General features: G+C 38.2%; 2 protein-coding genes across 2 annotated transcripts; one reads left to right on the top strand and one right to left on the bottom strand.

Annotated features, from left to right (window-relative positions):
* Positions 1-19,559: 19,559 nt before the first annotated feature.
* Positions 19,560-88,261, top strand: LOC109032621 (uncharacterized). Its single transcript, XM_019044852.2, has 3 exons — positions 19,560-19,850; positions 83,418-83,666; positions 87,647-88,261. Exons 1-3 carry the CDS (start codon positions 19,797-19,799, stop codon positions 87,785-87,787), a joined length of 444 nt encoding a protein of 147 aa, XP_018900397.1. The 5' UTR covers positions 19,560-19,796; the 3' UTR covers positions 87,788-88,261.
* Positions 88,262-90,218: 1,957 nt separating this feature from the next.
* On the bottom strand, positions 90,219-103,632 carry LOC109032612 (protein transport protein Sec23A). Its single transcript, XM_019044842.2, has 15 exons — positions 103,324-103,632; positions 102,364-102,494; positions 101,464-101,550; positions 100,664-100,819; positions 99,998-100,167; positions 99,475-99,619; positions 98,580-98,854; positions 97,984-98,126; positions 97,319-97,470; positions 96,728-96,834; positions 95,470-95,623; positions 94,181-94,507; positions 92,913-93,068; positions 92,220-92,285; positions 90,219-91,739 (listed from the first exon to the last, which is right to left on the bottom strand). Exons 1-15 carry the CDS (start codon positions 103,472-103,474, stop codon positions 91,650-91,652), a joined length of 2,310 nt encoding a protein of 769 aa, XP_018900387.2. The 5' UTR covers positions 103,475-103,632; the 3' UTR covers positions 90,219-91,649.
* Between the last annotated feature and the right edge of the window lie 3,655 nt (positions 103,633-107,287).

Consider the following 107,287-nt stretch of genomic DNA (forward strand, 5'->3'; position numbering starts at 1 on the left):
CCTTCATTCCTCCTCTCCCTCTCTAAACTTGAAAAAGAGAGGAATGCCTCTAAATTTTTGAACTTTAATACTTGTCTGCTTACAAGATAGCTAAGAAAACCCCAAATGGCTTTGGCGTCAATTGTAGTATTTGGTGATTTGGATTTCATTTTGGAGAAAGGGACATTTTTGTCATCAAGGGACTCATTCTAATGCCGCTAAAATTGTGCAAGTTCCTATACGTTGCAAATGTAAAACGGTCATCGAAACAAGTTTTATCTCAATACTCCCAATAAATTATGAATTCAAGATGAAAATTACAATTGTAAATTTAATATTTGGATGATGTCATTAATTATATTGCAAAGAATGTAAATTACGTAATCCTAGAAACATTGAAATACTATCGGTTCTTTTTTGCAAAATGCATTCCATTTTTGCAACTGCCTATTCGCAAACTCTCATTATTTGGACTACATTTTGCAACAAGGAAATATAATTCCCGGCTCATTTTAGAAACAAAGTGCGTACCATTACTTTCTCTCTGCAAATAAGAGTTTTTACGGCTGAGTCAGAAATAATAGTTCCCAGTCAGGGCCGGATTCACCTACTTGCCGCCCATGGGCCGCCTGTATTTTGCCGCCCCCTTCTCATTCGTTTTGAAACTCGACAAAAACCATCAAGTATGAACGTGCTAGCGGGGGAGGGTGCACAAGACGCATTTACTCGTGTTGAACACATTTTTTGGGAAAGCCCAGTCAACACCACTAGCAAAAGTTCACGGAACTTTGCGTGAAAGTTAAGTTTCGTAAATCTATCTCTGTGTGGACAAGGTCTTCTATGTTTGGCGCACAGCGTGAAGTATTCAGACAGTCTTGTAGGCGTTATGCGTTTCACGCCGACCGCTGCTGAACGCACTGTCTTGGACGCAATGCGAGAAGTATTCACGCAGTCTTGTAGGCGCTATGCGTTTCACGCTGACCGCACTGTGTTTGACGCAATGCGTGAAGAATTCATGCATCCTTATAGGCGCTATCCGTTTCACGCTGACCGCAATGACCGCACTGTGTTTGATGCAATGCGAGAAGTAATCGTGCAGTCTTGTAGGCGCTGATATGTGTTACGTTACATACCGATCGCCGCGTCGAGGGCTTCTCCTTTTCATCTCAAGTCCTCGTTATCATTTCTCTCTAAGTCGCGCCGTTCCAGACCAAATTGAGTGTTTGGTTTCTCTCTTAACTCGACTAATTGAAGGTACTGTCTCTTGTATCTCTAAGAGACGACAAAATTAGAAATTACTATACTCTCAGTAAATGAGAGATTTTGTCGCCTTTTCTCGTTTGTAATTTTTTTTGTCTAAAAAAATTGCAAATTTTTGCCGACATGGGCCGCGGCCCATGAGGCCACTCTCTTACTCTGGCCCTCTCAAATCCATTTTGTGCCGTATTTTGCTCATAGTAAGAAGACTAGTCATCAGCCATCAGTCAGGATTGCTACGTTTTCTTTTTTTTTTCTTTTTTTATTGGATTTTATTCAAAAAGTTTGGGTAGATTATTAAATTAAAAGAAATGCGCATGTACGTCTCAATTTGTGACGTCTCAAATTTCCTATCATGCTTCACCTTTAGAAGGAGCACCTGATCATCAGAAAACTTTTGCTAGGTAGGAGCTCCCCCATCCATCGCATACGTGCAAAATTGGCCAATATGATTGCACCGAACAGGATGCAGCGGCAGAACCTTTATTCTGGAGCGTTCTAACTGTGACCTTTATAACATCAGCCTTCTTTTTTAATCACGGTGCGGTAACTTCATTAAAACTGGGTACTTGCGGTGTGAGCTCAGATTACAGTCACCGCAGACTGTTGAGATTATACATAGTTACCCAACAAGATGAGTGCGATGCCAAAGGAACATAAACAAGAATAATTGATGAAAAAAAGCAGGCAAAAACCAACCCACAATAATTTGTATGCACTCCGCTGCAGACAAATGATGACACGGGTTTTCCTCCGTTGCCAAAATTGTCGTTGCAATGATTTTCATTTTCATTTGTTTTTATAAGTTTTTCTTTTGATTCAATATTTTGCGTGTGTGAAGATGGTGTACCAAACATGGAATTTTATCAAAATGTATGATGAACTTGCCCGATTCATTTGGGACAACCTATGTACGTAAACATTCCAAGATAGTGAAAATAAGTTTGTTCATATATTTTGGCTGAAAAATGAAGCGCTCAACTTAAAATAATTAGCTAACAAAGCAAAATTTTTGGCTGAAAAAAGGAAAGCATTTGAATTTTAAGACGTTTTTAATGTTTTCACTGATATTGTGACTTACCTGCTTTTAATATAGTATTTTGAATTTCAAAATTGTTTGAGACTTTTTTTACTACAAATATCTCCATTGAGGTGAATTTTTGATGAACGCTTAGAGAAATTATACATTTTAATCTCAATAGCCAGTGAAATATTCACGGTCGAAAATTATCTTCAAGGCCGAATCCCAGCATTTTACTCAAAGTTGTTACCTAAAAGAAATATAATGCTGAGATTTAACCCCGATAAATTATATTATGAGGTGTAATTCGAATATATGATGCTAATACAATATACTAGGAATAGAACTTGAGAAAACTATCAAGATTTAGCAATATTCGATTAAAATTATGCAAGCTCTACCTCCACAGCAAGTTTTCTTGAAGGCACACATGTTTAAGGTGATATGAGAGTTTCTAAAACTGACTACACTGTTGTCGGGCAAAGTGTGTAATTAATCTCAACACCTCTGAGCATACTTGTCTGTGAGATAATTTCAACCCATCACACAGCAGTATCATTGGACAGAATAATTCTCACTTTTGCGTGGGTCGGTGATTTGCACTGCATTCACTGCAGCTCATCACGATATTTTTTTCCTTCTTTTTTTGTGCTATGATACTAACCTATATAAAGTTCAATGGAAAAGGGCAAATGTCAAGCAGTTTATGGTTTCCGTTTCATTGAAATTATTTCATCGTGATGAACAATGAAATTTTTTTTAACCTTTTATACGATTCAATATTAAATGTTCAAGCTCTTCCAAATTTTTCTTGTGCAATTTTGTTGATAAGCAAAATGTTTCTACGGATCTAGGTGTTTCCTTGGAAACTTAAAAACGGTCCAGAAACCAGAAACGGTCAGTTCTAGGTGCATTGGTGTATACTTGTTTCTTAGTTTTGTTCAGCTGTGGAATATTTTTCATCATTTTCCATTGCGCTGTAGCTTTTTATTAATCGAGTCGCTATCCTCCCAACAAGGTAAATCCACATTTTATTGAATGCATTGCCACACATGAGGTTAAGCGTTCAGGTTTTGAGGATGCGCTCAGCTGCAAGTCCGTGGGCAGACAGATCCATAGGTCTAGCCGTCAGCATTCACGCTATTAATATGCAGGCCCTTATGCAACACTGCCGTGCTGAGCAAAAACGCCGTATGAGCCTTCAGGCGTTGCCAAATTTCCTTTTGATAAAACGCGAATTACCTGGTAAATTTATGAATATTTTCTTTCCAATTTTTAAAATATTAAGGTCGCAATTTTGCCTAAAGATTCTGAAAGTTTAACGGAAAAATATTTATAACTTTCCGGAAAAATAAACATTTCATAGAAGGGAATTTGGCAACGCTTGAATGTTCATAAGGCATTTTTCCTTAGCGCAGCAGAACAGCTCGCTCATTATCTTGTGATAGAGAACTATTCATTTTCGCTTTTGCCCCTTCTACGGCAAACTGAAAACGGCACTGCAAATATTCTGACTGCCACTTTTGCTCCAGCGTAAACTCCGAAACATTATTGAGACCCTTTATCAGTGAGGTTGATAAAACATGCCCCGCTTTAGATTTGTTTTTGCCTTTGACCGTGTCGGAACGTTCAGAAATTCTCTCTTTGACCCATTTATTGATTTGTGGCAGTGTTTACTGTAGATAGTAGTTGTCAGACAATTATACATTTGGAATTGTTGCATCATCTCGATGGCTGAGGGGACAGTGCAATCAAAAGTCTATCTTGGTGTTGGCGCCGTAAACACTTGCAAAAATGACTGATAGTTGTGCTCTATATCACTAGATAAAGTTTCAAGGACATTTGAATGTACTTACTCGTGGTACATTTTGGTCAATTTACTGCATCATGAGCTACTGAGCTCGTCTAACTGATATCGTTTTTTTCTCTCTCTCTCTCATTCGATATTCACAAAATAATCGCACAAATGAATCATCGCAAAAAAATCATGAGGATCTACCCAATAAACCTGAAGATATTACTCAGCAAAAAGAGAAAATTTGGGTAACTGGAAAGCATGAAGGACTACGTTTAATGGGGCTCGATTAATGTGGTGAGTCACAGAGAAACAAAGTGGTGATTAACCATACGAATAAAAAAAAGGATGAAAGAAGCAGAAGAAATGCGGCGCTAAAGATGAACATGTATGCAAATTTTAAAATTGCCAAATCTTTCCAAATTAAATATTTAAATTGAAGGACAGCTCCGAAAATTTTCCTTTTTTAATTTTCAGATCTTTTGGCTTAAGACGCGAGGAAAATTCTTACAAAATGGGGCGGTAAATATTCAAAAGTTTCGCGCGAAAGTAGATCCAAAATTTTCTCATCAAATCCGTCCCTGTTTTTAACGATTTAATCCCCGAACTTAACTTATTTTTTCTTCGCCCTTTCTTTAAATGTTTTGTACTTCTCTTGATCTCTGTTTTAGGTGTTAATGACCCAGCTTTGTTAAATCACCTATAAATATATGTATAAAATAACAAGAACATATTTTATCAAAGTAAAGTTGGCAACATTGTAAAGTTCATACGACGTTCCTCCTTAACAGAGCAGAGCATTACCAATTGAATTTCCTAGAATTTAACCTTCCTACTCTCGCACGTGAGACCGAGTGTACATTACACCGCGATTAGATCGTGAATTGGGTACATTTGCTTTATTTCGGTCGTGAATGAACAAACATACCATTCCACGAATTTCCCTCTTTATTACGGCGAGGAGAAAAAAACCCGCCAGAAAATCGAGATTTATTTGTGAAACGGAGAGCGTGGAAGCTTCTGATTTCAGTGAGCTCATGAGAAACTTAACTGCAGGTCGTGCGCATGTGGAGTGAGCGAGGGTTACCGGCGGAAGGTTACCGCGTGAACTTCGTCATCCCGTGCTTTCTCGAACTTCCTCCCGGAATCCGATTTTATTATTCTAGCCGTAATTAATTTGAAAAAAAAAAAAAAACAGCTCGTAACATTGAACTTAGCTCTTCGTAGTTTGGATCTCGACCTTGCTATGTCGTCATGGGCGAAAGGGTAATCAAGGTATGCAGCCATCTTCTATATCGATGGCCACAGTGCGGAACGTAGTATCTCCGTTTGCAACGTTGCAGACTCTCTACACCAAGAAAAGCTTATGGCTTATAAACCAATTAGTGGTTCATATGGAACATCAATAATAGTAGTCAAGGCAACATATAGTAGCAGCACATATACCTTAGTGATGACATAAATACCTTAGTATGGCACGAGCTACCTTGGTATGGTTCATTGACCGAGAATCATTATTTCATTTATGACTGTTGGTGGTGTTCCGTATGAACCACTAATTGGTTTATAAAGCCATAGATTTTTCTCCGTGTGTCATACTTCATTTTTTCGTCGGAAAACTTGCATTTTCTCCATTGAAACCTAGGTTAAATAATCGGTTCTTGTCGGAACACCTGGCCTCTACGAGAGTCGATAAATTTCCATTAGCTTAAATAGAGAGAAAAGAACAATGCTGCCAATTTGCCGGACCCGCGGCTAATAAAAAACTTATAAGATTAATTTCTTGAAAACTGCTTTGATTTTTCTCCTTTGTTCGGATGATATTCTGAGTAAACGGTTCAAATATTTCAACAATTGAGATAAAAAAATCCTCTCTTTGTGCTAAAGTCCACGTTTTTCTATCCATTATTGTTAGCAGGCACATTGCTGTCAATAGCTAATTACTTGCGTCGTAGACATTGAATTCACACCGCGGATTCCTAATACAGTTGACGGATCAGTCTCGAATAAAATCGCACGGACGGAACCATTTTCAAGGGTCATCGAGCACAGGCATCGAGCAAGGACAGTAAGTCCACTGCGAGACTCTTTGTACTGTCGTGCTAGGGAAAAACCCCGTATGTGTATTTGAACATCGTAAAATTTCCCCCGCTATAATATGTAGTTTTGAAAAAAGATATGAATATTTTCTCTTGGAATTGTCACATATTTAAGATAAAATTAGCTGACAACTTCTCTAAGAAACTGGTAGAAAAACACTCATTAATTTTCGTGAAAATGTGTCATTTATCAAAAATAATTTGGCAAGGTCTGAATTTTCATAGGGCGTTTTACCTTGGCACGAAGTGTAAGAAAGGATATCGTTTTTGAGCAGGCTCGAAGAAGCGGGCTCAATTCTATATAACGAGTCAGCGATGAGTCAACGAATCGCTGACAATTGAATAGCTCCGCCACTTCTGGTTACGAAATGACGTATCCCCATGATTTATACTCCCCTAATTTTTCTGACGCCTGCCCCGGCAAGACGCCCCCCTTAATTATTCATACGCGAAGAGCGTTGATGGGTTCAATGGCGAATTTGGCGCAGACCTGATTAGTCGCAAACGCGTCGATTGTGCCGATCATTCCAGCGGCAATGATCGATTATCGATATTTCCTCATTTGAAGCTATGGTAAATAATCGATTGTTAAGGTTACACTTTGTTTATCGATCCATTTCCATGGTTTTAAATGGCAGATCAATCGATATATCGCAAAGCACGCGACGCCACTGGATCAGTCCTCCCGCGATGGGCGGCGACTATCTTTCTATCCGTGCGTTCAAGTCACTGGGATCTCCTCTATTCCACCTGTTCCTATTTACGTAATCGTTACAATTTCATGATCGCGCGTTCCTCTCGATCGCTTTCACCGTGTTTCCGGGACATAATCATGTGTAAAGCAAGGCCGGTCTGGTCATGTCGGCCCGGTCGCATCGTCCATCCGAAAAACATGATATTGGAAATTAGAAGATTTGTATTCTTTCCTGCCATAGGAAAGTAACTCAAACACACGAAGAAGAAAAGTTAGAGGGAAACACTTAAAACCAAGTTTTAAGTATTATGAGAAATCATTTTCTGGGGAGGAGACGAAGGGAACTCCCAGTGAAAGGGTGGCGACAGGGGATTTCAAAGGAAATGGGCGAGTGCCTACTCCTAGAGGGGCTTTGGGAGGATATATAAAGGAATTTGGCGGCTGTGTGTTGCGAAGCGCCAAAGACCACTATAAAAGCGGTTTTTATGTGTGTAAAAATAATTTACTGATCAAAAACTTATCCAGAACACGTGTTTGATGTTAAAAATTTACAAAATACCCTCATATTATATGCAGCAAACGGATTGCGTTTCAACGGACGAGTCCTCCTGGTTGGTAGCAATAGTATGAAGGCTGTGGGATGTTTTTTTTTTTCCCCTCTCATCAGTTAAAGAGTATTAAGAGTTTAAATTAGAATCGGGAAAAAAAATTCCGCTTCTGAGTCAACCAAAGTCAGTGTAGTTCAAATCGGCCATTGAAAAAAAGCTGTTAAAATCCATTAAAACCCAGTTTCTTTATAACCCTAACCAAATTTATAGCCGAAATTTTCACTCAAGAACACAGAATGCTTCTGAAGGGCTTTCAGGATGACTTATTGTGATCTTTAATTAACACGTTGCGTTTTCAAACTTACTGGATAACATTGTCCAGATTATCATCATTGTCGGTAAGAATAAAGTTGAAAACTTTACATTCATAATTGAAATGTAACGTGCAAATAAAACCCTACACGCCGAAGGCGCTATAATCTAAAGTTGGATAATGTTTGTAGCAATTAACTTTGCTGTCAACGTAATGAACTCCGCAATGTTCAATAAAATACACTATATGGATCAGCGAACATGCACTACGGATGTTTATCGGATCGAGGAATGCATTTCTGCGGAAATCGGTGCGATATCAAACGCGCGTGTCACCGATGGATCAGATACGGTTTTAAAGCCCATGCTTTTGTCTCCGCAACCGGCTCGCCGTTGGCAAGATTTCAAATGGCGCATTTCGTAACATATTACAGACCAACACTGTGGATTCATCAACGCTACTCTAAGCAACAACCGCACATCCCCTGCAAAAGGACTTCCATCGGCCTCACGTTGTTTTTATCCCAGCGAGGCGGTTCAGCTCCGCTCGTTTGCAATCTCTGCGGTGCACAGTGGATCGAGTCAATTAAAGAGGTCGGACGTGAAAATTTTGACTAAAACTGCAAATTTTGATGTTTATTTCGTTACATTTTAAATTTTATAGGGTACTTCTAAAACAAAATTTCACGAGGAAACCAATGAAGCCACTTTTAGAGCCTCAAAGATTTGAATAAACGGAGTTATAAGCGTCTAAATGAGATATAATTGACGCTCCGCAGCCCGTGACAAGATATACAATAAAAAACAGTTTGAAAGCGGGTAAAAAGGCTAACATTTCACTAATAAAAAAAAACGTTTCGACTAAAAACTCAGCCCTCCTCAGTCGGATAAAATAGTGGAAAGAAAAAAGAAAAATGGTAAAAATCTAAAGATTATTCCCAGAGAATACTAAAGAAAGAAAAGTAAAGAATACTGAAGAATCTTTAGATTTTTACCATTTTTCTGTTTACCATTTTGTCCAACTGAGGGAGGCTGAGTTTTCAGCCGAAACGTGTTGGTTTTATTCGTGAAATTTCAGCCTTGTCACCCGCTTTTTAAATTGGTTTTCATTGTGTATAAGCATTTAAAGGTTCCAGATTTTGTCCGACCTCTCCTATTGACTCGGTCCACTGTGCGGTGCCTGGAGGCCAGGGAAGATGGGTGGACACCAATTTCGTGGCTAGGGCCTAATTGGAGCCTGTCATGTTAATTGGCCGCGGCCGGCGAGACCCGGAGAAGGAGCACTGACATTTTATCAAATTTGGAAAAATTAATGTCAAAGTCTATCGACTTGCAGCGGTCAAAGTGGAGTTTTTGGCCGGTGTCCATCAATCCTTCAAATTAATCCACTCGTCTATCCTCCGACGAGAAGTTGTTAAAGATGAGCTCAAGGCATGCGTCAATTATTGTGCTAATTGAGATATCGCTCCGAATGTTTCTGATCTGATTATACATAAATTGGACATTTTTGTAAGGATTGTGTGCTTTTTATGAAATCTAGTAAAAAAACAATTTTTTTTTCAAATCTCGTTGGCATTGACATTGATGAATTAATTCTGGTCGTCGTGGACTGAAAAAAACTTTCATTTCAGCCAAACTTAGGTAATCTTCTGAAATATCTTCCAAGAAATGTAAATGTAAAGAAAGAGAAGAGGTATTCAACCTAATTGTAAGCCATGGATAGATTGGAGAGCATCAATTCTGCCGTGCTAAGGAAGAACGCCGTATGGGTCTCCAGACGCTGCCATATTTTTCCTTCAATAAAAACCTAATTTACTAGGAAATTTGTTAATATTTGTCTTCAATTTCCTCAGAAAATTTTATTTAAAACGTCTGAAATTTTCAAGGAAAAATATGCATGATTTCCTTTAAAAATACATGATTTATCCGGAGTAATTTGGCAACACTCGAATGTTTATAAGGCGTTCTTCCTGAGCAAGGTAGCATGGCAGAAGAGTGCATCATCCAAAATGTGGACACGAAAATGAGAGGCAGGAGTTGCTGGATGGTATTAGCATTTCCCCAAAAAATTAGGTTACTAACCGAATTGTTGCGATACAATCCGAACTTGCGTTGCGGTATAACCACAATTGATTGAAAATGCCCATACCATCCAACAAATTGGGGTGGCACCACAATTTTAGGGGATAGATTCTAATAAATTTTTTCCACGGAGGGATGAATACATTTCAAAATGTGAGAGTAATACATTTAATTTAAATTTGCTAGTGGGGAAGTTGGCATAAGCATACATCTCAAGACTTAAAGTTGGAGGGAGGATATGAAATGGCGGCCGAGCGGAAATAACTGGTAAAAACTTTACTAAATGAAATAAATATTTAAGTTCATATTATCGGAATGACAATTTTTTTCAGAACAACTGCAAATATATTTCAGTTTAAAGCAACAATAGGTTTTGTTTATAAAAACAACCAAGATTCAATTTTGAGACTTTTCAAATGGGCCTTTTTTCTTTGACCGAAAAGAATTCGCGGCGCGCAACCGTGCCGTGTAAATCAATTCATACTAAACATAACTAATTCATTTCCTCATAAAAATTTCCATTATCCATCAAACATATACGTCTTCACTGAGAAAAGGCTCAATTTATTTTTAACGTTCCGAGAGCAATTCAGAATGATGATCCATGGCTGATGAAGAAATGGAAGAACCATCATCGAAGAATATGGTCAAATATATCATTTCTCCTTGCGGAAATTTCCCTGTTAATTTAACTGTCTCAGCGTAAAAAATGCCTATAAAAAATCGTAAGTCACCTCTTTAATAAGTCGATGTTTTTCAATTTGAAAATGTAAAATAAAAAATCAATACATTTGGTCCCTAAAGAGCTACTACAGCTTTTATGATAAATGTTAATTCCAGAATCGGGTGTGAAATTATACACTACCGATCAATAAAAAGATTAACGGGTCATTTTCTCCCGTTGAATCGGAGCTCGAACTTTTAAAGCGGTAATAAAATTCGTAAATTGCAGTTGCAACGCTTTGGGCCCATCATCATTGGTGGCCCAGGCTTGCCATTTTGAACATTTAAATCAGTCGATTTTAATCTAAAACCTCGGACCTTTGAATAGACATTTAATCGGCAGCATTTTAATTTTATCGACAGTCACAAGTTAATTACGGGTTAAAAAATCTCACGAGTCAAATCGTCTCTTTTTTATGAGATCAAATTTCTTTGCCCCTCCGTTGTATGATTAATAACACGTGCGGTACTCGCAGATTTCACCCGAAAGTATACTTATAAGATTGGGTAATATACAGTCAAGAAAGTAAGTGTGTTCCAAATGACATCATATTCCACAGATCTCATAGGAAATTAATAGAAATTTAAAAATTAAGAGTGGATATATATCGAGAGATAATAAAAGATCATTAATAGACTTTCATATTTGAGGAAATTCAAACCAGATTCTAGGTAGATGGTATCACAGTCTTGGAGCGCAAAGACAGGCCGCGCCGTTACTTCGAACGCCTTGATACAACTATTCGTACTTGATGGATGTCCATGTTGCATAGAATAAAATTGAAGGCGCTTACGCTTTCTTCAAGCCGACAACGCAATGATACGCCACGCCATTAGCTCAGGCGCCATGATACAACTGTTCGAACTTGATGGATGTCCATGTACATATAGCATAGCCTAAAATTTAAGGCGCTTACGCTTCTTTCATGCGCACAGCCTTTAAAGACGACACGACGCGACAGTACAGTGTGCGAGCGCCGCTGTAATTGAGACTTTTAAGCTTGAATTTGAGCTTCACTTCAGACCAAAGCTTTGTCAAAGCTATGTTTCCTGAAGTTTCTTTGCGATAAAATTCAGAGAGAATTGAGGGTTCAATTTAGTACATCATTCTCCTTCCATACCACAAACAAAGCTATTTCGTGTATATTTTGAAACTTACTAAAAGAGAAACTGAACACGTTCATGCTTACCTCAAACTGACGAAGAACATAATGATTATATAGATTATGTTTTGATGGCTTTTAGTTTCTATCGATTAAGAGTTTGAGCGAACACTGTAAGCTCCACTCAATATTTTCTGAAAGCTACTGCCTTTAACAATTAAATCGTTTGAATTTAAAGTGGTTTAGCGAGCAATCCGGTATTCCTTCGGCCAGATCAACCAAATCCTTTTGTAATTACTGGTTTACTCGACTCAGACCATAGGTCACTCTGAGCAATTTGACAATGAAGAATATGCCTTATTGAATAAATGTACTCTTCCTTGATAATACTCGTACTTTCTCTTGATATCATTCAGAGGTTACGACTTGCGAGTGGCTATCGAATTCTTCTATCAACAATGCGATCCAAGTTCAATCTTGGTGGCTCGCACCTAATTTTCAAGAGGGTTACAAGTTTGCAACCCAAAACTTTGGTCAAAGTACTGCGAAAATTCGGTCCAAGTAACTCAAAAAAAAAAAAAAAAAAAAAAAAAAAAAAAAAAAAAACACCTCACGAAACACGTTCAGGTTACTTTGCGTCCTACCCCAAAAGTAACAAAAAATGTCGGTTATACCTTTCTTTTCTATGCAGAAATGGATTCTTTCTATCCAGTGTTCGAAACTCACGTTTGAGTTTTAGGAGCCATGTGGTGCACCAAGCCGGATTTTTAGGTGCCATTGAAGATTTTTTAGGGGCCAAATTGACTTTTTGCCTATATATGTATATTACGGCGCATTTAGTGAAAAGTTAAATACAAAATGTTTTCGTAACAGAACTAGTAATTAGCTGTAACTTGGGGAAGACAAAAGCACTAAAGATGAAATCATGAAGAGTAGAAAAAGCTTTCACTTGTAGTGCTGAAAATTTCGAATAATCACCTAATATGAAAATTCTGCTTTTTAGCTTAGGGGATCATTTTTAGGGGTCACGTTGGCGCAGAGCCTTCATTTTTCAGGCACCATGACCGATTTGTTAAGCGCATTTGACGCGTCGGCGCCTGTAAGTTTCGAACACTGTTTCTATCTTAACTCTCAGAGTATAAAGCGACTCCAAAAATAATAAAACGAGGGGATTCAGGGGAAGGTAAACTTGGCAACGTGGAAAATCATCATCATTCCGAAGATACCCGTGACGATCGATCGAATGTTCCTCCACTTGAGCAAGAGGCGCAACGCAGCGCAGCGGAGCGCCAACGCCGAGTCCGCAGTGCTAAGGAAAAACGCGGCATGAGCCGTTAGATGTTGCCAAATTTCCTTTGGAAAATCACGATTTCCCGGAAAAATTTATAAATAATCTCTCTCCGATTTTTGAGAGAATTTTGCTCGTAATATGATCTAAATTTTCTAAAAATTCTAAGGCAAAATATTGATGACGCCCTTCGAAAATAAATCTTTTCCGAGAGGATATTCGGCAACGTCCAAAGGCTCATACGGCAGGAGTTCGCCCCGGCGTCTGGTAATTTGGCCTGAAACCCGGAGGATTAGAGTCATCCGTCGAGCCCAAGGCAGGCGCAAGACCAAGCACATTAGCTGATGGCTATTAAATTGATGGTCTCAAATAACATTCGATTGTCAAAGGACTCGAGATTTTTATGTTCGATGCTAAATCCCTCGTAATTGCTTTACCGCTCCTCGGCTGCCAAACTTAAAAGAAGCCGCGGAAAAGTGAGATGTATCGATAAACTTGAACGAAGGATATCGTGTGAGGTCTTTTAATGCTCCGGTATCCTGTTTTCAGAAACAATTACCTAATTTTTAGGTGAACAAAAGTCAATAAATGACAATTACACAAAAAAAGCCGCGAAAAAGTGAGATATATTGATTAACTTGAGCGAAGGACATCCCGCTGAGGTCTTCAATGTCTCAATACTGTAAATATTTGTTTTTTGCCGAAACACTTAATTTGTAGGTGCTCAAAAGTCAATAAATGACAACTGTGCAATTATTAAGCGTAAAGACAGCCTCGATTGTTAGATCGGGCGAGTATTAAGGAAAATACCCGACTGAATGATCATGTATGTTGGGATACACGTGTTAAAATTGGAAAAAAGTACACAGAAATGTCACTTTTAATGTCAGGGAGTTTTTTTTTTCTTTTATGCCCAACATCCACGAATTCGTTTTACTCTTTTAAAGAAATACTTTAAACTCGAGTTAAAGAGTTTTTTTTTCATGAGGTGGCATTCTCTCTAGTGAAATACAATCTTCGTTTGGATAGGTGCGTTACACACCTCCCCTTTGTTCTGTTTCCTTTGTAGGAATATGTTTGTAGGTAGACAATAATTTGTTACGGTCTCCGTCATGTAAGTTGCGAGTACTTTCAAAAGTCAATGAACCAAAAGACCGGAAAAAATTATATTGAGCTTTTTTCATTTTAATATGCGATTGGTTTAAAAAAAATCCTGAAAACATGTGACATGATTTTAAGCAATGTATATCATCCGCACACAAACCTTTATGAGAAGGAAGCATATGGTTAAAACTGTAAAATTCAGATAAATGACACAGGCGTTCAAATGCGAAATTATTATTTGCAATGTTTTTGATCTCTTGAAAAATATACATTTTCTTGGTATCATCGGAATTTCAGAACTCATATGTACATCGACAAGAGACACGAAAACTAAGTGTTTTAGCCCTAGGATAGCCTGCTATTGGCAACGTTAACTGTTTTGATTACAGCGAAGCCAGCTACATTGTTGGTCCGTGGGTGCGACCATTCGTAATTCCGCGGGTAATAGCGATTCATATTGCCAGATTGTGCGAGAAATTCCAATTTTTCCGAAGCTAATCCTGAAAAATCCAGAGAATTCCCCGCAGACACCCAACCGCGACCGCGTTTAAACGCATCAACCTGCGTGTGCGCTTTTACACTCGCGGAGGGCATGTTTTACTTTCAGCGTGTAAATGAGTTACAGCCTCATAAACACGTTGTAACGCACAATTTGCGCGCGAAGAGGAGCACACAGTCCACAAAACAAGTGATCCGCGGTCTTCAGGCCGATGCTCGAGCAGTTGCTGGGACCGATGATTGAGCATAGTTAGACTCGTCTGCACTCTATTGCCGTAAGGAAAAGTCGTATAAGCGATCGAATCTTGACAAATACCCTTGTAAAATACTGCCGTGATAGCAAAGAGAGGTGTAAGTGCAAAATTTTCAAAATCGAGTTTTCTTCAAATTCGTCTAAACTCTTTTAGATGAAATTACTTAGACAGCTGAAACAGCAAAATTCATCCTTATTTAATGCAAAGTTGCAAGTGCAAAGCAGATACAAAGTAGTTTTTAAACTTTGGAGCACTGGAAAAAAAACACATTGGATCTTGAGTCCAGACTCTTAAAAACATCGACAAGAAAAAATACTCTTGATTCAATCAGATTTAAGCTGAAATCAAGAACCAAGCCTCTTAATTTGAGCGGATTTACTTTTGATTAAGCTCAAATCCGATCGAATCAAGAGTATTTTTTCTTGTGAATGTTTTCAAGAGTCTGGACTCTAGATTGAATGTGTTTTTTTTTCCATTGTGCCGTGAGGAAAAGTCGTATAAGCGATCGAATCTTGACAAATACCCTTGTAAAATATGTTTTTTTGTAAAAATGGAAATTTTGTTCTCCAAATTTGCAAAGTTGCAAGTGCGAAGCAGATACAAAGCAGTTTTTAAACTTTGGAGTTTGGCACTTTTTGAAACAATAACAATTTCTAGCTTATATCTTACTCCACAATGTAAAATCATAAGAATAACGCTTAACGTATCACGATTAAGGTATGCGAGGTGCTTCCGGGGTTGGGTCGCGAAGCGGTCAGTTCTTTTGTTAATACAAGGGATGAACTATCTTGAATAGGGGTCGTTTACTTTTCTTACCTTGCGTTTGGGTCTCCAGGGCACTTGATGCAAGCAAGGCAGCGTCCACATGCGTGTAAGGCGTTTTTCCTCAGAATGGCAGTAACTATCTAAATGTAAACTACACTTCGGACGCTGAAAAAAAGCAATATAATAATTTCACAGATATACATAAAGAATTATAAATGATAAACTAAGTCTTTGGACGGGGTAAAATCTCCAGCCTCGTAGAGCTTATGCAAAAGTCCTGATCAACTCTAATAAATAACACGGTAAACAAACTGGATTTTTTTAACTAAGGGCATGAGCTTTGACAAATCAGTTTAGAATTTGTCATTTCATGTCTCCCGCTCGTGGAAAGATTTCAAATTTTTCGTAAGTCAAACTTTAATAGTGTCGATGGCTTAAGATTGAAACATGCTTATTTCTATCTGTAACGTTAAAAATCCCTTCTTCTTCTTCTTCTTTTATACGTAAGATCTAGGATTTGGACTGAAGAGAGATGACTCATATTGAGGGATTATCACCTTAAAAGTGGCAAATCAGGTAATGGAAGCAGTGAGCTTAGGAGAAAATATGAACCGAAGAATTATCTAATGGATTACTTCCATAAAAAGCTGGGCGCGATAGAATTATTATTATTATTTTTTTTTTTTAATTTCTGGTCACATACGTTTTAAGACGAAGGAAACTAGACTTTTTTAATATCTTGAGCTTTTCCTTGTTTTAATACAGATTTTTCTGACATTTTTCCAAGGAAAATAGCTCTCTGAAAAAAATGCGCCCCTAGTGCAGTCGTAAATCGCTATTTTCAAAAGTATGGTAAAATATTTTATGAAAAAAATTCTCTTTAATCCAAAAAATGTCTGAATATCCTGTATTCTTGTACATTGATGTACATGTATTTGGTGCTTTAATTCTCCCTATATAATAGCTCATTTAATTCGAAGAAAGTGTAAATGCTTTGATGAAGAAAAAGACAAAAATACGATTTGAATGAATTTATGGGTGTGTCGTCCCAGTTTACAACACGAACCAAATAATTCAAAGCGCACCATTGGAAGAATCAACGTGTTGATAAAATGGCGCCGGTGTCTATAAATTGTATATGCGTGCCTCTATAGGAAACAAATCAATAACAAATCGTTGGAATCTATAGAGGAATCCTCGACCCGTTGAAAATCCAATTTGTAAACTTGCTTTGGTTATCGCTGTAGCCATTTCGTTTTCTTTTTTTTGTCCAAATATCTTCAGTTCCTCCTTAATTATGGCTATTTGCAGCTGCATACGTCTCAATATTTTCGAAAATTCCAGGCGGTTAAGGAAGAAAAGCGCCGTATCGAAAAATGCAACCAAATTCCTTGAAAAATGAATTCAGAGATGTATTAATCCAGTCATGACCAAATTGAGTTGATTACTAAATATCAATCCTTGTACCAAATATTTACCCACCTATTTGTTTTTTCAATGCTGTTTGTAGTCACTTGTTCGAAGGAATACATTCTAAATAGCGGATTTACTTTTGATTTGAGCAAAAATCCGATTAAATCAACGATTATTTTTTCTCGTCAAATTTTATAAGAGTTTGGACTCTAGATCCAAGAGACTCTTCTTCCAATGAATATTTCCACGAATTGTATAACATCAGTTTGTAGAGCATCCTGAGAAAATTTTAAGCCGTGAAATTGGCTCATACCCCCTCCCTAAAAAATAAAATAGAGGGCGGAAATTTTGGGGGAAAAACCCCAATCAAAAACCGTGTTTTAATAGCTTTCCACCGTGTTAAGCAAATACGCCGTATGAAAATTCGGACGTTCCCAGATTTGTTTACTAATAATTATTTAAGAGACAAGTTTTGTTTATTTCTCTTTGAAATTTTCAGAAATTTTAGATTTAATCAAGAATAAACTCTGAAAAAATGAAAGAAGAATCATGCATTAATTCTGGAGAAAATTTACTTTTTACTACCAGAAATTTGGCAACATTTAGGTGTTCACACGACGTTTTTCCGTAGCAAATAAACGAGTAGGCGAAGCTGATCATGGAATGAGGAACTCGGACAGTCGATCACGAAAACGGCGCAAACTCCACGGCAGTGACTTCCACCTCCGCCGTGGACGAACAAGTGTGAAGACAAAAGTACTTACCGAGCTTGCACGGGCCGTCGATTCCCATAATTAAAACATTTTAATTACCGCCGGACAGTTTCTTGTGCTTTGACACCGGACTGGCACCAACGGTCGCCAGCTTGCACTGGAAAATTGGTGTTTTTTGGTGTAAAATACAGGGTCTCCTAAGGTTCAACCGACGGATATTAAAATAAAATTATTTGAATAAAATGAAAATAGACTCGCTACTTTATCAATTTTTTCTGTCGTAACACCCCCCCACCCCCCCCCCCCCCCCCGATCAGCTCCGGCTCCGAAAATTCAGGGAAATTATCGTTCTCTGTGGATTTTGAAACAAAAAATATGGTGGAAATTTTTTTTTCGTTACTCATAAAGTGTCACACGAGTGGAATCGCCACACCGCAAAAGCGTGTTCTGTGAGTCAAAATAAGACATGTTTTTAGTGTGAAGTTTTTTACCCGATATTGCCCCAAGTCTGCACTACAACCTTTCACATACTTTTTAGAATATTGAGTTTGTTTTAATTTCCGTGACGGTTCTTGCCTAAGAATTATATAAAATTTCCAATTTCCCCGATTTTAAACACTGAAATGATCAATGAACATAGAAATGTAACAGAGTTGATGAAAGAGGGTTTTAAGGTGGTTGTGGATTTTTCAGAGTTAGAGCCTCGAGTTTTTGTTATGATGTATCTTACATTTGTCGAAAATAGATTCCCGGAAAAGAATGGCAATCATTACTTGTGGTTACTTTATAGGTCCAATAAAACGGGACCTTAAAAATTCAACCTTTAGCGGCCGTCCTCAAATTACGTGTCGCACTTTTTCGGAATTTTTGATCCCCCCCCCCCTTGTAACGTTTTTGTGGCGTAGGTCCCTATACTTTAACCCGTAAAAAAATGGGGTAATTCTCTTTTCGACTCCCCCCCTCCAAAAGCGTTACGTAATTTAGGGACGGTCCTATAAGGGTTAAAAACTAAATTTTTTACCATGAAAGATTACAGGCCCTCTGGAGCTACCACAAAAACCCCATATTCTCGATACTTTGAACTTATTCATGCGGCCATCGATCACTCTAACGCTAAAAACCGTGCCAAACTTCAAAGAAAATGACGGAAAATTTGAGGGGGCCGTGCCGTAGCTCCGACAGAGGGCTCTCCGGGAAAAACCCTAAGTTGGAAAAAAGTATTATTAAGGCCAAAAGACCAAGTGCATTACTGAGGCTTAATCCTCTATGGCAATTTTGAATCTTAAGATTCTCGGGGACACTAATCTATTTTGTAGCTTCACTAGAAAAAAAAAAAACACATTTGATCTAGAGTCGAGACTCTCAAAAACATCGACAAGAAAAAATACTCTTGATTCAATCGGATTTTTGCTTAAATCAAGAACCAAGCCTCTTAATTTGAGCAGATTTCCTTTTGATCTAAGCAAAAATCTGATTGAATCAAGAGTATTTTTTCTTGTCAAATGTTTTCAAGAGTCTGGACTCTAGATCAAATGTGTTTTTTTTTCCAGTGTTGCACAAAAAACATAAGATACACATCTTTCTTCAAAATTTAACATTTTAGGGGACCAGTTTTTCAAAAAACGAGAGCAACTAATGAAAATTTGAAAATCACGCGACAGGTTAAAGATCCAATTTTTGAAAATCCAAAAATTTGTTTTTACGAATTGGTAACGCTATGCCATTAGAGGGTTAACACCCTGTACACATATCGATAACGTTCATTGGCAACACTGTTGCGACAATGCTCGAGTAGTAGCCGCGATTAGTAGAGCCCGAGGAGGGGGCCCGGGGGGCTCGGGGCACGGTGCAGGGGGGAATATGTCACGGAGGTTTCAAGGTCGGCCGGTCTCGGCATTGAACAGAACATCTCCCCGTCAGTCAGTGGCAGCAGTGGCATCTTGCGATCAGCAGAGAATCCACGACATTGAGGATGATCGCTGCTCCGTTTTTTCTCGCATCTCGATCTTGTTACAGTCGCAGCGTCTAGTGCGTTTCCCGCGAGTGTGTGCTGTGGTCTGTGGTGTCCGGTGTCGTGCTAATTGGTGTTTTGTGGTGTTTCAGCCGTGCGCCGTGTTTTGGATACCCTCCTAGACACCGCCCGACACGATGTGGGCTCCCGCCGGATTGAATTCCTCGCTCCTCCTCTACGTTGCTGTTCTGGTGAGTTCCGCTCGAAAACAATTTCTGGAGTAAACACAAGCCCTGGATAGACGATCAAATTTCCGAACCAATTCCGATCAAAGTAGCATCGAAATGTCAGGAGTCATCAGTCTTAAACTCATCAATTTGCTTCATTTTAAAATGAAAACTTGGCAGAAACGTTTCCTGTGGCAGGGAATGATGAATAGTGGCACTCCATTCTGATCTTACTTTGAACAAATAAGTGCGGCCCGTCAAAATTTGATGGTAGATGACGACCATCAGTCATCAGCATGTCTACTTTGATCGGAATTGGTTCGGAATTTGATCGTTTATCCAGGGCTATACTGTCGTTCCCGCACGAAGGAACGTAAGGCCATTCCAACACTGTTGAAAATCAAGTAGTGAAATTCGGCGCACGCGGTGGATCGAGTCAATGGGGGAGATTGGACAGAATTTGGAAACTCTAAAAGCTCATATAACTTCGTTTTTACAAAATTTTGAGGCTTTAAAAATGGCCCCATTGGTTTTCTCGTAAAATTTTCAGCCCAAATCACCCCTCAAAATTTAAAATTTGACGAAATAAGCATCTAAATTTGCGGTTTCAGTAAAAAAATGCATGTGCGACCTCTCCGCGTGATTCGGTCCATTGTGCGGCGCCAGAATCTGTACAGCGCCCAATAACCCCGAGTAATATGAATATCAAGTGCAATTAGCACCATAAAAACGAATGACACTCCGCAAAAAGAGTAGAATCAGCTCCGTAAGGAGAATAGATTTTGACTCGCATTCATTTCACTCGGGGTTCTTACGCGCTGTGTAGACTCCGGCACAGAATTTTCACCCCAAAAGTTTCAATAGTTACGGGTGCAAAATGTACCCAAGCAATTCCGTTCTTTTTAAAAATCTGATGTAACAATTTTCATCCAAAATCTTGGTGATATTTACACTTAATCAGACACTGAAAAAAAAACTCCGGCCGTGGGAGCTGCAATTACGGGCTATGTAGACATAACGTCCGTTCCGGGCTCAAAGGCTGAAAATTCCGGCTGCTGGAGCCGTAGCTTTGGCCTCTGAACCCGGAGCAATCGAAGCTACGCCTCCAGCAGCAGCCGGAATTTTCGGCCTTTGAGCCCGGGACGGACGGTATGTCTATATAGCCCGGAATTGCGGCTCCCGCGGCTGGAGTTTTTGTTTCAGTGGAGGAAAACTAAAAAATTGGTGACAGTTTTGGTACGTATCGCCCGAATATTTCTCAGCAATACTACAATTTGCGAGTGAAAATCATGCAGCATTGAAATGCAGTTACGTTTTTTCGTTCAAAAAACGACAAAATCCGAAAAATCACTTTTTTTTTTTGTATCCTATGGCGGTCAGGTTTGTCCAGAAAGAAATGAGAAAACATAACCTAACTAAACAGGTAATTTTGAAACCTTCCCTTACATAATTTTGATTATTTTGAAGCAATTTTTTTTTTCATTTTTTCACGTATGAGATTTCCAATGCTGCTAAGATTGTGCATGTGCAAGGTAGTTCTCCAGTTGTAAGTGACTTATACGACAGTTCTGCTATGAATTTTTTCCTGAATCTGCCCCGAGTTTTACCTCACTACTGTAAAGAAGTCGACTGTGTAATATGAATGCATTACATCTGCCGCAAACGCTATGAAAAATTGCATAATCGTAGCAGTATTGTAAGTCTCATTCGCTCTTTTGCCGAAAAAATCCTCAATTTTACGTTTGCATCCTTTCCGCGGTTCCGGCTCAGAGTTTCGTAACGCTAATGTTAGCAATCGGAAAGATATGGCTCTATTGACATTTTGGAGCCGGAACCAACAAACACTTTCCAACAGTCGGAATGATCAATCAGCTAAACAGAACTTTACAAAGCTATCTTATTGATGATGCAGGAGTCTAGTCTTTCTCTTTTACGATAGACAAAAGATAGGCAGATTCTGAGTTTAACCCATACTATTCTTTTATCAACGCGCGAATATTTAGCTGGCGCTATTCATTGTGATCGAATTAATCAATTTATCTTCCGCGTAAGTGATGATATAAGTGAGTCGTTCCTTGGCCGCTATATGGCCCAATCCCATGATGAGATCTTCGCTTTCATGGGTGGCTGCCTCATGACCGTAAGAAAACTAAAACTAGTGTCGTATTCTGAAAAAATAAAAGAAACGAGCCTATATTTAGATGGTATAATTTGTACATAGCCAAAAGACCATGAAAATTGGTGTAGTGGATTTGCTGTTCGGCACACTTGGCCGTGAATTGGGTATTGTCAGCCGACAAATTCCCTTTAACCTCCTCCACGTGACGAAGAAAAAAAACCCTTACATAACGTTGAGCTACAACACTGCATTTTTGGGGACTTTTGATGAGCAACTAAATTGTGGTTGTTTTTCCTTACGCTGCGTTGAAGTCTTTTTACTTAACCACATTTCCAACAAGGAACTACTATTTATAACTCATCCATGAAATCACCTATTTGCTGAAAGTAATCAATGACACACACGTTCTTTGTAGAATGAGTCAGCATCACTGGAAAAAAAAACCTATTGGATCTAGAGTCCAGACAAGAAAAAATACTCTTGATTCAATCGGATTTTTGCTTAAATCAAGAACCAAGCCCCTTAATTTGAGCGGATTTCTTTCTGATTAAGGGAAAAATCTGATTGAATCAAGAGTATTTTTTCTTGTAAATGTTTTCAAGAGTCTGGACTCTGGATACAAAGTGTTTTTTTTTTTTCCCCAGTGTTCTAGACGAAAAAACGGATCTTCATTCAGAGGTGGCAAAATTGACTTGAACCATTTTTTCTTTTTAAATACGTACAGACCTACTACACCCTTTTTCGTCTAAAATTTAGCCAACTTTTGCCTCTATTTGGAGGAAGAATCAATGCAATTTTCATTGAAAAACACATAACAAAAGTCTCATATAGTTTCCCAGAGAAATCCCGAATCGCGATTGAAATTTCTCAACATTGAAACGTATCGTCATATTTTTTCGTCTGAAGAACGACGGGTTAATTAAGAAAAAATTTGAAAATCACGGAAACGCGAGAACTTTTGGAAATAAATCACCGTGATCAGTACGGCGCTTTAATGCTAACAAAATGGCTATAAAAAAAAGATGGTGCGTTTGACCTCGTATGAGGTGAATTTTATTATAAACCTGGAAATTCACATGATTGCGGAACAAAGCTCGAGTCCCTTGACGCGCAACTTTGCTCGACACTGCGGTTGCTTGCCTAACCTCGGCGTGTTTTTCACGACCTTATCCAGATTGGAAGCTGAAAAACAAGCGGCTGCTCTGTGCTGGTGGTGGCATCAGTTATTCCTAAATAGCATCATCTAAATTGGTTGTAACCAGTGGCGTGGCGTGCTTTGCGATATATCGATTGATCTCTCATTTAAACCTATGGAAAAGGATCGATAGATAGGGTGTTTGCAGCGAACACCTTAATGATCGATTCTTTACTATAGCTTCAAATGAGACAATATCGATAATCGACCATTCACGCCACGCCACTGGTTGTAACTCCAGTTACACCTAACTATCGTTACTAATGTTACTGTTACCACTATCAGTATTACTGAGACTGTCACTACTGAAACTACGATGCTCTTTCTGTAACTACAGTTGCTCTTACGGTTACTTCTATGTATCTTCGGTTTCTGTTACTACTGCAACTACTATCGATGTTATTGTTACTGTAACTACTGTAACTACTGTTACAGTTACTGTGAACTATCAATACACACTTTGATAGCTGAAAACGGATATTGCTTACGCGTACCCTAATTCCGACGTTTCACAATGTCCGATCATACTTTATTTTTTAAAACCATAAACCAAAAAAATTATCCCTCGAAATTGTTTTCAAGTATTTTTCAATAAATAAAGGAAATCCCTAAAAAAATGTATAGGAATAAAACACTAAAAGAAATTTGCAAGCAATCGAAGAATCGCTTTTTTTGACTCCGGTAATCTATCAGGTAGAAAATGTTACTCCGAAGATCTGTTCTCATCTATTTTGTATGAATGTGTCTAATGTGTACAGAAATGTTTCTAATGTATACAGAAATGTGCCGGCGCACTCGATAATTCATTAACTTTCTACTGATTTTATGGAATGACGAATTGCTTAGGTGGTTATGAAAATTGTCGCATTTCTTGATTTGGATCGCTGCATCATGCTTTATTCCGACGATAGTGCCTACTAGGTTGATTTATGCTACATAGAAAATTAATTAGCGCACATTTGCAAGGCTATAATATGAATGCATATATTATATGCTTGTCCTCAATTCAATTTGACAAAACAGTCCGCGCATCACGATGAGGCAAGGAAGTTTGTACGAAAGGTTAATTTGTTTGAAGAGGACGAATTTCAAGAAATCAATTGAAAAATATAAATAAGAATTGAAATTTAAGAGAAGGATGATAAATGAAGGGGCGGATGGTAGCAAATATAACCTTCTCATTTGAGTAGCAACTCTACACCTGTGAGGCAGGAGGAAAAATCTGGTGGAAAGTAATAGAGAAACGATGAACTAATAAAAATCTAGCAATCATGAAACATTTTGATTTTAAAGGAAAATGCATGGAGAGTGTTTTGAAGTTTCTTAAGTTAAAATACCATGACGGCTATGCAGATAGCATCTCAGGCCATGTTCCAGACGACCTTGAAAATGTGCGGGACGCAAAAGAATTTTCAGTTGCCCGTGGGATGAAAAAAAAAAGCCGTCGGGGTATCACGCGTCAGGAGCATGATCGCACGCCGCGGAGCTGCCCGTAAAATGCTACCTTTTAAATATGCTCATTTGTTAGGTTGTTGCGCACATGTCATGAATGTCAATGAATGTTTTTATTTCGACTGATGATTCTGTCTCGTTGCAATGAACTCTCTAAAAAAAGATCGCTGCATTTATCCTCATTGCCCTTGGCACTTTTTTTTTTGCAAGTTTAGCTGACTTTGGAATGGTTTTATCCCTTTTATGTCATCCACTGCAGCGCGGTATTAATTCAATGAGCTTGAACTTGAATTACTCCGCCACAACATCCGTAAGATAATCAATCAATGTCCAGTTTCTTCGGATGGCCTGTTTGAATGTACGAATGAAATCTTTTCCTTACTTAACACGTGCCGAACTTATTTATAGGTATACTCGTGATTGAGGTATATATCCGTGGTGTAAGTCCGCAAACGAGGTACTTGGTTGCGCTACGCTTTTACTACACTTTTATTTTATTTAAAGAAAGATCAAATCGACGACATTCCTTGAAGTTTCCGCAAAATTTTCTTCGCGCGGAAGAAAAAATTCAAGGCAGTTTTTAAGAATTGCCGTTGAGTAGTCTTCGATTAACAAAATAAAGTATGACAGAAAGTCTGCAACGTTGCAAACCGAGATACGTGGTTGGAGGCTTACACCATCGACATGAAATGATTGAGGTGTTATTGAACTCGTCTACCTGAAGCAATTAAGATTGTTTCCTTAATTTTTTACTGCAAAAGGATCTAATCTGGCTAATGGTACAGTTAGTTGTCTATTCGAAAGTCTAAAATTACCTCCAAGTATCATCTCCCAAGAGCACTGCAAGTCAAAAGTACGGGCATGCGCATTTACAACAAACTCTGTCTTTCGTGACTTTTAATTCCGTTTACAGCTTCTTGGTAGAAATTGCTGGGTAACAAATAGTATAATCGAGCCTTTGAACTTACTCGAGCCTTTATGAGGTAAAAATTAAAGCAAGTCACTAACTTCCAGAGATTCGTAAGTTGGTGACGTTATGTCTCAATTTACATTTCTCCAGTACTTCATCTTCATACTATTTCTTCGGATTCAATGAAGTTTTACCCCTTAAAGCGGCTCAAAGCTCAAATTCATTTAATTTAAGAGACAACTCAGGTGTTTCATTAAAGTTGGGGAGAGGAAATTAGTAGAAAATGGCACTGTATAATTCTTTAATAAATTACAATATTATTCAAATATATACTCAATGTATTTTAAGTGTCATCACGATATTTTTCTGTCAAAGTATAGCGGTATTTTTTCTATCAGAAATAAACCATATTTAATTGCCCAACTACCAATGCTAATCTTGTTTTCTCTTTTTTGCTCTTGTGGTAAGCTAAAATACATAATATTTATTGTGTAGCCATCTAGTTCAGAAAACGCCTTGCCGAAAAATTTGGCCATTATAGCCTCTAAATGAAAGAACAACCTGATTCGTTCATTTGCTATTTCCCCTCTTGAATGTATGCAGAACGCAAAAGAAGTTTATAGCTCATAAAACAAATACTTTATTTTATCTGTTATTCGGTTGGGAGAAGAGTCTGAAGAAATTTTGGAAGGTTCTTTTTCTATATTTTCTTGTCAACAGGTATGATCAGTGGTTGAGTAATGTTACACATTTTAACCTGTTTTGTTTACAAATCCTTGCAAAAATTCCATTCTGGGTGTGCGGCATTTTATGACCGTTTAAAATCGCAGATCCTAAAAAACGACTCATAAGATGGACATTAAAACATGTTCGGACGGTTTTTTGTGTTTTTAGTTCACGATGCCACGCTTTTATTACTACCTGATGATTGCCAATTGATGTGTTAAATCTCCGAAACATCTTCTTCCTAAGTACAATAAAAAGCGGCACTGGACAAAATGCTAATAATTTCAAAAGTTTAATTGTCACACACGACTGAACACTTTTGTTTCGCTCTTCAGCTACCTTTGCCAGAAACATTTATCTTTACGCGAGTGAAATGTAACAATCTTTTTCTTTTTTTCCGCTCGAGCGGTTCGAAGAACCAAGCGGTTCATCGCAGACTGTGGACTGATTCATTGACTGCGCGATATTCGATATATTCAATAGTTTCCACCCACACTGCAGTACTAAGAGAGGACGTCGTATGAGCCTTCAGGCGTTGCCAAATTTCTTTTGATGAAACGTGAATTTCCTGGTAAACTTATAAATATTTTTCTTCCAATTTTTCAGATGATTTTGTTCGCAATTTTACCTATAGTCCCTGAAAATTTCTAGGAAAATATGAATAGCATTCCTCAAAAATAAAAATTTTATTGAATTCACCGGAAAAAAAGTCGCTTGGATCTAGAATCGAGACTCTTAATAACATTGACAAGAAAAAATATCCTTGATTCAATCGGATTTTCCCTTGAATTGCAGAGCCAATCCCCTTGATTTAAGCGGATTTCCTTTTGATTCAAGCAAACCTCCGATTGAATCATGAGTATTTCTTCCTCTCAATGTTTTTAAGAGGCTGGACTCTAGATCCAAGCTACTTTTTTTCCAGTGAGGAAATTTGGCAACTCTCAAATGTTCATACGTCGTTCTTCCTTAGCACGGCAGCCCAGTAAATTAACTGTTTCGATATCAGTCGTTTTGCCGTACTGTTTAAGAGCAGCACAGTGGAACGGCGATATATTGAATGACGTACCCACTTAATCAGACTATTAATCCTGACTACTCTGTGTAAACCGTCTGACCCGGAGCAGTTGGTAATTGCTGTTTGAGCTGTAATGCAGGGTATTAATTCATACTTATATTTGTTTAGGATAATCTGGAGCACTTATTTTATTGTTGATATGTTCTCAATGTAACGTTGCTTAGTGATTAAATATACTAGAGGGCCGCTTTTAGCCGCATCGGTGAATTGTGCTTTCCGGGGATCCATTCGTGGCAAAAAAAACTAAGTTATAATTTGGAAAAATAGAACAGCAAATCCTTTCAATCGCCGAAAAAATTACAAGATCCACCCAGTAGGTACAATTATGATAAAATACAACATTCTTTAAAGAAAGGAATAATATAATGCAGTTAGAATTTTCTTTCCATTATAATAGTTTTAGTTCAGATATTTTGGCTCACTGAAAAAACTGTTTTCCTAAATTTCACAAGATGTAAAATGCCTAAATGTAGTGATGGACGGAAAATAAATTTCTTTTAAACTTTTGTGTGTAGATCAAACCAGACTTTGATGAGGGGACAAGGACGTATCTGAAGACTTAAACGCAAGGTTAGAAAAGTACTAATCAAACCAAAATGACCCCATCCTATCACTGATGAACATTTAATACATGAGCAACTCAAAGACCGTTTCCAGTACCTTTATCTAGAATACCTGTATAGCGAGAGTATGGACAGATCGTTTCATGGAGGGCTTAGGGCCCAAAAGTGCAGCCACCCTTCTAACCCACTTCTAACGCACAAAATTTCACTGCCAGTCTGCAGATTCCAATTCTAACCAAGATGGCTAAGGATGTACATAAATGAGCGTTCTTCCGCAAAAATGAGTAAATTTATGCAAAAACTAAGTCAAGTACGTGCTTTATAAACGATGGTTCGTAACAATTGTATTAATAAATCGCGCTGGATAATTGAAATTCATAGTTTGGCTGCATTTCTGGGCCCTAACTTAATTAGCGGAGGCATCGGTGAAGACCTGCTGGATTCTCGGAGTTTCACACCTGTCTATACTCTCGCAATACAGGTACTCTACCTTTATCACACTTACTCTCACAGCACCCCGTACACGCACTTATGATGATATCATTGTGCTTCATTTTGAAGGTACTAATGTTTCAATAAAAATGCGTGGGAAGAGAATCTCTTACGGAATATTTCAGCCAACACGGCAACGATTATCGGGGAGCATCATAAAGAAATGAATCAGAAAACAAAAGTCAGGTAAAAATATCGACGCACGTAACGTAACGTAACGTAACGTAACGTAACGTAACGTGACGTAACGTAACGTAGCGTAACGTAACGTAACGTGATGGTGCCCGATTTTTCAGGCGCCGCGCGCCGGGGAGCAGACCCCGATAATTGCCGATTACGCTGGTGTAATTATCCATTGTTGAAGTGATAATAAATTAGCAACATATTCCCGCTCATTTTCGCGAACGCGGAGGCTGCTCCGAACGGCGAACTTTAAATCTGCAGGTCACCCGAGTTTGCTCCGGTTACGGTCCGTGGTTCCCGAGATTTGCGCGCTGAAAACGAAGGAGATTTATCAAAATTATTACAAGCGACGCGAAATTCAGCAGAACTGGGTTATACTTCTGTCTTAATCTCCCCTGCGAAGCTAAGGCGAATCATGGGTCTAATTTACTCTGCTTTGTTGTTGCTAAACTGTATGATGTCACGCCTGGATGTGTTGAGAGTCTGTACTTAGGAGGCGCCTTGGTCGATCTGTAGACCCTGCAGTTGCATCGTGTTTATTTACAGTGGACATTACTTGAATGCCGCACAGTGGATCGAGGCAATAGGAGAGGTCGGACAAAATTTGGAAACTTTAAACGCTTATAACTCTGTTTATGCCAAACTTAGAGGTTTTAAAAGTGGTTTCATTGGTTTTCTCATGAAAAGTTCTTCCAGGGGCACCCCTTAAAATTTAAAATGTGACGAATTTAGCATCAAAATTTGCAGTTTTAGTCGGACCTCTCTAATTGACTCGATCCACTGTGCGCCGCCTAACTACATCAAACGTTGCACAATTTATCCGCGAATTTTTTTATGCTTGTCTTTACTGCGTGAAAAGGTATATTCTTAATACTATCAAAAAAAATCATGAACTCTCTGGGCGTTAGATTTCCCTCTTTTCCTGTAAAGAAAGAAAAGAAAAACCCGGAGAAAATCGAACAATTTAAAATGAATATCGTTAAACATTCTTAGTGTTTTTTCTCGTTTGTAAAACGAAGCCATAGGCTGATTTTGGTAGAATCTGTCCATTTAAGAAAACGATTTATTTTTGGACGTCCGTACTTGCGCAGTATAAAAGACTTTAAGCGTAAAAAATTTAATCGCCGTGAATTCTTTTTTTACCAAGAAACTATGTAGCATTTCAAACTAAAAGTTTAGTAAATTTGTTTTCTAACTACCGTAAAAATTGTCAACATTTTAAGCAGTAATTATTCATCCCTATTCTTCCGAAAGTTAAATAATGTTCGTCTGTTCTGCAGCCTTAGAATGGAATTATACGCACTCCTCTATTCGGAAAACGACGATTTTTTTGGCACGACGCAACCGAAACATTTTGTCAGGTGACTCTCTAACATTTCAGGTAGTATTACGAGTAGTTTGAAGTATTAGAGTACTGAACTATAAAAAAAAAAAAAAAAAAAAAAAAAAAAAAAAACATAAATTTTGTCGTATTTTTTAAACGAACACAGTTAACAAATTCCAACCAAGTTTCGCGGATGAGGGTTTTCCTGGAAAAAGGCAACGGGAACATCCTGTGGAGGTATGACAGCAGAACGTCAAAGAAATTTCCGAATTGTTGAAGCACAGATTCAGAAATGTCAGTTCCCCATTGACCCTACCGAAGACAAGTACATGTAGCGTTGGACTTAGGTCATCTCAGAGCGCCAGGTGTGTCAAGAGAGCTTCTTAAGTAGATTTAGTAAAAATTCCGACATTCTCAGACATTTTTCGGATTCGCACAGTGATTTCATCATTCTCTTGACAGCGAGGAATAGTTTTATGGGCTTGGTGATATGTTGCTTGACTGATGTGGATTTAAGTGATCCAAGTTTTGAAACTGAAAAAGTTTATCCTTAAAACGTTTTTAACGTTTCTTCCTCGTGAATTGAGAGAAGGCCTGCATGTCACAGGCTTGAAAAAACATCAAACAAGTTTTTCTTTTCATTCTTCCCTGTTTTCGTTTGATACTTTCGAAAGTTTGTCAGAGGAAGCAAGTAACATTCATCCCGCCATAAATAATTATGGATAAATGAGTTAGTTATTCATGTTACGTGATCGTGTTTCGGTTGACTTTTTAGATTCGGTAGAAAATATCATGCAATGACCAATTGTTAAAGACAGTAATCCCAGATAATATGGTAAAATTATGATAAACGTATTTTATAATGTCATCGACCAACTTGCGGCATAGCATGGATCCTTGCAGCAGCTTATTTTGACAGTGCTGCGTTTAAGGAAACCAACCGCCATATGCAAAATTGAATTTATCACTGACACATAAGATTATAAGGTTGCAGATGTTACCTGATACGATGAACAAATTCATCTTAAGATGCAAAAAAATCTTCTATCCGCAAAAAGAGCGAGAAATTAAAAATTTATATGTAATGCGTTCCACTTGCGCCGTTTTTACGGAGAAAGGATTTAGTTTCCACCACTGCATTTCAAATGCGGAAAAAAGAATAAATTACGTCGTTTCACAAAATGACGTGTCACTGAAGCCATTTAAAAGGAAAAAGTGGCAATATAGGGACAATTTCGCAAAGTATCCTAATATGTCAATAACAGATGCAAATTATGTTGAAAATCTGGTATAAGGACGCAAAAGTTCTAAAACTCTCATCTATGAAAATTATTCGATCTATCTATGTTCGATGTATTCAGTTTCGAAAGTATATTTTTTTTGCTAGAAAAAACAATAGACACACACCCGTGGTCGATGGTTTTTTTAAAAAAGGTAGAAGAATGACAGGAGAAAAAGTAAAATCGCTCTTTTTGTTGACATACGCGGTAACTGGGGTAGGTATGGATAATTTTTCTCATTTGCGTGCGAATCTTATAAACTTAATCACCAAAATCATCAGTGCGAAAAAACTGATATTAAAATTACAAAATTAGTGGTGGATGAGTACTCTTAAATAAAAAAGAAAAAACCAATTACCTCTTGAATAATGGTATTTTTACATTCATTCATAACTTCACCACTTCGTCATTCTAATTATTTCCTGATGATAATTAAACTACACTAGTCGTGGCTAATATTCGTTAAGACATCATATGGATTGCATTTTGCAAACAGGAACCACTAGCATTGCAATGTTGCTAAGATTGCGCAACTTCTTTTGTCTTGGAGGGAAAACTCGATTATCCATTAATAGTTTCTATTTTACTCGCTAAAAACTGTAAATTTAAGACAAAAATTACCATCTAAATTTCATAGTTTTTCACGATTTCCGCAATTGTATTACAAAAGATGAAGTTGCACAATCTTAGCATCATTGCAATGCTAGTGGTTCCTTTTTGCAAAATGCAATACATATGATACACCGCTAATTTGGTAATTTTAGCCGCAGATTTCTCAGCAAATTTTGGCGCTGAAAGGGACATCTTCTTGTCTGCATAGTTAATAGTAATTACGTTCGGTGCGACACGCCTCCACTGGAGTATTACCACGGGTTCCATTGCGAAAAACATTAGCGTCCCGCCACGCACAGGCATAGACAAGGAGTGCCCGGCATAATATTATTGTTGACATTGGAAATGAAAGAGATATTAATCAATGCCAGCCGGCGATTATCAGCGTATAATGACACTCGAGAAATTAGTATTTAACATCGTTATCGTTTTTAAAGTATTGTCATCAACTTCGAGACGCGCACGGCATAACTTAACTGCAAAGGCACGAGCCGGGGAACGCACTGGGGGAGGGCTTGACTCCGATTTGTCATGAGAGTGGGCTCGGCTTTTGCAAAGGACGTTCATGCGATTTGTTAAACGTCAAGTGGAAAGAAAAACGGTTCGTCTAATTGTTTCGGATATACTGTAGAATGCCCCGGGGTTGAATCGTCATACGCAGAAGCTTGTTCTATAGATAGTATTCGATATATCAAACAGGTGAGATTGTATCGATATCGATTGGTTCAACATGTAAACGTAGCCTCAAAAGTCAATTTAGAAATCTGAGGAAACGGATTTCTTGTGATCGATTTTTTATTCTTATAAGTAAAAAATTGCCATGAAGAGTGAAATTGTCAGAAATTTTCTCATTTTCAGCTTTCCGAACTTAAATCTGAAAATTTTTGTTTGAGGCTATGCTATATTCTTTTGAACCAAATGATACATCGAACCACTATCGAATACGATTCATTCTAAAGGTTAGACTTTTATCCTCCATGAAGACGCTTTTCTTTCAGACTTTCTTCTTCCATGAAGTTTTTTTCAAAAACTTTTCTCAATCGGAGTTACTCCTCCTCGGCAAAATTTTTGGAAAACAGTTGTTTTTATTTTAAATTTTGGGGACGTTTATGGTCCGAAACTTATGTAAAATAATAACTCTGAAAATGGAAAACACAAGGATTAAAACATTAGCTTTGAAAGTGAGGACTTAAGTTTTGGTAAGTGAAAAGTTAAAAATACGATCGCCACATGCGAAGAACAAGTCTTCGGTGATGATATACCTGTTGGGTTGGGGAATTTTCATCGTACAAATTCGGAGTGCTTCAATTCAAAAAGCTCAAAAAAGTCGAATGTCGTGGAAAAATTCCTGTATTTCTTTAAAAAAAAATATATTTGTGTCCCCTGATTAATTCAAAATTGCTGCACCTACTGTCATTTCTGAGCACCTGCGTCCTGCATGCGTAGTGATGGCCAATGTGATTCCATGGAATAATTATTAAATGAGAACTCTGCCGTACTAAGAGAAAACGCCACATTAAAATTCGGGAGTTGCAGAATTTCCTCAGATACAACATGTATTTTCGAGGAAAGTTATGCGTATTTTACCTTAAGATAATAAGATATTTTCATTTAAACACTGGAAAAAAACACATTGGATCTAGAGTCCAGACTCTTAAAACATCGACAAGATGAAATAAGTACTCTTAATTCAATCACATTTAAGCTTAAATCAAGAACCAAGCCTCTTAATTTGAGCGGATTTCCTTTTGATTTAAGCTTAAATCCGATTGAATGAAGAGTTCTTTTTCTTGTCAATGTTTTCAAGAGTCTGGACTCTAGATCCAATGTTTTTTTTCCAGTTTGCGAACACAATTTTCCGGAAAATTCGAAGAAAAATATTCATAATTTTCCCAGTAAGTTCGGTTTTTCCTTTCGGGAAATACGGCAATGTCTGGAAGTTCATACGGCGTTTTTCCTTAGCACGGCAGAACATGTATGAGAACGTAATAACCTCGCGCAGCGGTCAATGGGTCACTTGCCTTATTGGATACGACGTAAATATGAATTAATGCAAATTCGCCTGCGTCAATTTTGAATGAGCTCAGTTATCTCTTTCGAACGAAGCTTCGTAAGAAATTCGTACACGAACTCAAAATCAAATTTGACACTCAACCGCTCGACACACTCGAATTCATAGCACCAGACACACACAGCTTACATATAAAGCTCAACCTCGGACCCGACCTTACAAAACGCATCATCAATCAAAACTTTTTCGGTTGCGAACGCATTCGGAGCGATTTCACTCTTTTTTCGGGCACAACTGCACAATACCCGGGTTAATTAAAAACCAACAATGGATTCACCCGGTCCTGATTTAATTAAGCGCAACGCGACCCGTGGTATGATCAGGTGTGATCAGCATAAAACCTGATTTGCGATGGATCGATTGATCTGTCATTTGAATCTACGGAAAAGGATCGATTATAAGGGTGTTCTCGAAAAACATTTTAAAAATCGATCCTTTATCGTGGCTCACAGTGGGAAAATATCAATAGTCGATTAATCACTCTTCGCAACTAGATTAACGCTCAGGCAGCTTCGCGCCTGCGTAACATTAGCGCGTAAACATGCTCGCGTAAATTGATTTTATAAATCGTGTTATTACGGCGCCAGTCCCGGGAACGAGCCGGGTTGAAAATTACCGGCGCATGTAATGTGAACGACGCATTTCTAATTAAAATCGATCCTCGTGCGAAGAAGGGACTCATTCCATCAAGTGATGTCACAAATGATGTGGAGGTGCTTTTATTTCTATTTACGTGCCTCTTTGAGCCCCTCTAATAGGGATACATTCAAATTGAATTCATTATTCTAAGAAAAATTACAGCATGATAATTTTTCATAGGCTGCGTGTATAGTTTTTTAAGTTTGTAAGTTCTTTTATCCAAAGATTTCTTCAGTGATCGTCACAGGCAGCTTCAGAGCATTCCAAATTCTGTGAATATTTAGACATGTGACATTCGGACCCAGATATTTTAATGTCCTCCGGTTATACCACCAAGCGTGATAATGTGTTCAATTCCACGTGTGACAAAAAAAATCGCGAATCGAAAGCATCAATTCAAGGAATGGTCGTGGTCTCATAATTGGAAAACTTTTCGCCGGTGTAGATGGCCGAAAGCGGGATTAAGAAGTCAACAATCCAATAAAATTTTATTACTGAACGATTCAATTACAAACATGGGCTAAGAGGACTGGATTGAAGGTGTTAATTGCATTGTTTTGTATCGCAATTTAAGGAGTTTCGCAACAGCAAATTTGTCTTAAACACAAGCTTTAGAATGGAACGCATTTTGCGCAGACACCGACGTCGACTAAAAAAGTTAATTTTTCCTCTTTTCTATCCTTTGTATTTCAGCATTTAAATGCATGCATGAGATGTATAAATCGTACAATTATTATTTTATTCTCAATACATAGGATACCAAAGATCTTGGACGAAAGATCTTATTTCTTCTATACCTGTATTTCCACTTTGGTTTCTGTGGCTTGAGTTTTGCTCAGTTTGTAACTAAATTTGTAAAGACGTTTAAAGTTGCTTATTAGATCGTACAAATCACATAGAGAAATAGGTATTTAATTAAAATTCAATATTGAACATTTGAAATTCAAACTTGTTCATACGTCGTATTTCATCTATTGCAAAAAGTGAGGGGTGACTTTAATCATGCTTTTCGTAAAAATAATATTTTTAAGGACTATAATTTTTCTCGTTTTTTTAATGGCATGAGACTCTTCTCCTATTAAAGAGCATTCGTAAATTATTGACATTTAGTTAGGTTGCATCATATTCAATTCCTTGAGAATTCGGTTGAAGGGATGTTCCGAGAGGATTCGATAGCCTGAGAGTAAATCACGAAATAAACTTCACGCTTTGCATCCATCTCGCACCTCTAATCAGGGTGCAGTAATCGATTATTTAACCGCACCGATTACCAATCATCGATATTTTTTCCCCGGACGAGATGCGTTTATGTCTCTCTTTTTCGCTGCGTAATGTCGCAGCGGTAAATAATAACCCTTGGTAACTACCAAAGATCGAGCTTCCCTCCCGATCACCACTTTGCCTTTTTACCAACGGTACTTGCTCGATTTCAGTCACAGGGCCGGATTAAGGGGGTGGCCACATGGGCCGCGGCCCATGGCGGCAAAATTAGGGGGCGGCAAATTTTGCAATTTTTTTAAATGCAGGTACAAAAAAATCGGATTCAGAAAAAAATTACAAACAAGATAAGGTGACAAAATCTCCCATTTCCTGAGAGTTCATTAAGTTCTAATTTTGTCGTATTTCGAAGATACAAAAGACTGCGCACCTTTAATTAGTTGAATTAAGAGAGAAACCAAATACGTAATTTGGCCTGGAGCGGCGCGGCCTGAAGAGAAATGATGACGAAGACTTGAGATGAAAAGGAGAAGCCCTCGACGCGGCGGTCGGCATGTAACACATATTAGCGCCTACGAGACTGCATGAATACTTCACGCATCGCGTCAAACACAGTACGGTCAACAGCTGTCGGTGCGGCGTGAAACGCACAGTGTCTACAAGACTACATGAATACTTCACGCAGTGCGCCAAACACAGTGTGGTCATGCGCGGCACGGCGGCGGAAATTAAAATTATTAAACCACATTTATGTTTGTTCTTTCTTAATTTTTTAGTTCATTTCTTACAAATGAAAGGCATTGTCCCCACAGAGATAGGTTCACGGAACTGAACTTTCGCGCGAAGTTCCGTGAACTTTTGCTGGTAGTGTTGATAGGGCTTACGCAAAAAATGTGTCCAACACGAGTGAACGCGTCTTATGCACCATTCTCCCTCCGGCACGTTCACTTGATGGTTATTATTGATGTTTCAAAATGAATGAGAAGAGGGCGGCAAAATACAGGCGGCCCATGGGCGGCAAGTATATAGGTAAATCCGGTCATGTTCAGTCAGCGATATTTCACGCTTCATCTGAGTTATTTTGGCAGTACAGTAAAAAACCAAAACAGTTCCTGTGAGCTAGAATTCTTTAGAAACAAATAAGTGTACGACATGCAGAAACCTTCTTCTTTGGGTCTTCTATGAAAATATTGCCGTAATATGATTGTTTCGTTCTCGCGATCACAAATGAGGGGCTTAGAGGACAAGACGCAGAAGTACAGTTTTTGCTATTTCAAGAAATACGTGTTCAAAATTTCAAAATTACATGGAGCCTTATGCCAGAAAGGAATTTTAAACTCACTTTTTGAAGTTTTTAAGTTGGATTTTAGTTGTGAAAATACACGCTCAGTTTTAGTTAGTTCTTGAATATCTCAATTTTTTTAAAAATTGCACTTATGCACCTTGTCCTGCAAGCCCCTTAAATTATGTTTGTCACAAAGATTCAGAATCGATTCAAATAATTTTACCGAAACCATCGTAATTAAATACGCAGTAGAAACCATCATGGAGATCATTGAAATGAGTAAAAATCAGTTTATTGACACACAACTGACCGGATGTAAAATAAATCACCTTTTGAACAGTTTTTTATAGAACGTTTGAGGATTACGGAGCACTCTTTTTTTACTACAACTAGAGGATTAAAAAACATGTTCTTTTGACTCTGGGTGTGGTACTGAATGCCTTTAAATGCTGTAAAAAAGAGAAAGGAAGCTGTTTGCAAATCGATAGAGAACAAAACTTGCTAGTTCTACCGTCACAAGCCTGAATTTTCCGCCCAAAATTGTATAACCAAAGAGAGGGGAATGAACGCTTGTGGCTATTTATGGACGCAAATGATTAATGGCGCTTGTAAAAAAAGAAAAAAAGACCTTATACCCAAATTGAGGTCGTATCATTAAGGAGGAGTTATAATTTTACGGAGAAATTTGCTGAGAAAACTATCATTTATTCTAGAAGAAAAATGATGACATGAATAATTGAGGGGCTTGGAGGACAAAGAGCATAAGTGCAGTTTTTGAAAAAAATTAAGTTGTTCATGAACTCGACTAAAACAATTTCGAAAGGATATTCTGTAAAAAATTCACAACTAAAATCAAACTTTAAAGCATCAAAAAGTGAGTTTAAACTTTCCTCCGCCATAATACTCCATATAATTTTGAAACTTTAAACACGCATTTCTTGAAATAGCAAAAACTGCACTCAAGGCGCATAGGAGCAATTTTTTAAAAAAATCGAGGAGTTAATGATTTCAAGTAAAACTAGTCTGTAGGCATATTCTGCGAAAAATCCGCTTCCAAATTCCAGTTCTTAACCATCAAAAAGTCAGTTTGAACTTCCTTTCCGCCATAATGCTCCGTGTAATTTTGAAACTTTAAACACGTATTTCTTGAAATAGCAAAACTGCACTCATGCGCCTTGTCCTCCAAGCCCCTCGATAGGACTTATATATGCTGATCGGAACTATTCGCAAATGAATTAAATTTAAGAAATTAAATACATCTATTATAAGCATAACATTTTCGTAACTCTAATTTTTTTTCTTCTTATTTTATTTTGCATAGTTCTATCCACACTGGAAAAAAATCACATTGGATCTGGAGTCCAGACTCTTAAAAACATCGAAAAGAAAAGATACTCTTGATTCAATCAGATTTAAGCTTAACTCAAGAACCAAGCCTCTTAATTTGATCGGATTTCCTTTTGATTTATGCTTAAATCTGATTGAATCAAGAGTCCTTTTTCTTGTCAATGTTTTCAAGAGTCTGGACTCTAGATCCAATGTGATTTCTTTCCAGTGCAGCATAAATACATCCAAAAGATTATTATGTGCATCATGGAAAAACCGCTTTATCCTTTAAGATTTCTACTCGATGATTTTTGAAGCAGACACGCCACTATTCACCTAAAAAGGCAACCGCGGGCATATAATTACTAGCAATTTGACTGGAATCAGACTTCTGTGATAATCGAGCGGAACTTTTATCAATTCATGGCCCTGATTTTTAATGGTGCTATAAGCGCACGGGAGAATTAGGAGATGCGGCAAACAAGATAAGTTGATCAATCAACCATCAGGATGAGACTGAGTGGGGAAAAAACTAGACTTCAGTAGGTTCTTTTTATCTGCTCTAATTCTACATATCTACGTCTGTTTCCCCTCCGGACAAATGAAAAATTAGGCACATCATTTAGGTGCCCTGTTCGTTCTTGACGGCATACTGAAAAGTCTCTGTTGTTTTTCTCTTTCTTTTTTTTAAATATGTTTGGGGAAAATTTAAATATCTGACGGTTCAGGTGGTAGTAATTGCTTTATTTAGTGGTAGTCAAAGACTTTTTAAAGCTTCTATTAAGCAAAATTGCCATGCGTGCCTCCTCAGAAGCAATATTAATGTTTCATCATTGACTGCATGTGTTGACAGCCAAATTATTTCACAGAAATGTGTTAAATTCATTGGTTTTATTCAAATCTTTCAGAACAAAACAGTTAATTTGTGCCAGTAATTACCATAACTTGTACTTTCCATTTTAATCAATCCCAAGTCTCTTCTATTTCTAACCGTAAACACTAATTAAATTGAAATGATATTCAAGTTTTGATGTATTTAAATTAATAGAAACCATATTCATTATGACTTATGCCCTGTGACCCTTATGAATACTTGCACAAAAAGGCTCATGTTACAATGAAAATAGTCACTTTTGAGTTACGTGCGTCCAGTTAATTATTTTAAAAATAGCTTCTCCTTACGATTTCTTAAATCGAAGTGTTGCAACTATTTCAGGGTCGTAATGAATTTGATGCTTTACTTTTCTAACCTTGCGTTAGAGTCTCCGGAGATATTCTCGTAACCACACTCACCAAGAGATTTAAAACATTGTTGATACCTTCACACTGCTCGATTTTACTGCGGAATTTTGATGCTTTACTTTTCTAACCTTGCGTTTAAGTCACCGGAGGTATTCTCATAACCTCACGCACTAATACCTCAATACTGCTTAATTTGACCCTTTCAATGTTTGTTTTAGCACAAATCGATAGTAAGTATTTGTCTCTTCGAGTCAATTTTTAAAGTCTTGAGAAACTGCTCTTTTAAAAGGGAGGCAGGAAAAATTATCTTAAGGTGGAAAGTCAAATTAGTACAGCAAATAACGGATTTGGGATGAAAAAAAAATTGATTTTCAGTTTTCGATGCTTCAATTTTCCATGATGCCTGATACTCTCAAAAACACTGCATCAAAATTTCAAGCCTAATTTTCCTTAAAGAAGTTAAGATCGTTTTAACTGAAGCGTTTTCGATAAGCGGCAACAATTTTGGCAAATTTCAATCACTTTTTTCTTAAATTCCCTCTTACTAGTCTTCAAATTTTGAATTTCAAAGAAAGGCTTAAATATTTAAATTTATAGGTTTTTTTTTTTGGAGGATTAACCTCTTTAGTCTGTTATATCTATCCGGTGTGCCATAGGAGCTTGCTATGTGTTTTATCTTTCAAACTTAAGGCCAATTTCGCCCAAGTCTGCCATTAAATTTATGACCTATTAATGATACACACGTTGATTTTGGAGGTTTGCAACATGCCTCCACCGCGATTTCCGCGAGAAATTTCGACGGAGAAAAATGATCACTGTATCCTTTCTATTCTCACCCATTGTAAGGGCTCATTTCGAATGCGAGCTGCAAAAGCTGTAATAAGTCAACGTTCATTAGAACGGCGAAATTAGCAGTAGCACCTCGGCCACGACCCCAGGAGGTGCAAGGATACCTACGGGGAGGAGGGCAGATTGTACAGTAGCACTATCCCGTCACGTTGAGGAAAAACGCCGTATCAACTTTCCGATGTTGCCAAATTTCCGCGCAAAGAGATCTATTTTTCGAAAACAGATATGAATATTTTGACTTAGAATTTTTAGGAAGTTTAGATTAAAAAGCTCGAATTATTCTTTGCAAAATTGGTAGAAAAATATTCACAACACTGAAAAAAAAATCTCGGTGTATTTACTGAGAAAAGGGTAAAATTACCAAGAATTCAGGGTTCTATTTGATCCCAGTTTTTTCTCGGTAAAATTACCATTTATGGAATTGGTAATTTTACCAAGGAATCTCGGTAAAATAATTGAACTTTCTCGGTAATTTTACTGGACCTTGGTAAAAACGCCAATATTTTTTATCGACTGTGGTAGACTTACCAGGATAAAATGGCAAAGTTACCGGGAATTGATTACCAATAAAAACGGTATTCTTACCTAAAAAAAAACAGTAAAAATACCGGTTTTTGGGTAAGCTTACTAGTCTGTCTTGGTAAAATTACCACTTATCGGGTAAAAAAAAGTGTGATGGTAAAGGTACCAACGGACCTTGGTAAAAACGCCGAGAATTTTTTTTCAGTGCACTGGAAAAAAAAGAATCTTCAATTTGCCGCCAAGAAGTATTTCTTCTTGAATCAAGAATTTTTCTGGTTAATATAAGCTACTTTTTGGCTTAACCCAAGCATTATTTTGCCTGTATCAAGAAAAAGTCAGCTTAAAGCGAGAAAAAAAAATTTCTTGGCGGCAAATTCAAGAATCATCATGCTTGATCCAAGCTACTTTTTTTTGCAGTGTGAAGTTTCCAGGAAATTCGTGTTTTATCTGAAGAAATTTGGCAGCGCCTTAATAATCTTGCGTCGTTCTATCTTATGTGTATTGGAGTCGGACCTATACCAGGAGCAAGACCGGAAATCGGGCTCCTGCCGAGGAAACGCGAGACCTTCGAGGGATAATGGGAAGGCATTAGTGGTGGTCCCGGCCTGGCGATGGATGCTCGTGCCCCGAGTCCCGAGTGACGTAGCCTCTAACCCGGGCCTAATCGCCGCTTGCCACTTGATTGAATACATGCAAATTAGATTGGCTGGATTGGATTCGACTCGCGACCCATCGCAGCGTTGCCGCGTTTAGCACTGGAAAAAGAAACACATTGGATCTATGGTCCAGACTCTTGAAAACATAGACAAGAAAAAATACTCATGATTCAATCAGAATCTAGCTTAAATCAAGAACCAAGCCTCTTAATTTGAGCAGATTTCATTTTGATTTAAGTTTAAATCTGATCGAATCTAGAGTATTTTTTCTTGTCAATGTTTTCAAGAGTCTGGACTCTAGATCCAATGTGTTTTTTTTCCCAGTGAGCCTTTCTAGTTTCCGATAATGCTGCCGTGATAGCGAAGAGATCAGTTAGCGTCAAATTCTCTTTCCTTCAAAATTCGCCTAATTTCTTTTAGACAAAATCACTGAAATAGCTAAAATACCAAAATCCATCTTAACTTTATGAAAGCGAGATGTATAATCAGCCGTAAGTGCGCAAAAAATGACGTAGATTCAGACAAAACAGCAGTAAAGGACATTATTCCTCCGCGGGTAGCCAATGAAAACAGTGATTGATGAATGAATACTACCTTCAGATGGCTGATCCGGCAAAATTCTAAAATTCCATCGGTCGCAATCCCATCAAATTGATGTTTGAAGAAACACTTCTTACCATAAATTAAGAGAGGACATTCAAAAATCAATAGAACCATCAAATGTTGATTTCGCAACGATCTCTTTCATAAAACGGTAGTCTGAAGGCGCAAGAGAAAGAAATATGCTACTGTAATTGAGAGAAAAGTTACATGAGGAATTATGTAAAGAATATATCGGCGGTGGTATGGCACTCAAGTTCTTTTACAGTGAGTAGAAATAACAGGCAGATAATCTTGGTATCAAATTTTATGATGCCTACGATTTTCTGATTTTCTCTTTAAATAATATAATTATTTATGATGTAAACTCAATCCAATTCTTCTTTTCCGTAATGCTAAAAATAGACCGAATATTCATCACACTGCATTCTTACACGTGCTGAGCAAATCAAAATTCTGGGTACGGAATGCGCACTTCTTTATGTCAAATGAAAGCAAAGGAAACAAATTCAATGGGCGCCATCCAATTCCCTCCCCCGATTCCCTCCCGAAACCGATTCCCTCCCCCGATTCCCTCCCAAGACCGATTCCCTCATGCGGCCGGAACCTATTTCCAATTCCCTCCCGGCTTTGAAATAAATTGAAAATATGTGGCAACGTCGCAACAATTGATCAAGTAGTAAGACGAAATAATCAAGATCCAAAATAAACTCACCATTCCCAGATACACCTGATACAGCGCCATTTCTCGTAGGAGTAGAAGAGTAGGTGGTAGAAGTTGTAGAAGTTTGAAGTACCTTAAACGGGTGTACAGAGTCCGTCGCGTCAAAAAAATAAGTAAGACCAAAAAAAAAAAAAAATTATCACAAGAAAACATTTGGCGAATTTCTATGAAGTACCTTAAACGGATGTACAGAGTCCGTCGCGTCCAAAAAAATAAGACCAAAAAAAAAAAAAAAAAAAAATTATCACAAGAAAACATTTGGCGAATTTCTATGAGACACCGTGCGAATGAAGCGGAACAAGGCTTCATCGTTGTAGTTTTCGAGAAGTTCGGATATATTTTTTTCGAGAGCAGCAATTTTTTTGGCAGTTTTTGATCTGGGTTTTGCCACTAACTGACTTGCGGAATTTATTCAAATTTTGCTGTCGCGGTGCAGTGTCCAGCTTCGCTGCACAAAGTCCGATCTCTAGGTGCGTTGTATCAGCGTTATCTGAATTTCTACTCCTCTTCTACGCGACCTAGTGCGGTATCAGGTGTATCTGTGAATGGTGAGTTTATTTTGGATCTTGATTATTTCGTCTTACTACTTGATCAATTGTTGCGACGTTGCCACATATTTTCAATTTACTTCAAAGCCGGGAGGAATCGGAAATCGGTTCCGGCCGCATGAGGGAATCGGTCTTGGGAGGGAATCGGGGGAGGGAATCGGTTTCGGGAGGGAATCGGGGGAGGGAATTGGATGGCGCCCAATTCAATTATTTCATTGAGAGTTATACTAAGTCTTCTTCATACTTTTACAATTTTTTGAACGGAAATTTTTGGAACCCAGTAAATAAGCAGTGAAGATTCTGAAAAACCGCAACTGAAAGTGTCACTCTACCACCCACCTTGCTGAAAAACGCTAAAAAATGTGGATAATGTCACCCATGCCGTTTGTGCTGCCGTTGTTTCTATTATTATCATCTCAAAAGCAATTTATATGCTGATCGATACAAAATTCTTGCCCCTTTAATAAACGATAGAGACTCAGGTGAAACTAAGGAGAGACCTCGATCTCTGGTGAAGGATACGTCCTAAATTATTTCTTGGAGTTCAGTTACTTTCAAATAGGGTTTTATAGGGCGGCACAAAATCCTCACGGCTCGTGATTTTGGGTGAAAAAAATGTGACATTTGAATGGATGTTATTGTCTACATGTTTCTTGCAAGGATTGACCCTTCATCACGACTTGGACAACTGACCTTTTGTAACATTTCTTCAATATTGAACTTTAAAGATATGGGGACACCGTGATCAGGTTCGGTCACATGTCACATTCAGATTTTAATGAAATATTTGCGCGGAAAAAGTACATTGCTTCATATTTATAAGGCTTTGCGAGTTAAGCTCCTTAGATTTCCTTATGCCTCTTTGTTTTTGAGAAGGTCACTTAAAGGGAAAATAAACGAGGACAAGGAATTTTCATGCAAATTGTCATCATGAGACGGGGTTCTCTGTGGTCAAGTGCACTTTTTCAATTTCAATTTTGTATATATTTTTGTTTCCTGCTCGAGGTGGGAGTTGAAACCACCCGGAAACGTCCCAGGGGTTTTGTGTTTTGTTGTTTTTAAGCCTTGGTCACCCGATCGCTCGTGTCTTATCTGGTTCTATGTATTTCTCTGAATATCTTCTTTCTTCTCCTTCATCATTTTCTTCTTCCTCTTCATCTTCCTTCCTCTTCATCTTCTTCTACTTCTTCCTCTTCTTCTTCCTTCTCTTCTTCTTTCTCCTTCGTCTCCTCTTGTTCTATGTATTTCTCTGAATATCTTCTTTCTTCTCCTTCATCATCTTCTTCTTCCTCTTCATCTTCCTTTCTCTTCATCTTCTTCTACTTCTTCCTCTTCTTCTTCCTTCTCTTCTTCTTCCTCTTCTTCCTCTTCTTCCTCCTATTCTTCCTCTTCGTCCTCCTCTTCTTCGTCTTCTTTTCTTCTTCTTCTCCTCCTCCTTCTCATCGTTCTTCTTCGTCCTTCTCTTCTTCTTCCTCCTCTTTCTCGTCTCCTCCTCTTCTTCTCCTCCTCCTCCTCCTCGTCGTTCTTCTTCTTCTTCTTCGTCCTTCTCTTCTTCTTCCTCTTCTCCGTCTTCTCCTCTTCTTCTTCCTCCCTCTTCTCCGTCTTCTCCTCTTCCTCTTCTTCTTCTTCCTCTTCTTCCTCTTCTTCCTCTTCTTCCTCTTCTTCCTCTTCTTCCTCTTCTTCCTCTTCTTCCTCTTCTTCTTCGTCTTCTCCTCTTCTTCTTCTCCTCCTCCTCATCCTTCTTCTTCCTCTTCTTCTGGATTCGAGTGTCCCCATGTAGCCGTCTCAGAGCGATGTTGAATTCAAGTCGGAAATTGAGGCTCTCGAATCAAACATTGGCTTTGCACATGATACCATCTTGATACGCGAAACTTGGACGCGAGATATGACAACGGATCCGGCGTTGGTGGGCGCGAGTAGCGCGGCGGCGCGGTGGCGCGGTGACCGCTGGGAGCGGCGGACAAGGTCGGCAAACGAGCCGAAATCGTGATCATCCAATCAATTTTCTCCCGTTGGATCCGCCGACAAATGAGTGGCTTGGGAAGCTATGCTTTTGTTTCCCACTGGTCATCGTTCCACACACGGAGGCCACCCAAACTCCGAAGCTCTTGAAATCATCCGAGGTCGGCCCGAGGCACGTGCTTCGTCCCCGGGTATTGATTCGCATCCTCCGGTTTCGATTCCTCATTATTAGGCGGTGACGCTGCATCATGTGGGTCCTTAGTATTTTCGAGAGGCCCCCGAGAAATCCCTCTATTATTCTGCAGGAATAAATTCGGCTTACCTGAAGACAGTTTGGACTACATTTTCCCATAAGGCGTTAACATTTTAGAAATAACGTATGTGCCATTACTTTTACTACGCAGGTAAATATTCCTTCATCTTCTTCTTCTTCTTCTTCTTCTTCTTCTTCTTCTTCTTCTTCTTCTTCTTCTTCTTCTTCTTCTTCTCTTCTCTCTCTTCTTCTTCATCACCATCTTATTTTCCTTCCTCTTCTACTCCTCCTCCTCCTCCTCCTCCTCCTCCTCTTCCTCCTATTTATTTTCCTTCCTCCTCCTCTTCTCTTCTTTCTCTTCTTCCACTTTTTCATCTTCTTCTTCTTCCTCTTCTTCGTCTTCTTCGTCTTCTTCCTCTTCTTCTTCCCATATTCTTCTTCTTCGTCTTATCCTCTTCTTCTTCTCCTCCTCCTCCTTCTTATCTCCTCTTTCTCCTTCTTATCTCCTCTTTCTCCTTCTTATCTCCTCTTTCTCCTTCTTATCTCCTCCTTCTCCTTCTTCTTCTTCTTTTTCTTATCCTTCCTTAATCTCTCCCTTTTTGATGTTATCTATGCAGATAGGTACTTTTATGGATGAGCCATTGAGCCAAATATGTTGGTTTCTTAATGGAAAATGGAACCTATTTATTACAGAGCTTCACACTTCCGAGTCAAGCGTTGTATGGCCAGGCTCAGATAAGAATGCCCCTTCAATTTTTTTGCGCCCTTGCCGATTTCTGGACTCCTGCTCAGTCATTCGTGCTACCCATATTGAAAAGGGAGCTAGAATTTGATCGTATGATCCAAATTGCCTCATCGATGCTCCATATCGATCGAAATATACGGTAATGGTCCGAGAAGAATTTCGGGTAGTTAGATGAAAATTACGATTCGTGTTATTGAACTTCTTTTATCAGCTCGGTTTAATCAAACCGATGGGATCTCATAAACCAGCTGTGAACTTTGACCGATCAAAAGTTCAGTTTGACAAATCGATTATTAATTAGTCAAATGTTGTTTCCAACAACATGCGCGTATGTGCGCAAGGACTACTGTGATGGCAGGTTATGGGCTCATTGTGATCCATCATGTGTTTCTTACCATTAACCGTTTAAGTGTAAATTATAGCTAATAGCAAAGACATTGGCTGAAAGATACTTTTTTATGTACGATGGTTTCAGAAATTTGAATAAATTATGTTTCAAAAGGGGGGGGGGGACAAACCGAATGCGTCGATGGTTAAACATCAAACATTCGGAACATGGAATCGAACTTTTTCTAATAGAAAACATGAAAACATCGATTAGTCCGCCATCATAGGAGTAATTATCAAGTACTTCAATATAATCATATGTTTGTATTAACCCCTAGTTTTAGCCTCAATATCAAATCTATACTAAAACTTCATTAACGTTTCTTGCTCATAAAACTCTGTATAAGCCACGCATTACCTACAACTTTAATTAACCCACCTAAATTCACCTTCAATATGACTGACAAGAAGTGATGGCACAATGGGAATGATTGAATTGCATTCCTAACCTTGCGTTAAAGTCTCCTACCACGAGCATGATCATTCAGTTCAGAGACAGCAATGGCGTCGCGTACTTTGCGATATCGATTAATCTGTTGTTTAAACCTATGGAAAAGGATCGATAAATCGGGTGTTTGCAAAGAATCTTAATAATCGATTCTTCACCATTGCTTCAAATGGGGAAGTATCGATTATCGATCATTCTTGCATCATCACTGAGAGATAGATGAAGACGATTCCTGCATCGCTGGCAGGATGTCAGTCAGTTACTGCCGCACTAAGGAAGAACGCCGTATGAACCTTCAGGCGTTGCCAAATTTCCTTTGCTAAAACTCGAATTTCCTGGTTAACTTATGAATATTTTTCTTCCATTTAATCAGATAATTTTGCTCGCAATTCCACCGGAAAGCCCTGAAAATTTCAAGGGAAAATATTCATAACTTTCATAAAAAATGAACAATTTATTGAGAGAAATTTGGAAACTCTCGAATGTTCATACGGCGTTTTTCCTTAGTACGGTAGAGTAGGTTCCTGTCGGAACCATCGGGTTATCAGCCTCAATCACTGTAGGGTCAGGGAGCCTAGGGTAGCCATTACGGTAGCCGTTTTAATTTTTTTGTAAGTCAATTTTTCTTTCATGAAAACAAAAGCATTCCCGATTATTTAAAACTGATTCATCATCTTCTTTATAACTCTCTCTTTTCATAATCCGTTACTATTTTATTATCATAGAGTCGCAAATGTTATAGTTGTTAGGACACGTCCTAAAATTAGAGTCCCTTTATACTGAGACAAAGGCAATGCGAATCCATTGCTGATTTGTTCCCGTACTTTAGGCATTCTCAGTGTCACAAACGGGAATAAAGATTACACTCTCACCAATTGCAGAGATTATAAACCAGAATGGACTGGGGAATTGGGAGTACAGCAAGGAACAAATGGAATAAGAGAGGGAACGGAGACAGGAATTTGGGAATGGGTTGATCAAAGATTACAAAAAACGTCCGATTTGTGTAATCTTTATTCCCATTTGTGACATCCATAAACCGCGTCGTCTCAACTCTCTCTATAAAGAATCTCTAACGTGTTTTTTTTATAAATATTAGTATTTCTTTATAAATGGGAATGATTGAATTGCATTCCTAACCTTTCGTTAAAGTCTCCTACCACAAGCATGCATGATCATTCAGTTCAGAGACAGCAATGGCGTAGCGTACTTTGCGATATAGTGTGCGTTTTATATAAATATTGTTTTTCAATAAATACTACTTTTATAAATACTACTACTAAAGTGTTTTTTATAAATACTACTCGAGATTTTACTATTTTTAATATTTATCCCATCACGTTGAGAAATGACAATTTCAAGCTCGGAGACCTCCAGGGGCCACGTAACCTTCCACCCACCTCGCGTTCGCAGTTTAATCGTGTAACAAGTCCCCAACGGTCAGTCGAAAGTACCATTACCGAACTTTTCATGTACAGGAAGAGGAACGCGAATAATTGGAGTGCTTATACGGCCAATGCACAGCGGACACTAGGTGGTGACGGCTTGCAATAATGAGCAGTCTGTGCGCGGCGCGGTGCGTTTAAATTGAGTTGCGTTAAGCAGGAACCGCCTATCCCCATACAAGTTTCCATTTGACTTACGAGGTTCTTGCTCAGTAGGGCAGGACCGTGCTACGGGGCTTACGATACGATGCGTAGCGTGGAGTAAGCGCGGACCGTCGCTTATGTAAACCTGTTTGGAATTCAAAACGTCTCGTTGCCGCAGGATTGACCGCGCTATGGGCCACGGGTGACGGGTAGTGTCAGACTGGACGCCCGTCGCAAAATCACTGCGGTTGTGGCGGGTTTCGGCAACCGGTAGTGTGTCACTGGGTGAAATTTGCGACTCGAAGGTTGAGAGTTTTGAAAACTTGCTAGTGGCGCTGTTTCTTTGATGTCACTTCATGGTTAGACCTAGGAAGTACACGGTTTCATTTTTGCTTACGAATTGGGCTGGGTTCATCGAAATCAGTCCGACCACATCAGCTATTGCTAAATTTTAATGATGCAATTTTTTTTTCTTCTTTTATCCGAAAACCAAGCTACACTGTAATTTGTAATTTCGTGAGTATATTTATTATAATCTAGAGTAAAATTCATAGATATCGTAAAGGTCTGAAGTGGTTAGTTTTTCTATTGGAAAAAAATAAAACATGAACAAAATTTATTAGTCAATGTGAAATGCAATTAGACTGATTTCGATTTCGCTGAAGCTTATACATTTAATTTTTCTTTTTTAGTGGTGACACGTCTGGTGGTCGGAAGATGCATCTTTTTCAGAGTCAATATATCAAACGATGTGGAAATGATTCTAAAATGCGCTTGCGCATTTTGGTTACAAACTAAGCATAATTAAAGGGTTTAAGTTGAATTCAATTTGAATTTCGGAACGATTACTACCAGTGTGCTTCCGTATATCATTTTGTCTCTGATTTATTTTTTATTAATATGTTACTGACGAGACGACCAGATCCAGTTGCAAAATAAGCAACATCAAAAGCACTTTGAATTTACATTATAATCGAAACATCAAAACGAAATCTCATGTTCGAGCCATCAAATTAGGGACCAGTTTTGTTTTGTTTGCACACTGCATGGCTGGCAGCGTACCCCTGTATATCACGCCTGACATTATTACTTGTTTATGATTAATATATCCCTGACGATTCGGGCATAACTCACAAAATGTGCATTCAAAAACAATTTAAACAGCACCGCACGTGACATGAAATTTGCATAAATTCTAAACAATACAGCAACGTTTCGATGGCCAAAAAGAAAAATCATGTATCTCCGTTTGCAACGCTCAAGATCTCCTGTCATACTTCATTTTACCTTTGAAAACAAAGCAACCTTATTTCTTGTAAACATTTTTCTTCTCTGTCAGCAGAATACTCGGCATAAATCTCAAGCTATAAAATTGGCTTGTTTTCTTCGAAACAATAAAACAAGAGCGGATATTTTGAAAAGTTTCTATGCTGCCATGCTAAGGTAGAACGTCGTATGAGCTCAGAAAAGTCTCTGAGGACAACAGGACCTTCAAATACGGATTCCTTGGGGCCAATTACTCATAAATGCACATATTTTCCGAGTCTCAACGTCAATTTAAGGAACTCGAATTTTTTGAAAGGGGGCTCTATCCCCTACCTTTAGGGGTCGGTATTTGGGACATAGATGGGCCGATTTTGGATTTCTTGGTATTGATTTAATTGAAAAATTTCCGTACGTTCAGATTTCGATGAAATAATTTTAAAATCTTGACATAAACCCTGACTTTTGAAGTACGGCCCCCCTTCACACCCCCCTTCCCCCCGGGCGCCGGGCGCCGGGGGAACCTAGGACCATGAAATTCAGATTCCTTGAAAATGCAAGCCACCGTTGAGCTCATCAGGCGAGTTTTATTAAGCTTGTTTCAACTTCAACGATCAATTTCGATAAGAATTACTCTACCGCTAAGGAATTTTCTTATAGACAAACGATCGAAACTACCCGCACAATACGTTAAAAGCATAAAATACGGTTATCACAGCTTTATTTATTTTAAAACTGGACCCCCCCCCCCCCCCCAAAAAAAAGCCTACACATCGATGAGCTGGTGCGCCATTTAAACGAATTAGCACTAGTATACTAGTACTCTAAAGGCAAGTCGAAATCAAAAAGCGCTATGCCTATCGGCTGAGCGCTTAAAAGGCCTGGTACGGTAGGTCTGGGCCATCGTGAATACTGCCGTGCTACGGAAAAACGCCGTATGAACATTCGAAAGTTGCCAAATTTTGTACCGTAAAATGTCTATTTTTGCGGAAAGCTATGCATATTTTACCTTAAAATTTTCAGACACTTTAGATCAAATTACAAACAATATTATCTGAGAAATTGGCAGAAAAATATCCAAACATTGTCCTGAAAATTAGTGATTTGCTAGAAGAAATTTGGCAACGCCTGAAGGCTCATACGGCGTTCTTCCTTAGCACGGTGCGGTATAATAAAGCGGACGCATTTCAATGGGGAGCCTCTGTAATCTGTATACTAACCCGACCAGAGACACGAACGGTCACTAAGGGAATTAAACGCAAGGTTAGAAAAGTAAGCATCAAAATGGAACAAGCTGCAGAACAAAGACATAAAGACGGAGTGCTCGTATCTAAAAGCACGGGGAAAAAGTGAAGCCTGGTTTGGCGCTGGGTGCTTGTGTGAGTGTGTAAATGAGCGCGGGAATCCATGGCGGCAAACGGAAATTTGATTTGAACTTGTCCTCTTAATTTTTCCATATTTCTTCTTCGAAACGTATTTTAAATGCCTAAAACGAATATATTGAGAAAGTTGGGACTGCGTCCTATTGTATTATACCTACTCTTGCTTGGTAATAGGCAGTAATCTCAGATGAATTTAGTTTTTCTTCTGCTCATGGTGGTTCTGCAGGTTCAAACAGGTCGTTACAGTTCTAGATGACCGTTACTCCCAAATGAAATTAATCGGTCGACGACGGACCAAAGCTAACCTAAAGTTAAAGAAATATGAGTGGGTAAGTGAATTTGGGCAAAAATCAACCTAGAATACTTTGTTTCCGCAATTATTTTATTCAGTTCCCGCCCTACATTTGAATTCAAACTTGTCCCGATTTCGCCGCCAATCCTCTAGCCAATAGTAGAGGTGGTTGAAAAGAAGCTTCATTTTTTGCTTTTAGCCCTCCGTCTTTATGTCTTTGCTGCAGAACCATAAATACCCTCTTCAATAAGATGCATATGTGAAATGTCTATTTTTGCGGAAAGTCATGCATATTTTACCTTGACATTTCCTGATGTTTTAGATAAAATTGTGTACAAAATTGTCTGAAAAATTGGAGAAACACTGTTACACATTTTTCCCGTAAATTATTTTTTTTATTGAACGCAATAAGGCAACGCCTGAAGGCTCATGGGGGCGTTTTCCTTTAAGACGGCAGTATATGTGCGTCCATGTCATCAAATCGCCGTCTCCCGGACGAAAGAACGTATTCCAAAGTTGCCAAATTGACCGAAACAGAAGTTTTATTTTACAAAAATGTATCCGTGCAATTTTATCCCGAATTTGTCTAATTTTTGCACGAAATCCGAGGAATAACCAGTGGAATTTTCAGTTAGAAATACCCAAGATTCTCCTGGTTAAAATCCAATTTTCGAGTGAAAATTCGGCAACATTGAAATATGGTTACGTTCTTTCGTGCGGGAAAACGACGAAATGTGTGAAGGAGTTTTCCGTGGCCTGCACCGGTTGGCAACCGTCGCGCTCCCGTATATCATTGCCGACTGTGAATTTATTATATCACAGAGCCGGGCTCCCCGGTTTAATGACATGTATTTAGCAGGTGGAAGCCCGGAGTGGAGTCCCGTGCCCCGTGTCCCGCGTCGGGTAGCTTTTCGATGCCCGCTTGAGTGACTCGTAACTCGTCGGCGGCACCTCGTATATCTGATTTTGATCACCGGGAGTGACCGGTCCCGATACCCGTCATTGAGCCGCTCGCCGCTCCGGCTCGGGTGCAGCCGGTCATAAATGAAGCGATCCGAGTTGACACTCTGTTGTGACATATCCATCAAACTTGATTTGACTTCCTCGTGGCTTCCCCAAAGGAAAAGAATCTTATCCAAGATCGCATTTGTGGCAGATTAGCAAAACAACACAGGAAATGTGTCATTCAATAATAATGTTTTACTTTCTCGCTACCCTAGAGTAGAGGAAGTATTGTCATCCTCCTGGGGGGGGGGGGGGGGGGTTAGTTGAAATTTCATCATTTCTAGACTTTTTAAGGTCCCAGGAGTCAAAATAACCATACTCGAAAAAATATGTGTCTGTCCGTCCGGCGCCCCCCAAATCGGTGTACAGCGATATCCTCAGAATCTATCTGTTCAATTTCCAGAGAACACCATATCTATGGTCTCCTTATGCACGTCAAACAATTTTGGGGTTTGCTAAAATTTGGAAGGGGCTAGGGTCCAGGGTCCATTTTTAGCAAAATCACACGGAAAGCTCATTCTGAAGGACTGTAAATTTTGAAAAATGCCTTTTTCTAGTTTTACCAAGCTCTTCCAAATTTCTGTTAATGCTTTACAATACTGCCGTGCTAAGGAAGAACGCCGTATGAACCTTCATGCGTTGCCAAATTTCCTTTAATAAAACACGAATTTTCTGCTAAACTTACGAATTTTTTTTTTATAATTTTTCAGATAATCTTGCTCTCAATTTAAACTCAAGTTCCTGAAAATTTGAAGGAAAAATGTTCTAATATTTCCGTAATAGTGAACATTTTATCGAAGGAAATCTGGCAACTCTCATATGTTCATACGGCGTTCTTCCTTGGCACGGCAGATAGTCTGTCCAAGCAAAATTGAGGAGTTGATAGCACTTTTTGGTAGTCTCAGTGACTTACTCTTCTGCAAAAAAAATGAGTTGAATTCAATTTTCTTTTCACCAAATTGTAACTGACATCACACTCTTTTCACCTTGAGAAACTCTCATACAGGAGGTTTCCTTCGCTAGCCAATTTCAATTCTAAAAATCAACAAGCTTACCTCCAGATACTCTTGAGATAACTCAGATAACCTTGTTTCAACACGCAGCTGTTTCCCAAGCTCTCTTTGGTAAATCTATTTTAGACCATCTTCTATACGTTGATTTTTTATTTCCTTAAAAGAAAAGGAATGTATAAAATTCTGGTGATTAATTGATCAACTGTTGTTGACAATTTTTCCATCAATAATTGACAGGAAAGATTTATAGCTCTCTGAACTTGACACATGCAAGTTTAAAGTTGAAGCTACAAAACAGGTTGTTTCTGTTTTCACCTGGAGTAGTTTGAACCGACATTGATGATTCTTTGTCGGAAAAAAACTTTGCCATAAAAACTTGGGAGTCCTGTAGTTAAAATCTATCGTTTTCTAAAATCGTAGATAAAATTCAAGGGACTGTATGCTAGCAAATAAAGTAAACCAACCAACCCAATGTCATTTCCTGGAGATTCATAAAATCTACGCGTGAAATAACCATGAACCCACTTCAGACTTAATCTGAGACAGAAAATTCCGTGAATCATCGCGTGCTCCTAAATACTTTGCAAAATAGTGTGGATCCAGCCCTATTTTACCACCTTGTTACACACAGTTCGGGCCAAGTTTCCTAGTGTTTTATTTTCTTTCATATAAAAAGTGCCGCAACAAAATGGGCCTCTTTTTGAACTCAAGTAAGTTCAGCTTGTCCCCGCAACAAACAAAATCCACTCAATTTTTGATGAGTGTCCTTATTTTCTGGCTCTTATCAACTTTAAGCTCCAAGTTCTCGCTAGCCTCCAGATGGAATCGATCCCGTTAGGTTCAACACCTGGAATAATGCCAGTGCAGCTTGAGATCATACTGTGGTGGAAATGCAAAAGCTCTCTACACTCTAACATCAAAAGCTCACCAGTGATATAACAACTAATTTACATTCATAAATTTATTAATACGCCAACTAAACTGAAAACCGAGCAAGGTCGCGTAGAACTATATCTGCGGTTTGGAACGGTCATAATGAAGCTCTCGTTCAATGTTCAGTACTGAGTTAGTATCCTTTACACTGAATTTAACAGCAACCTTACTTAACCCAATTCACCGTAAGTTAACCTATGTGCAATAAAGGAGGGGACGTCAGTTTTTTTTTCTTTTTCTTTTAACGCGATCACTTGTACTATTGGGATGTTTTACCTTCAGAGAAGATTTTCAGTATCGGTATCTTTGTTTGCAACGCATCATTGGCCTTAACCTGATCGGTTCCAGAGTATGGGATTGTGGTGTAACAAGATATCCAAAATCTGTGGCAGACTGAAATCATTTTGTCACTTAGTGTTCATAATGGTAACTAAATGAACCGAAAAACTATCAAAATATTTCATCACTGTCCATTCGAACCTCTTTGCTCTTATTCTCTTTCCCTCCCCGCTACATCTTTCAACATGGGTGAGAAACGATTCAAAACTAGTGTTGAACATTTTTGGCTGATCAGCTAAAATGATAAAATAAGAGCAAGTCATGAGGCACTCTACTGCCGCATGGCAAGGAAAAACACCGTATAAGCATCGAGATGTTGCCAAAATTCCCTCGTTGAAGTATTTATTTTTAAGGGAAGTTATGAATATTTTACCGGGAAATTTTTTAGAAACTTTAGATTCAATAGACACATTTAGTGAGACGTCACATCTCGATATAGTTTCAATATCTCGAAAGTCGAAACGTGCCCCAACAAACGAACATAGAGGAATCTGCGGGATGCAGGCAGGAGGGTGAGAGGTTTTGCTTGATGACTATGTATGATATTACGAGCTTATTATACACAATTCTTATGAATGTGATCTGAAACGTTTCGGTAAATGACTAGCTTTCATAGTTTTGGAGTCTCATGGATTAATTGTTTGGTTTTAGGATAGTTTTATCATTCTTCCGTCAATTGCTCATTTGGAGGTTTGGGGCACGTTTCGACTTTCGCGTTATCGAGACGACAAATTCGTTCCATGGCGTCACCACTAAATGCGTTTATTGCAGATAAAATCCTCTAACAAATCGTCAGACAAATATTTGCAAGTATCCCTGAAAATGTGTAATTGCTTCCAGGAAATTTGGCAATGTCTGGAGGCTTATACGGCGTTCTTCCTTTACACGCCATCATAGAGCCCCGTGGCAGCGTGCTCATGCTCTAATGGAGGAGTTGTTACACGTGAAGTATCCTCAACACTTCCAGTCTGCTTCCGAGAGGCAATTCAACGGCTTCTTTGGAAAAGAGCGAAAAACGCCATGGTGTTTCTACAACACATACGCTCTTCTCCAATTGAACCGCTCAATTCAAACTACGTCGAGCTTCGGTGTCGCCTCTCAGACAGAAATCTTCACGAACCGTTCAAAGACGTATTAACTCGCATAGGAGATCCTGCACCACTCATACACGACGTCAAATCGCTACTGTTTGCGTAACTAACCGACCGATTTAATGTAACCTAATTCGATTGTTCAACCGACTTGCCGGAGAGGAATCCACGGCTTCGTTGCCAGATTTCAGAATGGAATGCGGTGAAATAATCGATCATGATTAATCGATTGTTTTCCACCGAAGAAAAGTTAAGGATTAGTCCAGGAGTCTGCTAGCTAAAAATTAGGCTACCTGGAATTTCGAGTACACGGCTATTTTTTTGGCCCGCCTTATGTTTTTTGGGTCGCTAAATCCGAATCTGAAGTTTCAAAACATTAGCTAAATCCGGGATTTTTCTCTAAATTCGGGCTGTTATTTAAAAAAAAAGGTAAAAAAAAGGTCCTTTCACGCAATTTCTTTCAAAATGGCGGCAAATGCACACCAGATACGTGGAAGAAAACTTCAGATTCGTATTCAACGACCCAAAATGCATTAAGTAAGCCAAAAAAATAGCTAAGTATCCGAAATTCCAGGTAGACTTACCAGGCGCTAGGACTAGATAGCTTTAAGGAGACATCTTTCGTTTAATAGCTGCAAAGTGTGACGTACGTGAAAGTAAGTGACAAGAATGACTTAACGCTATCTCAGCGTCCAATGAACCAATGGACAAGAAATGAATTTAAACATTCTGATACATGTTTCTTCACCAAAATTTTACGCTAAACACGATTCGCGCAACACAAAATACTGAAACTAAGTATTATACCTAAGTTACTCAACATTTTTTCGATACGTAAATTCAAAATCCCCCGCTCATGAAAAAGAAAACCCTACGGGAGTCATATCGCGCAGTAAACGGTAATCATATTATTCTTTGCGGAATGAAGAGATGGCAGCCTCGATTTAGACCGTTTTTCTTTGCCATGAGAGTGTGTTGATGAAAATAAAATCGTTGTATATGTACTGCAGATTTCCTCAATTTCTCATAGAGTTATACTTTTTCTTGAAAACTTTTAGGAGAGGGGGCAGCGCAAAATGAAAATAAAATAAAATAAAATGAAAACGAAATGAAAAAAAAAATAGTTGCTTCTTCTCATCTCACAGTTTTACGAAGAGAAAAATTCGCACGTCTAAAATGACATAAATCAATTGCTAACGTGCGCATTAACACTAATAAAAAAGACGTAGCAATACCGTATAAGTTTTCAAGACCGGAGATGTTAAATCAACATTTTTTCTGTGCGTATTTTTTTTTGCAGCCACTCAATCATGTCAAAACGAGGAAACGGACCGTGATCAAAGCGGTGCCTGAGGGGGGGGGGGGGGGGGGGGAACGACTGCATCCATGGTCCACGGTTCGTTGCCAAAGTAAAGGTCTGAAGGAGGGCCCCAATCCTGAGATTCGATAGGATCGATAATTGATACCGGTATAAATAAAGTGTAAACGATTATCTTGTCAGAGCTATAACTTGATCCAATTTGCCGCTTACTTCCGCCCGCCCGTGCGGGTGTGGACTCGTGGGCGCCCACGCGGCGTCGCACAGTGGATCGAGTCAATAGGAGAGCTCGGACAAAATTTCGAAACTTTAATAGCTTATAACTCCGTTTATACAAAACTTTGAGGTTCTAAAGGTGGCTCCATTGGTTTTCTCGTGAAATTTGCTTCTAGGAGCACCCCTCGAAAATTAAATTGTGACGAGATAAACATCAAAATTTGCAGTTTTAGCAAAACAATTCAAGTCCGACCTCTCTGATTGATTCGGTCCACTGTGCGACGGCGTATTTCGATCCATCGCGCGAGGCAGTTACGGCTCTGATAATGACTCTCCTGATATTCCGCGCCAGATTGCCACGTGACTTGCGGAAACCATTAAGGAAGCCCTCCGCTCCGCGGTGACATTCACGTAAAAAGTCTCCAAAGTTAATGTGATCAAAACAAGGTGGTGAAATAGTGCTGGGTCGACACTTTTTTTCCGGGGAAAACAAGGCCAGAAAATTCCAAGAATTTCGATAAGAGTAAATAAATTGAGCTCTATTTATTTCTATGAAAAATTGGAATGGACCCAGCACCATTTTACTACCTTGTCACATATAACTAAACCACATTTTTACTGTTTTTTCATGTTCGATGAAAAATTGCGTAGAGATTCAGCTAAGAGACTCAGAGACTAAAACACAAGGTTAAGAAAGTAAGCATCACTATTTATTTGGTCGTATTTCTGATTTCATTGACAAAAAATATCTCACTGCCTTACCTAATGTGTAAATCTAACTAGACCTTGATACAAGGAAGTATTCAGAGACTTGAATGCAAGGTTAAGAAAGTAAGCATCACTATTTATTTGGTCGTATTTCACCGCCAGGGATGTTTTCATTGACAAAAGATATCTTACTGCCTTACTTAATGTGTAGACCTAACTAGACCATGATACAAGAAAGTATTTAGAGACTTGAATGCAAGGTTAGAAAAATGAGCATTAAAATAATATGACCCGTTGTACCACTGATGAAGTCTGTAGTGAGTGAGAATGATGCTCTTTTTGCACATAGGTGATATTTAATAAATTCAATTCGATGCGATAAAACGCAATATTTTCACGGTAACGTAACGAGTGTTAACAGTCATTAGTGGCACTGCCGTGCCATGGAAAAACTCCGTATGAGCTTTCAGACGTTGCCAAATTTCCTTCAATAAAATGCGAATTTTCTGGAAAACTTACGAATATTTTCTCCCGATTATTTCACAGAATTTCATTCGCAATTTACTCAAGAGTATCCGAAAATTCAGAGGAAAATTATTCATACAATGGAAAAAAACACATCGGATCTAGAGTCCAGACTCTTAAAAACATCGACAAGAAAAATATGCTAGATTCAATCGGATTTCAGCTTAAATCAAGAGCCAAGCCTCTTAATTTGAGCGGATTTCGTTTTGATTTAAGCAAAAATCTGATTGAATCAAGAGTATTTTTTCTTGTCAATGTTTTCAAGAGTCTGGACTCTAGATCCTATGTGTTTTTTTGTTTTTTTCAGTGTAACTCTCTTAAAAATTATAAATTTTTATCGGAGGAAATTCGGCAACTCTGAAATGTCCCTACGGCGTCGTTTTTCCATAGCACGGTAGCATGAACGGCACTCATCCTCATGCTGAATTCCGCTGCCCTGACGACCGAAAATTCTGCGGAGCCTCTCATAGGATTCCGCGATCGTGCCAATCCCAACCGACATTGTGCAACGCGCCACGCCGCCGCGCTCTTTTTCAAAAACCAACGTCGGATGCTCGCTTGCACCCCCTCGCTCCCCCCCCACCAATCCGGACGGACTGTTTTCAGTGGCACACATTTTCTGGATGCACAATTGAAGCGCGGTTATATAAACGCGGCGCGGCGTGACGAGACGATCCCGCTCATTTCCTTTGACACCCCCTCCCCCCTCCCTCCCCCCTCCACTCCCTCCCCCTCCCCCTCCCTCCCCCTCCCTCCCCCTCCCTCCCCCGCTCCCCCTCCCTCATCATGCCACTCGTGCATTAAGCCATGTATCCGAACAGGAAAACATCGAGTAGTGTTGGATGCTGCCATTCTGAGGGATTTGTTTCAAATTTTAACTCTTTTTGGATTTTTTTTTCAAACGTTTTATCACTTTTTTTTTTTTTTTTTTTTTTTTTTTTATAGTAAAAACGAGATTTGTTCAGGTCTTATAATACACAGGCAGATTTACAAAATTTGACTTATAACTGGATTGCAATTTGCAAAAAGGAACCAGAAGAATTGCGATGATGCTAAGATTGCGCATATTTTCATCCTTTGCAATAAAATTACTGAAACCATGAAAAAATGTGAAATTTACATTGTAATTTTGTCTTAAATTTATAGTTTTTAGCGAGTAAAATAGAAACTGTTAATTGATAATCAGGTTTTTCTTCCAAGACAAAAGAAGTTGCACAATCTTAACAGCATTGCAATGCTCCTGGTTCCTTTTTGCAAAATGCAATCAAACCGTCCGTTCTTATCACTACTCGTTGTCAACCAGGTGTTGACACACCGGAACCGTCAATTGGCATTACTTCGGTGGGGGAGGGCGTTTATTTAATTCTGACTGTTTGATCTTTATTATATTACTAATCATGTTTTATATTATATATCAATTTTTCTTGCAGTCTAACATTGATTTTACTATATTGTCTATTGTAATTTTTTGTTTCAGGTGAGTTTCAGCATCTTCCCTCACTTTTTTATATTTGCCGCATACCGAAGTGAATTGAAGAAAAAGTGTCCCGGTGTGTCAACAGACCCACAGAACGGATAGACCGGAGATTCCCTCAGGTTAAATCTTTTCAAGTATTGTCCGAAATATATATTTCTTCTCATATTGGCACGCGATTCAGGTTACTTCTTCTTACCGTGTGTCTTCGTTACTTTATTTTTAGGTATCAGAAAGGGTAATAGGACAAAATGTCCAAAGATAAATGTCCAAAGTACAAAACTGTCCAAAATCAAAAAAGTCCATACCTAAAACAAGTCCAAATATCTTGAATTTCTACCAACAGGTAAATGGTAATATTAATTATGACTCGCACTAACCGGCTCCTTGGGCATTTTTAATTTTGGCGATGGTACCGCTACTGAACGTTGCAGATAGTTGGACATGTTTTACTCATGGACTTTTCTTGGGAGTATCGAACATTTTTTTAGCGTATGTACAAATTTGTACATGTAGGCCTCGAGCGTATGCACTAACTTAACTAAAATAAATGTAATGCACGGTACAAAGGTGACTCTTATTTTATTGGAAACATGTTTTTACCTAGGACATTTGTTTGTGGAGATTTTGACCTATCACCTTGGAAAGCGCTGGTGTTTAATTTTTTTTTTTTTTTTTTAAATAATTTTTGAGGAAAAAAGAAATAAAAAGAAATTGAGAGTTTTATCCGAATTCTCGGTGGGGCTACCAGTGATCGCCATCATAGAATTATCTCGAGAAAGCGAATGGCAACAGCGACATAGCGTCAGTTTCTGAAGAGGTGCCGGTTCGGAACGCTGTGGCGCCCTCCGAAAGAAGCGCTCATTGTAATTCGTTATTAAATCGCGTTTTGGAGCGATTCCTCGGCTGCGATCCTCGCCGGTCCGGGTGATGCAACCTTCCGCGCCGTTTGTCATGACACAGACTAATTGACCGGCAGATTAGGTTTTTTCATCGTCCGATGCAGCCGAAACTTGGTCCGAGTCAAGAACGCATTACACGAAACGTGTAACGGCTAATAGCGCTGTTTTGTTCCCGACGGGTTCCGTGTCGTTTTGACACTTCGTCGCTCTTTTGACGTAAGGGCGTATCTTCATTTCTAGATGAGCCTTGGAAAGCGTGGGGTTATATGGACAAAACTGCCGTGCTAAGGAAGAACGGGGTATGAACTTTCGAGTGTTGCCAAATTGCTCCGGATAAAACATGTATTTTTAAAGAAAATTATGCGTATTTGGACGTATTTCTGCCAAACGGAACTAAGCGCCAATTTGAGTTCCTTTTTGAGGAATTTAGAATCCCGGATAGCGCGTTCTGTCAAACGGAACCAAGCTCCATTGAAAAGCATCGCGAGTATAGGAACGAATGAGCCCGACGCCCGGTTCCGCCGAAAATCCAAGCTCCCCTCTACCTTCCTCACCCTATGGCGCTTAGGTCCGTTTGAAAGAAATACGTCCATTTCTCCTTGAAATTTTCAGACGTTTCAGATAAAATTGCGAAAAAAATTGCCTGAGAAAACCGAAGAAAAATATTGACGATTTTCCTATAGTAAATCAGGTTTTTATTGAAGGAAGTATGGCAGCGTTTAAAGGCTCATACGGTGTTCTTCTCATAGCACGGCAAAACAGGGCTCAAGTGAAAATTGGGGTACGCCTCTTACGTCAAAGGAGCGACGCAACGACTTGACAGGGATACTCGGTTAAGTCTGAAACGGGAACTTGTCAACTCCCTCACGAAATAACGTAACTCCAACTCAATGTTGCCAAATTTGTCTATGGACAATTCGGAGAAATATTCAAAAGTGTGCCAGAAAAATTTTGCTTTACCGAGGGAAATTCGGCACCGTCTGAAGGATCATACGGTGTTTTTCCTTAGCACGTTACAGTCAATTGACTGTGGCCCTTGGACGACAATTTGTCCAACAAGCAGAGGACAGCTCGTTGAGTTTTTTCGACGGACTGTTTTGCATTTTCAAGCAAACCAACGCTACCGTGCTAGGAAAAAACTTCATAAATGCATTCGAGAGTTTCCACATTTCCAGCGATAAAGTGTTTATTTATGAGAAAAGTTTCAAGTATTTACCATTCAATTGTTAAAATGATTTAGATAAAATTGCAAATAAAGTTCCATGAAAGATCGGGAGAAAAATATTCAAATGTGTCCCGGAAAGTTAGTATTCTGTCGCCGGAAATTTGGCAACTTCTGAGGCTCATACGGCGTTTTTCCTTAGCACGGTGCTCGATTGACCGTGCCTCTTGAAGAACGATTTGTTCAACAAGCAGAGGACGGCTCGTTGAATTAATTTGGTCTCTAACCTTTGCGATACCGCAGTAACGACGCAGGTTGCATGGAAAATACCTGCCCGATGCAGTGGTTATCAGTGTTGAAGCGTGAATGATAGAGTATCGATATTTTCCCATTTGAACATACGGTGAAGAATCGATTATTGAGGTGTTGGTTGCAAACACCCTGTTTATCGATTCTTTTTCATAGGTTTAAAGGACATATCAATCGATACATCGCGAAGCACGCCACGCCACCGGTGGTCATCAAGTCAACACGTGGACAAAGTGATCCATCGTTCATGAAATCATGACCGAACAGCTTGTCCGGTATGGTCATGTTTGAAAAACGGCGGATGACAGGTTGCCTGAGAAGGCACTAGATCTAATTCCCTCTGGGAAGTAATGTAGCTCAGCCATATCTTACATGGGTAAAATTCGAGATAAAATTAGACTATTTAAATTAGATAAAATTAAATATTTATCAGGTGACATTTAGATAGGTAGATAGGGATGACGATTATATGCCGAAGAATGCCAGAGTGCACTGTATAATTTATTTTTGCAATCATATAAGCGTGCTAAAGATGAACGAAAATATCGTACCTGAAATCTAACTTAGGAGAAAAATGAGATTTGACTGTCCACAGGAAAAAATACCTCAGTCCAGTCCACTTATTCATATTATTGAAGAAGGCATTTATGGTTCAGCTTGTCTCATTTTAATGCTTACTTTTCTAACCTTGCGTTTAAGTCTTTCGATACGTCCTTGTACTCTTATCGTCTCATCCTCATCAACGCTCCAAAGATTTGAATTTTTTCGCTTACTTTTCTAACCTTGCGTTTAAGTCTCTGAGTTACCGTTAGTATCTCTGGTTGGGTTAGTATACAAATGCACCCCCATTAAAATGCGTCCCTCCTTAGTACAGAACGCACGCAATGCAACGTGCGATACTTCCGCAAGGAATTCGAATTTGTTGATATTGAGGCCCGACCGTCTGGACGACGAAACGAGGCAACGTGACGTATGACTTTCGAGGGATGATGGATCGGTGGCAATTTAACTGGCCGCTGGTCAGTGGTCCGGGGATGAAGGAGGGGGGGAGGGGCTCCGAATTCGCCCATTTGAAAGTAGCCGGGTCGATCCTGGTCCCCTGGTACGGTGTGGAGCTTTGACCGCCGACGAGACCCAGACTCGGTAAAGTGGTCAGCGATGTCGTGCTGAGGAGAACCAACGCATGGACATTTGCACGTTGCCAAACTTCTCCCCAGTAAAATATTTAGTTTTGAGAAAAGTTTGATGCTCATAATGACCTTCTTTGGTCTCTGAGTTGGTCAAACATTTTATGCGTACAAAAAGCTTCTAAATATATGGAAATTATTACTTAGCGATATCATTTTTTTAAACCCTGGCTCAGATTCCACGTTGAGTCACGTGGTTTTTCCTAAAATAAGGAAAATATAGCAAACCTGAAGTATTTGCTGTACAGTTTAATGTACAGTCGCCTATAAATGTTCATTATTTATGTTGTACTTAATAGCATAAACAAAGGACTAATAGCTAACAATAGCACGATACGACAATAGTTAACTTTGCGATGCAAATGTATCGATAAAATTCACTTTTTTTAATCACTCTCAAATATTTGATACTACTCCTAGCGAGCAATACACTTTCATAACGAGCAGAGGTTTAAACGGTATAATTTCGAAAGTAAAATTTTTGACGTAGGTTGAGACTTTTTTCGACTACTTTGAATTTAAGGATCAAAAGAGGCTTAAAAATCGCTTGTTTTTCTCAGACACATTGAATTAAGCTACTTTCAAAATTATCGAAAAAATACTAGAGAAAATTTCAGTAAGTTTTCTCGAAAATTATTATTTTATCAAAGGAAATTTGGTAACGTGTTTTTTTTTCGAAAACTTCAAAAGGGGTCAGAAGAGGCTTAAGGCTGTTCTTCTCAGACACATTGAATTAAGTTACAATCAAAATTCTCTGAAAATATTAGAGACAATTTCAGTCAGTCTCCTTGAAAATGACAATTTATCAATGTAAATTCGGCAACGTTTGAAGATTCATACGTCGTTCTTCCCAAGCCCGACACGACCCGCACTTATCCCGCCGAGGTATACGTTACGCCTGCGCAGGTCACTTCCGTAATGCTACCGACCGTCTTGTTCGTATAATTTATTGGCCGCTGCGCTTTGCTGTACTTCACCCTAAGCCAAATCCGAGCCCCCCCCCCCCCGGGTCGCGCCCTTACGACACGTTGGATAAGATCTCTTGGGTCTCGGCACCGGGATCTTGATTGCATGTTGCGCCTAACAGATCGTCCCTCTGTCTCTTGCCAGTCACCGTCGACTGTCACATTCCTTCTCGGTAAATATCCATGGGAGCGAATATTTCAGAGGGTACGGTACTTGGAGTGGACGTTTGTAAAGTGTCCTAAAAGAACACCGTTGAGATGAAAGAACTCGCTAACCAAAATTGCATGACCCGTCCTTCCAACAGATCTTCCCAACCGCAAGAAGAGCACCTTTCATTGTTGATTGGTCATATTGTTGACCTTTCAACTTGAACATGCGTGTTTACACAAGGGAACCTCGTAAATCAAACAACTTCTCTGATTTTTATTAGCACGAACATTGAACACCTACCGCCAAGACAGTCAGGTTAGCTCACCAGGCTCAAGATTTATCCTGGTTCAATCATTTGATCATAACTTAGATTTTAACACTAAGTGTACCTGCTGCGCAAACCTGGGTTGATGTCGAAGCATCACTGACTCACCCGAAAATATGACCATGTCATTGCCACACCATAACGTGTCCCTGTCATTCAGGGTTTAGGGAGGTTTCCCGGCATGCTGACATTCACTTTATGTGGCCAATGTACAAATTCCATTACTTTTATCCGCGGATCCTCCAGACCTTGTCTCCGGACCTGGATTCTGCATGAGAAAAAAGCCATTTGAAGATTCCATCTGCAGGATTTAAAATCGTTAAATTGTAAGGTAACTCCATGCCCCCTCCTTAGCTTAGAATTTGCCCAAATTATAACTTCAATTTATTTTTCTTTTCTCTGTAGAAAAATGGAAGAAAAGAGGGTGATCCGTAAGCTGTTTACTTTATGGAGGCATTTACTCATCTCTTTCTTTGCTTTGCACGAGATTGAAGTGCCATTATGCCACAGCGTAACCAAAGCGCAGAATCAAAAGGAATGAAAACGGTGATAAATATGAGTAGAAAAATAGCAGAGCGGAGCACTGAGACGCGAAAGCACTGCCGTGCTAAAGAAGAACGCCATATGAACATTCGAGTGTTGCCAAATTGCTCCGGATAAAACATGTATTTTCAAAGAAAATTATGCGTGTTTTTCTTAAAATTTTCAGACGTTTTAGATGAAATTGCGTATGAAATTGTCTGAAAAAATTGAAGAAAAATAGTAACGATTTTCCGAGTAAATTAAGTTTTTATTGAAGGAAATATGGCAGCGTCTGAAGGCTCATACGGCGTTCTTCCTTAACACGGCAGAGCTGTGATTGACATTGCGGCGCACGGCGCTTTAATGGAAACTCCATTTAAGAAACGACACTAATGCACTTTTGAGCCACGAGCCGTTCCAGCCCAGCGATGCGCCGCGCCGCACAGTGGACCGAGTCAACCAGAGAGGTCGGACATGAAATTTTCAACTAAAACTGCAAATTTTGATGTTTAATTCGTCACATTTTAAATTTCAAGGGGTATTTTGGGAAGAAAATTTTACGAAGAAACCAATGGAACCACTTTCAGAACCTCAAAGTCTTGTATAAACGGAGTTATAGGTGTCTAAAGTTTCCAAATTTTGTCCGACCTCTCCCATTCACTCGGTCCACTGTGCGCCGTCCTGTACTGGGTCCGTTTAAGCCAAGAAGTGTCCATCGGTCATCACCATCGACCGGAGGAATTGTTCACCAAGTAGTAATCTGTCGTGCTGGGTAAAAATCGCGTTTCCACGAAGAGGAATCCTATAGAGATACGCGGTTCCTGCTTAGTAAAGCATGCAGCGATGACCAGCCACTTTTGCGAAAGCATCGTCCGCCACGCTAAAGAGGAACGCCGCATGCACATTCAAATGTTGCCAAGTTTCTCTTCTTCACGTGCAGTGAAATATTTGATTTTTGGATAGCTAGTAATTTTATTCTTTAGGTTGTAGGAATCAAAGCTTCTCGGGGAAAGCAAATGCCGGAAACAGTAACGGGGAAGTTCTCGGAAACTCTGCAAAGTTTGAGTTATAGATCGTATTCGACAGAGTGTTCGATGTATCGTTTGGCTCAAAACAATAGGACTTAACCTCAAACAAAAACTTTAGGCTTTAATATTGAAAAGCTGAAAATGAGACAATTCCTAACAATTTCACTTTTCATTGCCATTTGATACTCGAAAGAATAAAAATTCGACCACAAATGACCCGTTACATTAGATTTCTAAATTGCCTTTTTAGACTTTGTTTACATATTGAACCAATCGATATCGATCCAATCTCACGTGTTTGATGTATCGAATACGATCTATTACGTGTAATAAGTGCACGTGTGCGTGCTTTTTTGTTCTAAGTTTCCCAGGGAACAATCTTTTTGCCGAGATTTCCCGACGTTTACGCCCTAACTGCAATAGTGCAGATTTGAAGTTTCAACCATCGATGTGTTTCATCTTCAATAACGGATCAGAAATTATTATACACCGCGAATAAAATATGTATTTCAACATATGTACATCAACTCATATAAATATTGACGCTGGTAAACTGATCATTCTCACGAGGATTAATGGCTTTAACTCTTCAAACTTTCAAAAGTAAAATTACCATTTTTTTAATATTACATACTTTAGAGAAGATTTGGCATCTTTTGAATGAGCGTGCGACGTTTTTCAAAAGCACGGTAGCGCACGTTGGGCATCGTGCGCCGTTGTTGGCTCAACGATTAAAATTTGATGCGTCACCAGCGCAGTCCTGCGTTGCTAATACCTCCCATCACAATGGAGTACTGTCCACCGCGACATTACATCATTAAGAAGAGTGCCTCTGTGCTTAATTGCCATATTCTCGTGGAATTCCTTCGATATTACCGTAACTCTAGAGTACCTGTGTACAGGAGAGTATTGCCATCTCAATCCTTTTACCACAGAAAAAGTGTGCCGCTCTCTGATTGGTTGGCTATCATGGAGCCCCAAAGGTGGCCCAATGTAAACAAAACCCAGTCCCTCCGCTCATAGTTTGGCCCAATGTGAACAAACAAGATGGCGACTATTTATAAAGTTCTATGCGTGATTTGGGTTGTGATAGCCATTTTTTTTATGTCCAACTTCTGAATTGAGTTCGGATCGAACTTCTTTGAAAATTTCCCCGAAAATTAGGCTTTGAGTATGATTAGCACTCATTTCTCAGCCGATAATACGTGTTGCATTGATTCGGGCTCGTTGACATTAGGCCAACTTTGGAGATCCATGATAGCCTAAAACTTATGAAGCAGTTAGAGAGTGGCACAGAGATGGCAAAACTCACCCGTTTAGAGAAACTCTGGGTAACTCGAGGTAACTGGAACATGAAAGGAAGGTAGGTATCCTCTTACGAGAACAACTGAATCATGACTTGAGGGGCTTGGAAAGCAAGACGCATACACTGATAAAGATTGAGGGGTGAAATTCGGTACCGGAGTCTATGTAGCGCTCGAAAACATCGAGTGATATGAATACGAAGGGAAATTAGCACCATAAAAGCATATGACACTTTGCAGAAAGAGTAGATTCTGCTCCGTGGTGGAAGTCATTCCCAATAGAAAGTAGATTTCGCTCTGCATTGATATCACCCAAAGTTTTAGGGCGCTCCGTAGACTGCGATGCAGAATTTCGCTCCAAAATTTTTGACAGGTTAGTGCAGTTTTTGGTATTTCGAGAGATACGTATTTAAAGTTTCAAAATTAAATGGAGCTTTATGGTGGAGAGAAAGTTCAAACTCACTTTTGATGCTTAAAAAATTGGATTTCAGTAGTGAATTTTTTACAGACTATATTTTAGGACGAGCTTGAATTGAAATAATTTATACCACATAATTCTCTCAAAAATTGTACTTATGCGCCTCTTATTCATAGAGCCTTCCAGTTGTGACTCTCCCTCAGTTTTCTAATGATTAGAAACTTTTATTCTCAAGACATCAAATTTTGGCCATCGAAATCACCCATTTTTTTGGTTTTTTGGCAATTTGGTAAGTCATTTCTTTGATAGGAATCGTGTTCACACGTTCGAGTCGATAGGCATTAGCGATTCTTTTCCAGTAAACCCGCTCATTGGCCAACGATGTTATCTTGGGTCATCAAGAGTATCCATGTCCAAGCCTTTGATTTGATCGTGGAAAGATTAAATCTCTTAACAAGGCATCGTAAACACGTGTTGAAACACCACGCCTGTGGTCTCGCCTTTCAAAAGGTGATGCTGATCATTTTCTAATGTTAAAAAATATTTGAAAGTTCTAAAGGCTTTCTAATGATACATCTGCAAAAAAAGTATTTAACATTGCGAGTTTCAGCCAATCAAGCTCAACAGGTCTCATTTTTAAAGAATGAACTATCTGATTAAGTTTGCAAACTTCTGTTTGCCTTTGAGATATGTTATTACGCTCACAAAAAAACAATGGAATTTTGAATTTTGTGCTTCCCCTCTTTATAAGTATCCCGTATTTTTCCGGCGAGTGCTCCTTTTTTCATGCTTAACCGTTAAAAATATGGTAAACTTGTAATTTTGTTTCACGACCAAGCACGCCAATCACTGATTACCACAGAGAGACGCGAGATTTAAAGAAAAACTGCCAATTTGATTCAAAGTGAATAACATGGCGTGAGTAACAAACCGTCAGCTACGTCAAAAATGTATCGAATATTTTGTTGGATCGCTCCATTCCTCGTCGTTTCATCGCTGGATTGTCCTTTATGGGGCGATTAAAATACCTGAAGACTTCAGAAATCTAAAGGAGACATGGAACTGTAAAGATAAACACGTCGGAGCGTCTCGAAATTAAGAAGGCTAAATTATTTTTCCGCAATCGTGAGGCAATTTTTTCAGTTTCTCTCTAGAAAAAATTTTATGTGAAATTCTAATAAATACACTTTAACCAGAGCTATTCTACGCACTCAACTGTCAAAAAAATATACTGTAGCCATCTATACATTGGAATGATGAAAGTTCTTTCATTACTTACCTGGTTGGGAAACCAACAGGGAAAACCACTAACCTCATCAGCATAGTTCATGGAAGAAGAAGTTTTAAGTGGTTTCAGGAAAATTTGTCAACGATTTTTTGTCCGCGCACCTTTTTTGTCCAGTAGTTTACGCCCACAAGTAAAATAAGCAACAGTGATTTGGTGCAAGTGTTATATTTTAGTCGGTATGTAAATTTATATTGACAATATCGAAATGAGAAATTGAGAGAGAAGGAGGTGTTGTTATGGTTGCTCATTTTCTAAATGAAATGTTATTACCTTCTCCTTTTGAATCATCTTTTTACATTGTCATTGGTGAATATTTGGTTTTATTTCTATCCTTAAAATATTCGATGTACAATATACCTTATATATGTATGGGTACTTTTTTTTATTTTTTTAATTTTTCCTTTACGAAATTATTACTTCATTTTGAAGACATTTTTATTTTTAAAACGTGACAAATATTTGTAAAACCTTTTCCAAGCGACATTAATATCAATGAGCCGCAGTTGTGCCGACAGAAACTGCAAAAATGAATAAAAGAGGAAAAAAAACCAAGAAGCACGCAATCTATAGTTCTAACCCATGTGTACATCGATCTTTTACAGTCAAATACGTCAAATTTTGAGCGTTTGGTTGCGCGTACACCTCGCTTCAGCACAATAAAAGCACAAAATGTAAAAAAAAAAAAAAAAAAAAAAAATTAAAGTGCTTTCGAAATCATAAAATTTGACACGGAGCCACCAATATTTAAAAAAACACACATTATATTATTGATCTCCTTTGATGAATTGATACATATTTTTTCCCATCAATTTAAAGAGAATAATCAATGCAGAGTGTGCCAACATTTTAAAATCATGAGTTAAAAAACGCTGACTATGCGAGTGTAAATATTAAAGCCTAAAAGAGCGGAGCGGCGTGCTGCCAGCGCGAGAGGCTCACTGGCGCCTACAAACCTAAGTGGATACTTCACGCATTGCACAATGCTTGAAGTATCCACTTAGGTTTGTAGGCGCCATTGCGCGTTCCGCGCTGGCCGCCGGCCGCCCGCCTGCCGTGCGGCGGCGCTTGCAGCAACTATTTCACAACAGAGGTGTTGCACAGTATTATACAAAATTGAACGTATAAAGAATGACAGGCATCCTTTAAAAGTACAGATCTTTCCTCGCAAAATAAATCAAGGTACTTATCGTACACAGGAAAAATCTAAGAGCCTTTAGCTGAGACAAATATAGAGGTTTATCCGGTTCAGGTACAACAAGGTGGGAATTTCTTGAAAGATAATTAAGTCCTGTTACCCCAAGGAGGTGTAGAGAGTTTTAGTGAATTGTCTCATGGAAATGTCACTCCCCCATTTTTACCAAAACTCTCAACTATATATTATTCTCTGCTGGACCCAACAGACAAAACAAAAAAAACAAGCAAACCAAGACATTATACATTTTCATCCAAAAACGTGGTGAGCAATTGTCGTTTGTATTTACATGTGGGCCAATTAACTTTGGGTCTCAACTGGCACGTGGACCAAAACTACCGTGCCGAAAAAACGCGTGGACGTAAATTACTGGGAAAAACAGGTGCGCGGACAAAAAATCGTTGACGAAATGTCCTATAACCGGAAAAGTTACAAAAACCTTATGCAGGCAAACGTGCTTGCACTATTGCGTCCAATGTTTGCCATTCTGTTTCCAGTCAAATAATTCCCCGCATTACTTAATGTATGCAAATACCTTATTCGAACTATTTATGCCAAAAGGACCTATGTCTTACGCAAACCCTATGCACATAGTTCCTTCCAGCCATTTCATTTGCCCACTCCAGGATTTTTATTTTTAGCTGAAGGAATGAGTAAGAGAAAAAGAAAACCCGCCACGTATTTTTTATTGGGAGTCGTAGAAAATGTACCGCACCGACGCTACAACGCATATGAAAGTGTGTTCATTTCAACTCCGTTTTTTCTTCAATCGTTGTTTTTTTCCTTCACATTTTTTTTTTTTTTTTGTTGAGGAGTATGTTTTTTCCGCTCGTTGTTATTGGTAAAATAAATACTCGGCGTAAAGTGAATAAATATCCGTCTTTGTGATTAATCGTCTTTATTTGCGGGCAAGACTGCCGCGCTAAGGAAAAACACCGTATGAACATTCGAGAGTTGCCAAATTTCCTTTTATAAAATGTTTATTTTTGAGGAAAGTTATGAGTATTTTTCGGAAAAATTTTTGTGAACTTTAGGTAAAATTGCGAACAAAATTATCTGGAAAATTGGAAAAAAATATTTACAAATTTTCCCAAAAACTCGTGATTTACCAAAGGAAATTTGATAACGCCTGAAGGTTCATACGGCGTTTTTCCTTAGCACGGCAGAAGAGTTTTTGACGATTTCTTTAATAGTTGATAAATAGTCATAGTTAGGCTACTCTTCGCTTCTGATTATTTAGCCAAAGAGCCTTTTCAAAGTGGCTCTTGCTCAGAAATGTAGTGACTTCATTGATGTGTGGCTAAAATGGATTACATACTTAATGTGGGGACCCTGCATTGAAATCAAGTTAATTAAAAGTCATTTTTCGAAAGGCAACGACTCAACGTTAAGGTATTCACTTTGGAATTTTTCAATGCTAAGCCACGTCCATCCAACCAAAACTAAACCAAATTAAACCATCCTTCAACTCAATTCCAAAATTTTATTGGAAGTTTTTCCTGAACTGCTGCCTGAACGTCTCATTTTGTGCATTGTAAAAGCGACTTATATCTGGACGTATTTATGCTATAAGGAACTTTGTTGCACGCAAATCCTATACATAAAGTTCCTTTTAGCGTAGATGCATCCATATAAATAAATGTTAGTGTTTTTTTTCTAACACATGAAAAATTTAGCAGATTGTTCTCTCATAATGATTCAATAATTGATCAATTTAGGAACCGAAGATATTTTCGTGCTCAAAAGAGTTCCCATTAACACTAGTCTGCCTGAGCCTCTGAACCAACGAGAAAGCCTGAGCGGGGTCAATTCGACCCCAGCTGAAAATTAATTAGTTAGCTATGTTTTTTTTTTCATGTTTTTAGTTTATATCAGTGCACTAACCTTACAGGCCTTAACTATAAAGCATATCTAAGTTTTAAAAAACACGGCGCAGGGTATGCAACCGTTTTATCATACACATGTTGCCATGTTGTCCTCAGCATGAGAAAAAAAATCATAGGGCTACTAAATACTGAAAACGAAAAAAATCTGAAAAATTTTGCTTGTTTTATAAGTTTCTGAAAAAAATTACACTGAAAAAACGAGATTAGGGCTGGGCCCTAGAATTGCTTCACCTCCACCGCCACAAGGGCAGGCCCTGCGTGGGTAAGGCCCAGCCCTACCTGGACAGAGTCTACCTCTTACCAGGTAGGGCTGAACCCTGAAGCAGGTAGATTTGGGCTTTACGCGCGCCGGGCCTGCCCCTGTGGCGGTGGAGGTGAAGCAATTTTACCTACCCGGTTAGGGCTGGGACCTTCGGTGCAGGTACCAGCCCTAAACTCGTTTTTTCCGTGTAAAAAGAGAAAAATTAATACACCTTCAAAGTAAGCTTTTGTGATGCTAAATGGTAAAATATATGTTATAAGGATATCTGACCCCGCTCAGGCTTTCTAGAGGTACTCGTACATTTTTTGATCACTCATGCACATTTTTTTTTTTTTTTTTTTTTTTTTCCCCCTTCAAAATCGTGTTCCTAGATGTTTTTGTAGAGCTATTTGTGAAGGACAAAAAATTTCGTGCATACCACGAAAAATGGCAAAGAGTTGAAACTCCCGTGGGGTCAATCTGACCCCACTCAGGCAGACTAGGGTTAAAAAAAAAAAAAAAAAAAAAAAAAAAAAAAAAAAAATTATTATTATTTCAGAAAATGGTACTAATTCTAAAAACGGCTCATATCACAATGTTCACAAGGTGTTGTTCCTTTCTTGGTCGGATTTCGACAGACGCTCTGAACCTTGAATTGGCTCGTATTAATGTCACATGCTGAGCACGCGCTCGATGAGACATGTGACTTTGAATCTAAATGCGGCGCGCCAAAATCGTGATCGGCTCGAGAAGTGAGCGTTGGAAAAACTGACGATTTCGGGAAAGTAACGCGATTCTAACCTCAGAATCCACCGCGCAGGTGCATGCATTAGCCAGGAGCCTTGACAATCGTCAAATCTTATCTTGATCGACGCCAACTGCGCCAGTAAACGTGAAATAAGACTTAACACCTCAAAGTAAAGTCCACCATTAGGAACGTAGCGAACAAATTCAAGGAAAATATTGAAAAAGAAATGGGAGTGAAGTGTTCTGCCGTTCTAAGGAAGGATGCCGTTTGAGCCCTCAGACGTTGCCAAGTTTCCTCCGATAAAAACTGTATATTGCGAATATTATTTTCCAAAAATTTCAGACAATTTTGTACGCAATTTAATCTAAAATATCTGAAAATTTCAAGGGAAAATATGCATGGAAGTTGTCAAAAATACATGTTTTATCAAGGGAAATTTGGCAACTCTCGAATGTTCATACGGCGTTCTCCCTGAGCACGGCAGCTAGTGTTCCTTTGCTTAAATTTGTTAAAAAACACAAATTCCAACTTCAGTGTCAAGAGACTCTGAACTTTAAGCAAAGACAATATCCTTTTGAGACCCTGCACTGTTATCTTCCATATTCTATGAGAGCTTTGATTGTTAGTATAATTTTTTTTTTATTTTTTGAGGGCCCAAAGGCCTTTTTTTCTCGGACGGAACCATATTACAGGAAAATGTGGTAATGCGTATGGGAGACGGAACATTCAAATATGCGTTTTCTGGTAAAAGTTGAAGCGGAAATGTGATTTTTTAAGAAACTACGTTTTGAATGCTGAAACAGTAACGCCATGAAGCTGGAAATGCTGGAATATAATTTCCTTTTTGACCCAGAACTTGCGTAAATGTATCAATTATTTGTTCGTAGTAAAATAATTTTATCGGTGGAAAATGCGCAATTGCCGATTGAGAAAATATGAGTTCCAGCGTTTGACAGTACTTTCCGAGCTAACAATAAGTAAAATTAAAATATTGCGGGAAAATGTCCAATTTTACAGAGCGGGACGGTAATCCCGTAAAGTCAATATTATGTTTGTTTTTGTGTTTTTTAAAATGCAAACATACGGCTTATAATCTTGACTTGTTGAACTGTTTTTTTCCACTCACTCTTTCATCATGCGCAGGCACAAAACTGCATACTCGGACCAACAATAAGTGAGGTTGCATGATTCCTTAATTTTGGCCAGCGATACCATACCGAGATCAATTTAACTTCTGACCCAATGAAGAGTCCATGGACAGAACGGCAATAAAGAATTAAGTGGATTGCCAGGTGATTTAATACGTATCATTGCAAGGATTGTGCAACCAGTCTATTTATTCGCTGGAAACATAATCTACGTCTTAGATCAGTGCACGAACGAATTAGCAAAGGTGCAAAGAAAATCTAAGGGAAAAAATGAGTAAATGAAGTGCTTTTGTGAGTCAGACTCCCGACACATAATTTTGCAAACGCAAGATGTTGAATCACCTCTTAGTCTTTTCTATCGATATCATTGACCGGAATTTTGTTTTAATTTTCACAGACTGTAATTTCATTTGTCGTACGCTGCAATTTTAAACTTCGGATTGTATTTCTAAGCTAAATTAGCCAGTGCCTTCCCCCTACTTTTTTCATGAAGCTTTTCTATGGTTTTGCACGCTTTGCTCCTTGTCCTTCTCCTCTATCACTGAAAGTGCATGATCCATCGACACCGATTTACTCGAGAAAGCTCCTCTAAAAGGCGTTGATTTGTGCGCTGCGCAGATTCGGCGCAAAATAAATTTGCAAATCGTGAGAAGTCGTTCGAGGGACTGCTTGAAGCGTGCAGCCCAATGTTGCCAAATGTTTTTGTTTTTCATCTCGTATTGCAATTAAATCTGATGACTTACTCATAAGAATTGACTCATTAATATTGATTATTGACGTACAAATTAAAATAACGTTTGCGTTGATCAGCAGAAACTACATGTCCTGATTTTACTGCGAGACATCATCAAATTATTAACATTTTAAGAGGTTGGTAAAAAAAAGTAATTCCCAGAAATTTCAGGAAAATCAATACGAGAGTGATAAATATAATCACGAAGAGGCAACATCCACTCATTTCTAAGAACGCACGATGACAGACAATTTTTTTAATTTTTTTTTCAATCCAGTGATCTTGTCAAAGATTGAGATGGACTTTACTTGTCCGTCAACCCAGAAAACAACATCAAATCACGAAACAGATTCAGAGATTAAGCACCGCAGTGGTAATCTTCCAAGTAGGCAACACTAGCACAGAAGGCTACCATAATTTAAATTTCTTGAAAATATCGATTTTAGGAGAAACAAGCTGCGTCTCACCAAGAATCGATGGTTTTGGATAAATTTTAATAGAGAAGAAACAGTGTTGCCAACTTACAATAATCGCCACTGGCCGCGATCCATGGTTCTTTTGGATACCTCAACAAGGCATACAAATTGGACATTATAAAATTTGCTTAATCACCTAAAAAGTGAGGTACCATCGCTCTCTACCTCTGAATTTTTGCAAAATTTGCCAAAACCAAAAATCAAAGCCACACCTGGTCGGTTTTAGAAATACTCAACCAGAACAAGGACGTGAAGTATTGGTAGAAATTTTCAAATTCGTCTGTTTCAGTAACAGGAATTTCGCACCTGGTCTCGATCATTTGTAGGTATTCTACCAGCGCAAAATTATGGTGCTGCCTCTAAGGAGTTAATATAAGTCTGCACGGAAAAAAATTGATTGCTGATTTAACAATTCAAGTGTAGAAAAAAGTGACTGCACAGTTTAAAATGTACATTTCACAATAGTGGAAAGCTAATTCAACCACGAGGGTAATTAAAGTAGCATTTTTTGTTGTTGTTGTAAAATCTACATTGTAACATTGCAGTCACTTTTATTATCGACAAAATTGTTAAATCAGCAATTTAAATTTTTCCGTGTGTCCTGTGAGCATCTCTTTTTTGATCCATCCAATGCCCTGAAGTCACTTCCTAAAGAAAGGGGACAATACTCCCTCAAAAATTGCTCTTGAATCGGAAAATTGACGTATATTCTCCGGAAAGAGGTGATATCACAGGTGATTGACTAAAAAAAAGCCAAATTATATGGCCTTGGAGCTTCCTTGACCTCCCGAACGCCTTGTCTCCACGGGACGATTCACGGGATATTTCCCAAGTTTGAATCGCAGGAATGAAACTTCTGAGCTTTTTCCCCGTTGAACAACACGACAAAATTTCTTCCTCTTCTTTTTAAGTCGTTCCTGGGACTCTATAAGGACTTTTAGTTGATACTGTGATTAGTATTGACTAACTCAATATTTTTCCCAACTTCGCTGGTGAGATTTTTCCCTGGGACACATCCCATGGAACGTCCCGTCGAGACAAGGCCTTAGTGTCAAGTACCTAAGATACCACCTTTTTGAGGAGAATCAACGTCAAGTTTGACTCACAACTACCGGATTTTGGGGGACGGCGCGGCGGAAACTCTGACCGTCTCGAAAAGAGTTCCTCGCAGAAAATATTTAAACGACTTTCTTTTTGAGCCACCCAAAAAATTCCACAGTTCGTAGACAATTTTCCAGCGTGTTTTCCACCGGACTCCGACCTTGACTCCTCGCCGTCCCTTCCTTCGCGACCAAGTTCAGGACAGGAGTGTGAACGCTCATGCGCGATGCTTCGGTAGCCGGGATCGTGCTTGTATCACACGACCATTATAGTCGACTCCTGTTGATCTAATCTCACGAATCAAGGCTCCACCGTTGCCAAATCACCTCAAACCGAACATAACCTCACCACAACATGAGTCCCGAGTACTATAAGAGACAATGAGGACCAGGGCTCACGTCGGAAGACGGACGGTCGATTTCGACGGCGAGTGGGCAGTGGCAGCTCCCGTGAGCTCATCGGCCGAGGAATCGGATAACTTGTTTGAAGAAGAACGTAAGGGACATGGGATTCTCTTGGTAATTAAGTCGTTTTTCTGAGCGGGGCGAGGAATTAACACCTCTGTCCGTTCCGCTAGGCCAATGCGATGGGACGCGCGCATCGGGCTTGTTTCCATATTAGCGGCTCGATTTGTGAGCGGGACGGCTCACAGTGGGTCGGGTCAGTAGGGGAGGTCGGACAAAATTTGGAAAATTTAGACGCTTATAACTCCGTTTTTACAAGATTTTGAGGTTCTCAAAAATATATCATTGGTTTCCTCGTAAAATTTTCTTCCCGAAGCATCTCTTGAACTTTAAAATGTGACGAAATAAATATCAGAATTTGCAGTTTTAGTCAAAAATTTCGTGTTCGACCTCTCCAATGGAGATGTTGCATGTGTGAGGAATTTGCGATTTGACTGTTGATTTTTACGTAAAAGTTCGCGAGAAACACGATGGTGCCACTGGTTTTCTCTGAAATCAACTCCCAAGCTCAAAAAAAGCTCTCAAGTTGAGGCTAAAATGGAAGGGATATGCCACGCTATCCTGAGAGTCCACCTCCACATCAAGACAAACTCACCATGCAAAGATAGGGAGCAAATACATTGACAGGGCTGCCACTTTATTTGGAGACTCTAAAATTGAAAACATGATAACACTGCTAATGTATTTTGCTCCCTATCTTTGCATGGAGAGTTTGTCTTGATGTAGAGGTGGACTCTCAGGATAGCGTGGGATACACTGAAAAAAAAGTGGAAGTGGGATTGACCATAATGGTATAGTAAAAAAAAATATGGTGATAAAAAGCCAAATAATGGTCGATTTAAGCATCTAGATGAAAGTGAGAATCATACTCGATATAAAAATTACCATACCCGGATTGTAAATATCAGTTAGGTGTGTCTGTCCATCGTTTAGGTATTTCTCACCATCAGCTGGGTATTTTTTACCATACGATGAGTTAAAAGTATGGAATAACATGGTAACACTTGCGTTTGATATCTGTAGGCATCTGTATGCGACTGGTCATGGTGTTGGTAGGTTAAATTTACCATACTGGTATAGTCAGCGTGGTGAGAGCTCCCGCTTGACTGCGCTGCGGTCTGTGGTCCGCCATTTTTCGTTTGTCTGTTTGTCAGTTATAAATTTATCACGTTGAGGGTCGGAGTCCGTGGCTGTGTTTTATTGATCCATATTAATCCATGTGAATCCACGCGTAATTTGCCCAAATTTGTGTTCGAATTGTCCCTAAAGCTACCGTCTTCTCTTCGAATCTATCTATATTGATCTGCCACATACATTTTCTGAGATTTTTTCGTTATTCGTATCGACCAATTTCTGGAGGTTAGGAGTTGCTACAATGAATCTGGCTTGCAAAGTGAAGGAATCCTGAAAATTTGAAAACCTTCGCAAAGTTGTTCTGCAATCCAGTATGAATATCGGTTCTGTGTAAAGTCATTTCGAAAACATAAAAGTGCGGAAGTAATTTGAAAATAATCGACTAGAAGTGATTTTTGAATACTTCGTTCGTAGGTATATCTATATTCTTGTTAAAATTTTCGAAGCTCAACATACTCAGATGAAGAGACAAATGTGCGTGGGATTGATGTTTAACTGTAACTTTAAGCAAAATTTGGCAGCTTCTGCCCCACCGTGAACCGTGCGATTGGATTTTCATGTAGTGTCTTTTTGTGGGTATATTTTGAACTATCTATTTATTATATGCAATTAAATTTTCCGTGGATCTGATTTAGTCTGTAAATGATACCTTAACGCGAATAACAAGTATGGTTTTGGTATCATTTACTTGAAATCAGTGAAGCAATTATCTGCTATTTCTCGTTGAAACTGTCTTTAACTACCATTGATTGTGTATGTAACGGAATTTCTAAAAGTAAGATGTAAGTAAAATATCCACGACTTTCATCAAAAGCATTTAATAATATAAGATGAGTGGATTTTAGAATCTACAAGGTTTGTCGCAGCATCTGGATGCTTGAAATTACCATACTAGTTAGTCGGGAACGCCACACTGGCACTGTGTCGCATAGTGTCAGCCGTATCGTGTTATTTACCATACCGGTATATTGGTAACTATGCTGCAGCTTCACTGTGTAAAAAATCAAGTAGACAGTATGGTAAATAACACCCAAACTCTGGTAAATCCCACCGATTATTTTTTTCAGTGTATCCCTCCATTTTGGCCTCAACTTGAGAGCTTTTTTTGAGCTTTGGAGTTGATTTCAGAGAAAACCAGTGGCACCATCGTGTTTCTCGCGAACTTTTACAAATGAATCGATAGTCAAATCGCAAATTCCTCACACATGCAACATCTCCATTGACTCGATCCACTGTGCGGCGGTGCCTCTCGACACGTCCGATTGCTCAACCGATCGACGCCCCGAAAATTTACCCACGTCGCGTCGCGTCCCGGGATAGTTAGCCTCGGTGCGACGATTCGGTCGAACGTGGCATTGAGTCAAGTGTCTTGGAGACCGGGCACTCGAAGACAAAGTATCACTTGATGCACGATTAGTCCGAGCGGTCATCAGCGGCTCGAAATGGGTCGATTCGTCTAGAGTACCTGTAAACGGGAGAGTATTGCCATATCTCTGTGCTGCTCTCTGATTGGTTCATCAGTTTTAGGCTATCATGTAGCTCCAAAGTTGGACCAATGTAAACAAACCCGACCCAGAGGGACACGTATTATCGGCTGAAAAATGAATGAAAAGCATAATCAAAGTTTAATTTTTGGCATAAAAATTCATCCAAGTTGGAGTCCAAGCGATTCAGGGGTTGGAAATTAAAAAATTTCCATCACATCAAAGACTTTGTCGCAATTTTGGGTGTGATAGAAATTGTTTTATATCCAACTTCTGAATTGAGTTCGAATCGAACTTTGATGAATATTTTTGCCGAAAGTTTAGCTTTGAGTGTGATTATCATTCATTTCACAGCCAATAATACGTTTTCCTGCGGGTCGGGTTTATTGACATCAGACCAACTTTGAAGCTCCATGACAGTCTAAAACTGATGAACCAATCAAAGAGCGGCACAGAGATTGCAATACTCGCCCGTATACATGTACTCTGGGATATATCACATCTTTCAGCAGCGAACAGCGAGCACGTGGTTAAGGGGGGGGGGGGTGGCGTAAGAGGTCATCGAGTAAGTTCCGGTGAGTCGATTCTCGACGGGCAGGACAGCCAGCTCTCGAGTCTGGGACACTCGAGACTGAGGAGTAAGAGGCATGAGCGAGGGTTTAACCTCGTCGTGTGACAGTTGACGGCGATGCAGTTAAGTAGCTGTAATTTGTTGTCCGTCTCCCCGGTGCTCCTCTTCAGCGCGGCCTTGTTTCTCGCCGGATTTCAGTGATCCACCGTGTATGCATCACCGCGACCGGCGCGGCGCTTCGGCTCGGGGGGCCGTATTAGCGCTGAATCAGAGCGTCGCCGCCGCGACGTCCGAGCTTGGCTACGGTCAGCGACTTGGGTGAACGGCCAAGAATATGGTAAATAGGGTAGCGCGAACACTTGTAAACGGTTGATTGAGGAGCTTGGAGGACAAGGCGCATAAGTACAGTTCAAGTTATTTCAAGAAGTAAGTGGTTAAAGTTTCAACGTTACGGAGAAGTATCACATGATACACTGAAGAAAATAGTTTGTTTACAGGGCTTCTGCACTTTATTTGTTACAGCTACGGAGGTTTCCGTTTTGTGGACAGAGCACACTGTTCTCACGACCGAAGTTTTGTTGTCACAACAGAAAAGTTCTGTGAGTATGACAAAGAGTGCAGGAGCCGTGTGAACAGGAGGTACGGTCATCAGCACCGACTATTTTTTTGCGTGTACAGTGTATATCGCGTATAACGACATCGGTTATAACGACCAAGACAGGACCGGAGTCATGGCGACGCAATCTCTTCGGTCCCGGCCGAAACTCCATTAGATCAATGTATTTAGGTATCGAATATAACGACGACACTTATAGCGACTTATCGGTCATAGCGACGGAGTTTTCGGGGAATTTTGGGTCTTGATATCAGTTACAGCGCTGTATTTCGATGGCTGAAGCGCGAATCCACGGTTTTCCATTGTGTTCCAAATTTCCGCTCCTTCTCTATGTTTTCGGAGATAATCAAGCAAAGTTTATGGCTTAAAATCTTTACAGAATACTCTGCTGATAGAAAGGAAAAATCCAGAAAGTTTTTAAATATTAAGTTGATTAGTTTTCCAAAGAAAGAATCAAGTATGACGGGATGTCTTCATGCAACGTCGGAAGCGGAGGTATGTGGTTTCGAAATTTGGCCATTGATTTGTGCCTTGCCACTATGTCGCCAACAGACCTTTCAAATGTGTCCAATTTTTACGGAAAAAATCATGAACAGATTCACTAAAAACTTTTACCCAATATTCCTCCTGTCATTAAAGTCAATCCCTGCGAAGGTCTGTGCAAAATTCTGAGATGTCCAGCAGCATAGCGTCGAAGCGTTAGGCATATCATACCGCGGTAGGAAGATGACGGAGAAGTCTCTTACCCATTATCGTATATCCAAGCTAGTCAGTGCGCCTACAAATCTAAAGGATAGGCAATTTCTTAACTATCCGACTCAATCTCTTCCATTGACTCCGATACTCAAAGTTCTCGCAATGCTAACAATTCGAGTTGTATAGGGAGAGTTGAGACACGTATGCTCATAAATATAACAAACCACAGAATGAAGATTACACAGTTTGAAGTTGTTTGTGATGTTTGATCAATTTATTCCCATATTCCTCTCCTCCGTTCCCTCTCTAATTCCGTTTCCTCCTCGACCTCTCCCAAATTCCCAAGTCCATTCTTGTTTATAATCCCTGCAATCACATAGAATGTAATCTTTTTCAATTTTATGTAACACTAAGGAGGCCTAAAATACGGGAACCAATAAAATGGATGCCTCGTGTCTCAACTCTTAGGACTCTATTAACAAGTCTGCTGTGCTAAGGAAAAACGCCGTTTCAACATTCGAGAGTTGCCAAATTTCCTTCACTAAAATGTTTATTTTTTAAAAAAATAAAGAGCATTTTTTCTTGAAATTTTCGGATTATTTGGATCAAATTAAGAACAAAATTCTGTGAAAAACCGGAAGATAAATGTCTGTTAATATTTCCGTAAATTCGTGATTTTTCAAAGAAAATTTGGCACCGCCTGAAGTTTCATATGGCGTTTTTCCTTGGCACGGTAGAAGTGCTCTACTTGTAAGTCTCACAATAACAGCGAAGAGGCTCAGTTTGCTGTTTTTTAATTTTCCTTTTTTCCGTTTGAAAATGCAGTTTTGATACCGCGAAACATCCCGGGTTTTTTATTTTATATTTTTGTTTTTACGGCCTCAGTCCCGTTTTAAGTTGATTCTATATTATCGTTTCGGGCCGGTCAAGTTGTTATTTTTAACTAGTGGCGTAACTTGTTCTACATGTTCACTTATCTATTTCAGGTGCTATGCTGCCTCTCGTCAGTATGGAGCATAATGGTGCCGTCTGGAAAACTGACCCCAATCATGCCCGCAGAGCCTCTGGCGCCCGGTGAATCCAAATTCAGCACCCCCATCAGGCGGACGGTCCTGGAGGCGGCTCCTGTTTACGAGTACACCAACGAGAATCCAGAACCGGCTCCTTTGGACCCGAGCTATGTGCCTTACAACTACAAATACATCCGATACCTCAAAAAACAATCCATCAACTATGTAAGTTTCCGATTACCCATCATCCTGAAAATGTCAGAATCAAACACTGGAAAAAAACACATTGGATCTAGAGTCCAGACTCTTAAAAACATCGGCAAGAAAAACTACTCTTGATTCAAACAGATTTAAGCTTAAATCAAGAATAAAGCCTCTTAATTTGAGCGGATTTCCTGTTGATTTAAGCTTAAATCTGATTGAATCAAGAGTGCTTTTTCTTGTCAATGTTTTCAAGAGTCTGGACTCTATATCCAATGGTTTTTTTTTTTTTTTTTTTTTTTTTTTTTTTTTTTTTTTTTTTTTTTTTTCCCAGTGAAATGAAGTTTGGTTGTCCGTGGCAAAAAGGGTTTCCGTGTCCATGGATCGTATGCGATAGTGGTTTGATGTATCGTTTGGTTTAAAACAATGGATCATATATTAAACCAAAATTTTAGGATATAAGTCAGAAAAGCGACCACCGCACAACCACTGTAACAAGCATCATGCGATGCTTGACACCATCGTCAAAAGTATCGTGCTCTATGGTAGTGAAATGTGGCCTTTGATGAAAACATGTACACAAGGTATCAAGGCTACTTTTCTCTTATTACCCTATTATTTTAAAAAAACGTCTAATGTTCCTGGCGTTTTGTAATTAAAAATTACGTATGGTATTTACGTAAAAAGATTCTTAAAATACCACTACTTTTAAAGAAATTTTTATTCTAAAAGAAAAATTTAAACATTTTAGTTCTTAATCCTTACAAGCAAAAAACAGGACTAAATTGACCCGAGGCTTGGTATTAACACTAGATCCATTGGTTGTATGGGACCGGTACATATGAGCTTTAGATGTAATAGGTCTACAAAAAAATCCAAGAAAAAGAATCAGACATCAAATCGAAAAAAAAAGGAAAATCGAGTGTCAACGCAGCCGATAATAGGAAAGACATGAACCAGCCTAGTTTTTTTAAAACTTTTTCTACCTAGCCTGAGCGATAAACCTCACTGGTAGCATAGAATGATAGAACAGAGGATTACAAGTTCACGTCTCGCACTATAGCGCCTTCAATTTTACAGATGCAACACGGACATCCATCAAGAATGAATAGTTGTATGTCTACGCCTTCATCAACGCGAGTCCTTTCCCTTGCTCAATTTCTATGTGGTGTTGGTTCCGTTCGCTTTATTTGTAGTGGTGCTTCAAGGGTGGGTGAGGGATACAGCCGAAAATAAGAATGGCGTGAACCGGCCATTTTTTTTTATTTTGACTTTTCTATCGAGTCTGAGCGAAACCTCACTGGCAGTACAGAACGGAGGATAACGAGTTCACGTCTCGCACCATCGCGCCTTCAATTTTGCAGATACAGCACGGACATCCATCAAGTACGAATAGTTGTATGTCTGCGCCGTCATCAACACGCGTCCTTTCCCTTGCTCTATTTCCATGCTGTGTTGGCTACGCTTGCCTTATTCGTGGTGGTGCTTCAATGTTGGGTTAGGGACACAGCCGAAAACGAATGGCGTGAACCGGCCTATATTTCTATTGGCGCGTATACGTAGTATACCGCCTTTGCGATCGTTTCGAACCTTGCTCGATACAATAACCGAGTCCCTTAGTTCCTTACCGAAAAGTGACTACCGCGAACTTCTGAGATTTTCCAAAGCGTGTAAAAAGTTTATTTATCCGTCAATAATTATGATTTAAAGTTGTTTCTCATTCTGGGGCTCTCTAGTTTATGTGTAGTGAATACCAAGAGTCTACGTTACTTGGTTTTCTTAAAAAAAGCCTAAGAGTACGACGCGCTGATTTAAAATATGCATATATAAGCAGAATCAAGCGAATTGATTCGAGGATGGCTGAGCAGGTCGGCACTCTCGGAATGAGAATTTAACTCCTCCGCTTTGTTCAGAACGTTGCTTTGACAGATCTCCAAACCTCTGTTATACTTTTCAAAAGTTGGTACCCGTGCTCTGATAGTGCTGTTCATCTGACAACAATGTCAGTGTCAGCTGATAATAATATTTTTATCATATGAGGTTAATAAAAAGTTTTCAGTCAGTCTTTGACATCCTGAATAATTGTCTTGGTATTTATTTACTAATTTTACAGAATTATATTTTATTTCTTATTAAAACTAAGAAATACAGTGCAATCTGTGTAAGTGCAATCTGTGATGAGCCTCGAGACTCATTAGACCATTAGCTAAACGTGGCTCATACAGGAATCCACTTACCCCTCTCTTCCCCACGCTCCTGATCACTGCGTCGGCGCGGCGTCTCGACGAACAATAGCTAATGACGGTCGCCAAGCTAGGCCGGGATCCTCAGCTCCTCGCCCAATTACTTACGCTTCATTAACCATTTCACCGTCACGCTAGGATTCGCCCAATTTTCGAAAAAATTATTTCGCGAGTTTTTAGCAATTTTTTCCTTACTCTCCGTTGAAACACGAATTAAAAGAGGTCTCATTCATAAAAATCGGCCAAATAGAAGAGAAGTTACAGTATTCGAAATCCGAAGAAATCAACAAAACTTCTCCAAACAAAAAATAAAATGAAGGGGAAAAAAAAGAAATGTATAAATTACAATTTAATATGATTGACCTCAGAATGTGACAAGCAATTCAATTATAAAAAGGAGAAAAAATTGAGTGAAATTACAAAAAATTAGCCTCTTGCAAGGGGCTTCCTTGTATGAGTTTTGACCTGAAGACAAGTAAATCCCGTTACATTATTAAAACGAAATTGACTCCATAGTTTAATGCCTTAGTTTCTTGAATACGATTATTTTAAGCTCTCGAAAATTTATACCAGCAATTTTACCCATGGGGTGATTTCCTGAGAGCTGATAATATCACGAATTTCTCATAGAGCCCTTCAAAAATGGCTTGCTTTTTGGGCAGCCGATTCGGCCATCAAACCGGGGTTTAAATGGAAGCTGATAATAACACAAAGCTCTGAGAAAAATTTTGAGATGAGTATAGGAACGGTTTGTAAATTACGAGGAGAGGCGGGCATTCTGTTCAGCATATCGATACATAAGTATTTTCACACGTAGAATTTAATTTTCACGTCAGGGAGTCGACATATTTTGATTTTTTCGATTTTATACGGAAAATGTATGGTTTTTCGGGATTGAAATTACTTACAATTGTTTCATGAAAAATGAATGCACCCAAAATGACTATAGCATTTTGACTTTCACATACGTGCACTCACTAAATCGATTGGTAAATTCAAAGAGTGGGTACATCGACCTGATATATCAAGTTTCTGCAATATTTCACGGCAAATCGGTAGATTTTCGGGATGTGGATTGCTTACATTCAATTCATGAATGAATACAGCATGGACATGGTTAAGCTTCTTTGCATGAAAAGACGTTTAAAATAAAAAAATCAAGACATATTTAATACAATTGCATTTATATCGAGTATAAATCTCTTTTCAATAATATAACGGGATTTATAATACCGGTGATTTGGGTATTTTAGCCCAAAAATACCTTTAAATCGACTTTATCTTCTAGGAGTTCGACAGAATTTTTCCTTTCTTCGCTTAAATTTTTCCGTAGCACTTTTCTTCAAGAATCTGATAAGATTTTGCTTAAGGCAGATCAAAAAACTTAAATTTGTTCGAATAGCTTTCTAGATTTACAATACACGGTCTCGTCAAGGTGCCTCGTTGACCTTGCACTGTTGGATCGTTAATTCTCTTGTTGTGCTGCTTGCCTTTTTTGAAATCTCTGTAAACGAAAACTAAAGGGGTTGATATGTGCGAGTTAATGACGCGCCTTATCAACACATTGTGTTGGAGTTCACTGCTTGTTTTAAATTTTTTTCCGAGTCCGAAAAACTTTCCTCACTGGCAACACATGTCACAGTCCAGGTGATAAATTGGGCACCCCGACGGCTTAAAAATGGCTTAAACTATGGTATGTAATCTTATCTTTTGCTTTTTGGTAATTCGTCACTTTAATTCATTTGTTATGTTGTTTTGCAGGTGCCAACAAACCTCAAGGTGCCAAAATACCAGCAGAAATATTACCAGAAGTATGCGAAATACCCAGAACAGAAGTATGCAAAATACCCAGAACATCTTCGCCGGAAATTCTTCGCCTACGACAGTAAATCACAACACTGAATTGAATGATATAAAGTGTAAATGTATGTATATATAGTGAAGTACGATTCTCATCTCGTTGCCATGTTTTTTATACACATTGTGAACCATAATTTGTTTGTTTTCAAAACTTGTCATTGTTTATTTCTCCTGTCCTAAGTTTAGGATTTTACCTTTCTTTTGTCCCCTGGATTTACACTCATTATTTTATTTTGGAAGAATGAATCATCAACAGATAGATTCTAGAGAGCAAAATCATACTTAAAATTAATTTATTGTTCTTAAAACAATTTTACGAATTATAGTCTTCCTTAACGTGTGTTAGGTACTCATCAAAATCAACTGTGATCATGCAAGGTAGCTTGAACCTATCAACTTACATCGTACTAAAATGCATTTTTGTAAATTTGTAAAAGAATTGTCTAAGATGATAACCTTCAGAAACATTGTTAATAATAATAATAAAAAGAAAAAATCTTTCCATTCTCACCTAAACTTGTTTCGACTTCTTTATGACCTAAATCCTTTGTAAGCATCGAGAACGATACCTACTTTGAATTTTTGATTGAAATTTTTGTTACCTCCGAAAAATAAAACAAACAGAGACAGTGCTGTCATAATCTTAAGAGACTTGATTACATGATAAATGTTTTTTCAGCAATTTCTTGTGCTAATATATGTTGACTGCCTACCTACTTCAATTTTGAAGCCCTTCATGCTCTAAAATGATGGCTGTGCTCCTTCCTTCCGATAAAGTATTTGTTTTAGCAAATTGGATTACTTCATATGAAAGTGCTTGGTGAGCTTAATACACAGTATTTTGTTAAAAAAAGAAAAAAAAATCTGATATGAAAAAATAAAGCGCCTTGTTACGTTATATCGCAGCATTTCTCATAAAATAACAGTCACCGAGCAGATTAAATTATTCTGTCATAGCTTCTCCGATAATTTTGAAATTTAGAGACTAAGCGTATTCTTGCGCTCAGTTTCAGTTGTCCGCTTATAAATGTATCTAATTAACTTTTGGATTCCTACAAGTTTTCCCGTTTGGATGATTTTGCCACCAAAAAAATAAATAACTAATAATGAACCTTTCAAGAAAATACGACTTTTCAACGACTTAAGCACGCTCCGTAGTATACGCGCAATGCATGAAGTATCCTGCAGACTTGTAAGGCGCTACCGTGCGCGGCGCGCTGTACACGCAATGCATGAAGTATCCTGCGGTCTCGTAAGGCGCTACTATCCGTTCCGCGCCGTGCGCGCCAGCCCCGCGCTGGCCGCACTATGTTTGATGCGACTGCTCAAACTTGCGGTGTCAGCGGTTTTCAACTTAAAATTTTGAAGTTTTTGTACAGTTTGTTGGAAGTATTGCCATTTCGAATGATAAAACATTACGTAAAACCCAAGTAATTTTCTTCTCTTCACTTACATATTTTTATCATATATATATAAATAATTCTAAATAGAAGCATGCGCGTGAAACGACTTCCTCACTGTTCAGCGATGTAATAGCGCAATCATTTGGACTGCATTTTGCTATTTGGCACACATACGTAAATTGGCCCACTTTAAGAACTGATATGTTCCAGAATTTCCTGGGTCCTCGTACATTTTTGGTGGGCCGGTTAGAGTCACCTAAAGGATTATGATTTGGGCCACCGCCGCACAGTGGATCGAGTCAATAGGAGAGGTCGGACATGAAATTTTAGACTAAAACTACACATTTTGATGATTATTTCTTTTTATTTTGTTTTAAATTTCAAGGGGTGCTTCTAGAAGATAATTCAACGAGAAAACCAATGGAACAACTTTTAGAACATCGAAGTTTTGTATGAACGGAGTTATAAGCGTTTAAACTTTCCAAGCTTTGTCCGACCTCTCCTTTTGATTCTTTCCACCATGCGCCGGTGGCTGGTCCTCTTTTGATTTTCATGACGAAAACTTTTCATCGTCTCGAGAATTTTCAAATGGCCGACCCTCTTAGAATCTAAGCGGCCGACTCATTCTCTACAGAGTCTCTTTAAAGATGAAATGTACTCAAGAGCCCTTCTCATCACCCAGTGTACTCTTGTTTCATTTTTTGCCCGGAAATCAGAAATATTGACTCTCTATTGCAAAATGTAGTCATTTGGTGAAAACACTGTAGTGAGAGGTGAATTTTGGGAGACAAAGATGTTTATATTCCATCGTAGCCATGGATGCTTGATTCTAGAGAATAATATTACTCTCTACAAGTAATTGAAAAACCTCATTTAGAGTGAATTTTCCCTTTTAATGTCTCCATCTTGGTATCTAATCTGATGAAGGCTATGTATTCAACTCTTCTTCTTTTTTTGTTCCTTAAATTCAGAAAATATCTGATAAAGAATCGTAAAAATCTTCACACTGTTAAAATTTGTGAAAAATGCTGGGAGCTAAGGAAGAAATAGGATAAGTTTCAAACGAATAATTTAATCATCAAATAAATAAGCATTTATTATGCATGACTGAAACAACAAGACTTTATATTCAACACTTTTTCTAAAAAGAATATTCACTAAAAATAAAATACTGGTGGGCTGGACTTCAATAATTGGGGCTAAACTTACAACGTTCATTTAGAATAGAACTTTTGTGAAGCAAAACAGTTGCTTCATGGGAAAAACTATATGAGTTGAAAGAATAATCATACTGTAAAATGATAAAGCAGTTCAAGAGGTGAGAAGAAAGTTAAAGCTTCAAATTAATACTGATAATAACTAAATTTCACTAAATATAGATATATAATTTCACTATATATTTCACCCCTGACAGGCTTGATAATTCAGCCTTCGCTCACTCACTTTTAATCTATGCGGTAATACTACAAATTCTTGAAAATACTGATATGAGAAAACATCAATGCTAAAGATGAAATGACTAAACCAAACTTCCCTGAGCAGAGAAAGAGATAAAGAAAAAGAAAATAATCAATGAAAGACAAGGGGAAAACTTTCCCTGGGTTAAATTTTCAGCTTTAGATTTCTGACAAAACATTAGATTAATCATCGATTAATAATTTATGAACATATCTAAATAGAAACCAGTACGGAGAAAAACAAACAATTCTGAAGCTCAGTAAAAAAGAAAATAGCCACAGTGTTAAATGCTAAGTCATATCAAATATTAACTTAAACTTGGAAACTATTAATCAACCTCCCAATTTGCCGTACCCACAACCTTTTCGCTTTGGCTGAATTTAATAAATAAAAGTTAAATTACAATATTTGGTTTTAGCTACTTTTTCTCAACTTTGAGTAAAATCTTATGAAAAAGGTTCTTGAAAATGGAGATTTTAGAACTAAGAAGTATAAATTCAACAGTGCTGATGAGAACTCTTTAGAAGTTTCAGCTTTTTGGGGTTCTTAAAAATTCTACGAAAAGATTCGGTTTAAAGTGTAAAATACCATTCAATGAAATAATAGTAGAATCAGTAATTATGAAAGGGGCGAAAGTCCAATTTTTCAAACTCATTTTTTTGCATTTTTGACCCTTTTCTATGTAAAATGTTCATTTCGAGGAGCCTGTCACTCATCATCCATGAGGCAGATTACCACTACTCTCTTGGGTAAAATGGTAAGACAACTAAAAAGTTCGAAAATCCAAAAACGAAAAATGGTTTTTAAAAATGGACTTCCGCCCTTTTTAAAAGTATTGATTCAATAAAGGCATTGATGTAGATTTGACAAGCATACATGTTCAAAAGAAGATAAATTTAAATTAATCTAAAGCTAGTATGATTTGATTCACAAGTGCAGATTGTTTACTAGATTGTGGACTTCAAATTTACCTAAGAGTATGGGAAAAGTTAAAAACATTTGAACAATCCATCACTCTTAAAAATAAAGATCATGAAGGGATTTTACGTGTTGGGCGATACGGCTAATTTCTTCAAATGCTCCATAAAAACTTGGAGGCTAACATCATCTGTGAGTACTGGAGCACCTCCATCCTGCAATAAAATAGATAGAATAGAATAGACAAAATTGATGATCATAAAAACTAGAAGGTAATAAAATTAAAGTGAACCTGTACTTCGAGTAAGGAAACATTGAGATGCCATATCAAAATACTGGTTTTGATGTAAATTGTTTACAAAAAAACGAATCATGAGAGGGAATTTCTTACTAAAATGAGCATTTTTTAGGAACTTTGTGTTCAGCAATATGAACATGTCTACATTGCCCCTTTTAAAAAAGACCCTACCTATTTAGCGGATGACTTCGGCTTGACTGAGGGGAAAAGAGGAATCAATATCTCTTTTTTAAAAAAAAAGGCAGTTTTTGCGCCTACTCGGCCAAAAAACGTATGTATATGGTGCTTTTTCATTTGGAATCCTTGATAAAAATGCTAACTCTTGACAAATGGCAATGCCATACAATGAGAGAAATATTTTTCTCTCCAGTAGAAACAAAAAAAATTTTCAACTTACCCCACCATATGTGTACATATTGTTATGCGTTTGCGATGGGTTGACTTTGGACAGCAAAAATCGGGCCTGAAAATAGAAGAAGTCGAAATAATTTTCTCTGAAAAGCAATGAGGAAGATCAAGAAGGGATGAGAAACAAGCAGACTTACATAATATGGATGTAATTATGCTAAAAGGAACTATGTTACACGCAAAACCTATGCACATAGTTCCTTTCAGCATAAATACGTCCGTATGACTTCCATAATTTGCAAATCAACATTTTCAGTTTGTGATAGTACAGGATTCTGTACAACAGGTGGTGAAAATAGGAAAAATTCCACTATAAATGGGTGAAATTTTGTCATTTCTCATACAAAGAAACTTATCTTGTCGGTACTGTCAGTGCTTATCAGAATTTGTATAGGTAAACACTAAACAACTTATTGTCTCATCGGAAAACTATCATTTTAATTTTTTGAAAAATTTGATGCCTTTTTTTCAAAAATATAAAGAAAAATTAGGAAATTTTAGGAAAATTGATGAGACCAATCTCCTATAAAAGAATAAAACGTTCATATAAAGTACAGGGATGATCCAAACCAGATACGTTCCTCTGTGCAGGAGACGATGATTATTCAATTGATGGTGTTTGCTAAAAAGTCTTGAACCTGATACTTTGGCGATGAAAAAATGTGTATGAAAAAAAAGGTACCTGTGAGCCACCTTGTTCGGTGTTGATGTACCTCGGCATGGGGAACCTGGTATGCAAAATTTCTTGCGCATCGTCGACAGGAGCTTGCAAAAGTTGTTTGAAGTTTTCATATTCTGGCATATCTTGATACTTCAGAGCTCTCCATTGGGCAATAGTCTATAAATGGGAAAAAAAAGAAGAGGAAAAAATTACTGTTGAACCACAAGAAAGAGAAAACAAAAAATCCGAATTAAAAAAAAAATGTAAACACATCAAATGATCAAGAATTAGCTTAATTTATAAAAACTGGAAAAAATGTATGATTAACATATTTATTTCCGATGTACTTTTACATAAAAGTAATTGAGTGTTCAAAAAATCTTGGGCTCTTTAATTTTTGAACTTAGTTATTGATTACAAAAAGATTAATTTAAAAAAATAAATAGTATAATTAATTATTCTTGCCCTTGGACAAATGGGATTCAATAGAATGGCTTTAATTTCTTTGGTAGAGGAGGACAAAACTAAGCTTGGATAAAAGTTATGGGGCAGTTGGTCTGAAATGCCAGTATGGTGTTTCCGTTCAAACTGCTTTAAACATCCTAGGCACAAAATTTCAGATCATGTAACTTTAAATCATGCCTGATATGTCTAGTAGTGATGGAGAGGGGGGCTTAGATTGAAAGACAAAATGTCTGAGGGATACATGTTAAGTTTGTTGCAACTTCTTTCTTTGGTCGAACGATAAAAATGTTGTAACAACTGTTTGTCTCCGACTTAAATAGTAAGATTGAACCTGCCACTTTTGAGGTCTTGATTAAATAGGTACAAAATTCAAAATATTACAAAAGAGACCACTGACCTTCAGCAAATTTTCCTGACTAGATTTGATTAATTTTTTAAATAGATGACTGTTGTATCATTGTTGGAATTAGGCCTATCAGAATTGATTATACAATTTTCAACCTAAAGGTTTGGATTGAAAAAAAAATGTTCCTTGAAAAAGTCAACCAAATCCACTTGCAAAAATTTGCATCTTAAAGATACAGACAAATTTTTACGTTATTTCATCACTTAGATGTAAGCCTGAGCTACCTGATACAATAATGGCTGGACATACAGGGCCTAGGCCCTTATCAAAGACTACAAAAAATAAGAGGAAAGGAATGAAAAAAGGGAGGAATGTAATTGCGACTATCGAGAATTCAAAATTAGGAAAAAGATGACACTGATAGCAGGAAAAAGATGACTATGACAGCAAGAAAAATAAAAATTACAGTGCTACTCACCTCGCCATGAAATATCAGAATCTGGAAGAAGGTGTCCATAAGAAGAATTCTATCTGGCTGTATGCTGCTAGTGTCCAATAATACTGGTTCTGGAGGACCATTGAACGAGTAACTATACAGAATTGGCTGAATCATTATTAAACTTTGCGTTAAATCTTCGCGCATGAGAACATGTCGATAGAAAGATGTTTCATCAGGACTGTTGTTAAATACTTGCAAAAACTGAGATCGTCGCAAATGATACATAAACTGAGGGAAAAGACTGAAGTTTTCTGGTAGCCTGAAGCTATTTGGATCCTCTTTATTGTATTCTCCAAACTTTTGACACTGCAACATAAAGATAGGTAAAAATGAGTTTTACAGTACATGAAAAACAGAGACAGAGCCTGGTTGGAATCTTCAAATATAGAGAGAGTTGACAATAAAAATGGCTGAGGTTTGCCACTTGTTTACCTCTTCGGCGCTGGATGATTTTGAGATTTTTCACAATTTTATTTGCCTGGACTCTCATATTTTTAGGCGTAGATTGTTTATTTATTTAAGAAATTGGAAATTGAAAGTAAACAGGATAACTTGTGGAAATTCAGTGTTTTCCCCCTCCTTTCTTCTCAGTTTTTAAATAATAAATTAAACAATTTCTGGTGCATTCATCGTTTAAACTTTCATTTATTTATTTTTCAGAAAAAAGGCAAAATTTGTTGGAGGAAACAAATCAATTGAGTAACTGCCCAAAAAAAGGGCACAAATCGAAAAATTGCTTTTGTGGAAAATAAATTTGATGAGTTCATTATTCCTTTCTGGCCACTGGCAGTGACTTATATTGAGAATTAGACACTTAGATCAAAGTTTATACACCCTAGAATGAAAAAACGACAATTGGTAATATTTCAAATGCACTTTTCTCAAAAAGGGATTTTCGATGTGGGCCCTTTATCCGTGAAGCTCCTAAATTATTCATCAAATAAATACAAAGCTGAGATGGTAAGTGAAACCATACATGTACCATGACCGTCACAAGTGACCAAAATGTCCAAGTCTCAAGTGGGGCGGCTGATTAAAATTCTTTGACTGATGTGTAATCAAATTTTGCAGAAGCCTAGACACATTTGAATACATTTTTTAGAAGCCATATATAAGCTAATGTAATCGGCCACAGTGACCTCTGCGGATCACAGTCTGCCGGTCTTTGGTGGTTAACACATTAATCCTTCCTTCCATAATTCATGACATGATGAGGAGACTTTCTTCTTTAGGGGTTCATAGAAAATAAGGGGAAAGTCGATACCCACCAACTTGATTAGCATCCTATCTGCCCATCGCATGATGTCAGGACCATCGTCACTTTCACTCTTGAAAACAGCGGTGCGAGCCATGATTACAGCAGCTGCTTCTTGATCAAAACTGGCTGTAACATGGTGAATATTTGTTGCGCAGTCAACCCAACTGTGGACAGAAGATCGAACTTGATCAAAAGAGCCAAGAGTGAGCCAAGAGAGCCAATCAGAGGAACCTAGTTTTCTTTTACACAGCCCAAAGACGGTAATTTTTCTTTTGATAATGAATATTTTTAAGTTTCAAAAAGACGTAAGGAAAATATTATATGATTAAAAATTATAACATGTCTGCTATTTTACACTAGATAATGAAATTTGAAAGCTCAAAATTGAATCAGTTGCTTCTAACTGCTGTGAATCCTACTTCTATAAATATACACAGGAAGAAAAGAATAAGAAAAAGAAATCAGTATAGTCAAACCGCAGAATGCATTAGAACGAGGATTCCTTCAAACTTATAGGGGTTTCCGAGGTAAGCAGATTTTATTTTGAAAGAGCAGGACTAGGCCATTATTACCGAGTTGGCTGGGTTTCCAACTGTATGCGGGTTCTGACTCGGTGAGGTTTGACTGTATTGATCAATCTGTTTTCAATACTTGCAAATAAAAAAAATCACTTTTTCATACATTTAACGAATTACAAGGATTGATATCTGAGTTACGATACAATTGCATCAACTGGAAGAAAATCCACTTAATAGGTTCCTTTTCTTAAAATGCCTTGTTTCCAAACTGTGAATAATTTTACTTTAGAACATTTGGTAAGTTCATAACCTTCCAAAGTAACAACCAAGGCCAGACAATAGATACATCGAATAGAAGAATAAAGGCACTTTCACAACTAGGCAGTTCAAAATATGTAGTTGGTGTAATTTCTCCTTACAATACTCTCCTATCATGAAACTTATTTTACCATGTTCAATGCTCTGGTGTTTTGGCACATACTTCTTGTATTTTTTGGAAAAGCAAGCAGGAAATAAGTGCCTTATAATACCATACGTGCTTCCCAGTGGTATGGCAAGGTTCAATGGCAATGGTACTTTCTAGCGAGCATTTGCAGAATTTTTCGAGCTCCTGGCTCATTGAGAAATTTTTTTGTCTCAACTGAAGGGAATACATCTTCAGAATAAATTATTTCTTGGATTTCTGTTTGATTTTTATATTTTTATAATTCAATGAGATTAAAAGAAAAAAAGAAAAAAAATACTAATTACTTTCTGGCTAGAGTTGTTACGCGAATCCTCTTTTGGCCACTTGAATGCTGATACTGAGTTATAAACTGAATACAACCTCTTCCTCCTTGTGGTATCGGAGCTGTATGCTGGAAAACAAAGTTCATATTCATTAATATTCAACAATATTGCAGTTTTGTTACTCTATTTTTACTTGATAATTAAAATGTACATCTATATTCCAACGTATTTGAACAGAATGCATATTACTGACTTTAAGCACTATCTTTTTCTACTTTTCCTTTACAAGTCAGCACACAGACACAGTAAATGTTGCAGGTTTATTGAAACAGGAAATAAGATCATGATATTGAGTTTTTGGATACAAAATTCCCAATGTTTTTTAATTTATCTATCTTTGTAGGTTTTTGAACGGAATGCATACTAAAGACAATAAGCACTACTTATTTCACCACTTTTCCTTTTTAAGTCAGCACCTTGAGAGTGCAAATATTGACATTCTGTTACATCAAAAAGTAGGATAACACAGTTGTATTTTTGATATGAACTTTTTCGTTGTCTTATTTTCTCTTTTTTTCATTTAGATTATTTTTATATGATCTGAATGACTACCTGATTCACAACTTCAAAATAGAAAGCCAGTGTTGTATTCGGGTTGAAAGAGCAAACTTTCCACTGAGATGTTCCTCCTAATCCTATTTCGTTTTCCGACACGTTTGCATTCTTTATATTAAGGGAGACGCAAGGTCCAATTGCTCCCATGGCTAAAGAGAAAAGCACAAAATTATGATTGCTAATTAATGATGAATGAATCCAGTAGTAGTTACACTTTTCCAATACACAAGTAATCAAATGGAAAGAGGAAAACATAATTTAATCCTGCAAAAGAATGTAATACACGATAATAAAAAAAATGCATTTGCTATAATTTAAAGAAAAATGGCTCATTGTTAATTAACGTTTAAAGGTCTACAGTGCAACGTTTTCAGGTAAGTCTTTCATTGTTATGAGAACTCCTTGGAATGGAAAAATTCTGGTCAAATTTCATCAGGTAAGTTTACAGATTTTTCTTTCCGAGATAAAATTTTACTTTAAGAATAACTACCTAGATTTTGAAAAAACGAATTTAACTGGATGTAGGAACTTAGTAGAAATTATTTTACCCCAACCTACAGCAGGAGTATACTTACGTCTCAAAAACTAATAAAAATTGGGTAACCTATTTCAGATCAAACAATCAGAAGAAATAGAAAAATAAATTATCTGTAAGGGCTCACCTTTCAGTTCTCGCGAGAGTTTGACTTCCAGGGTTCCATTGAAAGCCATTTTGTAGTCTCCCTTGTTGTCCTTAGCAAGAACTCTTTGAAAGGTCTGTTTGAATAGTGATGAATTAAACGAATCTCCCATGACCATGTGCCCTCTGTGGACAAAATTAAAAGAAGTAAATTGAAGAGACTTGAATAATGCCTCAAAAAAAAGTTCGTTTTTCAGCCAATTCAAAAGAGAAATAATTATCCTTAAAAATCTTCCTCCCTAATTTACTTTTAAAAAAAAATGTATTTAGAACGTTTGGAAGAGTAACTATCATTGAAATGTATTGGAAGAAATAAAAAAAAATGTACATGAGATGCCACAGAAACCCCAAGAGTCAGGCGCTCAGTAATCAACATGTTAAAGGAATACCGTGTGATGCCAAGTGTTGGCCTCTAATTTGTGCTGTTGCGAAGCTGGAAGCATAAAGTCTATTGCATATTGTTGCTGTGATATGAGCTTAAAAACATCTAGTGAACAAAATGCTCTGTAAAAAATGGCATTACTATTTTTTAAACCAGTCTTTATCATAAATCAGAGAAAGGATTGTACTTATGCTCACCCAGTGGCATTGCAACAACTTTTCATCTCAAGTAAACCGGTCTGATCAAGAGCGCAAGAATAAATATCAACGCAGTGTCCATTGCCTGCAGCACGCATTGCTAGTCCTTCATAATGCTTGATGGCCTTTTTCATATATCGCGCATTGTCTTTGTGTATGTCATGATGAGAGCGTATTGGTTCTCTCAGATCATCATTGACCACTTGACCGGGACCTTGTGAACACGGACCACCAACAAACAGCATAATGCGGGCTCCTGTGTTCGGGTACATGCACTGAAAAAGAGTTAAGGAAAAAATGTGTTAATACTTAGAGAAAACTTAGATGGGAATGAATGCATAGAACCTTCATTAAAAAACTTCATCTCCTTCTGTCTGTCCACATCAAAACAAAAATAATAGTTTAGGAGGCTAAGGCTCCTTCGCAGAATTTTACCTGCTTAAATTTTAGGATTCTTAGAGGGTGCTTGGGCAAATTTTTCTTTAGAAATGTTTGCAGTCTTTCCATTTTAATTACATGGATATATTTTTCATAGTTTTATTATTGTTCAACATATTTTTGTATATTACTTTACCCCATCAGCGGTAATAACTTGTTAACCTGCTGACTTTACACCCTGAAACGAATGATTTATGGAAATTACTTTCATGAACATTTGATGCTGATCAACATAAAAGCCCTTTTCAGAAACACATTCATTTTTCTAGATATAGAGCTAATGCTTGTGTTATAATTTTAAAATTTTCTGTATTACATGGATTTAAGGTGAGGATGTGATTCAATAGTAAGAATATCATACCACAAACCTGCACGGAAGGTTGTTTCATAAGTAATGCCATAAACACATAATCGAACATCACAAACAGGAACGAAAAGAAAGGCTACATATTATTACCTCTAATAAACTAACAGCTATTGATAAAGCTACACCAGTGGAGCGCAATGATCGTTTTCCTTGAGGAACTGGCCAAGGATCTCGTTGTAGTTCTCCAAGGAGGTCCGTTAAATTGATATCACATTCATGTACTGGCTGCAGGAATCTGGAAAGTAGAGACAAATATTATGAGACTTGGGATTTACGCAATTGAGGGCTTAATTGCGATGGTCTTTTTTTTGCAAATCGGCAAGGCAAGCGCCTCTGTTCATTTTATGCACTACCTTTTAGAAGTATGGCAATGTTCAAAACGATGGGCAGTTTATGAGGAGGCTCAGTGGTGCCATGAGATATTTGGTTTCCAAACCTTTAAAGCTCGTAAAAAATTTATGGGACAGAATAAAATTTCAAAATGTTGGTGGCGGTATAATTGAAGATTGTGAACAAAATAATAACCTGAATACGGTGCATTGTTGAAGGCCCAGAAAAGAGAGAGAAAAAAGAAGACTTATGACAATTTTTAGTGGGATTGGTAAATACAAACCTATTATGTGGCCGAGGAGTTTGCTGACTAGGTCGGCCTTGTTGAGGCAATGTTGCTGCAGCAGAATGTCTCCCTATTCCCAACATATCTTGTAACTGCTTGGCCGTCAAATCTTTCGTTCCACGAAAAACATAACTCTTGGAACACTTTTCACAATCTAATTCATGCACCTATAAGAAATAGTAATGGAAAAATTTAAATTATATATATATGGGTTTTGCAGATAAATAATCTAATTTGAATTTTTTGGGTACAACCATTCTCCCTGCTTTTAAAAATTCATATCAGGCCTGAATTTTGGTTTAGCCCTTTTAACTTCTCAACATACGAATGGTGTTATTGCACATCATAAGCACATTCCAGATGCTGTGATGTTATCATGAACCTTCATCAGGTTACAGAGGTTCAAGTTCCAAATCCTAACATCACAAGTTGTATTATAAATAAAACAAGTTATAAAAATAGGAAAAAGGGCAGGGCCATGCATCAAAGAGTAGAAATAGGCACAGAAAATCATATGACAGACCCCCAAATTATATAATCAATCTAAGACAATGATTTTAGCACTTGTGTACTATGCTTGCCTATAATTCACTTACACCTGCTTCCCGAAATCTATCCCTTTTACAGGAATTACTTGAAATTGAAGAAGGAAATTGAACTTACTTGGACCATCCTTCCAAATGTAATGATTCCGATGAGAGCATTTGGAGGTAAAAGACTCAGGGACATCTGTAAGGCATCTTTCAAGGCTCCTAATTCCTCATCATCAAGACAAGTATCCACTACCAGCAGAAATATGGGCTCCATACACTGAGCTCGCTGAAAAATTAGAGTAAATCATTTATATTTAAACAACCTTTGATCATCCATTTAAATTGATGAGAAAGATCTTAAAATGCCGAGCTTCGATAAATATCATAAGAAAATTGGTTTTACACTAAATTAAATGCACAATGGAGGCTATACTACTAAAGGCTCAGCTGTGATACTGTAATAGGTAGGTAGTTAATATGTATGAAAAACAAGTTTTGGCCCCCAAATGACTGGAAGGCTCCTAAAACTTAGGTTTGCTAGACAAGTTGGTTCTTAAAATATTCCAGTAAAGTTGGGACACTGATACAAGATCAAATTCACTGAAAAGGAAAATTGGAGGTAGGTATTTCCAAATTCCTGTCTGTAATTGCGGAAAGAAGATTATCGTTGTCGGTTAAGAAGCAAAACAAACAACTAAGCATCAGGCTTTTAGAAACTCTTGTCGTACAGTAACTTTCTCAGAGAGAGTCTTGACTTTTTCAAGGGCAATTTGAAATGTATTACATTTATTGAAAGGTATTTATATAAATTAGAAAAGTAAAAGTGCAGGAGGGAAAAATACAATTAGAAGAAAACTATTTTTGTCCAGCTAACTAGCTTAAAAAAGACTAAAAAATGAGATCGGAAAATCTTCTTGACAAGATACTCACAGTGATGGTGTATTCGATGGTCGAAAATGTCGGGACAAGCTCTGCTGGTTGATGATGCTCTGAAATAGCCGCATACTGAGGAGGAAACTAAACAGGAACAAGAGAGTAAAAACGAAAAAGGTAAATTATCAATTTTTTGTTTTTTGCTTCAGGATAGCTTAAGCAGATAACTAATCAGAGATACTGCCCAATTATTAAATCAGTGAAAAAGTCTTCGTCTCATAGCGAATCGATGACTAAAGTGCGAAACCACAAATCTCCCTCTGCAACGTTGCAGACTTCCTATCATACTTTACTTTTCCTTTAGACATGTGATCAACATAATTTCTTAAAACCTTTCTCATTATTTTTTTCTGTTAGCAAAATATTGTGTATAAATTTCAAGCTGTAAAGACAGCTTGTTCCTCTTTGAAAAAAAAAAATAAGAGAGGGAATTTTGAAACACTGCAATGGAGGTACATCGTTCTGTACTTTGGCCATCGATATTATAATTGCAGTTAATTCAAGTTCTAGACAAAAGTTCTTGCTTGCAAAATTTGTTAAACGATTACAAAAAACATATTTTTTCAGTTGGAGCTTAAGATGTGCATATGAAATACTTGGTATTGAAATAGGAAAGGAAACAAAACTAAGTCTTGTGACTGCTGCTCACATTAATCACAGTGCCTCTCAATAATGAGAACATTTTTAGTCAGCGCAGTTCATACATACTCAATATCCAGGATAGAACTAGAACTGGGGAAAGAAAAGAGGAGACAAAAGTCACATCAGTCTGGATGCATCAATCATCAGTTGGCCCATTGGTTAGCATGTTGAAATATCTGTTGAATGGTGCAATTTTCGGGCGTGACATTTGCCTCTTCTTTTCTTTCCCCAGCTCTAAGTTAATGAGGTACTTACAGGGTTTCGTTGAAAACAGAAATTGCAAACCCATAGCTTGGCTCGAAAGTCAACTTGGCACATGGGATTTAGAATTGCTCGGCAAGTATTGCGAGTGCACAAAACTGGGTCATAATGGATTGGCGGCAAGTCTAAAATGAGAGAAAAAAGCATGTTAAGAATGAAGCACACTTTAGTTGCACTATTTTAATAATTATAATATATTCTAGGATACCTGTTGGACTTCACTGTTAAAGAAAATTTGAAACAAACTTTCCATAAGCAGGTAAATATAGCTGGGAGTGTGCCCATCATAGGTGATGATCATTAAGAAAATACAGAAGATGGTTACTTTCAGATTCAGCCGAGGCAGCCACCTTCCAAATTAGTCTCAACATGGAAAAGTACATCGGCCTTTCAACCAATGAGAATAAGAATTTAGCAAAGAGTGCAATACTTTTTGCTGTATGTCCCGGCTTTGTCATGATTTTCAATAAGTAAGCCTGCGTTTGCTTACGGTGACTTAGAAATTGTACATGCATTCCACCACTCACCCACCTTCTGTAGACAACCTAAAGCAAGGAACCTTACCTGAATGGAAAGGAGCAGCACATAAACTGGGCTGCCTGAGGAGTAGGTGTCATGTAGGATATACTAATTTTATGTTCTGGGGCAGATCGTATTCAAAACTGTAGCCTTTTAGATGCTCGCTGATGTTACCCTTCTAAGTACCTAGATAAGGTGATTCCATACGGTTGTAAATGTATTTATTAAATCATTTGCTCTCAACTAACATATATTAAGTTGTATTATATGTAAAATTGATGAGTCTGTACGTTCCAAAATTCAGGGGAAGCAATCATGTCAAAATCGGAGGGACACGGTAGAATGATGCAATGATTGAATTTATGTCGACCCTGTCGAAGAGGTCTTACCTACTGAAAGTAAAAGGAGCTAAAATTAAATTTCAGAACAACATACCTGGTCTTTCTTTTAATGGCTGATATAGACATCCAACTGGCACCACAAGTCTAGTGGCTTCTAATTTACTTGAAGGCCAAACGTTCCAGGTAAATCTGACTCCATCGTTCTCTTCGTTCTGCTGGATAAATTCTTCGTAGGTTGCAGCCATTGTACAGATTGATTTTACTTCAAAACGGATAGCTTCAGCACACTTACAACCGACGTTTAATACACATAGTTAGTGAAATATCAATTTTTTGGGGCAAAATAAAAGACAGTTACATCAAAGAAGATATCTGAGAGATAACAAATAACCCAATAATAACCTCACTCGACAATGTAAACAAACAGACAACTCAGTAGCTGATCTGCGCATGCGTCATTCATGACGCGCCATTCGCGCCGGCGGTAATGTTCCAGATTTGAATAGTGGCGGTAAAATTTAAATTTGCGGGGATGAAAAATTTGTCCGCAACCCGCACAAGAAGTCCGATTAGAATGAGGAAGTGTTGATAATTTGATTTTACATATCTTGAGGTTGAAATGGGGGAAAAATATGAATACTAAGAGCATTGGATGTCGAAATTCCGGGGGAAACATGTAAAAAATCTCTTTTTGCCGTCCATTTTAGCATTTTCGGCCCATTTTCGTCCTACTGAAAGGTCCTCAACCTCAACCGACCGATGAGAATATTAAAGTTTTGATAATTCGATTTTATACATCTTGAGTTTGAGCTATAGGAATAAAATGTACATAGTTTAAGCGTCTGATTCTGAGGTGTACAGAGGAAAATGTAAAGAATCGTCGTTTTCGGCCTATTTCCGGTCTGCCATCAGGTCCTTAATCGTATAACCGACGAGGATAAGAAAAGTAATGATGATTCAATTGTGTACAAATTAAGTTAGAAATTTATTAATTTGAAGAGTTTGATGTTAAGATGCTTTGAGTCACTTGTGAAAAATCATATTTTTTCGTCAATGTTGAGCATTTCGGCTCATTTCCGGTTTGCTATGACGTCCTCATGGCGTCCATCCGATGATTTCGATGATTCTATTTTATACGTCTTAGGGTGAAATGCGGAGAAAAAATATCGATACTAGAAATCTCTAATTTCGAGATACTTTGGTAAACATGTGGAAAAAATTTCTTAAATTACTTTAGGATAATTAAAAATTCTGTCTTTATTCACCAATTTTGAATCGTTTACAGCTTAATATGATATCTATATTTCTTAAGGGGGAGAAATCCATTAATTGGACTGCGTTAAAGCAGAGAGGAACCAAGCCACATCAGTTATTGCCAAATTTAAGCGGGAGATTCAATTTTTTACATGGAAACGGGTACGCGAATTTTTATGCAAATTTCAGTAACTTTTTTGAATAGCACGAAGCAAATGCGTTAAAATTTTCAAAGGAATCCGTACAAACGTCCTATTATAAAAAATTAAATTGCCCGGTTAAATTTGGCAATAGCTGATGTGGCTTGGTTCCTTTCTGCTTAACGCGGTCCAATTAAGAGTGATGATACGTGGAACACACGACAGCTTGAATAATTGCATCACTCCATTAATAACAATATTCAGATGGTGAAAGTCCAAATCCGGAAAGAGAGAGAGAGGGATGAGGTGTGGGAATCGAAGTTAAAATCAAAGTCTGACCCGTGGAAAGAAAAAGCGCCTTCAATTGAGACTGATGCAGTGCAATGCACGGACGTTTGAAAAATTGTATCATTCTATTATTTACGATATTATTTCTCGAAGGGTCAAGCACTGTCCTTTTTCAGCAGTAACATGTTGTCCGGACGGAGAAATAGCAGAAGGGAAGTTTTAAGTTTTTCAGGTTGCGTTTCGCATTTTATTTATATTAAATCAAATCGTGGTTTCACTTGTAAAGAGAAGAATTGCATTTTTCAAGGATTTCCCCACTCTTTCAGTGAGGAAAATTCTAGCCGAATGCAATTTTTCTTTCCACGTGGAAAACTAATATCTTATTTTCATAAAAAATTAGCAAACAATAATTAAAAATCTAACTCTTCAGAAACGTTCATTGCGCCCAAACCACCCAAGTTGATAGAAGTTTTTCCCCTCGAACCACCCCTAACTCCCACTCTTCAGAGGATACTTTGACCGCAGAATGTCCATGAAACAGTTAAGGGGACATTGGAGACTTTATGCCAATCTTGGATGGTACCTCTAGTCGGCCACTTGAGATGCAAATAGCCAAGTGTTACCAAAATGAATTTTTCCTGTACTTGAAGAAAAACGTTCTAATTTGCATAAAAAAATAAGTGCACGTTCAACAATGAATGGCCACCGTCTATGGCTCCTTCGCTTGAACCATCAATGTTCGTAGGATCTTTTTTCTTTGGACCACGGGCTGATTGTTGAAATTGATAGACATAGCGATAGAAAAATGCATGGACAAAGCAACAGACGAAGCAATAGATGAAGTAATAGACACAGCAATAGACGAATCAGCAGACAAAGTGAGGGACATAGGAAATATGGAGCGATCCTATATTATTTGAAGTGGTTGGTTCCGAGACTAAGGAAGAAAATGATGTATTAATAATATGGGTCTCGCGTGGGTTGCCCTTAGTTAGTCTATTACCTACCTTCTTTGTTCATGCATCCACCTGCCTCTACCAATAGGATCCCTCCAAATACGTCCATATTGTCCTCTTTGTCTATAGTTTTGCCTATCACTTTCAACAATGGAGATGTTGCATGTGCGAAGGATTTGCGATTTGATCATTGATTCTTATGTAGAAGTTCGCGAGAAACACGATGGTGCCACTGGTTTTCTCTGAAATCAACTTTCAAGCTCAAAAAAAGCTCTCAAGTTGAGGCCAAAATGATGGGGGTATCCCACGCTATCCTGAGAGTCCACCTCCACATCAAAACAAACTCTCCATGCAAAGATAGGGAGCAAATACATTGACAGGGCTGCCTTTTTATTTGGGGACTCTAAAACTGATAACACGGCATCACTGCTGATGTATTTTCTCCCTATCTTTGCATGGAGAGTTTGTCTTGACGTAGAGGTGGACTCTCAGGATAGCGTGGGATATCCCCTCCATTTTGGACTCACTTTGAGAGCTTTTTTTGAGTTTGGGAGTTGATTTCAGAAAAAAAACCAGTGGCACCATCGTGTTTCTCGCGAACTTTTACATAGGAGTCAACAATCAAATCGCAAATTCCTCACACATGCAACATCTCCATTCTATCAACGATCAGCCCTCTGGAGAATTTGACTGCAAACTTTTCATGAAAGTTTTCTGCGTGCATTGTAGAGGACTGTGCCGATACCTAGAGATGGTTCTAAATAGGGGTACCGTCTTTGTTTGGCGATTCAAGAGGCGGCTAGGAACGAGGAAATAAAGGACCTGAGCTTTCAAGACCAAAAAGAAATCAAGTATCGACCCCCCCCCCCCCCTCACCACTACGCCGGCCGAGTCCAACGCGTCTGAGGTCGGTCGGTATGTCGTAGAGAGGCAAGTCTCCCATTCTGCGCGCTAAGGAAAAACACCACATGAGCATCTAGACGTTGCCAAATTTCCTTTGACAAATTACGAATTTCCGGGAAAATTTGTGGATATTTTTCTTCCGATCTTGCAGAGAATTTTGTTCGTGATTTTACCTAAACGTGTCTGAAAATTTCTTCGTATAGTAATTGATGCTTAAGTTCTTAAGATAAAATGTATTCGAGATCCAAATGTTCAAGCAAGCAAGAGTTGACTTTATAATTTTTAGTTTAATAATCTATAAAAATTTAGAATGATCTATTTAAAAAATGAAAGACTTTGTATACTTTAGACAATGATTTGATTGTAAAAAACGAATTATAAACTGTTTTCAGGATCCTAGAGTTTATCATTGAGTAAATTACTTATTAATAAAATTTAATAAACAAGTGCCCAAGTCTGCTTCAGACTGAGTTTGTCATAAAAAATTAAACAGTGTTAAGGAGGAAATTTTTTTAGA

The sequence above is a fragment of the Bemisia tabaci genome, chromosome 8 (genome assembly GCF_918797505.1).
Source record: "Bemisia tabaci chromosome 8, PGI_BMITA_v3".
In the NCBI taxonomy this organism is placed as follows: domain Eukaryota; kingdom Metazoa; phylum Arthropoda; class Insecta; order Hemiptera; family Aleyrodidae; genus Bemisia; species Bemisia tabaci.

What these genes read in the sequence shown, in the direction of transcription:
- LOC109032612 (XM_019044842.2), bottom strand. Translation starts at nt 103,474, where the DNA reads ATGGCTGCAACCTACGAAGAATTTATCCAGCAGAACGAAGAGAACGAT. An exon ending in ACTCCTCGGCCACATAATAG is followed by an intron (nt 99,620 to 99,997) that starts GTTTGTATTTAC and finishes TCTACTTTCCAG; the next exon opens with ATTCCTGCAGCCAGTACATG. An exon ending in ATATGTACACATATGGTGGG is followed by an intron (nt 91,740 to 92,219) that starts GTAAGTTGAAAA and finishes ATTTTATTGCAG; the next exon opens with GATGGAGGTGCTCCAGTACT.
- LOC109032621 (XM_019044852.2), top strand. Translation starts at nt 19,797, where the DNA reads ATGTGGGCTCCCGCCGGATTGAATTCCTCGCTCCTCCTCTACGTTGCT. An exon ending in TCCTCTACGTTGCTGTTCTG is followed by an intron (nt 19,851 to 83,417) that starts GTGAGTTCCGCT and finishes TATCTATTTCAG; the next exon opens with GTGCTATGCTGCCTCTCGTC. An exon ending in AAAAACAATCCATCAACTAT is followed by an intron (nt 83,667 to 87,646) that starts GTAAGTTTCCGA and finishes GTTGTTTTGCAG; the next exon opens with GTGCCAACAAACCTCAAGGT.